Source organism: Microcebus murinus, chromosome 25, assembly GCF_040939455.1.
Source record: "Microcebus murinus isolate Inina chromosome 25, M.murinus_Inina_mat1.0, whole genome shotgun sequence".
NCBI lineage: Eukaryota > Metazoa > Chordata > Mammalia > Primates > Cheirogaleidae > Microcebus > Microcebus murinus.
In genome coordinates, this window is record NC_134128.1 from 24,564,326 (window position 1) to 24,692,432 (window position 128,107).

General features: G+C 42.8%; 1 long non-coding RNA gene across 1 annotated transcript; it reads left to right on the plus strand.

Annotated features, from left to right (window-relative positions):
* Positions 1 to 62,924: 62,924 nt before the first annotated feature.
* Positions 62,925 to 112,487, plus strand: LOC105861459 (uncharacterized). Its single transcript, XR_001149553.3, has 3 exons — positions 62,925 to 63,077; positions 70,237 to 70,407; positions 112,375 to 112,487. It is a non-coding gene; the product is annotated as an uncharacterized LOC105861459 (long non-coding RNA).
* The last annotated feature ends 15,620 nt before the right edge of the window (positions 112,488 to 128,107 follow it).

Sequence of the window (128,107 nt, forward strand, 5' to 3'; positions counted from 1 at the left end):
TTGAAAAGCTTATTCTTCAAACGAGAGATCCTAAGTGCTCATCCTTGTTGGAATGGTTGATCACACCCGTTGTGCTTTATTTAGACAAAATATGCAGAGAGAATTCTTATGCAGTGAGAACCTGAATGTGCCAAACAGCGGCCAATTTCCAGTGTTAAATGTGATCATTGTTTTAAATTTCCCACAGGACTTTCTTTCACATCGTCAGCCCCGTTCTTGGAGACGTTTCTAGGATTTCTTCTCCAGAATATGGAAAAAGCCACTTACACATTTTGGGGAATATATGCTATTTAGAGGTGAACTTCCCCCGAACTGCCCTGCCTCAGCGTTTCCAGGTGTAGGGGTCCAGTTTTCCATGCTCCTTGCACCTTTGCCCCTAACTTGGAAGTCCCCCTGGAGAGGCCGGAAGCAGCATGTGCTGGCTGCGGTCTGCTCCTCACACCACACTCTCCCGCAGGTGGCCTTCCCTGCGGGTAGGTAGTTGGGCTGCCTTGAGGGCTGCCTGGCCTGAGCTGACAGTTGCTCGAGGAGCAAAGGTCAGGTCGGGGGGACAGCCATGGCCTCCCAGACCCCTTCTGAGAATGGGGAGCCGTGTTGGCTGGAGGACCCCACCTCCCGGCTGTGGGGGAAACCTCCTAACCTGAGCATGCCGAGCGCTGCCCAAAGGTTTTCCGAGACCTGTTCTTATTGCTGGGGTCGGGCACAGGCAGCTCCCTCCCCCTGTTGCCTGCAGGAAGGGAGGGCGAGTGCTGGCCCTGCCAGGCAGTGCCACCCTCGGGACCGTGGGTGCAGTTACGTATGGTAGCCGACGGGTGTGTTTCAGCTCCAGGTTAAAAAGCCTAACCCTCAAAGTCACAATCAACGGGCTGCCCTGACCCGCAGCCCGGAGGGGTCCTGCCTTTAACAATCACGGCGCAAAGAGACAGAGCTGGGGTGAGCGTCCCGGGGGCGGCTGGTGTCCACAGTTAAAGGACAAAGTTGGTTTAGTTCTTCTCATAGAGGCTCTTCCCCTGGGCATCGGGAGAAAAACAAAGAAATTCCCTCCCTCCCAGACTTCGTCTCTGACAGGGAGAAATGCATGAGCACAGCACTCCTCTGTGTGGGGAGATTAATCTCTGCCCACAGCCCCGTGCTCCGGGGAAGGGCTGGGGAGATACGCAGGCAACGCGAGGCAGAGTGTCTGATTTCGGGAGATTGCAGCCCAGCCACGGTGATAAAATGCAGGGGCATTTAGGGAACAACTCACAACATATTATTAACTGCTTACATGAAAGAGATGGATGGCGGGTGTGTGTGAGCTCAGAGAAGGGAAGCAGTGCTGGGGCAGGGTGGCAGCGAGGCCAGGCACCCGGACAGGACAGGGCTCCTCAGGCGGGGACGGCAGGACGGGCCGTGCCTGGACAGGAGCGAGTGCAGGATGCAGGGATCCCGTGTGCCAGTGTGTATGTGTGTGCGCGCACAGGCAAGCAGGAACGAGCACAGTGTGCGGAGACTGGTGAAGGCCCGGCCTGGCGGCACCGGCGGTTGCCGTGGCAGAGCAAAGGGAAGTGGCGTGGACATGGGCTGCCTGCCGTTTGGTGCGGGCCCAGTGCACACAGGCCACGGTGACTGGCCAGCAAACCACATCCTTCCTCTAGCTCTGCTTCCAGGGGGGAGCACATCCCACAGCGTGATGAGGTCACCGGCCAGCTCCGTACCCCGAGTTCGGTCATCGCTATACGAACCATCAGCCCTGTCCACTGCAGGGCACCACTGCCGTCACGTGGCTTTGACAAGAAGAGAGGAACCAGGTCGTGCCTGGCTACCACAAGGATTGCCGGTGGGGCCTGGGTCTCGGGGATTGATGGCCTCACTGCGCCGGCAGACAGTCAGAAACGGCAAGGGGTGGGCGGACAGTATTGGCAAGAAATGGAAAAGATTCCGCCGGGATGGAGGTGTTATTGGGAAATTCCATCTGCCTAGACGGTGTCAAGAGATATCTGATGGAGACTGGGCTTGGGTGAGATTTTCTTATGTATCCTCCACACTTGAAGTTTCTCCTTCTCACGACTCACACCTTCCGCACCCTTGAGTCACGTGCCCGTCACGTGTGGTGAGAACTGGACAGAGACAGGCTCATCCGTGTCCATGTCATTCTCTTAGATTCATGGATTCAGCCAGGAAATGTGTTTCAGGGGAAATAAACATGAATACAGAGGAGAGAATCAAAGAAAAAGAAAGCAAGTTTCTGAATCAACCAAAACATCAGGTCATAGTATAATAAATTATGCACCGTAGCTTCATGACAAGTAATGAGGTCATTGCATGAATTTAAACCACAACTGTAGAGTAAGTGCCTGCTGTTGCCAAGCATGTAATATTTAACACGGAAACACTTGTGCCATGAAATCATGTGAAAAATTAGACGAAATTATATATGAAGTATGCTTATAAGTATGACCACATCAAAAATTTCCCCCAAATCTGTGCCGTGGGTTAAATAAAGAATTGGAAGGAATACTTTGAACTGTGTGTTTATTTCTCCTCCACAGTTTTTACATTTTTCAAATTCCCTTAATGAAGAAGAAATATTAAATAAATTTCTGACCTAGAGGAAGTGCTATTAGAAACCAAAGTAGCAAGGCCCATTGTCACTTTTCCACGGGCTTTGTTCTTATTCCCGATGATGTCAGGGGGGTGTATTCAGCTTATTTGTCTTAAATACAGGCTGAGCTCAGCACGGCTTGTCACATCCAACACTGCTCGGATGATCCGACTGGCTGGGCTCCAGGGCCCTGAACTTGGCAACTCTCTTCCTTGCGCAACGTGAAACACTGTGTAGACAGTGTGGATGCTCTTGTTCTAGCGGCTGAGATTGTTCCTTGAGGAAGATCAGATGCTTAAGATAAAAATATATGTATATAGCACTGTGAGCTGGCACATTTTCCCACAGAGCATAAAAACTCTGGCCTGGCTTCACCCTGAGCCTCTCCTTCCTGCAGAGAACGTCTGCCCACGACGCATTCTGAGTCCGACTAGGGCCTCCCCCTGAACGCTCCTGAGCAGGGCTGAGTCGAGCTGTGTTAAACGCGCACGTTTGTTCGTGTTTTGATGAGGCCTGAGCTAGGGCAGTAGGTGAGCGACACAGTCCATACAGAAGGAAGTGTCTGCCACTGGTGATAGTTTGGGGTCTTTGAAGACGGAAGGTGCGTCCAAGATGGTCCTCCTTGCATCTGAATAACCTACACCATTAAGGAATAAAAAAAATAATGAACTTGCAGAAGAGCATATGGTTGACACGTGTTTATATATATCTCATCTCACACGAAACAGGGCCTGTTGCTCCGAGTCCAGCACAAGTGGCACACAAGTCTGCCTAAATCTCCACTTTGGACAAATCTGATTTTCAGCGGCAGGAGACGGACAAGAGCATTCACACAAGCAAACGAGCAATAGGTGTCAGAAGTCTGTGTGCTGGGAAGTGACCATGGCTCTTTCGTCTGGTTGTTCAGGAACATCTTGCATCCTGTACTAGAAAGCAGCGTTTATGAATAAGAACCAACGAGTCAGTTATGCTGGGATCGGAGCTTTCCAGCTAGGTGGGATGGTTACTGGAAAAACCACCCAGCAAGAGTAGACGAGATGTGTGAGAATTGTGCTCCATGCCAAAAGAAAAAGAAAATCCTGTGCACTGAGGCTGGAGAAGTACATATGGACGGGTGGTGCCATGTAGACCCCAGCGAAGATCGGGCGTTTTCTTCTGAGTGTGACGTTGCCACTGCACAGTCTTAACCAGGAGCACCGCAGGATACGGTTTTCATTTAAAGTTTCCTTCTGGTTTCTCTGTGGAACGTGGATTGTCAGGAGGACGAGCCGTCGGGAGAGCCGGGCTGGAGTCGTCCGGGAAGGGTGTGGGAAGTCCTCGGACGATGGGTGTGTTTTCAGGCAGAGGAAACGGGATGCTCCGACCACGGATGGTGCACATGGGCAGAATGCGGACTGAACATGTGACTCAGGGTTTGGTCTGAGCACTGGGACGGAGGAGCTGCCACTCGCCGTGCTGGGAAGAAGTTGTGGGGAGTTTGTGTTGGGGGAAGTCTGTGGGCAGTGAGTCAGAGGCTCATTTGATCCCGATCGCCTGAGATTCGTACTAATTGTGCCGGTGGACACGTCGGGCTGGCGGGCGCGTGGGTGAGTCTGAACTTTGGGGCCAGGTCAGGGTTAGAGATACAAAGAAGGTGCAGTCAACAGAGGGCCTTGTTCTGTTCAAGAAGGAAACACGGTTATGTAACGCGGCTGAGAATATTCCAAGTAGAGCGGGACGTGGGCCGTGCCGGCGAGGGCTTACATCCGCGAGGAGGGACAGGGTGGGGAGAGCGTCAGACTCTCGAGAGTGGCTGGAACGTCTCCTACATGTGTGGTGGGGAAGTGAGCGGGCCTCGCCCTGCTGTCCGGCACAAGTGATTAGGACCCGAGTTTTGAAGACGTGGCAGTGAGACGCCTCCCTGGGCGCCACTGTCCTGCTCCTCACTGCGGGAGCGCGGAAGGGGACCCTCCCTCGGCCGAGAGGGCATGCAGGTGCAGGTGCTACCCTATGTACGTACTGAGTTTTCCTCCCTTCTCCCGTGCCATGGAAGGGCCTTCAGGTATCACTCACAGAGAAGTGAGTGAGTGTGACCTCTGCAGAGGTGACGGCGGGTCTAGGAGACACCACGCTGAGGAGCGAGCAGCTAGACCCTTACCCCAGAGGGTTGGCCTACGTGCCAGGAGCCAGGAAGGGGACCTCAGGGGTGTCAGGGAGGGCTTCTGCCAGGCAGGAGCCCCAGGCGGGTGGCGGCAGCATGAACAGGGGGCTGTCTGGAGTTTCCTGCCACTTAGAGCAGAGGCTTTGTCCTCTGCCTTTCCCAGTGTCCTCTTTACTCCAGCCCAGAGGACTGGCCCAGCCAGGGGGGTCCCTGGGGTTGCTGGGACAGGTGATGTGCCCTCCCCAAGGTCCACTTCCTGGGCCAGATCCCAGGCCAAGCCTGAGTGGAAGTGTGGACCGTGACTGGAAATCCGAATTGGAATTTACTGCACTGGGCTGGGCCTTTTTCTACCTGCAAAGGACCAGAGAACTCCTGAGTCTACCTAAGACGCTAAAGAAAGTTCATCCTAATGGTTGAAGTCAGCGGTTATGAGGAATAAGCCCTTCCACGTGTTGCTGTTTCCCTACCAGGTCGGGGTGGGTGGGTCTGTGGGGGGACCGCGGGGAGCCCTCGGATGCCGCCTATCTGGGGATTTGAGGAGACAGTGACAGGTGGGTGACAGGTAATCTGACGGGGAGGAGAAATGGATAAAAATCTAAACACAAATGAAGTGAAACAAGTGAAACAGAGGCTTTCTGGTCAACACCTGCACCCACAGCCCAGTGTTGATTCCCTGCAGAGCTCTCGGAGCTGGATGGGAATGGCAGGTGAGCAGCTCCACCTGTGGCCACCTGTGACACAGGTGCGTCATCAGAATCCTCACCTTTTGAGTTGTATCTTGACCAACTAAAGTAAAATTTAAGGCCAAATTGAAAGATATTTCTAGAAATCATTTTGCCATTTTCTCTAGCAGACCAATACCCCGCATACTGACCCAGACAGCAGATTATTTTTTGATACTTTACCCCTCTATGCAATAAAATTATTTTCAGTAATAATCATAATATTAAATATAAAATAATAATGATGAGCAGAGAACATCACAGTGTGAAAATCACAAGCTTTAGCTCAGCTTCATGTATATAAAATCATGCTAAGAAAAAATAAGGAAGAAAAAAGTTATAGTATGAAAATTTTTAAAAACCCATATTGCTTTTAAAAGCTTGGACTTTAATGTTTGGATGACAGTCTGATATAATAATATTCTCTGTGAATAATTAATTGTCTGGTAGTGAATAAATTAATTTTTATAAAACCAAAACATTACTAAAGGTGAAATGTAGGCAATAAAATCATGCCACTGATTTAAGATTTTATATTTCTGGTTTCCAGTTTTGGAACAAGCCATTAATAATTTCAAAACGACTAATTTAGATTTCAGATATATTTTCTTATTTAGTGAAATGTTCCCTGTCTGAACTAGGAGTTGCATTTGCTAAAAGTAATAACTCAAATATAAACTGTTCCACTGTGCAAAATTCAAAACAGAAATACCTCAAGTGTCCTCACAGAGTGACATGACCCACTTTCTTGTCTTCTGCATCACGACGACCACAGTGGCTGTTCATTTGGAAGCTGCTCTTTAAACTCGGGGACACGCAGGATATCTCGGGGCCTGGAGACCGTCGGGTGCACACAGGGAGCTGGGACCGCTGGGAGCTGCCGGGGACTCACCCTGCAGCCAGCGTGCGTGGCTGGGTCCTGCGCCGGGGCCCGGTTAACCGCTGTGCATGCTGCAGGGTCGAGCAAAGGGAAGGTCATAGAAATGGGCCAACGTGAAGCTTACACACCATAGCTGTTCAGAACGTGAACCAGAAAGGTTTCCTTTCCCTATGAGGGACCAAATGCGTTATTGGCAGTGTTTAGCCTTTCCAGGGCAGGACGATGACACAAAACAGACGCAAGTTTTGCTCAATTCTGTTACTGCTTTTAAAATCCCAAAGGCAGCGCACGCTGCCGTTCCCCTGCCTGCCGCGAGAGTGCCAAGACTCCCCGAGAGACCACCTCACAGCCTCAGATTTTTCCCAGTCATTTAATTCCTCCTGGCGTTTTACACGGTGCTGCTCTCGGAGTTAGGATTAAGTCCTGGGAGAAGGAACACGAAGAAGGAACTTAGAGAAACTGGATGCTGAAGTGCACAGCGTTTCCCGTAACGCACCCTGCCCAGGCCGCCTCATCAGTATGGCCAGACAGCGCCCACTTCTCCCTTCTCCACGTCACTGGGAAATAAAATCACTTTTCTATTAGTGGGTGGTTCGTATCCTCCTGCATACGGATGCTGTGTGTTTGTACCTCACGGGGGGCCGCGTACTGACCATAGCAGAATACAGCTGTCAGGCAAATTGATGTGGGGAGGGGAATAGCGTAATTTTAAAACGAATTGCCCCTTAACTGTATTTCTCCCACAAGCTTATCTGGTGCACCAAACAACAGCTGTAGAGATAAGTGCATTAATTAATACTGACTGAAGGAAACTCAGTTTTCAGGCCTCTGTTGTATTTCTGAAGACACGAAGTGCTCCAAATCCCTTACCTGAAATCCTTGAGGCCAAGTATATCTCAGAATTCTAAAATTTCAGATCTTAGGATGTCAGAGCTATGCCGCATTATGTAATAGGTCGTACGGTAAGTGTGCAGAGAAGCGCTCAGGAATCAAGCACGGTTTTTCTCCATTATTGGGAGGTTTCATGTTTATAAATTTTCCTACTGGATAAAAGTTACCTGTAACGGCAAAGTCAATACTCCCAGTGCTTTCTCGGTTATTCACAGACATCTGCAGAGCAGCAAAAAAAAAAAAAAAAATTTTTTTTGAGCCACCCGTGGTCCCCAGGTTTCCAGCCGAGGTTGGACCCCCTGCCTCCCTGTTTCAGCTCAGACTGTGAACAGGTTTCCCTTGTGATGTCACATTTCTTTGCATTTCTGTGCTGTTTGCGAAGTTGCTGTTCAAATGGCCCCAAGCGTGGTGTCCTAAGCGCACAGGCTGTGATGTGCTTCGAGGAGCAGACGCATGTGCTGGGCACGCTTCCTTCGGTGGTATGTTACAACCGTGCCGTGTTCAAGGTTCATGAGCCCACTGTACATACTAAATACGTGTCTTTAAACAGAAACACACATAAAGCAAGGTTAGGCAGTGACTGCCTTGATGCAAATGCTGTGATCGGAGGCTTACGGGAACCCAGCCCTGTGCTTCCCCAGGAGCGGCGGTTCTGAATCTGCCAACTCCGTGTTCACGGTGACGTTGTTGAGCAGCATTACCCAGAATGACCAGAACCAGCTGTTTGTGGAGATCTGCTCCAAGGAAAGTATGAATATTCACACGGTAGGAGAGAGAAAGACTTTAAGTGGCCTTAGCCTGGTTTAGGTCTGATGTTACCATTCCAGTCATGCGTCCTTTAATGACGTCGATACATGCTGAGAAGTGCTTCATTTGGCGATTTCGTTGTTGTGCAAATATCACCGAGATTACTCACACAGCCCTAGACCGAACGGCCTACTGCCCGCCTGGGCTATCTGTGTACACGACCGCTCCCAGGCTGTGCGCCTGTGCAAGCATCTTACTCTACTGAATACTGCAGGCAACTGTAACACAATGGAAGTATTTCTGTATCGAAACATAGAAAATGTACAGCAAAAATATGGTTTCCTAATCTTATGGGACCACCATGGTGTTTGTGGCCTGTGGTTGACCAAAACGTCGTCATGCAGCACATAACTGCAATTTATTTCAGATTAAACCAGGTGCTGCCACCAAAGGAGTGAAGGAAAAAAGCATCGGCTTTCAAGCTTTCTGGATTTTGGAATTTCAAATAAGGGACTGTAGATACTCTATTAGCTGGTATAAGTCCCTATAGTATCTACTTAATAAAATAGCGTGATTAATTCACATAGCATGGTACATCTACGTAGGAATGCTTCCTTTCTTTAAATTGTTTCATTAGTTACTTAAAACATGCTTACAATTGTTTTATATTATCCTTACATTTAACAAATCTGTTTTTATTAATAAATCATGAAAAAGTTTCCACTGAGCACTGCTGACCTATCACAGATTCCAAGATAGTAAAGCACAGCGCGTATGAGAATTATTAAAGCCAATGCTTGCTTTCCTGTGTGAACCTGCGCGGGAAAGCACAGAAATGGGAAGTCAACGGACGCTATTCAAATCCCTCCTAAGTGAACAGCTACGACTTCCCTTCCCATCAGATCTCTCATCAGAGCAGCTAATGGGCAGTAAATCGGTTGATTTGGGAGTCACCTCCTGTCTCTCTCCCGGCTGTCCCTCGGGGATGGCGCTAATGAGAAGTGAAATGACCAACACCGGGCGGCGGAGTTGGACAGCGTCTGCAGAGTCTGGCATCGACGCCTGGGCTCCGAATGACTAAACGCTGACTGTAATCCACAGGCAATAGCAGAGATATATACATAGATGTGAAGGATCTTTTTACATGCTAGGTTTAGGTTTATTTTAGCAACAAATACGGTAAATTTTCAAATCAAAAATAAAATTGAGACAAATTCATATAATAAATGTGTATTTTGAAATTAAGATTTAACGCTATAAATTTAAAAGACATAAAACCTGCTTTTGCATATTGGTTGCTTGTTCTAATTACCTCCAGCTGTGTAATATATAAAATATGTATTTTTTTTATATATGTGTGTGTATATGGAGAGAGCCTCTTAATTTAAGAGGTGGCAACTTCTTTGGCACCTTGAGAGCGCAGAAGAGTTTAGAGAGAATCGAGAGTCGTTTCTCTTTTTTTGATGAATTTCATTATTTCTAGCTTTAAATGCATAGCTTGGATGGTAATTATTAGAAAAATCATTTATGAAGTAAATTACTTGAAATATTTTTATTGTCGGAAGGCTTAAATATATGAAGTCTTAGTAATTTATATCATCAGTTAAAATTCGGCCCTAAGCACACGAAGGAATAACCGTTAGAATTTGCTTGTTACATGAGCACACAAGTGAAGGAATTGTGACATGTACTGTATTTTATACAGTATTTTCTAAATAGGTACTTTCAACCTGGGGAAAACAGTATGTCCATCAATAATATATGAAATGACAACTCTGATTTTGAACACAATTCAGCATTTATTTGAACTTGGACAAATAAAACCTGAGTTGTCATAGACACACTGGTAAATAATCTGAGCAGAATGGGAGCGATATTGGAGAATGTAAAGTTTGTCATTAAGTGTCTAAAGCTCATCCGTTTCCTCGGTATAAGGAAAGTTCTAAACTGAGTGTGGCCGTCTTGTGCATGACACCGCTGTAAATCTCTGGTTTCCATGGCAACGCTGCAATAAACCCAGCGTGCCTGCTCCCCTGCTTTTATGACGGTATCTGCACCCTCACGAAGCGGGGTGAGGGCTGGGGAGCCCCACTCTCTTGTGCTGTGGTTACTGCCGCTTCCATAAAAGCTCTACATAGGTGGTCAGGGTCTCTTGCTCAGCTCCCTGGCCCCGGAGGCTGTGCTAGTGGTATTTCTTGGACTTTGGAAAAGGATACCACGTTTGCGTGGACCAGGGGCCCTCAAACTACGGCCTGAGGGCCATATCTGGCCTGCCAGGGACATTTATCCGGCCCGTTGGGTGTTTTTGCCAAAGCTGCCTGTCTTGCTTAGTAGCCGACTCGTCCCGGGCCCACAGTGCGCATGTGTGGAATGTGCACTGCGCTCTCCAATGGCCCTCCAACGGTCTGAGGGACAGTGAACTGGCCCCCTGTTTAAAAAGTTTGAGGACCCAAAAGAGCATAAGACATTCTATTATAAAGACATCTGCACCTGACTGTTTATAGCAGCACAATTCACTATTGCATGGTCATGGAAACAACCCAAGTGACCATCAATTCATGAGTGAATAATTAAAATGTGGTATATGCTCACAATGGAATATTACTCAATCCTAAGAAATGACGGTGGGCTAGCACTGTTTATGCTATCCTGGATTAAGTTTAAGCCCGTTATCCAAAGTGAGGCGACAGGAGACATGGAAACTGGGCCCCACATCTACTCGCCATCAAACTGGTACTGGCTGATTAAAACTATGGTTTTCAAATGGTGGCAATGCTCACCAGGGACTCGGGGTGTGGGGGGGACCCAATCTTAGGGATATGGCGAGCACTTTGGAGGGGAAGGGCATAACTCTAACCCTTCTTAGGGAGAGCCAAAGTTATACAATGTAACCAAAATGCCAAAAAAAAAAAAACAACAAAAACCCTTTTTATAGGGCAGTGGGCAGGCGGAAGGGGGGAGGAGGAAAGGGGTGTATGTTTTCATAACGTGTGTGGTGCACACCACCGGGGGATTGGACACATCGGGGGGAGGGAGGGGGCCAGGGGCAATATTTGTAACCCTAACAATATTTTTACCTCCATAATATGATGAAATAAAAGGAAAAAAAAAAGTTTGAGGACCCCTGGCGTGGACAGCAGCCAAACACCGGGGTAGGAAGGACTGAGGTGCTGGGTCTGAGACCCAGCCGCAGACGGTGATGTCTCTGTGAGCCCACACCTGTGAGTCCCACTGACATGGAGGAAGTGGAGAATTCCGAACAGCCGGAGAGATCGTCAGGTAGTTGCCCAGCCACTAAATAGGGAGGCTGGGGGAGGAGGCGCTTTCTGTGTGGCGGGCGGAGGATTCCCGCCACGGAACTTCACTGAGGCTGGAGCACAGGAAGTGAAGAGGAAACGTCTACAGCTGCCTGGGCTTTGGTGTAGACGGCTGCTGAGACCTCTAGCTCACTTTTCTTTTTTTAAGCAAGCCCTTCTATTAACAAATTCCTCTACCTTTTTGAGTACAAATTTCTTAGTCATGTTCCTTCTCAAAGAGAATTATGTGCATTAAATTGAGACACACGAGGGCTGTAGCTATTCATACCCAGTTAGAACAGAGTGATTTCTGCTGCTCTGATCCTCTGCGAGGTACCCGCTTCCTGAGGGCACTTCCCCAGGTCCCCAGTGACAGAGGCAGGTACAGTGGTCAACTGCCCCACTACCTCCCCAAGCGGTCGCAGTCTACTGGCTGTCTCTCAGCTCAAGCTGACCCATGACACTATTGCCTTTGAGGTATCAGAGGAAGCTCGAAGACTCTTCCCACTGCCTGGGGGAGCCCCATTGCCAGGCTCAGTTAGAACACACTCTGCTGGACTTTGGTGTTGTTCACAATTTTTTGTCCCTCTCCTGGAATATCAGTTCCCTTTGCTGGCCACACACCCCAATCAGGGGCGTGGCTGTGTGGTCTCTCTAGACTGATAGAAGGGGAGCAGATGTGCCCATGTGAGCAGGAGCTGGCTCAGTACATCCTGGGGGCCCCTGCCCTCTCTCACAAGGACACCACACCCCCTGCGGGGGTCCTGGAATAGAAGGCCATGCCATGCAGCCAGCCCACGGTGGGTGCGCAGCCTCACTCGGAGCCCCAGCCAACCTGCAGCTCTTGATTAACGTTAAGAAAAAAAAAAAATGTGTGTCGTTGTGAGCCACTGAGATTCGGGGGATGTTTGTTACACAGAGAGTGTGTGTAACTGATGCACACACTAAAGGGAAGAAGAGAGGACATCACTCTAGGTGGGGAACAGAAGGGGGTGGAATGGTATAGAAAGAGTGAAGATGTGGGGAAATTTGCCAGTTTGACATATCGAGTTTAGGTACATAAAATGGGAGGAAGAGGTCAAATGCAGGTGCAGGAAGAGAAGCGTGAGCCTGTAACTGCCGGGACACATCTGATGGCTTTGCAGACGCCAGTGATAGCTCTTCCCTCAGGGTCTAGTCAGGTGCCCAGTTTGGTTCATGCCCACGCTGGTTAGTGTTGGCCGGGCAACGGTTGGTGTGCCCTCTAGCTGACCTCTGCTCAGCCTCTGAGCTCAGAGATGACAGGAAATGTAAGACAAGTCCACACTAGGCCTGATGACACTAACCGTAGTCTAGTAACACAGTCTGGTATTTGTTACTTGGGTGTCCGAGTTTGCCTTTGGTGAACTGTGATTAGCGATAATAGTGACTATTACGTCCTTTCCGGTTGCTTATAGCACAACACGGTGCATTTGCTGCAAGAAAGACACAAAACCGAGTGGACGTCATTTGTATTTAATAGAGCACACTGAGCAGATATTCTTTCTTCTCTTCAGAAAATAGAACTTGAGAACATGGGCTTACATTTGTAGAGTTAGTTGAAGTTAATTATAAGAAATAACCCTTCTGGCATTTCCGGGAGAGCTGGTTGGGAAAAGTCAAGCACTTTATTTCCCATCAAATATTTAAGATTGGGAAGATTTAATTTTAATCCTACTCGATAGTGCTTGGGTCAATTATAAAATTATAACATTTTTTTTAAAAAAAATCACTTCAAAAGGTTTTTTCTTTCATGAGATTATCCTGCTAGGCTTAAAAAAGAAACATATCATTATTTGAAGAATCAGTCTATTGTTATATTCACTCCGCAGCTTTGCTGAAGACCATTAACCTTGTCCCAGAGATTATCCACTTGTACCATTCACTGCTTTCCCTGGATCTTAGAGCAAAAGATGAGAAAATTCCTTCTGAGTTGCCTTTTTTCTCATGGTTTCTTTTAAAAATGAAAATTATTATTTAGAAGCAGAAGTGTCTTTTCCTTTAAATTAACAAAAAATAACACGCTAATAATGGGACCCTACAGCCAAAGTCAGATGTTGGAACACAACCTGTACATTCAAGGTGGCTCAAAGTGGCTAAATACTACGGTTCTTGTGACTAACCAATAGATCTCCAGGTCTGGCTCCTACCCAAGTTCAAAGCCAGACAAGTTAAAGTTAATCAAGTACAAAACGGCTTAAATTAGTGCATTTAAAATCGTTTTATAGACTCAGGTGAGAGCCCCGAGGTGACCCTCCGGCCTGTCCCCACACCTGCTTCCCTCACTCCCTCTGAGCTGCATGGTAGAGACCTGTCAGAATCTCCCCCTCGGAGACTGACTCTAGGGGGGCTCCTGCTACCCACGCCCGGGGTGCCCATGGCAGGGGCCAGCCATGGGGGGAGATGCAATTCTGCACCGGTGTTTCCACCAAAACGGATTATTTCAGCCTCGTTGGTCACAGATTCTGTAGTTTTCCAGTGATTCATCTTACTATTAATAATGTCAGAGAATTTTAGGCCCTTGAATTAAATAATGACAAATAGGGGCAGGGTGTGCGCCAGGCTGAGGCCGAGCTGTTTATTTCAGCGCGCGGCACTGTCAGGCCTGATAAATCGGGTCCCTGGAATAGTTTATAAAGTACTGAATTGATGTGGCCGTTGGTGAGGGAGAGAATTAATGTTACGAAATAGGCAGGCAACCTAGATTGGATGAAAGCTGAGGAGAGCCTTTTATGTCCGCGCTGTGTCTGTGCAGGAAACGGCGGCCGCCGGGGGTGAGGGCGCCTGCCGGGAGCAATGTGCCCCTGTGATCTCAGAGCTCTGGGTCAGGGAGGGGGCAGGGGCCCGGGGGGGCTGCGGGAGGGGTGGGGCTGCTCATTTATAACCTAAGGCAGGAAGGACGCCGGACCCGTGGCAGGCCAAGGGGGAGGAAGGGGTCTGCTTGAGAGGGAGTGGGGCCCTCAGTTCTGCCTGGCTGTGCTTCCCAGCTTCTCAGGAGAGAACGGCGTCCCCAGGCCCCAGGAGTGCGGAGAGACCCTCCCCATGTCCCCATGTCCCCCAGCCCAGGCCAGGCCCAGCACAGCCAGCCCATGCCAGCAGATGGGTTAGAAAATCAGTTGTCCTGGGATAATTACCTCATTAGGCCATTATATAGAAAATAAAGCTGATTTTTTTTTTAGCACTTCTGTAACCAACAGCAGTTTTCAAAATGCTTACTTACATCACACAAGGAACAGGGGCTTCGGAAATGTGCTAATTTGTAAGTCCTATTGAAAGATTATTCCCATTCTTAGTGGCATTTTCCTAAAACTTCAGCTTGGATTCCAATTTCTTTGGTGCTGGAAAGGATCATTTTTTTTTTTTTTCCCCAATGTGTCTCTAGAGCTAGTGCAGGGCCTATGAGGTCTCCTTCCTGGCTTCGTTCCTTTAAGAGACTTTTACAAGTGTTTCTTCCTCTGGACAGGATTGAGGCAGATCATCAAACTCAACCCCTCATGTGTTACACTTTCTCATATCACCATGGTATAAATAAAACTGAGCGGTGCTACATTTCTTTTTTCTTTTTTTTTTGGGGGGGGGTGCTACATTTTTATCCAAGTGGGTCGACCCAAACGCCAAACGCAGCACCCTGGAAGTCCCAGCCCCTGAGGTGACGTTCCTTGTTCGAGAAGTTTCTTTTTCATGGGGGTTTTCACAAATGCCCGTGGGAAAATGGGAGACAGGACTCCGGCTGACGAGTAACTTCAGAAAATGTGTGCTAGAAGCGTCCATAGACAAATAGCCAGAAGTCACTGGAAAACGACATGTGACTACATGTTGATGTGTACACTATTCGGCACCGGGACAAGGTGGAATTTAGGGGTTCATGGAGGATTTGCTTTTTTGTTTGTTTTGTTTTTATGGAGCAATTTTTAGGATTTGGTAGAATTTTAGGGAAAAAAAGAGTCTGATGTGGCTGTTTATCTGGTGCCTCATTTCTCTCAAGATCGCAGCGGGCTACTCACGGGAGGTGAGCCTGAGGCAGGTCCCCACAAAGCGCCTGGGGCTGGTCTGTGATTAAGGCGGGGGAGGAGCGGGGATTTCACGACACAGGTGGGAAGAAAGGGGGAGTAAGGACAGCAGACTTGGGGATGACTAGAGCAGAGCTGTCTAAATGGGGAGTGACCGTGCATCGCCCGTGGGCGCCTCTGTGTGGCCCGGCGAGGATAAAATGCGGCAGTGAGTACGGGGCCATTAGGTGTAATGGACGCGCCGTGTCAAGGGCAATAAACCAGCGGACGCACAGGCTTCCAGGGGCGCTGCCGGGAACACACCTAGAGCCGCACCCAGCAGCAGTCCCGGGCGCACCGAGGCAGGGAAGGACGGCAGCCTGCCGGGCTCGGAGGAGGGAGCAGAAATCTGCGCACTTGATCTGACAAACTGAATCCCAGCTACGCCTACGGCGTGCTGGACTGGATATCAAAGAAGTAGGAGACACAGCCCTCGCTTGGGGGAGTTGATAACTGAGAAGAGAGTCCAGATTTGCAGCTATGGGATGAACACAGAGCTAGAAAGGAATTATCTAAAAGGTAGGTAAGGATTTGTCACTCGGAGGACTTGAGAAGCTTGAGGAAAGTCCTCTGGTCCTCAAATGTATTCTCTGTGTTAAATGAGAATAAAATCCAAATGGTGTCCCACAGCCAGAAAGGCCCGGCACGATGTGGGGACTGCCCGTGTCTCGTGCAGGAAATCTCATCAACCTTGTTAGAAAGCCCACTGTGTGCACACAATGTCAGTCTTCTCTCTGTTGCTCAGTGTGCTTCCTACCACAGGGCCTTTGCACATGCTTCCATCCATGGGCCTTCAGCATTCTTCGCCCCCACTCTTTGGGGGCTTACTTTTTATCTTGGAAATATCATCTTAATATTATCTCCCGAAGAAGCTGTTCCCTGCCCTCACTGTATTTCTCAGGCCACAGAGAGAACACAGCACTATCTGTAATGATTTTATTCCCTTTACCTGGTGGCTTTTGCTTTTGCCTACAATGTAATATTGATGGGAAAATGTCTATTTTCAACTTTATTTTTTCATCTCTATAAAACTAAGACTAAGAACAATGCCTAAAACCTAGTAGCCATTCTGTAAATACCTGCTAAGTGACTGAAATGAGAATCACGTCATTCCTCTTGGATGATATGACACCATTTAGAGATTCAATTGGCTGCAGAGACATGACTTAAAAGACACCTTCCAGGGGGCTGCCAGGTGCTTTAGAAGCACGTTTAGTGCTTCATGACGATTTGGCCCAGTCATCTTTGCCTTCCTTTAAATGCTTTTTAGGACAGGAAGGTGAAATTAGGACACACAGAGAAAAAAAAGTAGAATTGTGTACTTCTTGTAAAGGCCAGGATGGAAAACTACAATAAGACAGCATGACAGCATCAGAGATGTCAGGGCAAAGGAGCAAGAACAGAAATGAAAACCAGAAGGTGCCAGAGACTAACGGTGCTTTATTAAAACCTTGCCTGGGAACATTCCTTCTCTCTTCTCTCTTTCCATCTTCTGTGTGATTTTTCTTCAGAACAGGAATAACATATTATTTTTATATTTTTTTAACATTTAAAATAAACAAGTTTTTATTTTGAAATAAAAATTGTATATGCGTGCGTGCGCACACACACACACACACACACACACACATATATAATATAAAATAAAAATTATTCTTATGTCTCATCCCCGCAAACTGGCTCCAATTTCACTTTTCTCTCCCAAGAGCAGTAACTGCTGTTAACAGTTTGGAAGACATACTTTCAAACAATTTTCTATCCATTTATATGGTTCCTACTGTACTTATCTATCTATTTATATGGTTTCTATTGTATCTATTTTACTGATTTCTGTACTTTTCTTTATTATTTCCTATTGTCTATTTTCTTTGATTCTATTCTCTTATTCTTTGGGTATATTCTGAAGTTGAACGCTTAGCTCACCAATTTCTGCCTTTCTTCTTTTGTTTATGAGCAGTTAAGGCTGAATTTTTCCTAAGTAGTTTTTCTGCAGTATGCCACATTTTTTGGTATTTTTTTATTGCAATCCACTCCTGAGTGTTTCTCATTTTCATTACAATTTCTTCTTTGAGAAATACAATATTTTTAAGTGAGTTTTAAAGTTTTGAATTGTTTTGGTTTACGTTCAGGTATTTTGTGATTCCTTCCTAAATTCATTGCATTGTAGCCAGAGAAGTACAGTGGGTCCTTGAGCTACACAGGTTTGAACTGTGCAGGTCCAGCTGTACGTGGATTTTCTTCCACCTCTGCCACTCCTGAGACAGCAAGACCCACTCCTCCTCTTCCTCCTCCTCCTTAAACTACTCAAGGTGAAGATGATGAGGATGAAGACCTTTATGATGATCCACTTTCACTTAATTGATAGTGAATATAGTTTATCTTCCTTATGATTTTCTTAATAACATTCCCCTTTCTTTAGCTTACTTTAAGGCTCTGACCCTCGAGGGGGGAGAGAGGGCATGGGCAATATACGTAACCTTAACACTCATATCCCCACAATACGCTAAAATAAAAATAAATAAATAAATATTTCAAAGAATACAGTATATAATAAATATAATATATATATATATATATATATAAAATATATGGTATTCAACTATTTATATTATCCCTAAGGCTTCCGGTCGGCAGTAGGTGATTAGTGGTTAAGTTTTTGGGGAGTCAGAAGTCACATATGGGTTTTTGACAGTGCAGTGGCAAGTGCCCCAACCCCTGTGTTGTTCATGGGTCAACTATAATTTGTACTCTTTGATATATGTCAACACCTGCTGTGTGTCAATTTCCACATGTGCATAAAAGGCCTGTTGCCATCCTGAAGGTGGGTTTTCAGCCCCTGTTGGCACTTCTGTCAGGTTTTCCTTTGTATATTCTGACATTTCCAGTTGTATACTTCTTTGAGGGTTCAACCCTCGCCATTACGTACAGAGAAGCAGAAGGAAGTAGCAGTTCTGAATATGCGCTCTGAAGTAAGCGGTTCCAGCCATGTAACATTGGGTAAAATATCAAACCATTCAGTATCGAAGTTTCTTCATTTACCAAATATCTCGTCCAGGGTAATGTTCTGAGATTCTTCCATGTTACTGAGTGAAGTACTTTGCTCCTTTGTAAAAACTCGTGGAGCAGTAGTCAATTGTATAAATATACTACAATTCTATCTTTTCTTGATAGATACTTGTACTGTTTCTAGTTTTTGGTTATTAGGAATGAAGCTGCAGTGAACGCGTTCTTCTCCGAGTCTTTTTGTGGACATGTGTTTTAGCTCCTCTTGGTACACACCTTACAGTGGAACTTCTGATTAATTTGGTATGTATACGCATAACTACCCGAGAAACTGCCAAACTGCTTTACAGAGCATCATTTCACACCCATACCAGAAATGCCTGAATGACACTTCCTAACTTTTTAATTCTAGCCATTCTAGTGCTGCGTTTGTGGTTATAATTTGCACTTTCCTAATGATTAGTAATGCTGATCATCTTTGCATATGTTTATTCACCATCAAAATATCTCTTGGATAGTATCTATCTGTTGAAGGCTTTTGTTCATCAAAATATGGCCAGAGGTAGGGGTCTAGTTTCATTCTTCTACATGTGGATATCCAGTTTTCCCAGCAGCATTTACTGAAGAGACTGTCCTTTCCCCACTGTATGTTCTTGGCAAATCTGTCAAAGATAAGTTCACTAGAGATGTGTGGATTAATTTCTGGATTCTCTACTCTGTTCCATTGGTCTATGTGTCTGTTTTTATACCCAAACCATGCTGTGTTGGTTACTACAGCTCTGTAGTGTAATTTGAAGTCAGGTGATGCCATTCCTTCAGTTTTGTTCTTTTCCCTATAATTGCAGTGCCTCATAACATCAGTTGGGAAGTGTTCCATTTTCATCTACTCTCTGAAAGAATTTGATAGGATTGGAAGGATTTCTTCATCAAATGTTTAATAGAATTTACAAGGGAAGGCATGTGGGCCTGGAGTATTTTTTTGTAAAAAAGGTGTTTAATTACAAAGTCAGTTTCTTTACTAGGTGTACATTTTTTATTTCATCATGAGATATCTTTGGTTGTGCCTTTCAAGGAATTTGTCCCTATTATCTAAGTTGTCAAGTTACTACATAAACATGTTTGTAATATCACCTTATTATTTTAAAAATATATATGCAATTCATAGTAATGTTTCTTCTTTCACTCCTGATATTGGTAATTTGTGGCTTGTCTTTTTCTTTTCAAGTGATCATTGATTTTTCTCCATATTGTTTGTCTGTTTTATTTTGTATTAATATAAGTTTAAGAGGTATAGTTTTGTTACAAAAATATACTGCATAGTGGCAAATGTGGGCTTTTAGTGTACCCATCACCCAAACAGCATACACTGTAGCATTAAGTGATTTTTCTTTATCCACCTCCTCCCACCCCCTCACTTTTTTGAGTATCCAATGACTGACATTCCACACTCATGTCCATATGTACACATTGTTTAGCTCCCACTTATAAGGGAAAAGATCCAGTATCTATCTTTCTGTTTTTGAGTTGTTTCACTGAAGATAATAACCTACAGTTTCATCTATGTTGCTGCAAAAGACATGATTTCACTTTTTATAGCTGAATAGTATTCTATTGTGTATATGTTCCACATTTTCTTTATCCATTCATTCATTGATGGACACTTAAATTGATTCCACATCTTTGCTACTGTGAATAGTGCTGTGATAAACATATGAGTGCAGGTATCTTTTTGATATAATGATTTCTTTTCCTTTGGGTAGATGCTTAGTAGTGGGATTACTATCAAATGGTAGTTCTACGTTTAGTTCTTTGAGCAATCTACATACTGTTTTCCATAGAGATTGTAATCTACATTCCTGCCAACTGTTTTCTCTGTATCCTCACCAACGTCTATTCTTTGTCTTTTTAATAATGGCCACTATGACTGGTGTAAGATGATATCTTCCCATGTACAACTGAAAAGAATATATATATTTTTTAATTGCTACAAAGTAGTATTTATAAATTTCAATTATTTTAAGTTGATTAATAGTGTTGTTTGTATCCTTATGAAGTATAAAATTATTTATATCCTTACTGATATTGTTCACTTCTTCTTTCAGTTATTGATAAAGGAATGATAAAATCTCTAATTGTAATCATAGACTGATCTATTTCTCAAGCCTTGAGTTCTGTTATTTTTTGCTTAATGCATTGAAACATTGCTACCGGATACACAAACATTTAGGATTATTATTATTTTTTAATGTAGACTTTATTTTTTAGAGCAGTTTTAGGCTCATGACAAAATTGAGTGGAAAGTACAGAGAGTCCCCACATACCTCCCTTCCCCCACCCCACGCACAGCATGTTCTCAATGAGTTGGCCCTTTTATCATTATAAAATATGCCATTTTTTATCTCTGGTAGCAGTCCTTGTCTTCAAGTTCACTATTCTTTAGTGTTCTGTATACTATCTATTGCCAAGCCTGACCAGTAATTATTTTCTTTCAGATAGTGAATTCTTTTAGTTTTATTTTTCCTTTTGGTTGTTTTTATAGTTTTCATTTCTCTACGGAGATTCTCTATACACTCAATCACATCTATCCTTCCATTTAAATTCTAAGTAGAACCTAATAACTGTTTTACAATAACATTTCTGACATAACTGGGTTTGTCTCTACTTGCTGTTTTTCTTTGTGGCTGTGGGTCAGTGTTTTCTGCTTATCTGGAAATTTTTGGTGGACAAAAAACAATGTGGAAGCTACACTTTTAAGAGACACTGGAGTTTTGTGCTTTCCTTTGGAGAGATTTCTTTTGAAAAGCAGTTCATTTGGGGAGGGATCCTTCATTCTTTAGAGGCTTGTTTTTGTTTTGTTTCTGTTTGCTAGGATGGGTCTGGCGCGGCCCTCCCCCTGTGATGCGGCCTATCTCTGGTTTCAGCCCAGTGCTCTGGCATTAGGGGTGTCTGGCTCTGGCTGGCGGGAACCCTGCCGGGTGGCTTTAGAAGCCCCATCCATCTCCGGGCTCCACGGGGGCTGCTCCCACCAGGCTGCACAGGCCCCTCCCAGCAGGTGTGCGCGTGTGGCCCTGTGTGCTGCAAAGGCTCAAGGGACTCTGGGACTGTTTTCAGAGCATCTTCTCTGTGCAGCCCTTCCCTTTTTAATACTACGCCCCCAAAATTCTGGGGGCCTCAGAAACCCCCAAACTCAGTCTCTACCCCTCAGCCCAGCGAGTTCTCCATGTCAAGCTACAGACTGTCTTACGGCTGTTAACATCTCGAGAGGCTGGTCCTGCATGTTACTCTCAAATGTTTTTTGTTTTTGTTTCTGTTTTTGTTTTGAGACAGAGTCTCACTCTGTTGCCCGGGCTAGAGTGCCGTGGCGTCAGCCTAGCTCACAGCAACCTCCAACTCCTGGGCTCAAGAGATCCTCCTGCTTCAGCCTCTCGAGTAGCTGGGATTACAGGCATGCGCCACCATGCCTGGCTAATTTTATATATATATATATATATATATATATATATATATATATATATATATATTAGCTGTCCAATTAATTTATTTGTATTTATTTATTTATTTTTTTAAGTAGAGATGGGGTCTCATTCTTGCTTGGGCTGGTCTCGAACTCCTGAGCTCAAACGATCCACCCGCCTCAGCCTCCCGGTGTGCTAGGATTACAGTGTGAGCTACTGCACCCGGCCTCAAATGTCTTTTTTATTTTGTTTTTGTGTTTACATTTTCCCCATCCTATATTTGGCTAAACCATATAATTCTCTTATACTTATATTCTTTTAATGCTTAATCATGACATTTAAACATGCATCTTTAAACACGTGTAAAAGTGGGCACCAATGCACCCAGGGTCATGCGTGGAATGGAGTGGGGTTTATTGGGTGAAGGCAGAGGGGGGAAGTGGCAGAGCCCACCGTCCCTCCTTCCTCCCTAACCAGAGTGAGTCTTGGGTCCCTCACAGCTGACGCAGAAAGACTCCTGGGAGAGGGGCCCTGAGCTCCTCATGCAAGTGCGGACGGGTCCGTAAATCATTTACGTGATCGTGGAACAATATGACCACTCTGACTTTCCCACACAACCCCAGTAAGAATCCGGAGATTTTGAGTAGCAAGAATGGATAAGTTGTGGTTAGGGTCAGGAAATCATGCTGAAGACAAAAGTGACTATGGGTAGAGAGCAATATACACTGCATTGAAAAGAGGTGCCTGGACACTTCAGTGGAACAGGGTCACCAGAAAATGCCTTTCTCCATCACATGAAAATATTTGTGGATACTTAGAAATGAACATGTCAGAATATAGAGGTTCTTGTTTAGGACAGATTTCTTCAAAAAATAGCTCATAGGTGTGTTGACATGAAAATTTGAGAGGTTATGACACACGTTTTGGCAAGATTCCTGAAATTTCACAAATCTAATGACTATTGGAAAAATATGTTTACATTTGGAATGGAACCAATATATGAGGAGAAATAACACATAAATGTATGTGTTTTTGTCTTTGTATATACAGCTACCTATACATATACAGATATATGCATATGCATACATATATACACATACATGTACACATAACTGTTTGATACTAATCCTTGTGTGAGTAAATAACAGTAAATAATTTTATGTGTGAGTAAATAATTTTATGAATTAAGGTAAAAATAATGTGGCTAGTGCAGAAATTGGAGATATAACAATGGCAAGTTTATATTTAATGTTCAGATTGGCTGAAAGTACACAAACCTCAAAGATTCTGATTGACAAGACCTCATAACCAGCCTAACTTATTTTCATAGCTATTTAGGATTATCTTGCCTAAGTTTTCATTTCACGCAAACACAATGGTTCTGCAGTGGTGCAGAAACAAAGTTAACTTCAAAACCCCTCAACTGGTTTGCTCTCAGTAAAAATGTTAATACGGTTTAGACATTTTCCTAAAATTCCACACGTGAAAGAGATACAAAGGCATGTATGTATGGTATAAGGTGAATAAAAGAAAAAATTGGGGGAAGGAGAGGTTTAGGGGTTTAGATCCTTCTAGGTCTGGAGTTGGAGCCTCCACGGTGGATCATTCACTCTCTGGGAGTTTGGCCGTGGCCTCCACAAGCTTCCGGCTCTGTTTCCTTACCATGGCGTGATACCAAGATAAAGCAAACAGCTCATTCACCTCCAGCATACCGTCTAAATCACACAGAGGATTAGAAGGATCTAAGATGAGTTACATACTATTTTTCACTTCTCTGCCTACACCACGCTGTCCCTGCCCTGTGATCTTTCACTGACCTGACAGCACCACAGGGCGTGTTAGGATTTCAGCCCTGGCCACCCAAACCACACAAGCTGGGGACGCTCGGGCCTCAGTTCCCTTTTCTACTTCACCCTCACGCATTTATCTTCGGTTATCTAACAAATTCCCACAGGATTAGAACTACCTATTCACCAACTCCCCCAAAACTACAATCACATCCAGCCGGATACCTCCTCTGACCTGAGCCTGTCTACACAGCTGCCTTCCTGGGCTGGGTTACGTACGTATTAAAACCAACTTGCTCAAATCCACACCGTGGGCTCCTCTCGCCCTCCCTGTCCTTCCTTTCTTCTGCGTCTTAAGAAATGGCTTCCGCACGCGCAGTCTCTCATGCCACACATTTGGCATTTTTCCTGAAATAGCCATCTTCATCACCATGCTCGTAAAAATGTGTGTTTTCCTCACTTCAGAATTGGTCTGGAATCCTGTATTTTCACTTGAGTCTGAGCCACCCTGCCTCTCCTGCCTTCTTTTTGTTCCTGGCCCACGGCAGGCTCTTTCCCCGCAGGGCTTTTGCACACGCTACTTCCTTTCTCTGAAATACTCTTCTGGCTTCTCCACTGGGAGGGAGGGGCTGGAACATTTTGTGTTTAATTTAGCACGCTACACTTCTGACGGACCCAGAAAAGAGTGACAGTGAACACTCCTGGCATCCCTGGTCGGTGTAAGAGCAGACACACTGAGTCCCCACCACACCTGCCCGATGCCCACGCCCTCTCGCCTTCAGGTGTCAACTCTCTTGGTGATCGTATTAATCATTCCATTGATTTCTTCATGTTTTCACCACACACTCACATCCCTAGGCCAGAAATTGCTTGTCTTTGCCTGGTTTTGGACTGTATGGAAATAGAATAGGCTGCATATAATATTCTGTGCCTTGCTTCTTTCAGGCAACATTTTGTTTTTGAGATGCATCCGTGTTTACGTATAGTTACATTAATAGTTCATTTATTTTCATTGCTCTTTTCTGTTCCATTGTGCAGTTATACTACAATTAATCTGCCTAGTCTACTATTAATGGATATTCATTGTCTCCTCACTTTTCTGGCCTATTTTGAGCAATGCTATTTATGAATATATCTGTGTATGTCTCCTAGGGTTATATCCTGGGATGAAACACAAAATGATGCTCACCAAGGGAAGGGAAAGTCAATGCATGCTGCTGGATCGTTCAGAATGTGTGTGTGTGCGCTTGCATGTGTGAGTGCACATGTGTATGTGCATTCATGTGTGTGTGCATGTGTGTGTGTTGGGCAGGGGTGGGGGAATACGTGTTGTCAGAGAAGATGATAATGGGGACCATATCACAGAAGGTCTTGCAGGCCATTCTAAGGAGTTTCAATTCTAGCTTGAAGTAGTCTGGCACCAGCAGAGGTGCTCTAGGCTGGGCGTATAGACTTAAGAGTCACCATTGTGCAGACAAAATAGAAGTCCTGGCTCTAGATGATCTCATAGGGACGGTCTATAGAGAGGGAAGGAAGCGTATTGGTCCATTTGCAGTTGATACCATGAGCATCTCTTGTGAAGACTCAGGTCCACTACACTTCCAGTGTGTATGGACAGAGAAAGGAGCAGTGATTTTATATTTTCAAATCTGCTTTCTTACCATAAATACAATTATAAAACCAATAATGGTGATTTATAACCACACAATGTAGAGATGAAGTAGGAACCAAAATATATCTTTAAAATGTATAAATATATTTGGAGAATAATGAAAAACCTTAACAGCTATTATCTCTGATTATTACGCTGCTATTTTGACTTTAAAATATTTAATGAGAATTTCTCACATCATTAATTAGTACTATAAAATTTTCTTTTGAAAGGTTATTTATATTTCAGTGTATGAATGAGCCCCCATTTATTTAAACAATTTTTCCTATTGTTAAACAAGTTGTATAAGTAATTTTATAAGGTTATTTTTGATTTTTGTCGCAAAATACTATAAAGTCGGTTTTTTAGATCTCTTGCTTTTTCTTTAAGAAAGATTTCTGCACATGAAATTTCTGGCCCCCTGGATATAAATGTGAGGACTTTGGTGCACACATTGCCGATGCCACTCCAGAAAGCTGGTCCCTGCCGGACCCCCGTCCCAGGCAGGAGCATGTGGATCTGGACTGGCTGGAGTGAGAGCTCCACAGGGGTCCTCTTGGGCCAGGACCTGGGTTCCTGGAAAAGCCTGGAGGTCTTACCATGCCCCTAGACACTGCTCCGTCTGCCCTGATGTCACTCTGCTCCAGAGAGGGCTTCCTTTTGGTGCCTGTGACCTGGTCCTCTGATCCATGCTTCCTTCCTTACTCATTTGTCTTAGTCCACTAGGGCTGCTACAACAAAACGCCATAGACTGGATGGCTTACAAACAACAGGCACTGATTTCTCACAGTTCTAGAGGTTGGAAGTCCAAGATCAAGGTGCAGCAGATTTGGCACATGGTGAGGGCACCTTCTCACTGAGTCCTCACGTGGTGAAAGGAGTGAGGTGGCTCACTGGTGTTCCCCTGACAGGGTCACGAATCCCATTCATGGGCTCCATTATCACCTCCCAAAGTCTTCACCTCCCAGTACATCACCTTGGGGGTAAAGATTTCAACATATAAATCTGGGGGAGGGACATGAATATTCAGTCTATGGCATCACTCTTTCAACAGGTATTTAACACATTCTCCATCTGCAGGCAGTCAGTGCAGAAGGTGCTGGAAACACAATGGGTCAGATGTAGACATGGTGTAGGGGAAAATGGATGTTCACCCACACGATGCATGAGGAAGTGTGCGTTTGCCATTGGTCAGGGCCACCACTGAGGAACTTGCATGTAGATTCCGTGTGTCCTGAAGAGGTGTCTGTGCTTGGGACTTAGGGCAGCTTGAAGCCACAACTGTGGCTCACTCACCTCTACAGAGTGGGTGCTCACGTGACATTTGTGGAATTAGGTTCCTAGTGCTTGGTGGCTCCATGGAGAAGGAAGCCCAAGCCTTGGGCAGGAGAAGAGTAAAAAGATCTCAAATGTGAGGAAAGGACAGGTACCAAGAAAGCTCTCAGTAGAAAATGTGCACTGGCCTTTTTTGGTATTCTGTGCTATTTCTTCTCCTATTTAAACATAATAAATTTTTTTTTGAAAAATGCAGAGCGATAGGCCACCTTTTTAGAAAATTCTAGGGTGCAGTGGAAAGGGAAAATTAAAATATGCTTTGAGAACTCGCCACAGTGGATGAGATGTGGATCAGGCAGACCCTGAAAATGATTTCCAAATATGCACTGGTCTTGAGATGTTCATGTCTGGATGTTTTCAAAATTTAAAACATATTAACATGCGTTTCTTCCCTGGGAGAATGACATTTCCTAGAGATATTGTTAAGTGATTTTTCCAGGAATAACCCAGTCTAAGTAGCTCTCAAAATATCTTGTTCAATTGTGGTTTGAAGCTTCAATATAATTGTTACAAGGACACTTCTAACTTCAAACTATTTGTCCTGAATCCCTGTTGTTTGAATGAAAAGTTTAATCAATGTGTTGCTTGAGTTCACTGGCCCATCGCATACACCCGAGAGGCAAAGTTGAAAAGAAACACGACAAATCTTCCTAAGAAAAGCTATTTTTTAGTGCTAGCTATTAAAAAAGAAAGAGAAAAAAGGAAATAGGAATAGCTGTCTGTCTAGATGTGGCAGTAAAGTTTGCTAGCAAATGGTGCTCGGCAGAAGGTTTTCCTAAGGAATCGATGAAGCTGGCAGGTTGTGGTTTGCAAATCACTGTCTGTTTAACCTTAAGAGCCATGACTCACCCTCTCATTAGAATAGTAAATTAAGAGGTTCACAGGGACAGCTCAGTTTGGCTTAGTTTAAGTCCTTTCTCAGAAAATGTGAAGATTAATATGATATAGAAATCAATATTTTTCAGCTACACAGCATCTCACGTCTGGCACACTTCCTTCCTGCCTCCTTTTTGCTCTGGACGTCCCGATTCTATTCCTATAATCCTTAAATCCTCAGCTTATTCCCATCACCATAGAAACACCTGCTGGTGTGATGGTTTTGATCAGTTGCAGGCTCATCCTGTACGGCATCCGCCGGCCAAACTCTTCTCAGCTTCCGCCCCTGCGACTGCAGGGCAGCAGGGCAGAGGTGGGAAGCCAGCTGCACAAAGCTTTCTCCACTCCCATTATCCCGCTGTCTCCTTAGGGAGAAAAGCGCCTCTGATGTTTTCTTCTTTTGTGTCTTGGCAAGTGCTTAAGTGCTAACAGGCAGAGTCGCTTTTGAAATACCTCACATAAATTTGGCCAGATCTCCATCTCAGTATCGACCTACTACCCATCTTCCCTCTCTCTGTCTGTCTGTCCCTCCCTCTCTTCAAAGTAGTCTTCTCATTATTATTTTTCAATATTATTTTGCTGCGGCAAAATACCCATAACATAAAATTTGCCATCTTAATCATTTTTAAGTGTACAGCAGTGATCAGTAGAGTCACATTGTTGTAAAACAGAGCTACAGACTTTTCATGATACAAAACCAAAACTCTGTATCCACTGAATAATTAGTCTCCATGCCCCCTCTCCACAGACCCTGGAAATCACCATTATGCTTCCTCTTTAAAATTTATTTTTATTTTTTTACTCTAATTTCTGCCTCTATGATTGTGACTACTGCAGAAACCTCATATAAGTGGAATCACACAGTATTGTCTTCTTGTGATTGGCTTGTTTCACCTAGCGTAATGTGCTCAGGTTCATCTATGTTGTAGTATATGTCAGAATTTCCTTCCTTTTTAAGGCTGAATAAAATCCCATTGTGTATATATATACACACACCACATTTTATTATCCATTTACCTGGTGATAGACACTTGTGTTGCTTCAACACTTTGGCAATCAAGAATAATAATGTTAGGAACATGGATGTACCGTCTTTCAGTTCTTTTGGATATACACTCAGAAGTTGAACTGCTGGACTATAGCACAATTCTGTTTTTAATTTTTGATGAATATTAATGCTGTTTTTCCCAGTGGCTATACCATTTCAATTTCACACCAATAGTACACAAGGGCTCCAAATATATATTATATGCAAATAATTTTTCTCATCTGCATGCTTTTTACTTTGATGATACTATTTTCTATATATAAAATTTTTAAATTTTCAAGTCCCATTTGTCTATTTTTATTTTTACTCTCTGTGGTTTTGGTGTCATATCCAAGAAATTATTCCCAAATCTAATGTCATGATGGCTTTTCCCTATGTCTTCTGATAAGAGTTTTATAGTTTTAGGTGTTCCATTTATGTCTTTGATACATTTTGAGTTAATTTTTATACATGGTATCAGGAAATGGTCCAACTTCATTCTCTTGCATGTGGATATCCAGTTTTCTCAGCATCATTTGTTGAAAATACCCTCCTTACCCCTTTGATCTTGGCACCCTTGTCAAAAATAATTTGACCATATATGTGAGGATTTATTTCTGTCCCTTAATTCTGTTCTATTGGTCTTTATGTTTTTCTTTATCCCAATGCCACACTGTTTTGATTAAGGTAGCTTTGTAGTAAGTTTTAAAATCATGAGGTGTGAGTCTTCTAGCTATATTCTTCTTTTCCACAATTGTTTTAGCTATTCAGGCTTCCTTGAAATTCAATATGAATTTCAAGATTTTTTTTTTTTTCTGTAACAAATGTCATTGAGATTTTGATAGGATTGCATTAAATCTGTAGATAACTTTGGGTAGTATTGATAGCTTTACAATAATAAATCTTCCAATCCATGAACATGCAATGTATTTCCATTTATTTATGTTCCTTCAAATTTATTTCAGAAATATTCTATAATTTTGATTATACCAGTCCTTTATCTCCTTAGTTAAATTGATTTCTAAGTATTTTCTTCTTTTTGATGCTATTGTGAATAAAAATGTTTTATGATCTCTTTTTTAGATTATTCACTTTTAGAATATATAAATTAAACTGATTTTTGCATCTTGACTTTATATCTTACTACTTTGTTGATTTTGCTTATTATCTCTAACAGATTCCCTGCCCTGCCCCCTCCATGGAATTGTTAGGGCTTTCCACAAATACAATCATACCATCTGTGAAAAGAGATTATTTTACTTTTTTTGTTTCCAACTTGTATGCCTTCTATTTATTTTTCTTGCCCAATTGCTTTGGCTAGCACTTCTAGTTCTATGTCCAATAGAAGTGGTAAAAGTGGGCATCCTTTTCTTGTTCTCAATCTTAGAGGAAAAGCTTTTTCAGATGTTTTCTGTGGTTTTTTCATAGATTGCTTTTATTATGCTGAGGTAGGTTCTTTCTTACCTGTAGTTTGTTGAGTGTTTTTATTATGAAAAGGTGTTAAATTTTGTCAAATGCTTTTTCTGCATCAATCGAGATAATCCTATGTTTTCTTTTCTTCATTTTGTAAATGCACTGTATGACTTATTACCTTGATTGATTTTCATATGAGGAACCATCTTTGCATTCTAGGACTAAAGTCCTACTTGACCGTGACATATAATCCTTTATATATGCTGCTGAATTCAGTCAGCTAGTATTTTGCAGTGCAAATGTTGTCAGGTGGAGAGACAGATTCCTGGTGCTTCCTGCTCTGCCATTGTCCCCTCCTTATTCTTACATCTCTTACTTCGCAGTTTCTGCTGTCCTAAGAATACCTCTGGGTATAGAGAAAATAATCAAGGTTGGGGAAGACTTTTTTCTTAATGGTTTTAGCCAAGACCTTTGTAAATGTGCACATCTGTGTGTGTTTCATCAAGGGTAATTGTAGGGTGTAGAGATGGGGAGGTATGGGTTCAGCTATTTAATCTCGGCTCCAGTTCCTACAGATACTTAATATGTATTTCTGGAAATTCTGATATATATTCAACAAGTCCAAAATATGTGAAGATTCAACATAAATATCAAAGGAGAGAAGAAAACTACATAGATGCAATGACTACGTTCGGTCATTAAATTGATTTCGTCATTTCAGTCACTGTAACGATTGATGAGGATTGTGGTGGGATTGATTCAGCTGCAGCCAATGGTATTGATCATTGCCATAGCAAAAGAGATAAGACCCTCATGTCACAGTGCAAAATGAAGTGCGGATTTGCCAATTATTCCCTTAATTTGATCTAACCACAGTTGTCATTGTTTCTCTTTATGTCAGTATTGTCAGTTCTCTCCTTGGGATGAAATATTTTCAATGCTTGCCCTAAAAGGCTTATAAACTCAGCCTGATTTTTCTTACAAAATATGTCTCACACTTTGAGACCACTGTCAGCCAATTTGAACTGGATAAAGTGGTGAAGTGATAATGACGATCATGTGGTGACCAGGAAGTTTAATAATTATGCCCAAGAAAAGAACAATTATGCCTAAGAAGGGGATACAATTTTGAAAAGTATCCAAAAGGACATAGAAAAAACTTCATGAGGACTTTTAAAGAGCATATTCTTTTAGACAAAATATCTCCTTTTCAGAAAAACTATATTGTTTTCATTAAAAGAAACAAATAGAATTCATTCATACTAAATAGCTTGATCAGATAACTTTTAACCCAACAGTGTAAATGTGTGAATGAGTCATACTAATTTGGGAAGAAGGGAGGGATGTGATTGTTTTAAGTCCTGTTCTCCGTTAAATTCTGCTTAGCTAGTCGGATTGCTCATGCAGTACCCACAATAGCTGTGAACACAGCCAAACTGCCAGCACCACATCTCTGCCTAGTGTTTCTTCTCTCTACTAAATATATCCTAATTTGACTAAGTAAAAATTCCTTGACCAGAATTTCCAAGGAACAAGTCTTATTAAAGACTGTAGATTTTTTTCCTCCCGTGTAATTAAATATCACAGCTAAAGCTATTTAAAAGGCATAATGGCCTCAGTAAAAAAATTATTTCTTAATGTAGTTTTATCTGCATGCTAACAAAACAAAGATAAATACAAAAGCAAAAGCAAAACAAAACAAAGCAAAAAGCCCACAGAGTTTTGTTGATGTTTCTAGTACTAGCTCTTGATTTTCAGACTGGGTGGGGTGATACTATGAATTTATGACCAAAGTTCCCTCATTAAATTAGAAAATAAATACCATTTCCTACATGCCAACATGTTTGAAGGTGGATTTCATTTCTGGTCCAATTTGTACCTATTTGTGTGACTTGAAAAGCACAAATTTATAAATTTACCATGAATTGTTTCTATTTACCCCAAAATGTCTTTCCAACCAAATTGCTCAAAATTCTCATCATCAGCATCACCACCGGGGGTCATAATAATTTATGTAGTTGATAGATATTAAAATGCAAATATTAATCAAGAAAGAAGAATCCATTGACTAGTTCTGTGGAACTTGATTCGTTTATCAGATTAGAGATTAGTGAGTAGGATGTGAGGAAATGAAAAACATCTTTGCGTCTCCAGGGAGGAACAGAGAGGAGAAGGTCGGTTCAGGGCACCAGAGAGCCTGCGGCGGGATGGGCATGTGTGCACGCGTGTGTGCCAACGGCAGGGGGCTGGCATGCTCTCCGAATACCACAGGTTTTCATTTTTCTTAAGAACCACACTCATCTGTTACTTCCACTCCCTGGGTGTTTGTGGGCCATAGGGGTGAGTCCAGATTTTAGTAACCCCATGTGTGTCCTAACCCTTCAAGCAGGCTCTACGGGGCAGGCAAACTGCTCCAATAGTCCTGATATATTTTTTTTTTTTCAGAGACATGAACGTAACCTGATTTTTTTCATGGGTCTTAAAAGAAACCCTATCAGTATCTCGAGGGGAACTGCACACACTGGGTCAGCATTCCATACCCTGAAAGGCCCAGCTGGGTGACACTCCTACTACAGAGGGCTCAGCCACAAAACCGATTTAGAGGTTGCAAAGCAGATCTGCGCTGGGGCTCCCTGCTGATGCAGATTGTGGCAATCACCTATATTGGCCATATAGGATCATTCACGTCTCAATCCCCGCATTTCAAAGTTTACCTGTTCTCTCAATGGAAGCTGGTGGATACCGACCCTTGAGACCTCCCAGAGATCCTACTGCTTCCCAAACAAGATCCCTTCCCGAGCCTACTCTGCTAAGGAGGCGCTGAATGGAAAGGCTGACGGTTGAAGCTAACACCACAAACTGAATTTCAAACATCTAATAAGATCTTGAAAATTACCTCAAGCTTTCAAATGTCACATACTGTAAAAATACAGATTGGGCCGCAAACGCAGCCCAGCCACGATTAACACCGAGACACGTCCAAATAATCAGGCTCTCCTCTGCGGAGCCTATTGACGGAGATTATTACGAGCCGCCGTTCACTAATCGTTATGCGACAGCTATTTCGGTCGCATTGATCTGCGCGGCCTTGCCCGTTCTGTCGCCTGAGCTGCTCTCGTGTTCTGAGAAGGTGATGCTTTCCCCACACAGACGGAGCCCTTCCTGGACCTCTGACTGATGTCACCCTTTGCTGGTCACCGTCACCTGCACTCAGCTGGGCTTCCCCGTACATCAGGGAGCAGGGGAAATAAAACTGGATGGCTTTCACTTCCAATCACGTCTCGTCTAACCTCGCCCCGGCCAAGGCGTTATCAGGAAATAATGGATTTTTATCTGTGAAAGTGAAATAGGAGCTTTGCGATTTTCAAATTTAAAAATGTTCTCCTGCATTTTATGTGGTAAAGGGAAGGCTTTCTATGATGGAAAGAGGAGAGTTTCATTTTATTCTCATGTAAAGGAGTTCTTTCAAGATAGAAAATCCAGTTAGTTTTTATCCTAAGAAGGGGGCGCTCACTGTGCGTGCGTGGAGGTTTTGTAAGAAAAGTGGAAATATACAGTCCTAATGTGTGGTTTTCAGAAGGACGGGGGTTATGGCACCTCCTGGCCATGCAGAGCACCCGGGTCCCTTGCAGATGCACCCCAGAGTTTTCTGTGTGCACTGCACTGAGCAGGGGGTGTGGTTCTCAGCCCCAAGCTCTGCCTGTCTGTTTTATCACCATGTCCTCGACTCTCACTGAGGGTCCCTGGGGAAGCACAAACATCTTTAAATATGGACATCTCTTTTTCTGATTTTTTTTTCTTACAACTGTCCCCCCAGAGATTAAACCCTTTTCTATGCCTCTAAATTCGCTCCATGCAGAGCGACTGCTCCCGGGTTAGTGGCCAGTCCTGTTTCTCACTGTTCACGGATGCCAGCACAGCACCCCGCATTTCCTGCAGGCTCCCACTTAGGGAGCGTTGGAGCGGTCGCAGGTGTGTGCAATCCCCACATTTCAAAGTTTACCTGACACTCGGGCCACAACCAGATATCTCAGGTTCTCAGCAATATCCTGACTTTTCTCATTTGCACAGCACATCTTACCTGTTATGCGGACGATAGATGTTTACTTGCAAATCTGCTCAAGAACAGAGACCACAGCTTGGGTCACGTGTCCTCCAGGGCCTGCTTACTGCCTTGTAAGTGGTAACTGCCAAATGCTACTTCGAGTATGATTCATTATTAACCATCAGGAGAATACAAAAAAACTAAACGCCAAATATCACACTGTCACCAATTATTCTATCACCTTTACATAAACGTGAGAGCCACTGTTAATTGTTCAGTTTATATTCCTCCCCCCTATTGGTGGCATATACATGAGTATATTAGTATTTTACTATATTAGAGATAACTAAATATGTACTGTCTTTTAGGGATTATTATTATTATACTGGCTTTATAAAATTTGAAGAGTACATTAAAACCTATAAAAGAAAATTCAAATTAAGCAGAATTGTACTTATCAGAATAGAAGCCTCTCACTGTTTCTGTGTAGCTCTTTTGCACATAATACCACGTAGTATCGACACCAACATAAAAGCTAACACGGAGAAAGGGATGGGTGTGGAACGGCAGAAGTATGAGAAGTGGCTTGGTGCCAGAGAATATCTTCTACTAAAACATATATTAGATTTTCTCTGGTTGAAAATGTGATTTAGCTAATAGAGTGTAAATTTTAAACATACAGAACGATTACGCAATTTCTTTGCCCATGAGAGCAGCCGCTAAGATGCTCTTTGTGCATCCGCATTAGTGTGGAGAGACACCGTTGCCACGCCTTTGCACCTCTGAGTCACTAATTTTCCCAGTGAAGTGGTACAGTGAGGTCAGCAACTTAGCTGTGGTTATAAAATGCTGCAAGCAAACAGTACTGGCCATTGCTTTAGGTGAGCTTGAAACATGGCAATACCTTATGTGTGTACCACCAGGTAAAGACAGGTGAATTCACTTTTCTTAGAACCCAGCAGGCAGCAGTGGCAGAGGAGCAGGTCTCTCCAAGCCATGCAGGGACCTCGGGCCACCAAGGCCCCTGAAGGCCCAGAATTCCTGGAGTGCTGACGGTGTGCCCCACGCTCACACCACCTACAGAACCTCCAGCTGTAACGTATCACCCATTTTGGGGGGTGGCCAAAATATATTTTCATGAAGGATATGTAGATGGAATATCCATGCAATTCCACGTGTCTGGGAATAATATTCTTTTTCATTCATTTTGAAATACATCTTGATTGGATTATGCAATTCTTAGGTCTCCAACATATCTTTCTGATGATATGCTATTTCACTGCTTCTTGTATTTAGTATTGCAGAGAAGTTTAAGTTAGCTTGATTTCACTCCTTTCATAAACATCTCCGAAAAAGCTGTTACTGTAGAGTGCTCATTTATAGTTGCAGGAACAGGAAATGTGTGTTTTTTTTGGAAAGATAAGTCATGAGTTTATACAGATACAGCTGATTCACACTGAAGATGAGAAGGCTCTCCTCCGACTTCTTCGACTTGGTATTGTAACATTTTTCTCTTTACATGAAAATTTCCTTCCTAATGGCGTTAACATAATTACTCATTTGCTTCTCTGAAGAGTTTTTAAATGACATTCAAACTACTTCTCAAATAACGTTACTATTGGTATTGCTGGTCAGGATACTGATGAACCTCATGCATTTTTTGTGGTTCTCTTTGTGCTGTGACCACACCAGGGACGTGCAGTTAGAACATTGGCTTGTGAAGTCAGCGGCAGTGTCTCTCTTCGAGGTTAAACTTCCTACCTGAAATACATGGCTCATTTGTTTCAATCTGTGTTCAATTTTTTAAGATATTGCTTAAGTGTGTTTTTCCTTCATTTGATTTAATTTGATTTTTTAAAATCACGTAACATTTTTACATGTTTCCGTATTCAACATTATAACCAAGATAAATCTAGTTTCCCCCCATTCTTACCTTCCCTTCCCTGGAGGCAACCCTTTTAAGTTAATTTCTAGGTTTTGTGTTTTTTTTTCTTTTTCTGATTATTGTTTCTTTTGTAAAGAAGTTTAACTACTTTGTGGCAAACAACAGAGCTCAATCAATGATGGTTAGTTGCTCTCACTCCCTTACTTATCGGACTAATGAGTCCACAGAGGCCTGGGAAGGTGGAGTCATTGTCCTAGAGACCTGCGGTGGTCCAGCCAGTGTCCAGGTGGTGTCCCGCTTCCCGACCCCACATCCAGGCCTTCCAGCGGATGCAAGTCTCTGCTCCTCTGCTGGGCAGGTGTCGTTGACTCTCTTGCTTCTGGTGGCGTGGCCCAAGCCTGCCAAGTGTGAGTGACGCCATGGTCTCTCTGATCGCAGTAATCCAGTATTTCTTCTTTTGGTTCACATGCAAACCTACATGATTTCTATGACAAGTAATGAGTGGGTGAACATTTCTTGTAGCATTCAATTTCACATATATTTGATATGTAGAAATAGAGAGTAGAAATTGCTCTGAACTAAGTTCAAGCCTGAAAATTGGTCATTTTTGACAGTTGAGTTAACTTCAGCTCACCGCTTTGGTTAATAAATCGTCTTCAACTCTTGACAGACAGGAGAAAGCCGCCGTTGTAGCGCATAACAACCTTTGGTAATTGCGTTTTCCTACCTGCTGTAACTCTGCTCTCCCTGGTCCGAGAAGAAAAGATAATACGTGATATTGCTTTTCCCATCTTTCCGCAGGGCAAGGTGACCTTTTATGACATGATCTCCAAATTAATTTCATAGTCAGATGGCAGAGTCACAAAGTTTTTTTATCTGTATCTCTTCTTTTGTTTTTTCCTGTTTTATTCCCTTCTCTCTTTCTTGAAATTAAGGTATAACAGTAGTCCATGTTTGTAATTAATAAATGGCATTTTTCTGCAAAAATTCTAACCCACTCAGTTGTACCTGAGGAAATTCAGCACTAGATTCTTACAGGGTATTTCCAACCCATGTGAATTTTAAAGAGTAAGTATAAAAATGGTTCCATTGGTCCGACATTACAACTCAATCACACACACAGAACTCGCTCCACTTCTGGGTCCTTCCTCTCTGCGGTCCTCGTTGTCCTCATGGCCAGCCCACCCCAAGAGACCTGCCTTCTAATTACATCTCCAAACGCCGCGACATCTGCTTTGATTATTCTCCTACTGCCACTTCTTTCAGTCCTGTTTTACTTTGCCCTCCCCCCCACCCCAGGATTCTAACTTTAATTAATTTGAGAGTATGGACTTGAATTTATGTAGGTATTTTTTTGTTGTTCTGTTCTTCTTTGGAAGTCGTCACCTACCTTTTGTTATTTTCTCATTCTCCATTTTATTTATTTCTGCTCATTTTTCTATAGTGTGCACAGATCCCGTGATAGCTCCTTTCTGGTTGTCCTAGGGAAGGGACGTTGTCACTCCTGCTCTTGGTTCGGGCATCCTGCTGTTTGCAGGAGGTGCGGGTGGCACCAGACATGCGTGGGGACTGTCAGAGCGCCGGCTGGGTGTTTCCCTCGGAGCGCTGGGCTCACCAGAGCCCCATGTGTCTGTCCCACCAGCCCTAAGTGCTGTAAGTGCTGATCTCTCTAACACGAGATCACAGCTTTCCATGTATAGTGGGACCACACTGATGCGGCCACCAGGACACCTCCCACAAGGGTTGTTCCAGCAGTCTCCACCCCATCTTCCATTCCTCTCTGCCTGCTTCCGTCAACACGATTCTTCTAAACGTAGTTCAGAACACTCTGTCCTCAGGCCCAAAATCTTTTAAAAGTTTCTACTATTCCAAGGATCCAGTACAAACCCTTCAATGTGGCTGGAAGACTCTTTTTTTTTTTTTTTTTTTTTCTTTTTTTGAGATTGTGACAGAGTCTCACTCTGCCTCCCCGGGCTAGAGTTCCACGGCATCAGCCTAACTCACTGCAACCTCAAACTCCTGGGCTCAAGCAATCCTCCTGCCTCAGCCTCCCGAATAGCTGGGACTACAGGCCTGCGCCACCATGCCCGGCTAATTTTTCCTATTTTTAGTTGTCCAGTTAATTTCTTTCTATTTTTAGTAGAGACGGGGTCTCGCTCTTGCTCAGGCTGGTCTTGAACTCCTGGGCTCAAGTGATCCTCCTCCCTCGGCCTCCCAGAGTCCTAGGATTACAAGCGTGAGCCACTGCACCCGGCCCCAGGAAGACTCTTTTTGGTTTTTGCACAGTTGATTTCTCCAGAGTCATCCACACGCCTCCTGCTGTCTCATGAAACACCCATGCCTCTGTGTGCTGCGTGAAGCTCTCTCCGTTCCTCAAAGGCCCTGGGCTTGCTTAGGCTTCCGGGCCTTCGCACATTCTGTTGTCATCATCTGGAAATGTTTCCCCCACGTGGTCTTTTCCTCCTGCTCCTCCTGAGACCAGCTCCCACCTCTCTGGGAAGGTTCATGTGACCCAAATCAACATCTCTCCTATACACTCCTGCCTCCTCTTTATTGAATCTAACAGGTTATAGAGTTAGAATTTGCTTGATGTTTGTCTTTCATATTAGAAAAGCTTGGAGAGTGCTGGGTGTGGATCTGTCTTTTTCTCTGCACCAAATACTCAGTTCTAACAAACGCAGGTTGTTTCTAATACAGACACATGTGGACAGTGGCAAGAGGTGACCTGAGTAGCCAAGCAGGGGCCAGATCACAGGAGCCCTGCATGTCGTGTTGTAGATTTTTTGGTTTTATTCTACACAGGATGCCACTGAGAGCTTTAAGCAAAAGAATAACATGAGCCAGTTTTCATTCTGTGAATGTCTTTACAGCATCCTTGCTAAGAAATATGTCCGAGCAAAACGAAGGCCTGGGGATGGCCGTAGTAAACGGAGTACTGTGATGCCATCGGCATGGAGGGCGCAGTTCTGGGGTGCGCGGTGAGGACGGGGGAGGTGAGAGATAGATATCAGGAAGCAGGATTCAGAGAGCTTGGCCGTCAGCAGGTTGTGGGGGTTAAACTCCCACATCCTCAGGACTCTCCGCCCCCTGGCTTGGGGGCCGCAGGGAGAGACATCATGCACCGAGACAGGGAACGTGGGCAGGGAGAGGACACTTGAGGTACGGTGGCCTCTTCAGGAGAGGCTGGTGTACGGTGAGAGTTCCAAGCAGGAAACACATGCCGGGGAGGTGGAAAAGCAGTGGAGGCAGAGGATGTTTGATTCCTGGCCCCACCACCTCTCACCAGATGCCAGCCTCGGTTCCTTCTTCTGCATAATGGGCATAATGACAATAACAACAACAATAATAATAATACCACCTCATCCTCAGGAAATATTACTGATAGAAACAATGACACGTGCAAAGGCTTTAGCCATGTCTATTGATCATAAGTGCTCAGAAAGCTAATGACTGCACCGACGCTGAAGATACACGATTAATGTCACCAGTGGAGGGGTGACAGTTGTAGCAACAGGCGTGGATGAGAAAACTTAGCCAAGGCGTAAAAATAAGAGCATTGATGAGAATTCTGTGGGGACGGTAACACGTAAGGGGAGAGTGTGACGGGAGAGGTTGGCAAGGAATACTGATCTACTGATCGTAGCAGTTCTCATTAACGCAAAGACAACCTGGAGACCCCAGGACAGAACCGCTGGGGGCAGGGCATCTGAGCTGCAGAAAAGCTCCCAGGATAGAGGCAGGAGGGGAACACGGAAAGACAGCTCAGGATTTGGATTTGGCAGCGTGGAGGCGAGTTTGATAGGAGCAGGAAGACGGAAGGACTGGATAGGCCAGAGATTATGTACAATGCTGGAAAACAAAGGGTATGTTTACAGATGGGGGTTCTGGGGTGATCTCAAGTTCTCTTCTGTAGCCTGGGGGCTGCAGTGCTGCTTGGGAAAGCCCCACTGACCAAAAACATGCTTTCAGATTTTCTCATCTTTACTGGGTGGCTACACCTTCACTTTGAAACAGCCTCCTTGCAGTCTATAATGTCAGTGTGAACTTGTGTGGCCGTTTTCCTGCTATTCGTTTTGTGGAAATAAGCTTTCTCATTACGTTTCAGCCTCATTTCTCTTGTGGACTGATGCTGTCCGAGTAGCTGGCCAGGGTGGGAAAAGATACACACGGGAAGGTGTTTGCTGTGAGAGTCTACGAGCGGACGTCCAGGAATTCTTTCAAACACCCAAATCGATGTTTAGTAACAATTTAATAAGAGCTATATTGAGATTCTCATCATTTTATCTTATAGTTATACTTTGCATGACTTTAAGGGAGCTAAAATGATTTACTTAGTCAATAACTGCACTTTGAAACACTGGTCTTTCAAATAAAATAAATTAATTGGATTGATAAAAACTGTCATTTTTATTTGAAAACCTAAAATATCTCCCTTATTCTAATCATCTCCACTTGGGTAATAAGCTCAAGTTTTTTAAAAAATGAAATTTTAAAGAAAATACAATTGTAGCATATGACAATTAAAGATATAAGGAACAGTATACTGGATTATCAGGGAAAAGTAATTCATTCAAGCTGAAATCTGCCACTTATCCGCTATTTATTAAAGTTGCATTAACGTCTCTGAATCTCCTTTTTCCTCTCTCATGAAATAAGTAGGTTAAATTAGATGCTATTTAAGAACATTTCTAGTACCCTGATGTATTTCTAGAAAAATAACCAGCAATGTGGTTTGAATTTACAAAACTAGCTCCCTAAATTTGGGGTTGTGAGACTTAGGAGACACCTTATTAAGTGTGAATGATGTGAGTCTAAGGCCCAAAATGGTAGTACTATTTTGCAAAATGAGTAACAACCTTGGGAAACTCATTACTTCCACACATGATCGTATTTTCTCCCTCTTTCCTAGGGTGCCCACTAGTGTGATAGTAAAATACAAATAAAAAGCTCAAATTCACAAGGACAGAGCAAACACAAGAAGAGAGGTCATGGTAATAAATTTCAGCTCGGCTGGTGGAAAGGAGGTGAATGTGTCTGCAAAGAGGAGAAAACTAAACCCCAAGCCCCCGTGTGGTGGGGTGTGGAAAACAATCGAGAGTTGGCCTCACCAACAGAACCCCACACTGTCTGGGAGATGGTGGGGCACACAGAGACTGGAAGATTATGGTCTGGAGAAACTGAACGGAGGTGCTCAGAGTCCCTGGGACAGAGGTGGGAGAAGGCATGAAAACTCGTGTAGCAGATCGAGCCTCCAGCCACCTTCCCCACTGTAAGCCTCAGTTTCCTCTCCTGCATCATGGGCGAAATGTCAATGCCTCATCCACAGGGAAGATTATGGATTAAAGGGGATGATATGTACAAAGGATTCACCCATGTCTGGCAATAGTAAGTGATCAAAAAGGTTTATTACTATTAATATTAACTGATGCTAGAGATATTTATCCAGCTTGATCCAGCAGTCAAGCAAATGTTCCTCAAGGGGAGATTGTAGAGATTCTTCTATGTAGAAAGCTCTGAATGGCACCAGAGATAAATTCCAGTACTATCTATCAAAAACCCTCAACCTGCTCACACTTGTCAACCTACCTACAAAGTCCAGAAATTCAAAAAGCTGTGTCCGCATACACAGAACATCTGACCAAGGGTTAGTATTGAACAGACAGCCAAAGGTGACCAGGCGTGAAAAGACAGTTTCCAAACAGGAAAGAGAAAGCCCAAATTAAACAGAGAAAGAGACCCACAGGACACAGAGATTATAAAGGGAGAAGAGAACCCTAAAAATTTTTATGCTTAGAGAAATGAGATGAACAAGATGCTATAAAATAAAAGAACAATCAGTACATGAGAAATATCTCTTGGGCATTTAAAATATGATAGAGAAAATAAAAGGAAATCAGTATAAAAGATGGAAGATAAAGACAAGGCTATCTCTCATACAGTAAATAAAAGAGACAAAAAGTAGAAAATTAGAGGGGCAGTGCATATGTCCAAGTTCTAACTAACGGCAATTCCAGAAAAAGTGAAATAAGAAAAGGTATAGAAAGGAAATGATTAAAGTTTAATATAAGAACTTAGTGTCAAGAGCCTGAGTTTTCAAACTTGAAAGGGCCCAGTGGGTACTCAGCACAGTGGAAGAAAAAGAGACCAACTAATTATAAATAATTATAAAATGTTAGAGCTTCATTGATAAACAGAATATCCTCAAAGCTTACAGGGAGACTTTAGCATTGGAGAATAGCCCACACAAATGCATAGGAATCAGCATGGAATTGGACATCCCAGAATTAATTTTGGATTCTATAAATGAAGGACTTTTAACGAAGAATTCTATAGCCACATAACTATCGTTGTGTGGTATAGCACAAGAAATGGATAAAGGTATTTTAAAGTTGCCAAGACTAACCAATTTACTTTCATTCACTTTTTCTTAGGAAGCTGCTGAATTATTTGTTTCAGAAATAATACACATTGATCCACGAAAAACTTGGAAAGAATGGCTCTTCCTCAGGAGGGCAGCAGCAGCCATGGCTGGGATAAGAGCCGCCTGGCACCTGCAAGTCCCAGATGGAGAGAAGGAAGAAACCACATGGAATCGATCAATTATCTGATATACCTAAGTATTTGGGAAAAGATTGATAAGCATGGGCTACTCTGATGGGAAAAAAATAACAGGTGTATAAAAGACTCAGCAAATAAAAAATGGGAGGCAATTATTAACTTCAGGAAGAACAAACATTATAAGAATTCAAATATAATCACAGGCCACCACTGGTGCTGCAAAGTGTCACCACTCACACGACTAAAATAAAGTAAGCACGGCCTATTGTCTGAAGCAAAGTTTGTCATATAATTGTAGGAAAAATAGAAAAGGAGATTGTGGGTGCAAAAGATCTACATTTTCATGTACCATTAGAAGAATCGGTCAATAATCATTAAATTGGAAAATCAAGAAATAACAGTGTAAGTATGTTATGTAAAATTAATGAGTGCCGGGTGCGGTGGCTCACGCCTGAGGTATGGAAGGCTGTGTGCAACCCCTTAAGTCACGACATACACACTGTGGCACCATCTACACGGTGCCTGGTTAACCGGCCTGTGCAGGAAAGACACTGTAACACCTTTATATTGTCAGAGCTTCTGCTCACATCCAACTGCCACTGCTGTTGTCTCTGCCTCCCAGGGCTCTCAGTGACAGTGGCATTTATTAGCCAACAGGATGCTGTTCCTTTTCCTTTTGAAGAAAGATTCAGCATTATCATTTTCATAGCTTGTGTCAGAGTGTATATTTATAATATCGATATATTTATATATCGACATATTCATATATGGATATATAAAATTGAATGGATGACACTTTGACACATAACTGTGTTTATCTCATACATCTATGACACATGTGTGTATATTCCATACATTACATAGTTACACACATATGGAATACATGCACATACTGCTCTCATCAATTTTTAAATTGTTTTTGGGAACATGTTCATGGAAAAATAATCACACTAATCATTAACTTACTTTTCATTTAATTGTGATTAAATTAATTCATATGGCAAAAGGCAGCTTTAAATGGGTTAGGATTGTATTTGAAGACACTTTAAAAGGGAATACAGAAAATATATTCTCAAAAAAATTTCTTTCCGGCCCATGCATTTTCTTGTCTATGGGGATCTCTGACCCCCCACAAGCCAGGTCACCCCCATTAACCTTGCCGTGCTGCATGGCAACCACATTATGCACAGGGCGATTTTTGAAGCCAGCTGTGTACTATAGTGGACTTTCAATTGGGCATCTTCTTTCCTTATCTATATGACCATATTTACTGGGTTTTCTTACAAAGCAGCAGGGCGAGATGAGAGGCGGGGGTACAACAGTGACACATTTCATTGCTGCTTAATGGCCTCGTGGAGAAGTTCCTCTCAAGAAAGCATCTTCACAGCTGGCTAAAATGCAGACATGGGCTGGGGTGAGGATTTTCATTATTGCTGTCATTTTTGAGATCCACTGTCACTTTTTAAGATGACTTATAAGAAACATCTATTTTACATTTGGAGAGGCTGATAAACTGTGTATAAGTCAAGTTTCTGTCAACTGACTTACTTTAAATTTCTATGGAAACCTCGCTCTTTGAAGTGCAGGCTTCTTTAAAATGACCTGCCATTAAAATACAAACCTCCCCCTTTGCTACGGATTTGTTTGGTTTAGATTTGTACTCGTCAAAAAGATGGAACCAAGTACCGTTAGCTTATTCTGACCTCTCTTAGGAAATTAGCTTTAAAATGTGGTTTGGTAAGATTGCAGGACCCACTGGGAGGGCCGGAGAAGCTGGACCCTGCTCTGACTGCTTCTCCCTGACAGCGATCGCCACTGGGGCAGAGGCGCGAGGGTCGGGGCCCAAGGGTGGGGGCTTGGCCGTTTGACCACCGGGCTAACCCCTCTGGGCTCGGGCTTGCTCTCCTGCAATTCACTTTAATGCTCGCCACCAACCCGCCTCCCTCTTGTTTCGAATTTGTTTTCCAATAAAGAAAAGGCATAAAGAGACTCCTCTAATGGCTCTGATTTGCTAATAATGGGTTTTGTTCAAAGCAGAAATTGGCCCTGCAGAGGGGGCGACCCCTTTTCTTCTCCTCCCAGCGCACCGTGGAGTGGCAGCGGCCCCATTTGTTACCCGGGCTCACTTCACCGGGAAAGGTAATTACAGTTAAAATTAAACTCTATGGACTGTGTCCCTCTGCCTTTCTGCCGCTCGGAGCGCGGGGAGGCTGGTTCCTGTGTGCTCACCTCTTGTTTAGAAGATTCATGTTTATCTAATGTGAAGTCAATATTATTGTCGGGGAAAGAGTTAGGGGTTGCTAACGATCTATCAGGGGTGCGCCTCCGCGGCCCTGGCCACGCTCTGCTGGCTCAGAAACCACTTAGCGGCTCTCAAGGCCCATCTCCATTCACCCACCATTTATCTCATCTGAAAATGTTCAACCGTGGGATATTCCACAGCGTTTAATAACGGCGGAGCTGAAGCACTGTCGAGAGAGGTCTGGAGGGACAGGAGGTGGCCGGAACCAGCAGCGCTGGCAGCCTGTGCCCTGGCCCCGGCCTCTCCTCTGGCCAGATGTGGATTTGGGAATGGTCACCGTGGGGTGGGGGCCGGGGGCGGAGCGAGGCGATTTGCACTTTGCAGAACCACAGGTCTCTTTGTCACATCAGAGGCCTCCATCCTCTGAACTCCACGGGGAGACAGGTACTGTGGTTCAGTCCATGTTTTATACTGACACGGTGCTGACGCAGAGTCCCAGGGACTCACTCGGTCAAAACTTCTCATGCACGGCATTAGTCAAGTTTCTCCAGGAAAACAGAACCAAGAGGAAATTATGTGTATATTAATATGTATGTTTGTATAGTATATGTATGATTTATATATGTTTATATATTGATATATATGTTTATATATATATGCATATACAGTTTTAAATAAATTTATTATAAGGAATTGGCCCCCACAAAGAGGCAGCGCGCCCCCAGGTCTGCAGTATAAAGGGTGGAGACCCAGGAAAAGCTGGGGATTTCGGCTGAGTCTGCAGGCAGGAAAACCCCCATGTCCAGCTCTAAGACAGCCAGGGACACGGGACTCTCCCTTGCTCTGGGAAGGGTCAGTCTCCAGCTGATGGGACAAGGCCCCCCCCCACGCTGGGGAGGGAGGGGGCTCCACTGCACTCTGTCCACGGGTGCAGATGTGCATCTCATCCAGAAATGCCCGTGCACACACACACACACACACACACACACACACACACACACACACAGAACATGCTCAACCAAACATCTGGCACCCTGGGGCCTGGGAAAAAAGTTTACACATAGAATTCATCATTACATATATATATATATATGTGTGTGTGTGTGTACACAGAGAAAGAGAGCTTCTTATATATTAAGTATCTATGTTTACGTTTGTTTAGTTTTGGACTATAAGAATATGCATGTGTTCTTTATATAGCTCCAAAATGGATGAGAGAGTCTCCATTTCTTACCCCCCATCTGCTAATGTTTAATAAGAGCAAGCGGGTTAGGCCTTTTCCTCTGCAATTCCGCATATTTCAAAGCAGTTAGGAGCCTCCTCTCCCTTCTCCATTGGCTCTTGCATGCAGTTAAGAAGCAAGATTATCAGTTGGCTTTACATGTTATTTCTCTCTCTCTTCCCCCTGTGTGGAAACCCGTGAATATCCAGTGAAATGTTTAAAAATCATGAATATGAAGAAACGTCAAGATGCTAACCACCCTCATTTGGAATTACGACTGCAGTGGCAGAGTTAGAGAAGAGCTGATTTAAGACAGATTTTGGAGGCGTCACTCAGAACTGGCTAATGGCTCTGAGGGAGGGAAACGGAGCAGCAGCTTTAGACATGAACGACGTGCATAACAGGCACTAATTTCCTGAAGGGTCATGACTTAGAGAAAAGGGCTTGGGCCTGGGCGTCTTAGCCCACGCCTCACTGTGCACATTCCTGGAGACACCATCGGTGTGCTAAGTAGATCCGGAGTTCAGAGAAAGCCCCATCCAGAGATGCACATTTGAGATAATCGACAGGCAGATGATGCTCAAAGCCACTAGAGCTGGAGAGCGAAAGCCCCAACCTGAAATCTGACCCCTAAAGTTGGAGGGGAGCAGACCCACCTCCAAAGGAAGCTGAGGACACAAGCCCCTCCCTGCCAGGCCCCAGCGCCCTGTTTGGAGGACTCTGTCATCCCGTCTCTGGAGGCTTTGTGCCAGGGCTGAGTGACAGCATGTGGGTTGGGGCCACCGCTCGCCTGGCCCCCCTGGGGTGCGGGGCCTGCCCCTTTCACTCATCCTAGCCAGAAAGTAACTCTCCTCTGCGCCATCCTGCTTTCTATTTCTGACACAAACACACACAACACGTATCATTTTTTTTTTTTTTTTTTTGAGACAGAGTCTCACTCTGTTGCCCAGGCTAGCGTGAGTACCGTGGCATCAGCCTAGCTCACAGCAACCTCCAACTCCTGGGCTCAAGTGATCCTTCTGTCTCAGCCTCCCAGGTAACTGGGACTACAGGCATGCGCCACCATGCCTGTCTAATTTTTTCTATATATTTTTAGTTGGCCAATTAATTTCTTTCTATTTTTAGTAGAGACAGGGGTCTCACTCTTGCTCAGGCTGGTTTCCAACTCCTGACCTTGAGCGATCTGCCCGTCTCGGCCTCCCAGAGTGCTAGGATTATAGGCATGAGACACCGCGCCCAGCCAACAACACACATCTGTGAGCTCCCATTCCCAGGAACAGGGACTCTGCTTGATGGCCAATGGCCATTTGGCGACCTGAGGCTCCCGTGTGCTGGGAGAAGTTATCTGATATTGATTTCTCTGGACGGCTAATTAATCTCCTCCCTCCCTGAGGGATCCAATATCCCATTTTTTTTCTAACTAGTGTTTGTGTCTCATGAACCTTTGTGGAAATGGGGCTTCTGTGTGTAGGGTGACCCTTTCCTGGGAACTCTGTGATCTGTCTTGGGGAACTGCTGGACACACAAAACCTGGAGACAGAGGCCATGTGGAGTGGGATGATGCACTCTGGGTTTGCACCACTTCCCACCTGGGCCAGAGTGGGTGGGGGCACAGGTGTGGCAGCAGGTGTGGCGGGGCAGGTGCAGAGAGCGGGGAAGTGCAGGAGCAAGGGGAACGGAGGGTTCCCAGGGGCTTTTTTGGACCCAGCGGTCATCCTACCAGAAGGAGGCCACAGCAGTCTTGCTGACAGAAGAGAGACACGAGAGCAGACGGTTTGTGGACAGATTGTGAGGAATATTCACGAAAGGACAACTGCAAGAAACCTCTCCCCTTTCTTTTTTCAAATAGAAGATAAGGCGGGAGCTCTAAGCAGGAAACCCCACTTACATAGAGAAGCAGACAGAATGGTCGGGGCAGGGAAAGAGGGTGCATGGGGAGTGTGAGAAACAAGAGGAAAGATGAAAGGGAAAGGGCAGAGAAGTCTTTAGGGAAAAGAGTCCTCAGCAGGTCAGCCATGGGAACCAGTCCTCTCACGTGGCTGCTGAGCTCCAGAGAGCACCCCGATGGCTCGCGGCGAGTCCTGCGACGCTGCCCACACGGAGATGGCCACACTCACGTGCACTGCTGGGGAGATCCCAGCCCCGTCCCCGCCACCTCCCCAGTGCCTCTCTGTGCCTTGTGCATTAATCATCCACGCACGGCGCTGCCTGTTTAATCACTTGGCAATTATCTGGCTTATATCTTCTGTTTTCATCTCCTAAACAAGACTTGCCTCATCAGATCTTAAAATTGCATTTGACATGGTAACGAAGACTTGAATTATTTGTTCCCTACAAATGTAATTATTTACCATGTAATTCTCAGGAAGACACAGCTTCCAAGTGTTCATATAGAATTTACTGTGCAATTATCAGCCGCACCGCTACCCTGCCTCACGGCTGAAATGGCCGGCAGGGGTGGGCACTGGGGAGGAGAGAGACAGCGCCACTGGCCAGCATCGAGGACAAAGTCCTGTGCATGGAGGTGGCTTCCTGTGAGCTGCGGCTGTGCTTTACAAACATCTGGGGACATCATTTGATTTCTCTTTGTGTCAGTCTCTTCATCCAGAACATGGAGTGACAAGAGAGAAAGGCAGGTTGCAGTGAATCATTAGGAAGAACAAAGGAGATCCGGGAGAAAATGCAGTTGTCGTTGTGAAAGATGTTCTCTGTTTTGGCACAATTCCCCTCAGCTCAGGTGAGGGAGAGACAAGGTTCCTGCAAGGACAGCTGACTCAGGCCCTCTTGGGCGTGCCTGCAGGCTGCCAGTCCTGCCTCTGGAGCCCAGGGGAAGATGTGCCCCGGAGCTGCCAGGAAAGCACCGGAGGTTTCTCACCTGCGAGGCAGGCGGGGCCCAGGAAGCCCGGTGCTGCAGGCTGGCAGGAAACATCCAGAGGGTGGCAATCGGGCTGAACAAGGAGACATGAACAGTTTAAGGTTAACCGTATGAGAGACAAGGTGCTAAGTGGTGGTTGTCGAAACAGCTGACCCCAGGGCTCAGCCAACCCATCACACTGATGGCATTACCAGCCCTTATGGAAACTACAGCCCCATTCCTTCTCCAGCTCTGTGTCTGGGTCCTGCATCTGACCACGGGGATCCTTTGGTGGCCTCTCCAGGTGGTGCGCAGACCTGCATGTGCATAGCATGAGAAGTAGCATAAACTAGCAGCTCAGACCTCAGGCACCCAAATCATCGACATCTGGGTTCCTCACCCGAAGGCCAACTACTCAAGCGCCCTAAGCTTTATATGTTCCTTTTAAAACTGCTTCTGTGGTTAAGGAGATCATTAGGTGAAGTGCTCATTGCAGCATCAACGCTTATGAAATCTTTCAAAATGATTTCATTATTACTTTATTCGGTTTGTAACCTTTTACAGGAGAATTTCACAATGTTTTAGGCATTCCACCAGAAAAGTAGATATCGGGTCCCCGAGATCTTGGACTTTCATTTTTTTATTCCTTCCAGCCTGGTGAAAGTGCAATTTGCAAACATCTGGTTGGTTCAATAGTTTTCTCTCCTGAATAGGAATACTTTTCCCACCTGCTTTCTGTCCCTGTCACCCCAAGCCCTGTCATTTCTCCAGTGGTCCAAGGAAAAGACCTAACTGCTCTCCTGCCCCGCCATCCCTCACCCCTGCACCAGCTTCCTAGCTATGCATTTTGGAAGCACAGCTTCGACCCTGCCCTTGCACGACTGCATCGTCTGCAGTGTGTAGGTCTGGACTACCTGGTGCAGGATTCACGACAGATGCTATGGGCCAGCTCCCTCGGTTCCCACCCCCCCTTCCTTTCTTTCCTGTAGCGCAGAGGTGAAGTGGTTAGTTCAGTGGCCTCCCTCCTGTTGAGGATGACTCATGCACACAGTGCTGGCTAATGTGTGCAGCCAGTGAGGAAGCTCTGTGACGGCCTTCCTTTCCTTTGCTGAAAATATATCTGTCTCTGTCCACCCCTTCCTCCCATCCATCTCTGTTCTTCCCACCTAGAAGGTGCACTCTTGGGGTGTAGCAACCATCCTGAGCACATGAGGTGTTGAGAGGAGAAGAGAAAGTGACACTCTGATGCTTGAAGGCTGGTGGATGGGACAGACACCACGAGCCTGGGTCTTGGCAGCATCTCCAAGGACATGAACCAGCCCAGAAACTGCCTACCCAGGAATTCTTTTGTTTTTCTTTAAACAAACAAACAAACAAAAAAATACAATAAACTCTTTCTTTAGGCCACTCTTAGTTATGACTTGTCTTTTGCTTTTTGTTATTGTTGTTGTTACTTGCAGCTGATCTCATGCTCAACTGATAGGCTAAGTGAGGGCCTCTGTGACTCAGGTAGGGAGTAATCTGTTACACCTGCACTTCCCTCACAGGTATGCTACATGCACCAGGAAGGAGGGTGCACCCAGGTAAACCCAGGATCCCATGCCTCCACATCTCTGCTCATATTCCCACCAGTTGGAATATCTCCCAGTCTCATCTCTGCCTGCCAGAATCCAGACTGTTCTGCAAGGCAAAGCTCTAACGGCACTTGTCTCATGACATATTTCTGCTTTATCCCTAATGACTATGCTTCAGTCATTTTGAAACTCCATGATTCTTTATTTTACTCTCTTTTAAGGAATGTATAATTTTGTCTTGCCTTGTGTAAAAAGGTTTGTGTATTTGTCCTATTTATGTTAGATGTAAGTGTCTTGAGGCAAGGTATGTGTGTTTTTTAGCATAGTATCTTCTTTAACTTTTTGTGCTTCACATGTGCAAAACAAATTTAGAGTAAGGGCTTTGACTTCTTTACTGAAACCTGATGCCTCCATGGGAAACAGTCAAGACAGAGCCTCATGCAGTGAAGTGAGACCTTCATGCCTTTACCAATGGAGGGGAGAAGGGGACACACATGCACACACACATGCACACGCATGTCTTACTAACTCCAGCACTGGCGGCTTCACCATCACCATCTGCTCTGAGATCCATGAGACTGATCCCTCATGGCCTTTGGTCCTCATTTGTGTCCTACTCCAGGGAAGACCAACTCCAAGGTCACTCACCATCTCCCTTGCTCTAGACTCCTGGTTTTGTACCTCCCAACTCCCGAAACTTCTGGGGTGTCCTCTGGGCATCACAGTGCATCTTAGCACATGTCCCGGCATTTCTTCCTCTTCTACCAATGTTCCTTTCCTTCTTGCTCTACAAAAATTCTGGATCTCCTCCTTGGACACTGCATGACCAAGGTCAGACCTTGGACCCTGTCATTATCTGCCCCACCGTAATCTCAAGTTCAGGCCTTCCACTCGCTGACCACCACGTCTCCTTTGCCCAGCTCACTCCCTCAGCACAATTTCTCCAGCGTCCTTGTTTCCTTGGGAGCTACAAGTATGGGTTCTACCACTTCCACCCTCTCTCCATGGTAAGTTATCATAATCATTCTCTTTGTCTGCTCTCATTTCATCTGATAAGTGATATCCTGAAAAACCACACACCTGCACCTGTGCAGAGAAATGTAGAATGAGAAAAATGTACAAACACTCCGAATGGTCTAACTTGAGATTCATAACCACAAACTTAGCAACCAGCCATGACTGTAGTTGATTCACAGGTTCTCTATCCTCAAAGACTCTCCCCTGTTCTCATCACACCCTCCAAAAGGTCAGCTTCCAACCTCACTCTCAGTCCAGGTGGTGTCCCTGCTTGCTTGGAGAACTGAAGGAATCTCGGGAGAATTTCAATAAGCTTGTTTCTCCTAAGCTACTCAACTGCCAGGCCCTGTACCTAAATGTCTACTTATCTCTTTTTGTTAAAGAACAACACTTTTCAACTTGGCTGCAAATTAGAAACACCTGAAAACTTTAAAAAAAAAAAAAACAAAACAGCTTTCAAGCCACGCCCTAAATCAAAGAAATCAGGCTGCCTGTGGCTCTAGCCTTCACAACATTTTCACAACTCTCCAGAAAGTCCCAGTGTTCAGCCAGGATTGAGAACCTGCCTTAACATACCCTGAGTCCAGCTTCTTCTCACCTGGTCTGCGGAACATCATCACTCTTGTCCAACCACCTTCCACTCTCACCTAGCAACGGCATTCTCACGAGGCAGCCAGACTGGGTCCTTCCCAAATCTGTGTCCTTTGCTCAGAGTAAACGTCTGACGGAGGCTGTGTAACGAGTGGGCTCCCCATCAGCTCCCAACAGTCGCCCCTCCTGCACCCACCAGCCCTGCTTACTGCCCTTCAGACACACCATCTTCCTGCTCCAGGGTCTTGACAACCAGCCCCTCTGCCAGAAATGCCTTTTCTAATTATCTCCATGGCTGGCTGCTTCTCCTGCAAGCCTCCGCTCAATTGTTAATTGTCTCAGGGAGACTTTCCCTGTCAACCTGATTTAAAATTGCAACACCAGCCCCAACATTCCCTGGCTCCTCTCCTTGCTATGTTTTCTCGTAGAATCTCTCATCTCCCGGTGTACATCTGAGTTTTCCTTTTCTTTTGCGTCTTCCCCAATAGAATTAAAGCTCCTTGAGGACAGAGACATTGGGGGTTTTGCTTGCTGCTGTGTTCTTGGGCCTAGAGCAGCACCAGGCTCAAGTCAGTGATTCAATGTCTATTTGTTGCATAAATAAATTGAAAAAAAAAACCCAGAATTAATCATTCCATAAGCCCAAGTTAACCCTTTTTGGAGAAGGGTAAACTAGAAAATCCTGACTCAGCTTCTACGAGCAATGAAACCCTGGCACTTCCACCCTAGTGAGGTGGGCGGTCTGTCCCGAGATTAGCTCATTAAGAAGCCACGCTTAGCTCAGGTGGAAGAGATTCTCCAGTTCATATTCCTTTTATAGGATTTACTCAAAATTACTAATAATGCTGTAGGAAAACTAAAGACAAAAGCCTGAGGAGTGCACTGCCTCTTTTTGTTCTGTTTGCCCAGTGAATTGCTGCAGAGCCACAGTATTTTCATTTCTACTCTTTCTGCAGACACACATTTCCTCTGTGTGGAAATATTTGCTCTGGATGGAAGAACTTACATAAGGAAGTAACTGCTTATCAATCCATTCGTCCATTTGTGGTGTTTAGCCTAGTCAAGATCATATATTATGTATATATAAATACATAGAGACATTTATATATGTATATATAAAACCTCAATTGTTAAGAGCCTCGGGTAGTAAAAAAAAAATCAGAATGCTTTTCCAGTGTGTGTGTGCGCGCGCGTGTGTGTCTAGTTTTATATGTCACTTTTAGGAAACACATCTCTCATTCCACTAGCAGCTGTACCTGTTAAACACCTTTGATTTTTAACAATGTCACATTCAGGAAGACAAAGTCTTCAAACATATTATATTTGGTTAGCAAACATAAAAAGCTGTGCGATAGGACACAATGCAAACTATTTTCAAATTGGGTCCAGGAATTAGAGTGACAGAGGGAATGAATTCCAGATTTGAAGAGCAAACATGAATAGTGGCGTGTTCATTTTTGGCCAACTTGATTAGATTAAATGCCATATTTTTATGCACAGTTTAAATATTGAGCTTCATCTCTATCCTTTTGATTAAAGTTGTTTGCTTGGCTCTGATGATTAAATAAGGGTTAATAAATATAACCTTTGTTTAATCTATTGTAACCAAATTTCTCACTCTTCCTGTGTGGAAGAAATAACAGCTGGAGATGGATCTACGAGCCAGGACTATTAGGCCCATCATTTTATAAACCTGAGGATGGGAAATATTTTCCTATGTGGTGTTGCTTATAACAACAAAACATTGAGTATAACCTAAATTCCCCAACAATAATACAATCATAAGATTGTTTGAAAAGAGAAAATAATACATTAAATGAGGAAATCAGGTTATAAAAATGGTACCATTTTATTTGTGTAAAATTATCTACTCATCTTACCAAAGAGTAAGTATGAATGATATTTACCACAAAATGTCAAAATTAGTTATTGTTTTGTGGTATGATAACAGATGACTTTTGTTTTACAATTTTATTATTTAAAAAATTTTTAAAGAGGCATACTTTTTAAAATTGGGTGAAAAAAATCTCCATAAAGGTACTTGTCTAGTGGGTGAAAATAATATTAATAGTTGTAATGAGAAGAATTCTAGCCCAGACTGCTGATTCTATCACTGACTCCATTTCTTGGTTGCAATAGCCTCACCATTATAATTTGCACAGCTACTCCTATAGCTTTAAATAAGTTTGTCTATGATTATTGCCAGGAAAGGGCACAAGAGCCCAACAAAACAGTTCACCTACTGGGAAGGGAGCCTGCTAGAGTCCTACAGAAGCCCTGTCATTAGGATGTCACTATTCATTCCAGGGGGGCTTGTTGTTTGCAGTATTGGAAAAGCAAACTCGCGGCTCCAGGTCTGTTTTCCTCTCTGGGAGTGGTCTCCGTGCAGAGCAACAAGGAACACTCCTGTTGCTGGATACTCAACGTGCTGACTCTCTCTCTGAATGGCCTTGGAAAGGCCCAGCTTCCTCCAGGCTCAATGTTGTTCCCTGGGGAAGCCTTTCCCCACCATCCTACGAAGGAGCAACTGCCCCAGCCTGCACAGACATCACCCTTCATTTTCCTTGTAACATTGTGACATAGACCTCTAAATCACCCAGATTGCTTTTCTCTATATTTCATTATAGCCTGTCTACTCACTGTAGGATATAAGTGCTGTGAGTGTGAGGACTTTGTGTGAGTTATTTTCTGCCAGGTAGCCAGAGCCCAGAATAATAACTGGAAAAAAGTGGGTGCTCAAACACCTGCTCTGCATGAATGGAACATGTGCACAGAGGAGGCAGGTTGGCCCTTATGTGGGCATCTTCTGCATGTCATCAGCTTGGGCACCGTCCACTGGCCTTTGCTTGTAGACTTGGTGATGACAGCTGATATGGTCAGTTTCATCCATATTAAGGTGCCTAATTTTAACATTTAACTTCTGTATAATGCTTAATACAAAACATTCTTTTATAACATTTTGTTTTATTCTCCACGTTTTTGAGATAGAATAGACCATTCACTTTTACAAATGCAGAACCTATATCTCAGAAGCCTTCACAAATTGCTTGGTCCATTTAGTGTGGTGTAAGAAGCAACAACAATGACTGGAGTTGATGTTTTCTGGCAACAAATCTAGGAATTATCCCACAGAGCTCTTGTGCTCAAGCATTGTGTACAAATATTTTCTGGGTCCATAAAATAAAATTATTGATTTTTCAAAAATGAGATAAAATGGGAAAATAATGAAAGTTGAAACAATAGCACCTATCTGGAGAAATCCAATGTTCTCTCATATTTTAGATATCATCTCTTCCACCCTCTGCTTGGTAGCTGTGATTGGGTGATTGATGATGGAAGAGATGGATATAGATGAGAAGTTAGTGCAGAAACTTTTCTTCTCTTGCCAGTGCAGAGCAAGGTGCTCTGTGTGTCAGGGGGTGGGTGGAGGGGCAGGAAGGCACTTAACTCTGCATACAAGAAACAAACAAAAAACAAACCAGCAGAGAAACCTAAAAGAAACTCTACACTTTAGCTCCATTTCTCTCTCCCACTTCTTGACATTTTGTTGTTTCTATTTATATCTGTCCATTCTATCTATCTCTTAAAACATTATCTTAGTTATTATTTCTCATAGGTTTGTCTTTTAGTCTGCCTACTCAAGATATACATGGTTATATACTGCAATTGCAATGATAGAGCATTTTGGTGTAATAGTGAGTTTTATACCTTCATGTGACTTCTTAATGTTTTTTTTTTCTTTCAGACTGAAGAACTCCCTTTAGCATTTCTTATAGGGAAGGTCTTATTTTGACAAAATTCCTTAGCCTCTGTTTGTTTGGAAAAGTCTTTATTTCTTCTTTATGCTTGAAGGATATTTTTGCAGGATTTAATATTCTTAAAATAAGGTGTTTTTCCTTGACTATGTCAGGCTACTCTCTCCTGGCCTATAAACTTTCCACTGAGAAGTTTGCTGCCAGGCATATTGAAGCTCCATTATATGTTATTTTTTCTTTTTCCTTGCTTCCTTAAGGACCCTTTCTTTTTCCACGACCTTTGGAGATTGATTATTAAATCCTTTGAGGTAGTCTTGTTTGAGTTAAATTTTCTTGGTGTTCCATGACCTTCTTATGTCTGAATATAGATATCTTTCTCTAGGTTTGGAAAGTTTTCACATTATTTCTTTGAATAAACTTTCTAGCCAATCTCTCTCTCTACCTCCTCTTTAAGGGCAATAATAGATTTTCCCTTTTCAGGCCATTTTCTAGATCTTATAAGCATACTTCATTCTTTTTTATTCTTTTTTCTCTTTTGATTGTACATTTTCATATAGTCTGTTTCAAGCTCACTAATTATTTCTTCTGCTTGATCAATTCTACTGTTCAGAGTCTCTGGTGTATTTTTCAGTTTGTCATTTAAATTTTCAGCTCCAGAATTTCTGCCTATTTTTTTTTTTTATTACTTCAATCTCTTTGTTAAACTTCTCTAATAGGCTTCTGAATTCCTTCTCTGTGTCATCTTGAAGTTCACTAAGCTTCTTCAGGGCAACTATTTTAAATTCTTTTTCTGAAAGCTCACATAGCTCCATCACTCTGGGATTGGTCACTCATACCTTATTTAGTTCATTTGGTGAGGTCATGTTCTCCTGGATGTTCTTGATGCTTGTGGATATTAGTCAATGTCTGGGCATTGAAGAGCTAGGTATACATTTTAATATTTACAGTCTAGAATTGTTTGTACTCATCCTCCCTGAGAATGACTTCCAAGTATTCAAAGAGAATTGAGTGCTGTTATCTAAGCCTTTGGTCACTGTAGCCATACCAGTACTAGGGATGCCCCAAGCCCAGTAAGGACTCTTGCAGACTCCTAGTGGTACTGCCTTGGCAAACCTGTATAAGATATAGGAAGATTCCCTGGATTACTGGGCAAGGTCTCTCACTCTCTTCCCTCACTCTCTGTGCTGGGCTGCCGGGGTTGGGGGAGAAGTGACAGGGGCACTCCCTCATGGCTACTGGTGCCAGGTCACACCTGAAGCCAGCCCAGTCTCACCCAAAGCCCAAGTCAAACATCATGTATCTGTGGATAGGAACCGAGAGAAATGGGCAATTTGTGAGAGGATGTAAGCTGATGTGGCTGGGAATGAACTGCGGATATTGTTGGCTATAGTTGTAGGTGCCAGAGCCTTCATATTCCTCAAGTCCTTTTCCTGCTTCCCCTCTTGAATTTAGGTGTCTTTGAATCTTCCTCCTTGGAGAGAGCTTGTGTCTGGCAGCACTGTCTGCTGTGAGCACTGTCATTACATGGGGACCCTGATGGTGAGCTGGTACACTGTCAGGGAAGGGAGCCCTCTATAACTTTCTGATTAAATCTCAATGTTTTATTGGATCTGTGCCTTGGGGAGGTGACTTCCACAAATGCTTTCCCAGAGGTAGAGACTTCTTTCCCCTGCTCCCTGCTTCCCTCATGGCTGCCCTGTTTCCCCTGAGGACAGTGAAGCCCTGGCTCCAATGACCGTGGTTTCTGCCTTCTGAGGACAGACAGGGAGGCTAGAGGAGATGGGGAAGTATCCTCTGCCCAGCTGGGACCAGCCTCTGGCAGTGTCTTTCCCCTAGAAAGCCGTTATGGAGATGGCTCTGGGCATCTCCACAATGGGAGATCCCTCTCAGATGGTTCGTCAGAAGAACTTGTGAGACTTGCATAGGTAAATCCCATGAAAGTGGAGCCTCCCTAAGTCAGCAGCAGAGTTTCTCATGCTCCTGCTCATCCACACTCAGCCTCCAACAATGCATCAGAATGACTATGTAAGGGCTGCTACCCTCAGTGGCTCCAGCAGCTTCTGCTCTAGGTAAGCAGGTATGGACCATCTCTCTTGATTCCTGGGTGGTGGTTGGCTCTGAGGCCTCAGTTCTCTAGTGGGTACAGGAAAAGTCATTGATTCTTAACTTGTCCAGCTTTCCTCACTGTAAGGACAGCTGTGATGACATCCAAGCTCTTAATACACTGGAGTCAAAAGCAGAATATCCAATTTGGAGACTCTGTGAGATGCAGACTGCTCCAGCCTCATCAGAATTTACTTGGATATCTTGTTTGTAGCTTCCACTGGAATTTAAACCACCCTCCCACCACCACCTTTAGCTCTTATTCTTAACTGCTCTTGGCTTCTGACGTTGGAAATCTGGGGGCTGCCAGGTCCATCGGATGTCCATGGCATCCTCTGCTTTCTCTACACAGTTGCTGAATCACACAGGGTTTGCCACTGATGCTTTCTCCACCTGCCTGTATTTTGGGTTTTGTGTGGAAATCTCGACATTTAGCTCTGTTGAAGCTACTGTCCATGGGTATACGGTTTTGATTTTATAGTTCCTCTCTTATTCTCTGGGGAGAAATGGGTCGATACAAAATCTAAATTGCAGCTGCTGTTCCTATTTTCCTAGACTCTCCTGACTATTTGTATTTTAATAGTAACTTTGAAGTCCAAAAGACCTTCAAGATTCACAGGAATTGTTTGATGTCATACTGCATGACCAATCGTTGGAGAAAAGTATCTTGGGAAGCCCATGGGATACTCTTCAAACTGCAGTTCACTGCTGCCCATCTACTCAGTCCAGTCCTCAACTTAGCCAGTGCTGTGGGGTGGGGCAGAGCTCCTGGAATGGATTCCATTCTATCCTTTCCTATGCAAATGATTTTAGGTCGTTCTGACCCGATTTTAAGCACTGGTGTTCTTTTCTGACATGTCTCTAATTTTGATTGTTCATATTGTTCTAAGCCAGAGTAAATGTTCCCCAGAGATGGAAGACATAAAGCTTGTCACAGAATCTGCGTCTGATTCATGGCCTGACCTTACAGTTCTTTGTGCAGTGCTATACACCCTAGGGTTTGCAATAAATATTAATTGAATGGAGTTGAATTGAATTTACACTTTGCTCATTTCACAAATAGGTTAAGTGAAGATTAACAACTTCACAGCAGTACTAGCACACTGAATTAAAGAATATCTGTGTATATCTGTAATGTCTTGAATTGGTGCAATAAAAGTATCTCACTATGGAAAAATCTATAGTTATGGGAAAAATTGTTCTTTAGATCTTACCTATACTTGCTCATAGAAACAACTGTGAACATGCACACCATGATTCTTCATTTCCCCTTAATAACAAGAGATTGCAAAAAATTCCTTAAGGGCTTAACGATTTCTCTACATTACTTCCTAGTTAATTTTTGACAAGAAAACAAGGTGGAAACAGACATGGCATATCACAAATTAGAAATGTGAGGCTGTGCAACAAAGCAATCTACTGAACACTCTCCTAGGTCAGGGATTTCTGTGTGAAATGTATGACTCTAGATGTCTGGCTTCCTTCCTTTTTCTTACTTTGATTTATGCCTTTCTACAAATGAAGCAAAGGGTGAAAGACAGGCTACCTCTGACTTTTGCACATCTACATTTTATAAAGACAGTTTTCAATCTGGAGCCACTACAACTTCCTTATTCCCATGAAAAGAAATTGTCTGGGCTTACAAAAATATCACACATGGAAAAGCTACAAAAATGTAGTACCAAGAACATTTTTAAAATGTCATTGTAATTTTAAATCTATCATTATTAAATTTCCTACATTTGGTTTCCTCTTAAATTCACACAACCTGTAGTCCCAGCTACTCAGGAGGCTGAGGCAGGGAGATAGCTTGAGCCCAGGAGCTTGAGGCTGTAGCATCTGTGAATAGCCACTGCACTTCGGTCTGGGTTACACAGTGAGATCTTTTGTCCAAATAAATATGAAATATATACATATATACACACATATAATATATATTTAAACAAAATAAAGTAAATTAAAAAAATCTAACATCTTGCTTATCAACCCCCCAAGCTTCCTATACTGAGTTATACTTTTCCTTGACATACACGTGCCTTGTGAAAAGTGGTCTGTGATCAAATAAGAATTGGGAAAAATGTATTATACCATAAACTTGTAGGTTCATTATACATATTGATATTTAGTGTCTCTGAAAAGTTTGACAGAAAAGAAAATGTGAAATTACTTTCCTAACATTTGAATGGTGAATACTTTACCATGAAATATATATTGCTATTTTGGGAAGCTGTCATTTGCCAGTTGGGGAAATGTTTTCTAGGTCCATGAACTCATTACTTCTATATGGAACACTAAGCGGCAATTCAACTGCTCTCTAATTTCAGCTGGGAAATTAATGTCTCAAAATTTTGAGATCCAGTGATTTTGCCTGGCCAAATAATATTTATCTTTTTACACTCAATTTGAGTGTCTCCTATACTATTCCACACAGAAAAGGTGCCTTGAAGAAATATCCTTTCTTTGCTCTTCCTCCCATGCCCGAAACATTTCTAAACAGTAAGCATTCATTTTTAATAGCATATACCCTTGAAATGAAATGTCCAAATCACAAAGGGATGTCTTAACGATAGCGACTTTACGTTTTGCTTTCCTACCTTGGCACATGAGAGAAAGGACGGTTAGCTATAAAAATAATGATTGAGTCCCTTAGAAAGAGGGACTTGGGTTTGGCCACTTCAGGAGGTGTTGGGAACAGAGTTGACCCTGGCCAGATTCTCCACAGTTTTCCTCCTAAGTGAAATTAACTGAGAAGTATTGCACAATAGGAGGATGCTAAAACCCCTGCCCTAACAGGAGTACATTTAAATGTACCGTGTTTGCCTGAAAAATAACACAGGCTCTTATATTTCTTTTCCTCAAATGAGCCTTACGGCTCATTTTCAGAGGGTTTTTTTTTAAGTACGGTGCAACCATCTACATTCATTCAAATAGAGTTCAGTCGTCTTCTTATGGAACATCATCATCACTCTCCAAACCCCCGAATCCCATCCTGAATGTCTTGCGACTCTATTTCCTTTACAACCACTGGCCCCAATCTCTCCTGTCGAGCAACAGAGCTCTCACGGGGCAGATGAGAAGGGCTGCTCGTGTTCTTCCCCGCTCCACGACGACATGCACGGGTTGTGCAGATGTGCTGCAGCCACTCCTGTCGCTAGGGCTTATTTTCAGGGTAGGGCTTCTATTGCGCACATGCTTAGAAATCCTGCTAGGGCTTATTTCCTGGGTAGGTCTTATTTTCGGGGTAGGGCTTCTATTGCCCAAATGCTTAGAAATCTTGCTAGGGCTTACTTCATGGATAGGTCTTATTTTCAGGGAAACACGGTAGGTATAGATGTAGACTATTTTTTTTGTGTGTGTGTGTGTGTGACACAGAGTCTCACATTGCTGCCCAGGCTAGAGTGAGTGCCGTGGAGTCAGCCTAGCTCACAGCAACCTCAAACTCCTGTGCTCAAGTGATCCTCCTGCCTCAGCCTCCCCGAATAGCTGGGACTACAGGCACGCGCCACCACGCCTGGCTAATTTTTTCTGTATACTTTTAGTTGGCCAATTGTTTTCTTTCTATTTATAGTAGAGACGGGGGTCTCGATATTGCTCAGGCTGGTCTCGAACTCCTGACCTCGAGCGATCCGCCCGCCTCGGCCTCCCAGAGTGCTGGGATGAGTGGCAGGCGTGCGCCACCACGCCGGGCGGATGCAGACGATTTACCTCAGAAACAAGAGTGTAGAGCTCTTAGCATCGTTATTTCCTTCTGGGGAGCCTCACGGAAACGTGTAACAATGCACAAAATACACAACGGGCACAACGGCCACGCTTCAACGTTCGTCCCGAGGAAACTGCAAACGGTGGACTACTTACCGACGTCCCCCGGGGCCTGTCTGCCGGCGCGACGACTCCGGAGCTCCAATGTCTCCATTCCTGTCACGAGGCGCGACCAAATGCCCTTGTTTCTGGATCTTTCCTCAGCTAATCCCTGGAGGCTGAGGGCCTACCGCTCCTTTTCGGTGGGACCACGCGGGGGCGGCTCCTTCCGGGTGTGGATTTGGACCCGCTCACCCCGCCGCCCGCCGCTTCCGGGGCTCTCCAGGTGACTGACGACGGAACCGCGGTCCAGTCCGCCAAAAGTGGCGAGACCCCGGGCGCCAGAGGGCGCGCGCCTCCGCGTTGTTTCCTTCCCTCAGCACAGATCCGGGCATTCGAGGCGTCACCGTGGATATACACCACGCGGCGCGCGGATACTTCTGTCCTCCTGGTCGGGTGAACGCGGGAAACGCCAGAGACAGAGCGAACTTTCTGTGAGGGACGCGCCACCCGGGAGACGGTTCTGACAGAAACAAGCGCGTGGCGCCCTCAGCGGCCCTGCTCCGCGGCGGACTCAGGGCAGACCTCTCAGAGGAGGTGACAATCCATCCAATGTTGACAGACTGTGACGGCACCGGACCCATCTGGCTCGACTTTCACGCGAGGAAGCCGGAAGTTGTTTCCCCGTTGCCAGGGACCCCAGGTTGAAGGTCAGGGAACCCGGAGCCTGCCCAGATGCACCAAGCTAACAACCAGGGGTGGACCCTGAGTGCTCAGGCGGACGAAAGAGCGGGAACTGAATTAAGAAGTGGACGCTGCCCGCCTCATGGTATGATCCAATCAGATGGAGCCCTGGCATCACCCCTCCCGTAATAAGATCCAATCAGATGAAGCCCTGGCATTACTCCATGGCAGGATCCAATCAGAGGGAGTCCTGGCATCGCCTCCTGGCATGATCCAGATGGAGCCCTGGCGTTACCTCAGAGCAGGATCCAATCAGATGGAGCCCTGGAGTGACTCCTATGGCAGGATCCAATCAGATTGCACCTCATTACCCTACACTTATAAAACCTGACCAACCCCAGCTGGGGGAGACAGACCGGAGCGCTTCTTCACATCTGCCTGAGGAGATCTGACTGACAGGCGCTGACGCTGTTTCTCAGAGGCCGCTGCTGTGGTGTCACGTCAGCAGGCAGCGAGCCTGCTGACCGCTCGGCAGCAAGAGGAAGGCCCACGTGGATACAGAGAGGCGGCGAGCGTCCCCAATGGAGCGGAATGTTCTCCAGAACCGGAGACCGGGGCGGGCGCGACTCCTCAGGGAAGCGCGAGGCCGGGTGGCAGGCGCTGCCTCACAGACAGAGGAGCCGGGAGCGGGACGGGGACCCTGGACAGCACTCGGGCGGGCACGACCCGCTCAGACCAGCCCAGGCTTCTGAACTTTAAGCAGCAGAGAAAGTGAAGTGTGTACAAGCAATCCGAGAGCGCCCCGGCATCCAAGAAGGCAAGATAATTAAATTGAGGAGAAATGACCAGAAAAAGAGAAAATCATCAGTATCCTGGTAAGAACCACCATCTAAAACGAAATGAGAATCCTATCTATTCACGTAAAATAATGTCATTAGGGGTCACCCTGTCACAAGCGAAGAACACAAACTCGGAACGTTTCCGTGTAACGGTGAGAACGGTTGTTGCAGAGCTTCCCTTTCCTCTGGGCCCGGTGTTTTGCAAAGCGGGTCGAGCTCTGACCTTGACCCCTGGGCGTGGAACCCATTCGACCTTGGGTAGGCAGATGGGCTGTCAGGCCAGCCATTTCCCTGCAATTCTCCCTGCTTCTCCTGGACGGACTTTCAGAAGCCTCTACCTAGGTAGCAAAACAAAAATATGTGGAAATCAAACCTCCCTTAGTTTCTTCAAGTGTAAAATGTGGATGGTTATGTTTTTGATTCTGAGGACTCAATAAGCTAATTCATGTGAGACACTAGGAACGTCGCCTGACTTAGCGAAAACTCAAGGCATGTTAGATATTACTATTAGTGGTGGTAATATCGCCATTACCTATGAGTATAATAAAAAGAAAATAACCTTTTATAAATTAATAGTTTGTCTTAAAAGCATAATCAACCGAAACATAATGAAATTTCCATTTGTTCTACTATGGCGTGGGCATTAACTGCTTTTGATCTTTAGAGTTGACATCTCTATTATAATGAAATAACTTCAGGAAAAAGTTTTTTTATAAAGTCGTAGAAGGAAATGAATAAAAAAAGAATAAGGAGAGATAGGTCAGCTCTTGATTGAAGGCAACATTTTTCATGTCAAGAATGAATAGTCAAGGGAGTTTAATCCTCTGCCTTAGGAAGTATATTAAAATTCTCAATGAGCTTTTAGCATCTTAAACAATTTCAAATAACTGTCTGTAAAAAAAAAAATCACCAAGGTGGGTTGCATGTTATGCTAGTTTCTGGTTAAGGGAGACAAACTTCAATGTATGCACGCTGACACATTAGGAATAGGCTGTCATCTTTAAGGAAAATGTCTTCTATGTCACATTATGTGAGTGTCAAAAGATTTTGTTGTTGTTTGTACAGTGGCTGTCATAAAAACAAGCAAGCTGTACGTCTCTTTTTTCTTGATACTGATTAAGAGCATATTGATAGCTTTTAAATGAATGCTCTATTTTGAATTTTTTGGTTTGAGTGTTCTTAATAAAATAAAAACAACAAATTTAAGATTAGGAGATGTTTTAGAATCAATAAAAATGTATAGTTAATATTTAAAAAAATGCATCCAAGTTTAGTAGGTTATTTTTTTAAAACAATGACTTCTTAATTGCTCTATATGTGTAAATGTAGTTTCTTTAGTAAGAGCTGTTGAAAACTGGATATCCTTGTGTGTTTTTCATACACATCTGATGATTGGAAGTTATTACATAGGTCCAGAACCCAGCTAATGGAAGGGACTTTTACTGCCATCCTTCCACCTAGCCCTTGTTTTCTCAACACTGTTATGTATGCTATCTTTGAAGGTCAACCTTATTTCCACAGGCTTCTGGTTTTGGAGGGAACCAAATGTCGTGGGTGCTTTTCTGTAGACTTGACAAACAGTAGTATGACAAACAGCAGTATTAAGGCAGACATTTGTATTCCTTCTTTCAGCCCACCAGTACTTTCTCAACTGTCTGTTCTACATCAGGTACTTATCTTCTGACCAAGAAATAATCCTACACAAAATACAAAGTAAGAAGAATTGCAATAAATAATACATTGCAAATTACTCTATCCCATATATTTCATAAGGCTATGGAGTGCCTTGTTTTCAAGGCTGATTTCATGACATGCTTGTGTAAAGCAAATATAAGCAAAACTTGCATTTGATTTGTTTTGAGTATGTGTAGGATTTGCAAATTAGGCTCAACCAGTTATTTCTGGTACAGGTAACCATTTCCATCCTATTGAAAAATCTAAATCTGTAGAACATTTGATAAGCATTTTAAAAAGATAATTAAAGATATGAGTGAAAACATCTGGTTCTAGCATTTATTATGAACAATAGTATTTTAAAAATTTGGAAAATTAGACATACCAAGGGAAAGGAGTAATAGAGCCTTTAATGATTTGGTGATTTGTCTCTTAAATTTAATAAGCTTTGAAACATAGTTTAAGGCCTTAGAAAAATCCCTGTGATCCACAAACCTTATTTTAGCCCATGATTAAATCACATTACTGAAAAGACCTCAGAAAATGCCTTTTGATGGGAAACTATTCAATTAATAATCTGAAAGATGAATCCTACCCTCATGAAAGTATTTCCTTAAAATCATCAGAAAATATTCACAAGGTAGACATATATTGTAATCATGCTCCTCTTATCTGATCCAAAATTACAGATGATATGTCAATTTTTCCTCATATTTTAAGCCAGCTTTATTCTTAATAATGACAATCATCTGCCAAATATGCTACATAGAAATAGGAAATGTTTAGTATTTATCATCACATTATTTTTCTTAATGGAGACCATGGTTAAGAAAATTTTAAAATTATTTGCAACATTCATTAGTCAATAATCAGTTTCCAATATCTTAAAGTGGAAATAGTTATAGGCCAATGTACTAAACAGTAAAGATTCCAAAATTTTAATATTCTTTCAGAGCTTTCATTATAATATCATTTTAAGAATTTGAGAGTAACTGATTAGATCTTTGGCAGAACAATTTTCAATACTGAGATTTTAAGGCAAAGTTTTCCTTTTATTGCACTCTTTTTTATACTTGAATCCAACCCATGTCCACATAGAACCATATACACATGCTTCTTGGCCACATTTACAAAAGGATAAATTTCCTTTCCATTAGCACATTTTCTAGTATATTGTCCCCATTCCCAGGCTCTTTTGAAGGGGCAGTCCCAAGTGGCCAGGTTGGTACTACTGTGGCCCCAGGCTCAATGACTGCTGAGCAGGGCCAACCCAGAAACAAGCCAATAAGGCAAGCAGAACTGGACCCTTCACCCTCTCTTTTGAGAACTGGTCTTTAAATCAAGTATCGAGATGATTAGAAGAATGAGAGATGATTTCATCTAACAGTTTTTGCCACTGATTTATCTGGGAATGCATTTTGCAGTTTGCTATTCCCCTGGGTCTATGCACACAAAGTTTATCAACATTAAAATTCCACAGAGACTGTTTTGTAAAGCCCTAATCAACTGGTGACTTTTGTCCTGGTAGGAGATAAGCCATATATCTCTCAGGAAGAATTCTCAGTGTTGGAGTCACAAAGAAACAGGCATGCTGATATACTTCTGGAGATAATAAAAACTGCTCCTTGTTTTTTTGAAAAAATTTTGCAATATGTATCAAAAGCCTCAATATCTTCAATGCAGTTTGACTCAGAGTTTTTACTTATAAGATTCAACACAAAGACATATTTTCTAATTGAGAACATAGATCACTTCCCAAGGTGTTTGTTGTGAAATTATTCATAATGTAATAATAACATGAAAAAACTATCCAACAAGCAGTAGAGTCATGAAATGTGGTAAATCCATATGAGCACATATTATATAACTTGAATGGCTATTTGGAAGAATTTCTAACTGCATGGAATAGAGCTTATAATAAATTACTATAAAAATACAGTATTTCATAAGCAATAGCCTTATTCATCATATTTTTAATAGGGGGAGGTTCCCTAGAAAGATAACATTGGTTATCTCTGGGGTGCAAGGTTATAGGGTCAATTTATTTTCCTGCACTTACACACATATATACGCATATATACATTATTGCAAGTCTTGTAAAATAAGCATGTGTTTTATAAATGCAAATATATAGATACATATCTTTATATATGTGTATATGTGTTTGTATGTATATATCTATGTGTGTGTGTATGTATATATATATCTTTTTATTTTGTCAGGTTTTCATCATTGTCATGAATATTACTTTGAACTTCATTCTCTGACCTAATATTTATTCAAGCACAAGAATAGATCCAGAGGTTTTTTTTTTCTAGTGAAAATTTTGGTTTGGTCTACAGGTTCCCCAGTAGCTAATGTCTACACAGAGACAGCTCACCCTTTATTTGGGCACAAGAGTCTGTCTTGCCCTGGACAATCACTACTAGTAACTTACTGTTGACAGCAGGGTTGTGAGAGTGTGGGGAGCACCCAGGTGGGCCTGAGCTGCTGGGAATGGCGGCCTGTCCCTGGTGGGCTGTGGGCTGTGGCCTGTGACCGCCCCACCAGAGCCCTGAGACTCTGGGCCTGGGATGCTGCTCCCCCAGGGACAGCCAGGCCTCCACACGGCTACGCTTGTTTCTCTTTAACACATAAAAACTCAACTCTAAAAAGAGAGAGAGAGAGAGAAATACTAAACATTTGTAAAAAACACTTTCTTCAGTAACTATTTTGCTGACCAACTTCTGTCAAGAGCCAGATAGACTTTTAATGCTCAAGAGGAAAACAAGATGTGACCATTGCTCATTTCTCTGGATTCTACAAGTTCTCACTATTGTCTCAGAGCAAATTTCTAGGAAGTCAGGTTATTATTTTAGCTTCTTGGAGAAATATTCCTTCTCCAAATTATTAACCCACATAGCTGTTCACAGCTTACTTAGGTAATGACATTATATGGACACTTCCTTTTTAGTCTTCCCTAAGGCACAAACAAACAAAAAACATTTACATTGAAAATGCTTCAGAAAATGGGTTTCAGAAGAGAATGGTGTTATCCGTAAATCACATATATTTATGCAGTTCAGAAATACTTCCTATTGCAGACAGCATCACTGTAAATAGAGAATTTATCAGCCCATAGGTGGGCATCTGTATATGAACTTAATTTTTATATTTTATAATAATTATTCCTCATTTCTATTTATTAGCTGCCATTCTATTTTTAGCTAGTTTAAAGGAATATCATTTGTAGAACTAACACATAACATTTATAAGAGTAATTGCAAAAATTAGGATGCATTCAGATCAATAACTAAAAAAAAATCCTGTCATTCGTTTGTATGCCAAAGGGTATTGGATGCGTTATATTATCCTTTTTCTTCTACCTAGCCCCTAATAAATATTCTCGCTAGAGGCAATGTGCTAAGCCCTCTTTGCATTCATTTTTCATAAACATTTCTCTGCCATGATTGGGTACTTGAATAATGATTAAGCGTCACAACCATTCCCCCTTGTTAGTCTTACGAGCATACTGGGAAATGTGTGAATGTAGAAATAGGACTATAAATTATTTTCATGATTTTTTCCAACTTGTGATCTATCTCTCCAATAGAACATAAACTGTCAAATACTAATTGTTACCTAAAGTCGTTTCTTTCCTTAAAGTAAGCTCACAAATATCTTTCTTTATTTCTCTTTTACATGTAAATGTGGGTACACACTCATAGAATAATGGGGCTTTGTTGTCATAGAAAACTATTTAATCACATATGTTTCATTTCTTGGGTTTAAAAAAAAGCATAACCATGTCAAGAGAATTGAATCAAAAACCTTGGAAATATATTGGTTGATTATTGTATGTCAGAAGCTTCTAAGACATATGTTTTCTTACTGAAAGGTGAGAGACTATACTAGTCTAAAGCATTTGCATAGATATTCCAGGAAGAATTCTTATTTTGCCTGAAGTCTTATACTTCAAATTGTACTGCAGTGTAATGCCATTTACTGCATATTACTTTATGAGAATACTTTGGAAATATCACTGGAAATCACATGAGACTGAGTTCTGACTAAATTACAATCATAATCCTGCCATGATCTTTGAGGAACTTGAAATGTTTTATTAAGTAGCCACTTAGGTATACACCAGGCTAATAATGAACTTCCAATCTCACTGTTCACATAACAGAGATGATAGGTTAAAAATATTTTGAAATTTTTTAATGTAGCTATTTTCGAGGATTATTGTATATGAAAAAGGCACTCGTAGAAACTACTTTTGAGAGCTAGGTACAATGTAAAAGGCACACTTAGCTATGCTGAGAGTCATTCTGCGTTTAGCAGAAGTAGCTACTCCAGGTGCCTACAGCAGCCTTGAAGGGAACATGGGAAGAAATCATGTCAGAAATCACCACATGTGCAGATACCACGTGAGGCTCAGAGCCAAGGCGCTGGGAGGGTGCATCCCACCTGAACCATGAATCACGACTTCAGCCACGAGGGAATGGGGGGTTTTCCGTGGTCACAACTGATTTGTAAAGAGAAGCCAGACATTTATGGTTTCCATATAAAAATGGAAATTTCTGGCTGTATTTTGTAAAACACCATGAGCACTAAACCAACCTCTATCTCTAGGTCTTACTTGAATTCTGGATGCCAGTTTGTGGTTGGTCCTTAAGCAACACATCTGAATAAAAGTTTGAGTAAGAAAAACTATTTTAATTTTGAAATACAAAATAGTAAAAACTAATCATAGATGAAAAAATATTGTCTAAAATAGCTTAGAAAGACATGCTCAGTCTTCACTAGGAAGTATAAACCCCGTTGAGGAAAATGAGTATCTTGGAATCTCCGATTACTGACGTGTCACTGGCAGGTATTTGCTGAATACCTGCTATAGTTGGGTTGTCTTCCGGGAGGTCAAATCGAGTCGTGTCCCTCCTAGGGCTCCTCACCCACATCCCTCCTCTGCCAGCATTGCCGGGACGGTCCCAGACCCTCCTGTGGCCTCAGCAAACACTCTCTTCCTTTGCTGGCTTTAATATTTTACCTTCAAGGATACCTGAGTTTTTCAAAGGGTGCTGGTGCAACTTCCAGCCTGGGCTAGTCATGTGGGATCTTCTCGTGTGGGGAAGAGGAGAGGTTACATCAGCCCCTTCCAGAATGTCTTGCGTTTCTGTTTTGTGGCTTTGTTTTAGCTGTTTGGCCAGAAAGAAAGTGGATTCAGCTGTGTAATTTTAGGCGAATTGTTTCATGTCTCTGAAAATCAGCTGCTCTCTCTTCATATGTACCATGGGGATAATTCTAAGCATGTTCTCACGTGATTCCATCCGGCCCTTCCACATGATGGTGTGTTAACTAAGGTGCTATAAAATATTGGTTTCTACCATATAAGGATATGAGAGATATTTGGCAACATGAAATAAAACTGTATCACAGAGCTCCAGATCACCTTTTACTTTTTTAATTTTTTGATGAAAAAAAGGAAAATTTTCTTTCAGCATCCTGTTTTAATATTTTTTGTTTAATTATTTCTCTTTAGGGACTATTTTTAGTGACAGAAGAAAACAAATCACCAAATAGCTCTTCATTTGGCTCAATTGGTGCTTCTAGAATCCTGTCCTAGCACCTGCTATTTCTGTTGTCTTCAGAGGTGCTATGTGACCCTGACATTGGAAAGGTGACCACACTCAGGAAAAGTGCAGTCCGACAGGTAAAACACAACCCTACCTTTTCCTTCATAGAACCATTACTGAGAGTTGAGAATGGACAATACAAATTCTAGAAACAAAAATCTTGCAACTTATATTTATTTATTTGTTACTCTTATAATTTTAACTTCCATAGAACCGTGAACTTGCCTTAACCAGAGAAAAAAATGCAAAAGATTATTATAAAAATAGTAATTTTTATCTGTTTCACACTTCTGATGTAACCAAGTTTACCTACCTGTTTTTTATACTTCCATAACTTTCCCTATCCTCTGTTAAACAGAAACATACAAACATAGACACACACACACACACACACACACACACACACACGCACATGCACACACAGCTTTTATTATTTTTTGTTTTGCAAAAGTGAGGCTGTGCACATGACTTTGCACCCCGGTTTTTTTTTCATGTAAGTATAGAATCCTTTCATCCATCCACTCACCCATTCAACTTTCTCCAAGTCAATAATATATAATTCATCTTTGAAATACCAGTATAATAAATTCTTTGTAATATGGAAGTTTTAGTTTATTTCACCACTTCGTATTGATAGACATTTCTGTTTATGTTTTGTTTTGTTTGCCATTACATGTAATGCTATAATGAAAATCTATATATTCTTGTATATTTAGCCCTTTTTTTCTTGTAAAAGAGCTGCCAAAAGTGGGATCATTGGGTCAAAGGATTAGTATACTTCTCCTTATAATAGATGTCCTCACGTGCCTTTCCTAAAGGGTCGCACCCATTCTCACTCTTACCACATCAAGTATGAGATACAATTTTGTATATGACCTTATCTCTACTGAATGTTACAACTTTTAAAAAACTTTTGTGACTTTCTTCAGTGAAAAATTGTCTCTAATTTTTATTAATTTGATAAACAGCTATCACTACATATTTTCATTTGTTTATTAATCATTTTTTTAAATTCTAGAAATTGTTAGTGCCTTTTTATTTTCTGTTCTGGCTTTTGGGTTTCTATCACATGAAAAAAATAATCTTGGAATTTTTTTCCCTAGTAACTATCGGGGTTTCAAAGTATAGGCCATATTGGATCTAACAGATAATGTGTTTTCTAATATTTATACCAATGGTTTCATACAGTGTATTTTTGTGGTTATTTCATGGACACTAACAGAAAGAATGCATTCCCTGGAGCAGCAGTCTCCAATCTTTTTGGCATGAGAGACCAGTTTCACGGAAGACAAGTTTTCCACAAACAGGGATGTGGGGTGGGGGCAAGTGGAGCTCAGGCAGTGAGGCATGGTCAGTTTCTAACAGGCCGGGTACAGGGCCGAGGTCCAGGGTTGGGCCTGCAGCTCAGGAGGGTCAATTCTTCTACCCCAATGCCTTCACTCTTCACATTTTACTGATGTAATTTCTTTTCTTTTCCTTTTTTTATAAATTCCGGGGTGTCCCTTAGGACATGTAGCTTTTTGTATTCAAATATATTTGCTTAACTTACTACCATTGCTACACTTGTTATAACTTCCAAGTCACACTTAGTGGTGTCACTATATAACTGTGTACATTGGAAGATAAGTGGTTGATCATAGTGTCTCTGCCTTCCTTTACTTCAGATTAGGTTTGTGGGGCTGTCCCCACTGCCTCAGGCCCCTCTTCCTCCAGTCAGCTGTAGGTCTATTGCAGAGCACCTGCACTAGTCAATTACAGGGAAGAATTCATGGCCACTCCCTCCCTTGGCCTGGTGTTGTTGGACGGGCCACAACCTGCTCGACTGTACCTGAGCAGCTCTGTAAGTGGTGGACTTCCTGAATCCCTGAATATCGATACAACCATAGACATAGAATCTCTCACCAACTTAGGAACTTCGGGCTGGTACAGCATTTTAGGATTATAGCCTTTTTTCTCACTTAGCTTTTCTGTTTGGTTGCTTTATGACTCTAGAGAGGAGATAAGAGGCAGGGAGTTACAGACATGCAGCCACACTGCCGTTTTTGCTGGAGTCCCATGTGACATAGAAGAAACTGCAAATAGGGAGGGAAAGTGAGCTCCATACACAACCTGAATACCGCAGCCTTGGCGGTCACCGTGGCTTAGGGCTTCTTTCGAGCAGAAATAACAATAAAAAGCACAGCTAACTGTTCCTTAGTATGTGTCCAGCTCTGCACTCTGCACTGCACACATGTTCGTCATATGGAGCCACTCCATCCTCAGAATCATCCTCTTAGGGTGGGCACCACGGTTATCTCTAACGGAACGATAGTTTCCCCCAAATTTAAGCAGTGGGATTAGGATTCGAACCCAAGCGGCCTGGCTCCAGATTCCGTGCTTTGACTTGCTGCAGCCTTCTGATTTCAAGATCGTTCTTTTTTAAGCACCAAAAGAGGCAAGAAAAGCTTCGTCGTTCTCTGCTGCACCCCTTTTTAGTAGATGGGTTTGTCCTACAAAATTTGGATTCAGCCAAAAGGCCACACTTAAGGACCTAGGAGGCCACGTTTCTCCTTAAGGCAGCAGGCTCCCCACTCCTTGGGATGCAAATAAGTGTTGTTGTTGTTTTTTGTTTTTTTCCATTTACTACATGATTCCACAATGAAGTATTCTGTTTCACTATGCAAAGCTGGGTTTCTAAACAGACCATATGGTTACGTTGATTATTATACACATTTGAGGTAACTTGATGATCTCATGAAGGCAGCATTTGCACGTAATCAGATAATTTTAGGTGATAATAGCTAATGATAACTTGTGCACTGAGTACTTACCTACACTAAGGCATCATGCTGGGTGTTCCATATACATTATTTTTCAACCTCAGAACACACTGCAAAGAAAATATTATCCTCATAGAGAGAAAACTGAAGCACTGGAGAGCTTTTGAAAGTGATTTTCAGTGTGACCTGTAGTCAGGTAATGGGATAATGTGCGAAGGCTTCTGTGACTATCTTATCGGAAAGAGAAAAGGAAAAACCCCGGAAAAAAGAACCCTTCTGTGATGGGCTTTAAATGGGGCTTCCCCTGAAGATATTCATGAGAGAGCACAGGAAAAATGAACAAGGAAGGAAAGAGAGAGAAAGAGACTGAGAGAGAGAAAGGGGAAAAAAAATAACAAGGGCAACAGAGAACAATTGTGTTTAGGAGGCAGGCCGTCCTGGGCAAAGGCAAGCTCTGTTTTTTCCGTCAATGCTACAAACAATGATGGATCGAAGACTGTCTAAGAATGTCTGGAGGCTGCCCGCACTAATCAGCAGTCGTGAGCGGAGATAAGATAGCTCGCAGTGAGGAACAAATGAACAGCATGTCATGCACGTGTCTCGCGTAATTAATATCACAGGGATGCCGAGTGCCGGCGCTATCGTCTGCCCTGGTTCCTCTCTTTATTTCCTGACTGCACTATTAAAAAATAAATCACGCACACCTACATAGCATTTTGTCAGGATAATGATAAGCCTTTTTAAAATTACTCACTGTGGCTCTGGGTCAGCCACACGGACTGCCCTAAGTCCCACGGAGGAGGAAAATGTCCCTGCGACAGCGGCGTGGAGCCCAGATGGATGGGGCAGACAGGCGGCTTTGCTTTCTGCAGAAGGGAACAGTTTCCTGGAAGCAAGGACTGCGCCTCATGAGCTAATGGCTTCCGTTTTATTTACAGATTCAACACACCTTGAATCTCTCTGTTGATTAAAGAATACAGCCCCCATTACACACATCATTTAACGACTTTTTTTGGGGGGTGGTGTAAACCATAAGGATTTGCCTAGATGGTTTAATTCAATGACTCATTTTCTAAATGACCTATAACAATAACAGAGCTGTTTCTAACCTTGCCTCTGGCAAAAAGCTATGGAGACAGTCAAGAAAGTTTGAAGAAACTATCCATATTACATATATACGTGTATATATATAGTATGCAGTATTTTTCAGTGTTTGGATTTTCAGAATATAGGTTTGCCATTCTTATTGTAAATTCACAATAGGATTGCAAACATGCATTTGTGGGCAGTAAAATGATGTGCAGTGTATGGGAGATAACTCTATTTGCCAGGCGTTGTCCTAATTGGAAAATTCCATTCTTATCCATTGAAACTCCAAACCAAAACATTAATCACTGTCTGTCCTTCAGGTCTCCCAGGACTGCCAAATATGATGTGCACCAATAAAACAAGTGGGCAACAAACGTACTTAACAGTTACAGGTTATATACATCACAGATATGTGAATGAGGGCATAAAATGAACACTACCTCACCATTTCCCGGTCACTGACACCTGTAGGTAGGTGTCTTCAACTGAGGGGCCAAGTTCTGGGTTGTCCTCACTCTGGCTGAAGACTTTCTGCCCGACCTCAAGAAATCCAACCTGTCAAATGTGCCCTGTTCACCTCATTTCTCATGGAGCGCCATCTGCGCCCTCTCTCAGTGCTGTTGTGGGAGGCAGGAATAAAAACTACAGGTGGAATTGTGACATCCTGCTAGAGTAGGATCTGTGAAAACCGACCAGAATCCCAGGGAAGCGAGGCAGGTCCTGCCCTGGAGACGCCAGCATATGGCGGTGGGAGGAATAACATGCACTTAAGTCTGATGGGGAGTCCAGGAAGACCTCACAGAGGAAGGGCAGAAATGGGGATTTCTAATCATCCAGGAAAAGTCCTAGGATAGTTCTGGAAAGCCCACCCATGGGGGCATCCACCTCCTGCAGCACCTGCCCTCTCTCTCAACACATCCCCCTGCACAGTGCCCGGCACAGCCCACGACATCCGGCGGGGCTGGCATGGGGGCCCCGTGGATGTCACTTGTGCACGATCCCTCCTGCCCCCAGAATGTGACCCTTGGCATGAACACGGAGGTTATTACCCTGCTGCCTGCAGGAAGGAAACATTTACAGGAGGAAGCTCACGCCCTTCCATAAGCTGGTCACCCCTCTCCCAGGTATGAATGATGTTCCAGGTGCCCCCACTGCACCCTGTAACCCGCCGTGACCCTCGCGGGTATGTCCGCCTTTCTCTCCTGGAGTGGCTTTCCTCTGGGTGAATGCTATTGGGGGCCAGCGTGTCACCACGGGGAGTTCAGTAAGCCACAGGCCTCCGGAAGACAGGAGAGGGCATGGGATGGCTCTAGAGAGGGCAGGGGCTGAATTGAAAGATTCTTCCCTGCCCGTCTGTGGCTGCCTGGGGCTGTCCTTCCAGGTGCCTTGTTGAGTTCCCAGCAGGCCCTGATGAAGGCTAACATGACGCCCATGCTGGGGAGAAAGGTGTATGGAAAGCACACGGCACATCCCACTCTGTTCTCAAAAGATAGCCTTCCCTCTGTTATGGTCTCTAAACTTAAAATGTGCTTTCATGTAACAAAATTGCTTGGAGATTAGCTGCATTTCTCCCTCATCTTGATAGCTAGGATGCTTTTCCTCAGCACTCTCTTGAAAGGATTAGGAATTGCATCTCTCTCCTACTCTGGTCCCTAATTTCACGCTGCCTGGGCTTTTGCTGAATGCCTTCATTCCCCTGCACACTAATTGCTTAGCTCTTAATAATTGATATCTTACAGAGGTGCTGGGCAAATTAATTGGTTAATGTTCATGAAAGGATGCACTCCTCCAGTACAAGGTAGTCTGAAACAGGATTTTCATTTAGTACTTGCATCGCAACTTGATTTGTGTGTCGTTGTTGCCTTTGTATTTCTACCACCTTCATTGTTTCACACAGACATAAACAGCTTGACTTACAAGCAGGCACAGGGTGCAGTCGGCTTGCGGAGAGGCAGTCGGCCCCCTCAAATCTGCAACCCCTACCTGCCATTCCTCCATCAAGGAATCTGTTTTGTGGAGCATCAAGTTTGTTTGTTTTTCTCCATCACAAGTCCACTTTTAGCATGTACATATCTCCTAAGAAGGCTTGTGTTTAATACGCTGAAGCTGTCTTCTGCTAGCACCCCACTCCTCAGCAGGTTGGTTTAGCAGCCAGCTGGGAGCCAAGAGGGACAAGGGAGGAAGAGAATTAAGTGCCCACTTGATGCCCAATTCCGCCCCAGCACCCACTGCAGTCATGGAGTTGGGCAGGACTCTGCCATTAATTCTGGCTCACAATGCCCACACCCTTCCTCCTTCCATCCCCAAGACATGGAGGGTTGCTCAGGACAGTGACACCTTCACACACCTGCCTCCACCTTCCTGGAGCCAGTCAGCGTCACCACCCCGGTGTTCATAAGCCCAGCCTGTGGCTGTCCAGGCTGGAGGACACTCAACCTACTGTCAGGTTGTGTTTAAACTCAGTCGTGTCGACCTTGAGGGACCCTCATCCCACAAATGATGAGCGGTTCCCAACCCCATTCATTTTCACTGTCCTGGAAGACGCTCCTCTTTTTCTTGTGCCCCAGCTCCTGCACCTGGAGCCTTGCTCTCCAAGGATAGCCAGGCAGCCCTGCCTCCTGCTTCCCTGGGAAATCAGCCAGGCCACCTCCCTGCACCTCCACTTGTGGTTCTGGGTCCTCCCTCTCTGCTCCATTTGGGGCAGACCCTCCACCCTAGGCTAGAGGGAAGCAGCTCCTTCCCTCTAGCCTCCAGGACATCGTGCAGCCTTCTCCACTGCAGCTCATCTCACCTAATTTCCTGTTGTCTCTGTGCCCTGGCCTCTCCCTGTTCTTAGTACTGTTGGGATTTGTTCAGTTCTGTTCATGTGTGATATTCAGATGTGAGTAGGTACATGCAGCTGGACCAGAGTGGAACCATTTGATCCACTGCTGGTGGACATTGTGTTGTCTCTAATTTTTTTTTTTTTTTTTTTTGGTTACTTACTACAAAAAATGCTTCCATAAAGATACCTTTGAGCAGAGGTGCATTCCCAACAGGTAGAGCCACCAGGGCAGATTTACACAGTGAGGACGAAGCTAATTGCCTTTCACAGAGCCTTTAGCAGCACCCACCCCGATTTCAGCTTCTGCACTATCACGTATTAGCCTTCAGAACGTGTGACAGCATGATAAGCAAAAGATCTCAATTTTGTTTTATTTTGTAATTACCTTTGTGTTAGTGAAATTGATCATCTTTCATGTGTTTATTGGCCATTTATGTTTCTTCTTTTAATGGCCCTTTTATAGGCTTTGACTATTTTCTTTTTTGTCTTTTTTTTCTTTGTTCTGTGGAAGCTCTTTAAATATTCTGATGATTAATTCTTTTTGTATGGATCTTCAGCCATTAATCCCTTCCAGTCTGTGTTCCTTGCCTCTTGACTTGCTTGTTGTGATTTTTAATGAATTTGTAGCATCTCAGTTGAATTTCCGAATGGGACACACACACACACACACACACACACATTCACACTGCCATAGGTGTAAAACCTTAATGGGCGTGAATGGCCAATCTGGGCCAGAAGTAGATGTGCAAGGCCCCATTGCAGCCTCTGGGCTCGTTGAGTCCTTTCCAGGCACTCAAGGCTGCCAGTGAGAATGGAGAAAATATTAATAAAAGTCTAGGTTTGTTTGTTTACCATTTTACCAAGGTTCACTATCAGGCTTATAGATCTTTCTGAAATGAGCCATGGAACTTGATTTTTCTGTTTTCTGGAATATGTCAAAGAGGTCAAGGCAGCAGAAGATATCCTAGGTCTTATGATCCACTAGATGGCAGTTTACAGACTCATGAGCAATAGTGTGTGGTGACTGCTTTAGGCCATGGTATGTATAGGTGGAGCTAACTGATGTGAGAGCTGCAGCTGAGGAGAGGGGAGGAAGGGAGAGAAAAGGAGGTGGGGGTGTCTCTGGTGGGGAGGGCCTCAGAGGGGACCCTGAGCCTCTGGGGACATCATTAGACCCCCGGGATAGTCCAGACCTTGAGACAAGCATGAGCTTGAGAACATGCCAGAAAAGTCTTTATTCTCCAATTTCACTTAGGGTTAGATTTAGCTAGAAATTTATCTTGGGAAAGAAAATACTGCCCACTAAATGTATGCTAATTTTACTGCTGACTTTAATGCTACTCTGGGGTGTCTCCTTCTATCTTACAAATAACTTTCCAAGTTCCTTTTTTGTGCCCTCAGACTTAACCTGTAGTAATCATCACTTGTTAACTGCAGTGGACAGAACAAAACCTGAAGTATAATTTATTTTAAGACTATAATCACTTATTGATTACTATTTTTCTCAATGAGATAGAGTCAGTGTATAAACTTTTATTTAAGAAAGTCCAGGATGGTTTTTATGCTCTGTATTTAGTTCAAATTCATTTGAATCTTCCTTATAAAACTAGCATTTCGGGCATTGTGTTGCAGATAATCATTATTTTTAAAAAGGATTCATCATGCTGCTTATGTGAAAAATTCACAGTAGGCAGACAATATTTAATAAGTAAATCAATAATGTTCATTTCAGGGAAAAATTAGGTATAGAATATAGCTGAAGAAGATAATAAAACGAGATCAAATACTAAATCTCAGGACTGATGAACCATTAGGGATAATGCAATTCACTGCAGTGCCGGGCTGCAATGTTATTAGGGAGCTTACATCATAAAATGCTGTGTAAATGCAAATTCAACCTAATTTGTCATATGATTAAAACACAAGGAGAAAGAAGTCCCGCTGTAATCGAATGTAACATTTCCCACTTTGTGAAGCAACACTGAGGAGGCAGCTTCCTCAGCTTGGAAAAGATTTATACCACCCATGAGTTCCCCTAAATATTTATGACAAAATATAATTAAAAATCTTAAAACTGGGAGGAACCCTCAGTGTCTTTTAGTCCCACCTCCTTCTCACCTCCTGCCAAGGCCCCACCTAGAACGTTGCTGATGAAAGAGCTTCCTTCTTAAACACAGAGCCTGATCTGTTGTTTCAAAGCTGGTGTTAAAATGCTTTGTACTTTATGGGTCTGAACTTAATTATCTGTAGCTTCCACTTATTAATCTTAGTGCAGGTTAAGTATCCCTTCTTCAAAATGCTTGGCACCAGAAGGGTTTTGGATTTTAGATTTTCTTTTAATTTTTGAATATTTGCATATACATAATAAGATATCTTGGGGATGGGACCCAAGTCTAAACACAAAATTTATTTATTTATGTTTTACACACATAGTCTGAAGATAATTTCACACAATATTTTTCATGATTTTGTGCATGAAACAGTCTGTGCACATTGAACTATCAGAAAGCAAAAGTGTCACTGTCTCAGCCACCCACATGGACAATCTGTGGGTGTTTGCGGTGACCACCATTCCTGACTGAAATTACCTGATCCCAATGAGCAGTCATTTTCTTCCACGTGTTCACATGCAAGTACTTAGCAGTAAAAAAATGACATCCCGTTAATCCAATGAAGACCTAACGTGTTCAGGGTACCTAGTGGCACAGCAGCAGCACCAGAACACCTGTGGCAGCTGTGAAATGTCAACAGGACTCCAGACTCCAGCCACAACGCTGTGTTTTGGTTAAAAGGTTACCGTACAGCATGTTTTATTTTTGTAGGTTGGAAGAAACATCAGAAGCAGTTGAGGAACCAGGAAGTGGGTCCTCTAGGGAGGAGTAGGCATTCTGCTGGCTTTTTAAAATGTTTCCTCCAGAGCCATCTGCCTCATTAACAGTGGTTTTTGTCTTAGAAGTTTCTCTCTGATTTTATAAACCGACATGATTTCTTGTTCTGTTATGAATGCATCTTGCTTTGGTCCTTCAAGGCCATATATGACAAACTGCATTGAACATCATGCTGAATGGGGAACAGTTGAAAGCCTTTCCTGTAAGAACTGGAACAAGAAAAGGATGCCCACTTTCACCACTCTTGCTCAACATAACCTGGAGTCCTAGCCAGAGAAATCAGGCAAGACAAAGAATTAGAAGGCATCCAAATTAGAAGAGAGGAAGCCAAATTGTCCCATTTTGCAGATGACATGATTTTATATATAGAATAACTTAAAGACTCTATCAAAAAAACTCTTAGAATTGATAAATAAATTTAGTAAAGTTGCAGGATACTAAAGTCAATATATAAAAATCAGCAGCATAGCTGAAAGAAAAATCAAGAAATCTCATTTACAATAGCTACAAAAAAATAACAAAACACCTAGAAATAAGTATAGCCAAGAAAGTAAAAGGCCTCTCCAAGGAAAAGTACAAATACTCACAAAAGAAATTGAAGAGGACACAAACAAGTGGAAAAAGATACCACGCTCATGGATCAAACAAATTCACATTGTTAAAATGACCATACTATCCAAAGCTATAAATTAAAAGCAGTACCTATGAGAATAGCAATGACATTCTTCTCAGAAGTAGAAAAACAATCCTATTATCTTTTATGGAACCACCAAAGACCCAGAATAGCTAAAACAATACTGAGCACAATGAATTAAGCTGGAAGCACCTCACTACCTAACTTCAACATATACTATAAACGTATAGTAACCAAAACAATATGGTACTAACATAAACACAGACACATAGACCAATGGAATTGAATAAAGAATCAAGAAGTATATCCATGCATTTACATCCAACCAATTTTTGACAAGGACATCAAGAACATACATTGGGAAAAAGATACCCTCTTCAATAATAAATGGTGCTGGGAATACTGGATGTCCATATATAGAAAAATAAAACTAGATCACTATCTCTTACCATATACAAAAATTAACTCAAAATGTATTTAAAACTCAAACATAAAAAACAAAACTATAAAACTACCAGAAAACAAGGAAAATAAGAAAACAAGGAAAACATTTCAGGACATTTAGGCAAAGATTTTCTGGTTAAGACTTCAAAAACAAAGGTAATAAAAATAAAAATAGACGAATGGGGCTACATTAAACTAAAAAAGATTCTTCACAGCAAAAGAAACAACCAACAGAATGAAGAAACAGCCTGTAGAATGGGAGAAAATATTTGCAGATTATTTATCTGATAAGGAACTATTACCTAGAATATATAAGGAACTCAACTCAACACCAAAAAAAAAAAATCAAATAATTCCATTTAAAACTGGGCAAAGGATCTGAATTGACATTTCTCAAAAGTAGACATGCAAATGTCCAGCAGGTATATGAAAAAATGCTCAACATCACTAATCCTCAGAGAAATGCAAATCTAAATCACAATGAGATATCACCTCACCCCAGTTAAGATGGCTACTATCAAAAACACAAAAAATAACAAATGCTGGTGAGGACGTAGAGAAAGGGGAACTCTCATACACTGTTGGTGGGAATGTAAATTAATGTAGTCATTATGGAAAATATTATGCATTTTTCTCAAAAAACTAAAAGTTGAACTACTATATGATCCAGCAATCTCACTACTGGGTATTTATCCAAAGGAAAGGAAATCAGTATATCAAAGGGATATCTGCATGCCCATCTTCGTCGCAGCACAACTCACAGTAGCCATGGTATGGAATCAACCTAAGTGTCTATCAGCAGATGAATGAAAAGACAAAGAATGAAAAGATAAAAGATAAAGAAAATATGGTATGTACACACAGTGGAATACTATCCAGCCATAATGAAGAATGGAATCCTGTCATTTGCAGCAACATCGATGCAACTGGAGGTCATTAAGTTAAGTGAAATAAGCCAGCTACCGGAAGACTAGTATCACATGTTTTCACTCATGCATGGGAGCTAAGAAAGCTGATCTCTTGGAGGTATTGAATAGAATGAAGGTGACCAGAGTCTGGCAAGGGCCGTGGGGAAAGGAGATGAATAAAGTTTGGTTATGGGGTACAAACATACAGCTAGAGAGAAGTAAGTTTTAGTGTTCAGTAGCACAGTAGGGTGTCTATAGTTAAAAATAGTTTTTTGTATATTTCAAAATTGCTAGAAGAGAATATTTGGAATGTCCCCAACACAAAGAAATGATAAATATTTGAGGTTATGGTTATCCTAAATACCCTAATTTGATCATCACATATTTTATGCATGCACAAAAATATCACATGTACCCTATAAATAAGCACAATTATTATATATCAATTTAAAAAAGAACAGAAAAAGTAGAAGGTAGGAACTGGAAAGGTGTCCTCCAAAATCTCTTGCAGTGTTGATACTCTTTGGTTAGAGGACTGGCCTGCCTTGGGTAGAGCTCAAGCTATATCAAGTTAAGTTTCATAGTTTTGCACCCAAGTTCCTGTCAAGCCATGGCCCTGAGTTCCTCTGGCCTTGTCTGGTCTTTGGGATAGTTAATTTCATTAATAATTGTGTTTATAAAATTACTGTAACATATTTTTTTAAAATGCTTTTGGTGATCTGACCCCTGTCCTTTTCTCTGTAGGACCAAACCACATTGGGCTTCAGGGTCAGAGCAGTGCAGTCTAGCTAGCTACTCAGAGCAGAGGGTTCTAGACTCAGAACTGCTTTCTCCCAGTAGTGAGCTCCAGGTCGTTCCGAGCAATCTCCCCAATCAGATTTCTCTGCTTCACGTTGCTAACAGCTATCACTGCCACTATAAGTAAGACTGGCTTCATTTAGCACCATTTTTAGCAGATGATGGCTAATCAATCTTATACTTCCTGGATTGTGGGCCAAAAGGAGGAAAGCTCTCATGTTCCTGAGAAAGAGCTTTGATCCATTTCCACTTGCATCCTTCAAAGTTTTCCGCAGTTTCTTGTTTGCTCATTCTTCCTCATAAGGATAGTTAGGTATGGCGATTGTGCTTTCTGAACCAAAAACTAAGATGCTGGTCTGACCAGAATAATATTTTGGTGCTTATTTTGTGCTACAGGCAATAATATGGCAGAGAAAAATTAAGTATATTCAATACAGAATAATTGGTGGCTTCAAGGGATAGCAGAGCATGTTATTTGAAATCAAAGCTGTTCTGGAACATAAGGCATGTTTAGAACATACACTTTATATGAACATAGACCATACACACACATTCCTTCTATGACCATGAACAGGGAACATATGTGCACTGGGCCTCTGGGGTAACCAAGGTTACTGAAGATGCTGTAGTCTACCTGCCCTAGTGGTTTCCAGGGGAATCCGAACCTTGAGACTCACTAAAATGCAAGAATATGATAAACCTGAATCATCCACCTGCTTCATGGCCAGTGCCCAGGTTGCACATGCCATTGGACGTTACCATTTCTTCCAGTTCAAGTCGGTCTTTCTTAACACTCTATGAGAATTAGAATCACCTGGACAGCAAGGGCAACTGGTGGTGCCTGACTGTCAACCGGAGTCTACGGGGTTGGGTCTGGCTGCCTGGCAATTTCAAAAGCTTTCTGGATGATTCTCATAGATTGCTACAGCTCAGAATCACTATTCTGTATAAGATAAACATGCAGTTCTGTCTCTTAAAAATAGCATCATCCTAACAAACATGGCACCATAAATACGTAACCAAAAAATTAAATAAAATATATATAGAGAGAAGATAGTGTTGACTTAACTGAAGTTCCTTATACTCAGAGCAGGGATTCAGTAGGTCCCTTTTTGCCTTTTTGAAGCTGTATCTGCTGTGTTTTATGGATAATTTATCTGCTGTACTGTATACTGTGGAGATGTTTGGTTGCTTCTGGGTAATTTAACTTTCCATAAGAATTTTAATTGGCCAACTTTTTCTCCATCCTGTAGAAGAATTCCCTTTTTAGCCTATTCAAGTGGAAGCAGAAACATGTCAATTAAGAGGTTGGCCTGATTGCAGAGAGTTTTATAGGAAAGAAGCACTTCACGCTGATGAATATTTCAAGGACAGGCACATCTTAACTGAGTCAGAGCTGTGGTTATATGGAAAAGTAAACTAAAATTTACATACGTCTCTCCTTCCAGTACCAAAAAAAATGTTAAGAAATGAGTTATTCATCTTTAAGAATTTTTATCTATCCATTCTGTAGAGCACAAGTATGTAAAGTGTAATAAAATCCCCTAAACCGGAATACTCCAAGTCAGATCCCCTAGGTTATTACAGCATGTGAAATATAGAAATATACATACACATTTATCTACATAATACACATTCAAACTCACTACATAATTAGGGGAAAGGCACAAATGCCTATAAAAACTCTATCTCCCTGGGCATTGGTCTCATTTTTTCTTCAGTGTGTATCACATTTAATATGGTACATGTATTACTTATTTATCTTACTGGTTTTCCACCCCCATATAAGAATGTAAGCTCTCTGAAGGAAGGGGTTTGTCTATCTGCTCATCACTGGATCCCCAAGGCCTAGACCACCTACTGGCATAGAGTGTACCTCTGAATAACAGCTGCCAGTGATCAAATACTAGGGAGTCAGAAAAGCAATTTCTGGAGATTTTGTTGGATGCCACACACATCAGTCAAATCTCACATGCTTTGCTTACAATGTGGTAATACGGTGAGGCTGAATAATCATGATATTCAGAGTCAGCAAACCTGGTTTTAAGTGCTGGTCCTGCCACGTACTGAGTGAATTTGGGTGATCAGTGATCTCATCTAGGAAGTACAGCAAAAAGAGCAATGGTGACACTTTCTTCTATTTCATAGGGCAGTTCTATGGGGCAGAGAAACTAGTTTGCTGACAATTACCTCACAGTTCACCGACGGCAGTCGTTTGCTTACTGCTATTGCTTTGGTAGTACTGTCCCCTGAGAATAACAGTGTACCAGTACGAACAGTAGTCCTCACGGCCAGTAAGAGAAAAAATAACCTAAAAATGTTTAATCTGGTGCCTTCCAGGTCCCGCCCTGTCTCTCACTCAGGCCCCATCCTCCACCTGGCGCAGGTGTGAGTGCGAGCCCAGCCAGCACTGTGTGCAGACACCCAACTGGGCACTTACCGCATTATGTTGACGCGTCTATTACAGTACCTCCCTTTCCACTACACTGCCAGCATTTTGGAGAGTGGGAAAACAGGTTATTTTCTGTCCCCACATCTCATGTGATGCCTGTATGCAAGAATGTGAGAACTCAGTTGCTCAATCCATGTTTGTTGCCTCAAACCAAGCCATTCTCCATTTACCACTTTCATTTCTTAATCTCACCAACAAAGCATTTATTCTGTGTCCAGTTCCCCTTGGACTTCCCAGAAGCACTCATACAGTGAAATAAAATGAAATAAAATATCCAACCTTACAGATATGTGCTCAGGGAGCTTAGGGAGCTCCGAACACAGACTTAATGCAGTGAGCTGTCCTAACTAACCTGATGGAGCCCCAGTTTTCACTTCTGACCTGATTTTCTTCGGTGCCCCGGTGTTGATGACAATCAGAAGAAATGTGGTCAGAGAAGATCTTCCTTTTTCACTCACAAAGGAGCAGCTGAGGAGCAGGAAGAGAGGACGAGGCAGCAGGTGCTTATTGTGCATTAACTGTACAAATCGACTCTTTAGCTTGGAAAAAGATCTTCAAGCATAAAAAAAATTCTTTATAAACCCCAGTTTTAATGAAAGCTATAATTTCTCAATAGTTTTTTAAAGAAATTGGTTGATTCTTTTATTTTAGCCTCAAAATTAAGTGACTCTCAGGAACAAACTATAAGAAGACTTTTTAAAAAAAATTACCCATTTATGTATCCATGCAATAAATTTCAGTGTTATTTTCACAAGGGTATCTTTTTAGGAGTGGATGGCAAAACTGTGTGCTCCAGAATTAGAAAGAGCTGAATCCTTGCTTTATCATTCATTAGCTGCATGACCTTAGCTTAGTTACTTAACTTCTCTGAGCCTCTGTTTTTTATGTTACAAAATAGATAACAGATCTAAAAATAAATGCCTATCTAAAGATTAATATATGGATTAACTTTGCTGAAGTGACAAAACTCCCAGATTTCCATGTCTGACAACAACATTCATTTCTCACATTGCATGAGAAATGCAGGTTCTCTGTGGCTCTGCTTTGGGCTCTGAGTTTTCTGTTTCTTCTCCTTTGGGAGCTCGGGCTGGAAAATGCAGCCCTAATCTAGGACAGGCTCATTCTTTTGATGGAGAAGGAGAGAAAGAGAGTTAGATCTGGCACACACCTCCCTCATATGTCATGCCCTCCCTCATTCCATTGGTGAAAACATGGTCACATGACTAAGACCAAATTCCATGGGGCAGCTAAGTATAGGTAACTGCCTGAGTCACATGGTGACTAAGGTAGATTTTGGTGCATAGCAAACTTAAAAATCATTTATTCAGTCCACTATCATTCAGGTTTCCACTTTGGCTGGGCTCAGCAGGGTGGTTCTTCTTCATGTGTTTGTGTCCAGTTGGTCAGGCCAGGGGGTCTGTGGGCCCCACATGGCCTCATTGCTATGTCTGGTTTTAGGTTGACTGTCAGCTAGGGCAAGGGATTTACTACACCACAGGTCTCTCATCATCGAGCAGGCAAGCCTGGGCATCTTTGATTGAGAACAGAATTTAAACAGCAACAGGAGGCCGGCACCAAGGCTGAAGTCCCTGTTATATCTCTGCTTGGGTAATGCTTGTTATTGTTCCGTTAAACAGAGGACGTGTCACAGTCTAGAGAATGTGTGGGGAATAGCCTAATGAGAGGAGCCGCCAGACCCACTTCAGACAGCTGTGAATAGATAAAAAAGAAATAATTTGTAGCCACTGTTTATAATCTATTGCACATGGTAATGGGTACAAAATGCTCTTACAGAAAGAAGGATCAAATTATTGTGAAATATTTGGTGATCTACCACTGCCTTCTGTCTTGATCACAGATATTCACCTTCTTTCCACTCATAAATTAAACCCACCCCTCCAAGGAAGGAACCCCAACACTCACATTAAATTAAAAGTTAGCATCAGACTCAAAATTCAGATCTCAGGATGATGTCTACCCTGGCTTTGAATGTGGCTCCACTTGATTTGGGGACTGAAGGAACTAAACAGATATGCTATCTGCATACCTGCCTCACCTGTGCACACCACAGTGATGGAACACAGCAGCATAACCACCTCCAAGGCTCCCATTCAGAGAAGGAACCACTGCCATTACTGGTCCATAGAAAGTTGTGAATTCCTGATGGAAAGTCTGGAAGGTTTTGCTACTTGGTGATGGAGACTGCTCCTTGTGGGGTCCAATTGTCATGGTTCTCCTGGGCACATCTGAATATGGTGTTGGGGACTGTGCCTCCTTCGGATGTCAAGAAGCTTTGTTGGCTGCTTCCTTCCCACAGAAAGCTGGGGACCCATGGGTTGCTTTAGGCCTCAGACAGTAGCAGTTTACTTTAATGCTGTTGGCGATACAGCTCCTCCCTCCCTCCCTCTCTTTTTCTCTCTCCCCTTAATTAGAGTTGTCTTAAGTTTCAGGCTTTTATAAGACCATAGCACAATCTATTTTCCTTAAGCTATTTTTTCCCCCAGTGGAAAATATTTTCTGAGGACCATCTTAAACAAAGGTGTTTAAACAAAGTTACAAAAGCCAGACCCTTGAATTGTTCCTTGCTTTAATCTCATGTCTTTATTTGAATCTTAATCAGAATTTTTGGCTCAAAAACTTTCTCACTTTTATTTTATTTTTTTATTAGAGATAACCAATAGTTCTTTTTCTACTCCTGAAATTCCTAGAATTTCTAAACAACCTAATTTCTTTCTCATTTATCTCTTTTTGAAAACAGGCCTATTTTTTTCTGAGCTCATATTTCTTGTAGTACTTTACTAGGGCTAATATCAACCTATGGTGGCAATAACATTGTTTTGCAAACCTCTTCAACCACTTGGGTTCATTATCTGCCTTCCTGGTTATCACACATGACAGCTTTACCAAATGTTTCACTATTGCCTGGTTGCCAGCTTTTCAGGTTCTGTTAATAACAGTAGTTCTTTTGCTATGTTCTGTCTGGCCCTGAAGCCAACCTCAGCATTTTAGCTTCTTTGTTTCGTCAGCATCCCATTCACATTACCATACTTTTATTAGCTTAATCTGCTCTGGTATCAAACCACACCTGAGTCTTAGTGGCGTTCAACAACATGCATTCATATGTCACTCAGTTTACAAGGGAACTGTGGGTTGACTGTGGGTATGTTTCCAGCTGAAGCTCTGCCCAGGCTACATGCTGGGTTGTCTAAACTGTGGCCCTGTCCCCAGCTCTCAAGGCATCTTCTTATTCTGGGGCCCAGGCTGCAGGAGCATCCCTGATCCAGTCTCATGGCAGGGACGTGCAGCAGGAGGGAGGTCGTCATACAGGGTTCTTCTACACTAGAGGGACTTGTATGACACCTGCTCCATGCCCAGTGGCCAAGCCCATCACGTGACCAAGTGCAGTGTCCATGAGGCGAGTGTCCTCCTGTGGATGGCTGGTGGACCAACAGAGTCAAGGATGGGGATGGCTGGCCATATTGCAGGGACTGGCCCTATTGCAGGGAAAGACAATACAAATCCACCATGATCACAGAGAGTAATTGTGAGAATTCCACAGTACAGTTTTTTAGTGTACCACTTAATGAACTTTTGCAAACTGAACGTACCTTTGTGACCAGTCCCCATAGCAAGAAGATCACCATCAGCCTAAAAGCGTTCCTCATGTACCTCCAGGCAGACTCACACCAAGCGAACTCACCGCTTCCTGACGTCTAAGGGGTGAATGCCTCCTGCCCCTCTTCCTCCTGTTCCGACAGAGCCCACCGCGTGCCCTCTGCTGGGCCGGCCTCTCCCCTTCCCCCAGGTGTGTGAGCGCCATCCCCACTGCCGATGCAGTTGCAGACTGTTCGTGCTCATCGCTCCCTAGTGCTCCATCGTGTGCATGCACCACAATTTCTCATTCTATGTCACACTTGAATTTGGGAAATTAAGATTTAGGAGTTGCCTGGTTCTTAAATCATGTGGTGGTTCCATAATACATTTTAGTGCCTTCCTTTCCTCTTCCTCTCATGCACCAGCCTTTGTGCCTGAAATAAACATCCCAGTGCCTTCCATTAACTCCAGGCCCAAGGTCACTGCGTGTGGGAGGTTGAAGAGGAAACATAAGTCTGTATCAGGCTAGAATTTAGGAAGTGTAGTAAAGAATAGTCTCATTTGTCAAGGAGTCCGGATGGTGGTTCCCCTGGGAGCACTCACTGTCGGGTAACCTGGGGCTCATGTGACCAGATTGCTGGTTCTAATCACTGCAGTTAAAATAGTCCTCAGAGTCCCTGATTTCATATTAGAGTTAGAGCAAAGCACATGTTTATGCAAGGAAGATATAAAAAATAAGTTATCTCTTAACTTTCCCCAACTTTATATCTTCTTCCAGATAAATTTGACCTTGGCAGGAGCAACTTTTTCATCTTCATGTTTTTAATTTAAAAAAAAATTTACTGATCTTACACTTCATAATCCAAATAAAAAATTGTTGTCTTCCCTTTCTAAATTTAGTGTAAGTCTGGGATTGTAACTTATTTTATTACACAGTATTCAAAATTAATCTTTAAAGTGAAATCATTCCTATGATTACCATTCACATGGTAATCATCAGTTACCATCTTAGAATCAGTTCAGTAGAATCTGCCTGGACTATTTTGTTTTAGGCAATGAAAATAAAAGTTTTATTTTTCAGTATGTATTTTTCTTTTTCTGTTGTTGCCCTTTTGCTCCCCTGGTGTGTGAAGGCAAGTGCTGTCTGAAAGTATTTTCAGCCCAGCCTGATTTAATGGTGTTCTCAGGGCATAGCTTCCGACTGCACGGTACTTGGGGACGGCCAGGGCAAGCGTGCACCGCACTCTCCAGTCCCATCCTGGGTCTTCCCCTGTAGGTCATTTCAGCGCTAATCAAATTGGACTCGTACCAGCAAGGTCTTTTGTCTGTAGGCGCTTCTTCAGAAAACTTTGGAGCTTCGATATTTTTTGCCTTCCAGGCAAGCACAGAAGCAGCATACCCTTTTTCTTTTGTTTCAAACCAAGCTGAAACATGTGCTTACTTCTAAATGATCCTGTTCCTGACATGCCAAACGTAACGCTGTTCCAAGAACCTGACCTGGATGATGATAGCAGGAATTATGCTTTGGTGGAACAACAGCAATGGGACAAGCAATAACAATTTCCACAATAGCAATGAACAGTTATCGAGTGGCTGCAATACTATGTGCACCACATTGATAGAATGCTGTGAGGCGGGGGCTGTTCCTTCAAGAATCTCGCCGATCGTATGAAAACAAGTGCAGACCAGCAAGGTCCATGAGATGGTAAAGATGTTCTTCCCGTGTTAGGAAAGTACAGAGGTGGAGGTCCCAAGCCCAGTCTACTTTAACTTCAAAGAGAAAAATGTTTCTATAATAGTCAAAATCACGAGAAAAACACCACACATATATGAAAGAGATTGCGTATGTTATGAAACAATGTTATGGTCCTTTTGGTTCTGAGACAACGTGAAATGGCAGAACTCCTTGCAAGATAGGACACAGAAACAAAGATCTTTGAGTTTTAAGGAAAAACCAAGGTTGAGTTTTCTCTGTGCTAACAGACTTTACCCTCCAAGTCTTTGCCTACACAGCCCAGTCTCCGCAAATCCATGCTCACTGTGTTTATCACAAGCTAGCTTCATATTGTTACTATTAATATATTTTTATCAATAATTGACGTTTTTGTGTATGGTATGGTCCTTTGCATTTCTCGTGCATTAGGTAAGACTCAATTGTCTGTTTTGTAAGAGATTTCTATGGGCACATTAGGAACCATCCGCCCTACACACTGGACATTTAAAACCATTTACATATAGAGTTTGACTTCATGTTTGTCAAACTTTTGTTCTGCCTAAGAACAAAATTCTTTGTTCTTAAGCAGAGAAGTCAACAATGTTCAGTCAAAAGCTGGATAGTAAATATTTTAGGCCTTGAGTCCCAAGGGGCAAAGCCTAAAGTACTGTGTAGGAATATATAGAACCATTTAAAATTGTAAAAACCATTTTTGCCTCTATGTTTTACAAAAGCAGGTGGCAGGCTGGATTGGGCCATAGGTCCAAACCCAAATGTTACCTCTACAGACTATAATCAAATATATCATACATATTATATTGATATAGTGTTCTTATATGTATCCACTTTCAACATCAACAATAATATTTAATAGTGATAGTTTTGGGAGCTACTTGTTTTCCCCCCTTGGTGGAAAATAAGTTTTTAATGTCTTCCCCTAACATTTGATTCATCCAAAGTGTTTATAAGAAAGGGACACCTCTGGGCAGTGTGTGTCTGTAACATTATTATTATAGGCTTTAGGATTGCTTACAGCATTGCCTTGGTATTATGCACAGAGAGTATTTGGAATTGGGAAACTGTGAAGTGGGTGGGTTTGCTGTATTCAACAAAAGGGCAAAATCAATTTGCAACCTGTCCCCTGCTGAGCCTCCCTGTGACACCTCAGCAGTGGAGCTAGTGGCTGCCCAGCTGAGTCAGCTCGGAGGTTAAAATCTGCATCTGCAGATGCCAGCATCTTTTACAACAGCTAACCTTGTACATGCTAGACATATGTGTCTCCTCTGCTTTAGAGGGAGAAGGCTGTAAGAACTGCATTTTCCTTTATCCTCATACGTGTGTGTGAAATCAATCATTCAAGTGCAGCAGGACCAAGTGCCCAAATTAAAGAAGAAGGAAGGTCAGAGGATGCAAATGGTGTGAGGCTCTGCCATTGTCTCTGCTCAAATTCTTTGCTTTTCCTTTATGCAAATGATTGCCATTCTCTCAGCTATTTGTCAGCACAGGAGGTTGTCATTGTTATGGAGATGATCCCTACCTGTCTTTCCATCAGTGTAGCTGAAGCTAATTCAGTGCATTGATGTAAGATTATTATCGGGTTGAGCACTTATCTGACAAAATTTATGGTGATGAGTCTGGTACACATTGGATGTGCCAGTGCTCCCCTGATCATGAGCTTTTATGGCATTCCCATTAGCTGGTGACAGCTGTCAAAAATGCAGTTGTTATCGTTTTATTTACTTCTGACATTTGAAGGTCACTTATAGTTTTAATTAAATTTTTCCTTTGTCAACTCAGAAATACCACTCAATTGAGCTCTCTATTGGTCTTGAAGCTGAAATGGCATTCCAGGATCCGGTGATTTCAAGATTGCATCGCTAAACTACTTATTGCAATGATAATGCTTACTAAATGCCACAAATATATTGGTGACTACCTACAATACAGAAATAGGTTAAAGGTCCACCAGGGGTATCTAGCCTCTATGTGGGAGACACCCCTCCTTATTCCCTGCTCCTCCAACCCAGCAGTCGATGGACTTGCGGGGGGTCTCCTTCCAGGTGGCCAAGCATGCCGCATCCCCTCGCAAGCATCTCCAGCTTAAGCGATGCTCTCTGTGCTGGGAGGACATGGCTTCTTCCCCACTCCTGATACTGTTTTCCTTATACGTCGGCTGGGAATGTTAAGAAGCACTGAGAATTACAAGTTTCAGAAACAAATTAAAACCAGGAGATTAAAGCTTTATTGGGGTCAGGGTACTTTGACCTTGTGATTCACAGCGACTGGCATGTCCAAGCAGCTGACCTGCAGTGGCAGTGTTGGGGTGTGGGGGGTGGCTAAGAAGAACTCAGACCTTAGACAATATTGCAGTTGTGGCAACTTTGACCAGGTGTGAGTGATCCCTAGTAGCCTTCTGCCAAAGTGGGGGTGGGGCTGGTGAGAGTGTGATGTTGGATCACACAGGCTCACCTTTTCCCCAGCAGGGTAACTAAGGCAGGGATCTGACTGTAGGAAAATAAAGTCTTTCCAATCATAGGGCTTTTAGATTTCAGGGGTGAAACAATAGTTGCTAGTTTTAAGCTGTGAGACAGTCGCAATGTTCCCTATATTAGTGAATGTTGCCTTTAATGGTTAAAGCCAGGTCTAGCTGGTCAGGGATAGATGTGCTACCCCAAATCCCATCCCACACTTGGAACCAGGGAAGAAAGTGTGGAGGTTTCAGTGTCAGATTCGTGTTCAAGTGTCGGTCTCTGCACTGTGACCCCCTGTTGACTCTGGACTAGTTGGTTACTGATGAAGGACAGCCCCGCCCTGGGAAGCAGCTCTCCTCGTCCTGAGCAATTCCACTTGGGAGGTGGTGGAAACCACAGCAGCACAAAACCACAGGTGCCACCTACTAGGGGGAGGGCCTAGTCACTCCCCCAGGACAGTCCCACCCTGGGAAGCACCTCTCCTCGTCCTGAGCAATTCCACTTGGGAGGTGGTGGAAACCGCAGCAGCACAAAACCATAGGTGCCACCTACTAGGGGGAGGACCCTTGTCACTCAGCAGTGCCCACTATCAACCACATGTGCCCTCCCAGACATGATGCCATAGCGCCCAGCCAACCTCGTGGAAGGACATTCCCACTTTATGAGAACTTTATGGGAGGACTGCTACTTTATGGTCACAGTCTAGAGACTTCAGACAACTGTGTTCCAGGAGATAAAACCAGAATGATTTGCTGTATGTAGATTCTTTCATGGATCCACTTAATGGCTAAGAGAAAAGAATTAAGTGAACCCAGAGGAACGTTTGGGAGCTGTTCTCCCTACTCCTGAGAGTCCCGCAAAACCTTGAGGCTAACGTTCTGGGCTTTTCTCCACTCTTTTCCTCACTTCCTTCCGGGCGAGGAGTATCTACTTGGTGAGTGTGGAAGGAATGTGCAGGTGGATGCGGCCCTTTCCTCTCTTCCAAGGAAGGAGCAGCTGGTGGGAGGACTATTTTACACCAAACACGTTCAAGCAACTCTTCCTTATGCCACATATGACATTGATTTTCTGAATGAGAACACAAGATTTAAAAAAATTTATCTGTCTTCAAGTTTTCACATTCTTATTTTTAGTTGAAAAGTTTCAAAATAAGATTCTTATTTATTAACTCTCTATCTCATCTTTGCATCATTGAGTCTGAAGATAAATGAGATTGGAGTTATTAATGTGAAAACAGTATAGTCCATCAGCATTTACTTTAAATGGAAAATCAGCCCATATTACCAAGAAAATAGATGGAAGGAAGGTGCTCGCAGGAGAGCCAGTTGGATGGCCCATGAACTGGGGAAACGCTTGACTTTGAGCGTCAGCTGCTGAGCGCTGGTGTGCATTGGCTAAGAAGTCGCCTTCCCTCAATTATTTTCCAAGTGAACTCTGCAAGTAAGTGAGCCGCAGTCTGTGGAAGCCTCAGGGATGTGGTGCCTCCACCCCCACGAGCCTCCTGCCCCAGTCATCTGTAGTCAGTTCCATTGACTCTGGCCCGACTGTTCTGCCGCCTAAATGCTATGCTATGCTTCAGTGCTTAAAGCAATCTTTCCAATATTGCTTACATTTAAATATTTGTTTATCTGACAGAGATTCAAACAGATGCAATCTTTTCTCTGAATATGCAAGACCCTTAGGAGCTCAGATTTGAAAGAAAGCAACCCAAATCTGCTTCTTTAATATGGGGCACAGGTATGTGTGTTACATACCACATATGTGTGGACACACACACACCTGTGCATGCACATGCACACGCACACACACATACACATATAAAACTAAATGTACAGCAAGACAGTACCTTCTCTTTTTGTAATGCACTATAGGTCTGTTCTGGTAATTTTCCTAACTGTTCATTATCATAATAGTTACTCACCTATGGAAGTTGGGAGGTGTTGGACAACCCATAGTTATACTGTACTGTGTAGATGGGGAAAGTGTGAAGGGATTAATTACACCATGTTCGGTAGGCAGTGACGTCTTTGTCTGGTTGAAACTGTGAGTATTTGGAGTTGGAGCTTTGCATTTGACTTGTAATGTTAAGGCTTTCTAAAAGTGGGTTATGAAGAGCAGAGATTTCCCCCCAAATTGTATCAGAGATAGACAATACTGTAATGGATCCCAAACTATTAATTTAATAGCTAAAATGCAAAATTTTGAGTGTGTTCATGCCCCACGTTCATTTTTAGGAACATTCAAGTACAGTTTTTATGGTGGATGGCCCTTTTTTGTTCTGAGTTATCCCTTGTCCTAACCTCTTTGCACTTCCAAATTACATTCTTTGGTAGACAGGAAAGCACTGTCTCATTGAGGAGGCCACTAAACACTGAGGACCTTCTCACCACTCTGTACACATGCTAATACTTCTTTAAGGTAGCTGTGTTTTAAGCAAATACTAACATCATCATGTGTGCCTTGTGAGTGGTCTGAAAGCATTCGGAGCAGCTCATGCAGGATAACGTGAGTTGGGGGAGAATAGCCACAGGTTTGCTTCCTACAAGGCAAGGAGGAGAGATGACCACATGGGAGAAAGGAGATATGTGAGAAAATGTGATGCTATTGGCTACTCTGTTTAAAGACAAAATGTGAATTAACCAACATGATGAAAATTACAGTTTTGAGTGTTCTGTCAAGCAAACCCTTTCCTCCATTATCCAAGCAAACCCTTTCCTCCATTACTACCAGAAATGGAGAGTTTTCTCTATAATGCTTTTTTGACTCTTCTCATTCAAAAATACATTTGCATATTGCTTAACTTGAGGGGTACATCCTGAGGGTGAGTCATCAGATGATTTTGTCACCATTGGACATCATAGAGTGTACTTATACAAATCTAGATGGTGCATATATATATATTTTCTCATATGGAAAATGAAATGTCCCAACACTATTACTGAATATCCATCATTTTCCCTACCTGATCTGCAATGCCAGTATCAGTATCCCTACATCAGGATTCTACATACGCTCCGTTATCTTCTTAAGTGATAATTGTCCTGCATACGAGCATCATCAACAGAAATGCCACTGTGTGGCACAGGACTGCAGTCTAGCCAAACCAGTGCCAAACTCCCCAACAGGCCCAGTTCTCTGAGTAACTATGAAGTGCACAGAATACCCTTAATCTCCACTCCCCATATCCTTTTTTCCGAGTTGAATGTTGTTAGGGGCCCCGTTGGTTCACTTACAATCTCCTTTTCCTTCCACCCTTCTGACCTGCTGTCTGAGAATAATTTGATAAATTCATTTAAAGCAAGATTAAGTAACTAATCAGTCTTAGATTCTTACTCCTATTAGCAGGGCGTGAACAAGGTCTCAAGGTGGAATCTCCTATATGGGCAAACCGGAAGGGGACCAAAGGGCGTCCCTGAAGTCAGACAGACATAGATGGAGCAGCTCATCTGTCAGTTCTGAGATTTTTCTTCCTGTTCCTCCTCATCTCCTGGAGGAATCAAAGCGTTTCCCACTATTAGTCTTTAGAATGAGCTTGTTCCAAATCAGACACTATAATTTCCATTTTAAGGGAAACATTCAGTGGAAACATTGAGGTCTCAGGGAGTTGGGCGAGCCTGAGAGCTGGCTCTTGATGCCCGTTGGCCCCCAGCGGCCTCCGAGGTTTAGTCACCAGACTTCATGCAGTGGAAGGTGAGCAGGGACTTGCACAGGACGTTGGGAAAGACTGGGCCTGGGTCAGACCAAACAGCTGCTTCTTCTCCAGAAACGTGCCAAGCAGCCCTTCTCTCTGCAACACGTGCTAGTATTGTGGGCAGGGCTGCAGTCCTGCCCCCAGGCAAGTCCCTTCAAACTCCCTCAGAGCCCTCCTCATGGCACAGAGGGACAGTTTTGGGTGTGGAGCAGTGCTGGACGGGGAAGTGCTGCCCTTTGGCTGCAGCACAGGATGGGGCCCTTCCGTGAGGCTGTCTCTGCTTTGCTGGCTCTTGACACAGAGCGTAACCGAGCAAGTAAACCATCTGTACTTCTCTGTGGATAGTCACTGTACCTTTTACATGCCCATGGAAGTTGCTGGAAAAAACCTGGAAAGATGTATGCTCGCCTTGGCTAGAGTTCACAGAAATTCTGTCTCCGATTCTCCTTTTGACAATGTGGAGATAATTTTTTTTCAACTCATGCTGATGCAAAGAGAATTTGAGAATCTCTCTCTTTTGCCCTCAGTTTAATTTGTCATCGTCTCTCTCCACCCTAAAGGATGACTAGAAATTGGTGCTCGGAACAGTGATGTTTGCTGACATTTTAAAAAGAATACCTGTCAAAACAGCCAGGATTTTTTTTTTTCATATTTAAAATATTCTCTAGATGATTCTGAACTTGCCTTTCATGATTTTTTTTTTTACCTGCTGTAATATTGGAGGCCAACTGAAGATCATTTTCAAGTGACAGGGTGGTCTCTAAATGAGGAGCTCATCACACGACGTCTCCCCTTGCTCTTGTCACCTTGACAGCAGTTACTGTTGATGAATTTCTCCTACATGAAGATTTTTAGGTAGTTGTGATAATTTTCTTAGCACCTGCTTGGAGGTTTTAGAGATAGATTTGTTTTAAAAATGAGCCAGCTGAGATGGCTTCTGTTTCCCGGGTGCGTCTGTTTCAGGCTCTCATTGTGTACCTGTCACATTCATGATGTCTGGCATTTGAACACTTTTGGGAAATAGGGTAGGTGACAGTCCTCGAACAAAGCCACAAGGAGACATAGACCGGGATGTGCTGAGGTTCCATGTCAGAGGAATAGGAGGCCAAGTACTCCCCAGCTAGGTTCACGGTCATCCCGTTGCTTGCTGTCGGGGATTCCCCGTGAGGCCCCAGGTGTGAGCTGAGGGAGCAGAGTGGCCGGGACAATGCCCTGGAGTTGTCCTGGCAGGTGGTCTGGAGTTTGTACATCCTCGGTGTGCCACTGGCACAGGCCCAGATACACTGTGTCAGTCCAGGAGGGTGATTGCAGGACACGGGCCACCCCAGCTCACAATGAGCAGTGTGGTCATGGCCACCACAGCTTCCATTTCTCCTGCGGCTGGTTGCGTTCCATGCATTCATTTTCAAGAGGTTGTGTTCTCTGATCTCCATGACTCCATGCTCCAGGATGCTAGGAATCTGCATTGTGATCCTGCCGCTGTGTGGTTTCAATTGTGCTCCCAGGTGTGGAGCTTCCCGAGTCCAAAGAGACCTGCCATACTTCCTTCTGGGAAGTGAGGGGTGCATAATGCAACAGTATCCGTTTACTGAGACTGGGCACCCCCATGTTCCCCTGACCACTGGCCCTCCAGGGACCTGGCTGAGGTGACAGTCCCTGGGTCTGTGCAGGGCTGAGTTGCCACCTTCCAAAGCTCATGTGTCCTATCGAGGGCTCTGAGGTATTCGCAGCTTCTTGGGCATCCCGTCTGCCCTGCTTGACATCATCCCTGCTGTGGCTTGACGTGCTGTGCCGAGGGACGTTCAGGTGGCCCAGGTCTCTTTGGGCAATATTATGGAAAGGGGGCAAGGATGTCACCATAACTATGAGATGTATAACGTAACATACATGTTATTCTATGTTCTACTTGACTGTTCCATGTTAATTGTTTCTGACCATCTTAGAGAAATGGAAACCAAGATTGTCACCCAATCTGCGGCTACATGCCAGGTAATAGGAACCATGATCATTAGTTCTATCACAAATGATAGAATCTGGCATGGTGGCAGCAGTCAGGGGACTGACTGCTCGAATGTGCGGCAATCTGCCATCTACCTGCAGGGTCCCTGTGACTTCTGCAGGGTCCCACTCCCCCTCCACCAGGGTTTCCAGGTCTCAGAATTGACTCAAGTCAGGAAACTAGTGGAGGAGTCATGCTATTGGGGCGGCTGCTCTCCGTTTCCTGCTCATCTTGCACTTGGTGTTGTCTGCTGGTGCAGACTCAGAAGTAGCTTGTCAGCCGACCGTCTCTTTTGCCCTGGAAACGCCATGTTCAATTACCCAGTCCCAGAACTCTGCAGATCAGCCCCTTCTGCCCTGCCCTCATGAAGTTATCACACCCACCTGGCGTCTAGCTGCTAAGTGCCACCACCTGGCCATTTCACGCCTCTGTTGGCAGTATTTTTTCCTGTCGATAATAATGCACCGTAGTTTCATTGAAATATAAGGTATGATTCCTGCTTTTTCAGGTTCGTTCAGGAAACAAATTTCAGTTTTGTATCATAGCACCTTGGGATATGTCAGCCCTCCCTGTTATTGCTCAGTATTGCCCTGAAGAAGAGACATTCACTTTGATATATCTGCCTGGAGTTCTCCAAATAATATATTTTGTATAATTATACATTATATATACCTTTTAATAGGAATTATTACTGTATTTTAGGTAACATTGTAATGCATTCATTTCATAGTTTATTTACTGTGTTACATTGCCAACATTTTCCTGATGTCCAATGCAATGACAATATTAATACCATTAGTGATAACAGTAGTGAATATTTACTTGTGCCAGATATTCTTTTAACCACTCGATCCTAATACACAGATACAATTACTCTCGCTTCCCATTTGTAGCATATAGATGGGGCACAGACAGATTTTAAGTTGCCTAAACACTATAGATTACATGTGTGTTTGGAGATATCCTAGCTTGAGGATGGTTGTCCTGCATCCTATATATGCTATATATATTGTAAAGAAACTATGCCAATTTTTTCCTGTTGAAGTTACTGCAAAAGGCAAGATCCAAGCACCAGTCAAATAATTGGCCTTCTATTAAGTAACCTTCACTGTTATTCTTTCCAGACGTATAGTCTTTTTACAGCTCATTATGTCCTGTCTTTTTTCTCCTTTTAAATTAATATCTTTCTGAGCCCAGTGCTGAACTCACTCAAGTCAGAAGTTATGAAAAAGCAGAGTGGGGTTTTCATTAAAAGACTTTTTTCTAGCAAGTCATTTAAATGAAGCAGCTGATCGTCTAAAACATAGGAAAGAATAGATCATTTTGAATAAAAAAGAGTAAGTTGCATTCAAGTGTTTCCCTTGATCTCAATACTCCTTTGAACCTGGGAACGTGGTGGTGGCCTGCCACCAAAACAGAGAGCTGTCGCTTTGCAGGAACACCCCCCCCCCCATGGACTTGTGACGGGAGTGCACCAACCCAGGGTTCCTCTGGAAACTGACGCTTGCTTCACAGTACAAAGTAATGCTTCTTGTTGTCTTCTGATTATTAAAACACCTCCTGTTAATTGAAGAGCACTTGGAAAAACAAAGAAAATTAAAATTGCTCTTAATGCTAATATTCTGAGGTAAACCTTTAAAATAGCTCCTTTCCTGTCTCTCTCAGTGTCTTCACATCAAAGTCACAACTCAAGTCAGCAGCCCTATTGTTGCAAGTAGAAAATGATGCACAGAGCTGCACACCAGAATCTCACACGCACACGCACAGGGCATCCCCCTTCCCCAATCTTCTCCCTCTCCCACGGCTGCTGACACACGCAGGTGCACGCACGCACACACACACACACACACACACAGCCGGCATGTATACACACATTATTAATGTTTTAACTTGCATTTTATAAGTTACTTGTGAATTTCATCCTTTCTTCACTTGGTACATATTTCCCCTTTATCAATTATCTCTTCATGAACCTTGCTGATTCTTTCTGTCATGATGTTATTCTTTTTTTTTATTTGTAAGAACTATCTATGTAGTTATTACTATGTTAATTTTAAGACGTGTTGCAAATAATTCTCCTATTTTATTGTTATTATTCTTTAAATTGGTATTGATAGTAGGTTTAAAGTTTTCTGTCATTTACTAATAATATGATAGCTACTTTCTACAACTATACAGTTTTCTCCTAAAGTATACAAAATGTACTTCGAGGTCATTCAAGTCCTTAATTCTTATAGGTCAAAATCCCTGTGAAAATCTTGTGCGAGCTGTGAACATCTTTCTAGAAAAAGTATGCATACTCGCATAGATACATACGCAAAGTTTTACACAAAATTTTCTGAATCTTTGGACACCAGATTTAGAACCCAAATCTAGTCCATTCTTTTTACTTCATTGTTAAGAAATACTTTAAAATGCAGAGCAATTGACTGATTTTCCCAGCATTCCGTAACAAGTAAATGGGGTTAATCCTAGAACACAGGTTCCCTGAGTTCTAGTTAAGGGTCTTTTCTCTCCACATTGTGCTTCCTAATTATTCGGGCAGTCTAGTGACACAGTGACTAACTGAGAATAGTTTAATAATGATTTAAATATTTGAAACTTCCTTATAACCATCATAGACAACATCCACTGAAGTCTAGCAATAGGAACGTGCAATGTGAAGGGTGAGGACAAAGGTGAATGAAAATTAATACACATGGTTTCATTTCCTGCCAGTAAAATGATACCTTTCATCTCTCCAGCCATCACATTCCTCAGTTAGAGTAGACTTCTCACTGCTTACAGTGGTTTTATTTATTTATTAATACTATTTTTGTTTGCTTTGCTTTTATCAGGGCTAACATTTTAACTTGAAAGGACTAAGTCCTAAGGGTAGGATTACAAAGAACAGTGAGCAGAGAACACGCTTCCCTGTGAACCCAGAGCTTCCCAGGCTGTGTGTGGGATGGCACAGGCAGAGGGGCCCTGGCTCAGGCTCGGCCTCGATTCCTAGTCCCTCGTGGGTCTTTACAAGCCTGGTGAGACTATGCATATGGGAATCAGTAGCCAACTGAATTTCAAAAAACCAATAATGATAATAGAAAGTTTTAAAAAGTTTTTGATCCTACCCAATATTATATAAGTGACAAATATGCAAAATGTACAATAAGTGAGGAAGAAATGAGGATATGGCAAAAAGTAGAGATACATATTTATACACCCTTGGTGTGAAATGCTTGTATGTGTGTTGCATACAAACATATGTACACATACATACATTATCCCTGATGGTGTCATGAGTAACACATCTTGAGAAATGATGTGAAAAGACAGTGCAAAGTGGGAAAGGCTAAAAATTACATATGTTATTATTAATTTTGATTCAAGATACAAAGAATCAAAATACTTTATTAAAATTACTTGGTAACTCTCACGTTCCCATATTTAATAAGGTTTTAGTCCTCTAATAATCTTGTGTTTGTTTTATGGGAGTGAAATTTTTATTATATTCTTGGAACAATGTCTACAAAACTGTTGATTTCCTTTTTTTAAAAAAGGTTAAAACCATTTTCACAATGTTCTATCATAAAAGAATCCACACAATTTTGAATAAATTTATAAATTCATCCTTCAGAAAGGCGAGGAACTTTTTATTGTTGATGTTTAGCATAATTAAATATTCCAAATTGTATTATTCTTATTTATTGTGTCAAATAATTTTGTGAATATTCACAAATAATTTTGTGAATTGTGAATAATTTATTAAGAACCAGACTATAGCTTCTTAAAAGAATGTATTCCCAGAGAATATATGCATTAATGGATAGGAGGAGAAATTGAAGAAATATATATATATATATATATATATATATATATATATATAAATCATTCTATCTAAAAGGTAATGCAGTCCCAGTTAAGTTCTCTTGGAGATCTCGGGTAGATCATGCTCCATTGTGTCAGTGTGGTAGTCAGAACAGACCCGGGCCTGAGGTTGTGAGGAATGGCTTTTGCTTTATTTTCTTCTTTTTAACCTAAATACTATTTCTGAAGTCAAGTATATTTATTTATTAGGATTTATTAAAACACAGTGTTGATGCCACATTTTGAAATGGACACCTGTCAGCAGGTGGTTTCAGGGATCAAGGGTTGAAGGTGAATCTGAAAGTGAGTGTGGGAAGTGAAACCAAACTTTGAGAGTCAGGAGACCTCAGCGTTACCAGCCTCTCCACATAGCCACCATCATCCGACCTTCACAGAAACCTACAGAAAAATAAGTCGATCTGCAGAGATCAAGTGATTCGCCATTTCGCATGCCGAGATAGAGGCAGAGCTAGGACTCATCTCTACAGCGCCTACGTCTGACTCTGCAGTGTTAAAACTTTAACTCATTCAACAAACGTTTGGTTTATTGATCGCCTACCAAGCCGCCCACTGTGCTCCGTGGAGGGGAATGGGGGATTCTGAGGTTGGATGGAGACATGCTTCATCCCTTTGGGTCCGGGTCCCATCCTCCATGCTGTCTCTGGAATTCTTTCACAAGGAGAAAATACTTCTGTCTTTTTAAGATTCCTTGTTTCTTTTATTGACAACCAAATGTAACAGTGATTAGAGGTTTCACCAACACACCAACACATTTAAAACCATGGGGTTGAATGAGATCACCTGCTGAGAGAATGTTTTTGGCAAGTGGGGCCACGATTCACTCATATTCTTGGCCCCCAAAACAGAGCAGCTCCCACCTCCATCATATAGGAGTTGTGAGGCAGGTCCTTAAGGAGACACAGATTGTGCTGGGAGCAGGTGCCTGCCCTTCCCGCCATGTGCTCTGCCTGTCCCCCCAGTGGACACTCAGGGAAAGCCTGCTGCTCTCCTGGCATCAGGTCCTGCACTGTGCTGGGATCCAGAGCCCCACCCTGTCCATCCATCCTGTTACTGACACAGAAATGAGCCAGAGCCTGTGAATCCCACTGCATTCTGTAGATATTAAAGCAAAACAAAACAGAAAAAACAAGCACCACATGTACTCGCCATCAAATTGGTACTAACTGATCAACACTTAGATGCTCACATGGAAGTAATATTTGTCAGATGCCAGGCAGGTGGGAGGGCGGGGAGGGGATAGATAAACTCATAACTAAGGGATGTGAGTGCACCGTATGGGGGATGGACACGCTTGTAGCTCTGGCTTGGGTGATGCCAAGGCAATATAGGTAACCAAAATGTTCATACCCTCATAATATTCTGAAATTTTAAAAAAGAAAAGAAATAAGTAAAATGAAAAAAACACCCGTAACCTCTTTGTACTTGTTTTTTAGTTCAAAATTTGCACTAGGCTGACATAAACTTTTATATTCAGTTATTTGGGGGGAAATAGTAAAATTTTGGAGTCAAAGATTCTTCAAACAAACAAAGTTAAACCATCTGAGTGGAATTTTTCTCTGCTTCTCAGTAATATATTTTCCTATAAACTATACAGAATTTGATTTCAAGAAAACAAATGGTTATATGCAAAGATGAGATCAATACGTTGTTTTTATCCATTTGGAAGATAACTTGATGAATTCCAATGGTCACACTTTTAAGACATTGGAAGAAAAGCCTTAGCTATGTGTCTTGTACAGAGTAAAATCATTTATGCATTAGTTTGCGTGTAGGGGTGGCAGGTGCGATGCTGGAGACCTGCTGGGCTTCACAGGGCATGCGCACTTTGGCAAATACCCCTGGATAAAACCTGGGAAAGGAGCTGCATTCTGATTTTTTTTTTTTCAAAACTGACTCACGTTAACACAAGATCAGAAATTCCTACCATGAAGATAAATATCACAGACATTCAAAGAAGAAAGACAAAAAGAGAGACGGTAAGGTAATTTTCTAAAGCAGGTATTCTGAAATGCAGGTCTTAAACAGGAGTACATTGTAAGGCTAGTGGCGGGCCCCCTCCCTTCCCTAGATAAAAAAAGAGAAAAGGCTCACCAGACATGCCAAGGACAAAACTGCTAGTCCCCCCACCCCTCGCTTAGAGGAACCACCCTCAGATTTGCACCCTGAAAAGAAGTTTCTGCTCCTGAATTCCACAAATACCTCCAACTTCTCCTATTTCTCAATGACCACCCAAGGTCACAATGGAAATCCCAGCTCTTCCTGCCAAAAGTCCCTAGCCAGGCCCAAAGGGTATAAGCCAGTCCCTAGGCAGCCCCTTCAAATGGAGGCGACTTCTGGGGCCTCCCTCTCTTGGGGCCCCAGAACCTTATCCAAGAGTGTATAATAAAGCCACGTGGTTTGGCCCCCACTCTTTCTCTCTGTCTTTTCTTTTCACCACCGCCAAAAAGCCTTACATACATATTTTACTGAAGACGACATATTGATTTTATACTGGTGTTGCCTAAGACAAGCCCCAGGTGTTTTCACTAATTCCAAACCACAAGACCTTGGTGATCATCAGACGCATGTCAGTTCAGACTGTAACTGCGTATGGTTCTCGACATAAAATGTATTTTCCCCACTTACCTCATCTACAGTGTTAAGTTCTCCAGAGTAGAGAACATACATCTCCCATCACACCTACTTGTATGTAGTTTAGTTTAGTTTTTGCAAAAAATGTGCAGTGGAATAAACTATAAGCTTGATTAAATTCTTCAGTGTGTCTACAGGACTAGACTTACATGTAAATATTAAGTGACTAATTGAATAATCAAAATTAATCAAACTTTTCTAACTTAAATGTCAGCTGACTTTATATACACAAAAGTCAAGCATCAGAGTAGTGAGAAAGATGCTAAAGAGAAACCAGTTGATAATATGTTGTCTACAGATAATTCTGGGCCATTCTAGTAAAATACAACAGTATTTGCATATTGTATGGAGAAATGCCTTACTTTACTGTCTGTTAACAAGCAGTATGTTGAGTTCTTCAATAAGGTATGTTACTAAACAGTCTTAATTAAGATAAAATAAAATGATCTTTATTTTTGTTGAAAAAAATAAATCACCTCTAAGTTCATGTAATTTATTTTTGCTTTAGAAAAAGACATTTAAAACATTTTCAAGGACACTGTGTCTTCAGGCTTTAAAATATCAAGTAATTATTAAATCAATGATCATTTTGGGGGAAGTAATGAAGTATGGAAAATAACCACTTCAAATTATATAAATCATTAAAACTGATGCCACTGGGAAAGCACTTTAAAAGTGAGGATATTAAATGTCTTGAAGTTTGATGAAAATTGAACTTGTATTCTAAGTAATTTTTAAGAAATATCTTTAAGTTTTTATACCTTATTATTGATTTAATTTGATTTTCTCTAGAAAATTCCTTCATTAAATAATCTGTATGAAGTATATATAGATTTCATCTCTATTATTTTTGCTTTGCAAATATATGTTTCAAGTATTATGGGAGAGAAATTCTTTTTGGCATATGATTATGGAAGGAATTTTAAACTAAAATTGTTTCTACTTTTATGTTTTTCATCATTCCTCTTAGAACCAACTGAGGAGGATTGTTGGCATCACTTGATAGAACAAAATTCTCTTGCTCTTTCAGGAAGCTTTTCCTGTTAACTGGGTACAACTTTGCATATTTTTACCTGATATTTGTATGGCACACATACTTTCAGGTTTGATCTAAGAACGTTCTACTCTTCTTCGCGGTTTCTTTTGTGATTTTCTTCAGTAAGTTCCCACCTCATTCACATGTGTGTGTAGGCTGGGACGTCTCTGCTATTTGTGTCTCTGCCCTGTGCTCTGCCCTGGTGGCCACTGGCCCCGTGAGGACTGGGGGGGACGCAGCCCTGCTAGTTCTGGACGGCGGCCACCTGCTCCAAATGTGGGTTCCCACAGCGCTTAAGGAGCACAGGACCAGCCCAGGCTTGTTTGGTGTCTGAATCAAGGGAGAGGCCTGAGTATGGCATAAAGTCCCTAGGGGCTTCTAGATTCATGCCTCATCTCCACTGGAAAAGCCATAAGGGCACAGGCTCTTCAGTGCTTTGTCCTGAAGAAAGCGCAGGGTCAGCCCAGACGAAGCCAAGTGTCCTGTCCGACCCAGACGAGAGCTGCACGGTCCAGGCTTGATTTAGGGTCCCGGGGAGGATGGGTTTCGGAAATATTTTATACATGTCCCACGTAAGGATATACGTGTGTATTCCCCTACTGGTACATACATGTGTGGGATGTGTGCATGTGTGTCTGCGTGCATAACATATTCCTACACTGGGGTGTGGGTGTGTGTGTGTACTCATAGATTCTACTAATGCTGATATTGAACAAATATGTTGATTTAAAGGATGAAACATTCACTACTGGTAGCCAAGCTCAAATTTTAGTGGTTTCATTCCAAGCACACACTGCGTTACTCAAGTATAATCATTTCTACACAAAACACATTTGATAATTACCACTGATTTAAATCAGATGAGCAACATGAATCTCTTATTTTCAGAAATGAAGAAAGCGCCGCCTTGCTGTCCTCTGGCCCCCTGTGAACCGGGAGGCCATCGGGAAGGGCCTGGACGAACCAGCCTCTGTTTCTTTCTAACTGTCCCTTCCCTGGGTGACATTTTGGTCACTCACAAAAGAAAACACGAAGTATACTTAATAGTTGGATTTAATATCATATTGTCAGTCTTCAAACATATTTTAAAAATTCAGGTGAAACTATCTCCTTATAAGCCAGAAGTGAGGGCATCAAAATATCCGTGTACATGAAGTCATGTTTTAGCATCTGGGCCACCGAGAGAACACGGTGCAGTGTCAGCTGTCAGCCTCTAGTGAGTTACTGTGCTTGCTAGGTTGGAGGCGGAATTCACAGAGATTTAGTTTTTCTAAAATTTAATTCTTTAAATAAGTAATATTTGTTACAAAACACGAGATTTCATCTACCACTCCTTCTTAATCTTGAGTGTGATTGTTGCATTGACTGCAGGGTGTTTGCCCAACACAATGGATCCGTATTGACTGAGACATTAATTTATTTGACATGTATTACTCGAACACATGGCCTCTGGATCTGAGTTTTTTCCCATATGGTGATCCTTCTGTTTTCAGCATGAAAATATGAGTCACCGTGACTTTCCTTTTTCTAGATAAAGGTTGTTTTGTACTTTTATTGGAAAGTAGCGTGATCTATTTGCTCTGTTTAAGTATAGCCCATCATCTGTAGACGTGCAACTTCTGTGTCCCCAGTCCCCGCTTGTTGGTTATTTTTATTTGGCAACCAGAAGGATCGGCATCCTAGCTGTTCAGCCTCTGCTGATGCGGGTGTAGACAGGCGTCCCAGGGGACCCAGAGCCTGCCCTGCCCCTGTGAAGAATCCTGCACAAAGTCAGTTTGTAAGCAGCTGCCATAACCTATCCAAGGACCACTTATTGTGTGCTCCAAAGACCAATAGTAAGGAGCCATGGTACCTAACAGAGTTCTATCTGATCGTCTATTAGAAGGAGTGCCAGGACATTTTGGACGTGGAAGAAAAAGGCATTAAGGCCACCTCTGCTGTAGACACAGCAGGTCCTGTTGCTCCTGCTGAGTTTATCAGGTTCCAAGCACACACCCAGAGGGATATGACAAAATCAACCCTAAAGCTCCCCTGCCTGGGATTCTCCAGATTTCCATGCCCATGCTGGCGTGGCTTACACTCTGCACCATGGCCCTTCCCAGATGTCTTTCCCATTCCTCACCTGGTGGCCCTCCCGGGCCCCGGCCCCATCAAGTCACCTGCTGGGGTCTGTGCTGTTTCCAGTAGTTTCCCTCAACACGCTAGCTCTCCTACACCCGGACATGTCTCTCTCCACCCACCCTCCCAAACAAAACACCTATGATCCCACTATGCAGCACCTGCTGGGGTCAGTGGCTGGGCCAGCGTTCACTTGTAAGGAAAGACAAGAAAGTGCCCTTGGGACGCAGGCGGGAAAGGAGGAATGGATGCATGGCAGCCCCGCACCAAGATGCATCACGCACAAGATCTCTGTTGTTCTTTTGCAAATAACAGCCCTGAAACTCTCAGCAGTGATGTGGCCAGCCAGTGGTTGGTGTCAGGAATGGCTTTCTTGGCTTCTGCTTCAGAGCGAGGCAGGGTCTATTAACTTCTTCTCATTGCTGTCAGGGAACGATGGCCCCAACCCTAACCCTAATCCTAACCCTAACCCTAACCCTAACCCTAACCCTAACCCTGACCCTGACCCTGCAGTCTGTCATGGGTCCAGCACTGACTCATGTGACTTCCCCACTCTGCCCAGACCTGATTAGAGTATTACTTATAAAACATAAAAAATTTCAATCCTCCTTTGCCCAAAAGGCTTCACTCTAAACATGTTTCTCTTTCAATAGGAATAAACTCTACTCTCAATGTTCAAAGTAATTTCACCTGGAGGTAGAGAGACATGGTGATGCACACATATTTTGTGTTCAGATGATGCATTTTTCCTGAATTTCTCTAGACCACACATAAGTTTTGCTGTTGTTGTTAAATTCCCTGAATTTGATTGAAATAATAGGAAAATAAAAAAACATACACATTATTATAACTGGATGGAGGGACGGGAGGATAGATAGATGGATGGGTAGACGGGTGGATGGGTGGATAGGTGGGTGGGTGGATAAGTGGATGGATTGGTGGATGAGTGGATGGGTGGATGGGTGAGTGGGTGTATGGGTGAGTGGGTGGATGGGTACATGGGTAGATGGGAGGATGGATGGATGGACGGATGGATGGATGGATGGATGGATGGATGGATGGATGGATGGATGAGTGGATGGGTGGGTGGATGGATAGATGGATAAGTGGATGGGTGGATAAGTGGATGGATGGGTGGATAAGTGGATGAGTGGTTGGGGGGTGGGTGGGTGGATGGATGGATGAGTGGATGGATGGATGGATGGGTGGGTGGGTGGGTGGATGGGTGGATAGGTGGGTGCGTGGATAGATGCATGGGTAGATGGGAGGATGGATGGGTGGATGGGTGGGTGGGTGAATGAGTGGATAGGTGGGTGGGTGGATAGGTGCATGGGTAGATGGATGGGAGGATGGATGAGTGGATGGGTGGATAGGTGGAAGATGGTTGGGCAGGAGAGCTGACTTAAGAGTCTTGCCTTTAGTGGCACTCAAATAGCCATTTGATATTGCTTAGTCATGACTTCATGATCTCCCTCATTCTTAGGAAGGACACTTTATAAAACCTTGAGAAATAAGCAAGTAATGGAAATATGAAAAGCCTTTGAGAACTTAAAAGTGATGTTAAGAAGCAGCCAGATCTTTTATTGGTAAATTCTGGAACTTCAGAACACAAGATGGTGCCACTTCATACTTCCTGTTGTACAAGAGAGTTATTTTCCAGATGGAAAATTCCCAAACTCTGTCTTGCAAACTGTTCTTTCTGCAGTTGTGAGGTTTGGAAGCCTCTTTATCTATTTTCCATACACTCCACTGTGGCGGCAGTTGTTCCACTGGTAATGGAAAGGTACGCAGTTCATTGCGGACGGCAGTTAGTAAGCAGTCAGGTAGCTCGAAGCTTGTCCTCACCAGGGAACATGAGTAGTGACCCTGCGGTTGTCCTGACGGATTTCGGAGGAGCCATTTCAGGGATCAATGGCAGTTCCATTACTGTGTTCATGGTTAATCAATGGAGCACACACTGTGACGCACCACGGTTCGCCGACGCAGGGCTGCGTCCAGCTGCAGAAGGGGTGTGTGCTCGCAGGAAGGTGGGTCTGAAACCAGCAGGAAAGGGAGCAACAGTGCTTAGTAAATTTTCTCCTGCCACAGCAAAGGAAATCTACAGCTCAGCATGTTTTACTCCAGTACCCAGGGAAGATTAAAACAGAATTGATGACACGGTTGGCAACAAATTGTCCCGCTCTGTGGTGTGGCTGAACAATGCACATGTCATATTTAAAAATGAAAAAGCCTTGTCTTAAAGAACAACAACCACAAAAAAAAAAAATCAATGAAATCCAAAACAAGGCACATTTTAAACCTTACTAAAAGTTTTTTTAAAAAATATTCTTTGTCTTTTTATCCTCTTTTATTGTCTTGAAATATAAATCTTCAGTGTATATTAGAACAAGGAAAAAAATGTTACTACTTTAAGGAGTATCAACATGAAATATATTTATATTCCAACTCTTTTCCATTCCAGTTACTGTATCATCTGCTGTGAAGAATAATATCCAATTGTCCATTGGGTAGAGAATGCCAGGTTATCATAAAACAATGAGACTTTCTATAAAATTTGCTACTTTAAATTCTTAACTATGTTTTTAGAATCTAATGTAGAATAATATTAGCCAGTAATATTTTCTCTCTAGTGTTTATGTGCTTTTTCAGTTTATTTTTATTTTTTTAATTTTACTTCTCGATTTCTCTTATACTGAAACTTATCTGACTCATGGGTGATAGTTCAACAACAAAGCCCGGACAGAACCATTCCTGAGACTCTCGCAACTAATGTGTGAATTGGTTGTGCTAATGTCATAATCATATATTAGGAAGATGGTGCCCTTTCTATTTAAATAAATTTGGGTATGTGTTTGTTATAAACCCTGGGGCAGGGCTTTTCTTATGAGCATTTCCTGAAAGTATAGCTACACATTCAAACCTCATCGGATCCTAAAGCAAAACCTTCTTGGTGGCGTTTGGGGCACTTCCCCAGTTGTCCTGAGCATGGCAGGTTCCAGTCACTTTGGACACTGTCCTCCAGCCAACCTTCCCCGACCTTGGAGTCACTTAGCTGGGTCACTGGTTTCCTCAGCTGCCATATTACTCATGTCCACATGATGGAATTGAGATGGTTATTGCTGGAAGAGGGTGTTTTTCTCCCACTTATGGTTTCCACCGGGAAGAATTCCCCTAAACACGTTCCCTAGGGGAAAGGAAGTCCTCTCTGTTTGTACTTGCCCCGCTGGTAAACTTGGAAGGAGTGACTGGTTTGTCTTGTCTCGTGCTGCTTCCTGGTGCAGATCTGCTGTTCTTCCTCTAAGAGCCTGCTCTGCCTGGTCCTGGGAGCCGCCCTCCTTCCTAACTCCCGGCGCCTCCCGGCTGAATGGCCTCATGTTGCCAGCCCTGGTTTTCTGACCCATCTCTACTGTATTTTCTTAAACTTGCCAATGTTTGTAAATATTCACTTTATTGATCATCCTTTGTTTTTCAGCTATAGTGTTTCCTGCCATGACCTTCTCTTCTACTTTCCCTGTGTAAAATCAATTTGTAAACCCAAAGTAGTTTGGGAAGACCAGAAGACAGCGTTAGTGACGCCCTGAAATTAACAGTCACCTGGTAACCATGCGCCTGGTTAAGCTACTTCCAGTAGAAGAAAACATGGCAAATTGGCTTTCTGTCTTTATGTTTCAAAATTACTTCTTGGCTAAATGACGGGTGTTTTTCCTCTCATTGTAGGATGGGGACCATTAAACATATTCCACATAACAAAATCACATTATGTTGCTCAGAGAGAATATGAATATAGCTGTATGTGGGAGTCCTGTTTTTATTAATCTGGTATTTTGTTCTTTCACTGAAAACAAAGTTTCTTGTTCACATAAGCTGTTTAAGATTGATAAAAACTAAAAGCCGTTTATTTGAACTGCCGAATTCTTGGATGTGGACAGGAGTCTCACTGGTCAGCGTTTCTCAATCTGTGTTAATAGGAAAGAAAATCAAATTTATTTTGAGAGCAGTTTAAATATAATGTGCATTGAAATCTTTTACTAGTATTTTTACATATTTAAGTGGTTAAGAAAACTGCATTCAACTTAGAAAATAAAATAGTATTGCTGTAACAAGTCATCTTCTTATCTCTGACACAGGAGTCTCCTGTCTTCTGCCAGCGTCCGAGAAGCTGCAGCCACTGATGTGTTAGCGTCATGTGGGGTCATTCTCAGGCGACTCTCAGTTCCTGTCACACCACAGTTGGAAAACGGAACCGTAAGTTCCACTCATGGTGGGAAAATATGTGAAACATTTTACATATTTATATGTGTGTGGGGGTATATATATTTAAAATTAGTGTATCCAGTTGATGTATTCAGTATCTTGTAATTTTATGATTCCTGCTGATCCTTAATACTAAGCTCCGGCCAAGAGATCAGCGGCTTATCTTTCCTTGGGACTGCGGCTGGGGTCCAGGGTCTTGGTTTCATTTCCAGCCTAGGACATCTATTGATGTTTCTTATGGCAGACAAGCTTGCAACAAGCCAGCCTGCCAGGAACAAGGCGGAAAGGTAGGGCATGCAGACACATCCTGAGACACCTGTCTTCAGGTCTGTGACTCAGCTGGAGCTGCCATTACAAAGTGCCACACGGTGGGGGCTTGAACATCAGAAGTTATTTCTCACAGCTCTGGAGTGTGAGATCAGGTGTCGCATGGCGGGGTCCAGTGTAGGCTCTGCTCCCAGTGTGAAGATTTCTGTCTCTTCTCATAGGCTGTCATCCTGTTGAACTAGGGCCCCAATCCTATAACCCCGTTTAAACTCTATTACCTCTTAAAGACCCTATGTCTAAGTATAGTAATCTTGGAGGTTAGGATTTCAACGTATGAGTTTTTGGGGAACACTCTTTCATGCAAAAAGGCATCAGAAAGCTATTATACTATGGGGATTTGAGGAATAAAGGTCTCAGAAAAAAGGCATATACATGCAGGGCTAGCATGGAGTGCCATATGTTTGCCTTGAAGATTTCCTAATTTTAAAGGGGACGCAGCAGAGAAGCCAATGACAGGAAAGTTGCGATAGGTAGGTACGCAGATGTTCAGGCTGCCTCTGGGGCTGAGAGGGGAAATGGAGTAAGAACCTGTGACAATGCAGGAGGGCAGCACCCAGGACCATAAACAAACTGGCTTTGTGGAGATTTAAGATCACGTTTGGACCAGTCCAAGCTGAGACTTTAGTAAGGTGATCAGTGCTGACCTTAGCTGGTGCCAGGAGCAAACTAAACTCCTATCGGGAGAAAGATAACACAGCCTGTCATGTCAGATCAGCTCTAGACTTTTTGTATAGTGTCTGGGATTTAATTTTAAAAACACTTAACATGCTGGAGCCAAAAGCAAACGTCAGAAAACTAAGAGAAAGCAAACATAATAGGAAAGATATTCAGGAGTTTGAGTCTTTGGACAGGGACTTAAAAAGGAACTCGATGGAGAATTTTAGCATGCAATTATAATATTTAAGAAAGAATTCAATTTCAATAAACACATAGGCTCAGCGACAGCTGGTCAAACAACCGTGTCTTTTCAGAGTTCAACTGGATTGTTAATATAGTCTATATTATTAATATTTCAAGTAATTTCAGTTTAGACTGTGTGGCTAAGTGTCAGATTTAGATAAATTTAAATTCATAAACAATTTAGGATGGGGTAACGCCCCATGGACAGGCCCTTCCACCTAACCTTTCTTTAAATTAGACTCAATTCATGAGATTTTAAGAAATATCACCCAAACCCAATTTCAAATCAGTTTAAAGCTTCTTACCTTTCTTCTGGAAACTTCCTTTCTAGACTCCTGAGTGAGGGAAACAGAGAAAAGGTCCCAGGGTTCTCTTGTTCCCACAGTTCAAAAAAAAAAAAAAAATTGGATCTTGATGTGATCTGAGTGGTAACTGCTCCAGGTGGGCAGAAAAAAATATAAGCAGACAGTGATTTAGAGGTTCTCCACACCCCACCCCTTGTGTGCGAGCCAGGGAAGGGATGGCAGCAAATTCACATTAGGGGATTCCATGGGGTTTTCCTCACCTTCCTTGAATTTACATTTCCTCAGTTCTCATCCATGTTCTCATCCATAAAATAAGGGTTCTGTCTTGGATGTTTTTGTAAAAGTCTTAAGAAGAGAGAGGAGAGAGTAAGGACATCCAGAGCTATTTGGTTACAGAAACAAACAAACAAAAGCCTTTAATTTCTTTGTGTGTATCTTACTCAAGTTGGAAGATGAAGGTAAAAGGCATTGTTAGCTCTTGGTGGGGGAACCGAGGCCTGGTCCACGCCCAGGACTCTGATTTCTTCGGGACGCAGGACCAGGTGGTTAAAGAAGGAAGGGGTGCAGGTGCTGCCGCCCATCCCGTACCTGTGGGATGCAGACGTGTGGGCGGCGGGGACCTCGGCTCCCACGTTGGTTGGGAAAGACTCAGGTCAGGACACAGAAATGACAAGTGCAGTCTTGATCCGCTCATCTTACACTTGAAAGGATCTTCCGCACACTTTTGAGATGAAACTGTGTCACGTGAGGGTTTCGTGCAAAGCATCTCATGCAGGTTTGTCATTCACATTCTCTCTATAACATTTGTGTTCCAGAGGGATAGTTGCCTCTTTTTGAAAACAGTACTAAATAAAACCAAAATTCTCAGATCACACACACTGGAATTTAATGTAATTAGCATTTTGGGTAGGGGAGTTAGTACTACACCTGAATCTAAGTAAAATTTTATTGTCCTGGGTTACCATGCTTCTGTGATCATTTTCATATTAGATTTTTTTTTAATTATGTGCTTAGTGGGGAAAGTATAAAGAAAAACTTGTAACACAAGGGCTTGACTTCATTACAGTTGCTTTCAGCTTAAATGCATTTACCTGTAAAGCAGGCCCGTGTTACTGGGAAACTTAACTACATCACTCATAGTATAGTTAAATATTTTAGAATGGGTGCAAATGTTATTTCCAATATTTTTTTTGCCGAAAATATGAACAAAAGAAAATAAAGTAATATGTTTGCCCTAATGATTTGAATACAAGTTATTGAAACAGAAAATTCATTTTAAGAAAAAATAAGAATCATTTTCCCTTTTCTGCTAGATGCTACATGTTTCGCTGGAGGCGATGTTGTGTGGTTCCACACACTTGCTGAAATCAGCAAGATAAAAAATTCTAATAATTTTACATGCATGATTAAGGAAATTGAGTTCTACAAACCTATAGATTCTAAAAATTAATGAACTGCAGTAAAAGTATGCTTTGCAAGAATGAATAATTTAAAGTAGAGAGGGAGTAAAACAGAAATAGGCTTTTTCTAATAAGGCTATTTTCTGGGAATTCCTAGATGATTTTAAGATGCTATTCAGTAATGCCATAGAAAAATAAGTGATACCTTTTAATCAAGATTTTCAATTATGGTCTCACATGTTAGTAGAAAATGTCTTATAACTGATTTTTATTCTTACAAGTATTATTGTAAATTAAGTGAATGTCTTATTTTCAAAATATTTATCTAATTTAAGTAGAATCAAATATAAACATGTAAATGTTAACAATATATTCTCATAGAAAATATCATTTTTCTCTTTTGATCAGTTTTAACAAAGCCAGGTTTATTTACATATTTTCTTCCATTATTTTCTCTTCATATATCTCTAGAGCAATAAAGGCAAATAAATCATAAGTTGCTGTCAGGATCTGGCTACTTAAACAAAAACCTCTGAGCCCTACTGCTGATTTTGAAACCAAGTAACCAGCGTTAAAATAAGTAATTTATGCTGATTATGTGCGTTAGCAAGTTGCTTAGTTCCTAACTTGTTACGTGGACCCTTTCCTGGGACCTGTCCCATCTATGACACCCAGGTAGACTCAATTGCTACGTCTCTCTGCCTTGTGTTCTATTATAAAAGACCAAAACCAACTCTGAATACTTTCAGCAGAAAACATATTTATTGGCAAGGCCAGCTGTGGTCCCGTTGTCACTCACTCCCCTGCAGTTCTCTAGTTCACTCTGGACCCCACCGCCATAGGTCTCAGCCCCATGGGGAGCATCACAAGTTATCTTTCAATGTCCCTATGTCTTTAGAATCCTTCAAATGCAAATTCCCAGAAGGAAAGATCTGGTTGGCTTACTTAGCTGTGAGTACTTGCTGTGACTGCCAAGGTATAGGGAACAGGAAGGTCCCTCCAGGTTGTGGGTCCTGGCTCCTCACCTGCCCTAAGGGGTCTCTCCAACAGGCAGGTGCCTGCATCTCCTGTGCCCCACGGCCAACGTGATACAGATTCAGCTGCTGCCCAGCACCCCACAACCCCTTTCCAAACTTGAGGTTCACAAGAGTTGCTGACACCTAGACTATTGCTGTTCTCTCTTACCCACTCCTTTTGCCCCCCACAAGGAGAGACAACTAATATTTTACAAGTTGACACCTGCAGTAGTACCAAGTCTCCAGTGGATAGCTATTCTTCCTTGAGTTCTCTCAGAATCCTTTTTGATATAACTAAATCATAAACTAAATTTTAAACTTAATTATCACTAACATTCCCTATATAAAATAGTAGCAAAGTGACAAATAAGTATAGCAAATCAGTTTAAAATATATGTATTCACACACACACACACACACACACACACACACCCACTACGATGCTTGAAAGCAATGAGTAAATGTTAAAATCACAATTTTTATAACTCATGGTCAGGTCATGGCAAATCTTCATAATATTCCTTTTCTGATTAGAGCCCGCATTCTCTGCTTTCCACTATCCGTTTAGATTGTCAGGTTTCCTGATCCATCAAGGTACACAAATCTGTATGTCTAAGGGCTCTGGGCTTTAGGTGTTCTTGCCAGTCCAAAGCCGCCGTGGTGTTCTATTAACTGTTGAGACACTGAGTATGGTCATATAAGAAACCTTCCAGGATATTTCTTTGGCTCCAACATCCTTCTTCTGTCTTTCTCGTGTGGCTCACTCACCGCGAGCGGGTGGAAAACGCTCTGTGCCAGAGGGCAGCCTGGGGATGCTCATCTCAGCTCTGCTCTTGTTCCTACTGGGAACAATCTGCCTGCAGAGAAGGAAGGTTTGTCCAGCTGCCCACGTGGCCAGTTTCACGTGGCCAGAGTCCTCTAGGGCCTGCTGTGGCTGTCTGCAGAATCTGAATCTGGGGCTCAGCTGGGTCCTCAGGCTGTCACACCCAGGTGCTGACTCAGGCCGCCTATGTCATTGTGAATGGGACATGTCAGTCTCCTTTTACACTTGTTTTCCAAATTCTTCAGAACCCATGGGAAGGCAGGTTTAACATATTGTCCCCACCCCAAACTGGATGTTTCATGACAGTGGCGAGGGGTGGTGCCAGCTCAGCTGTTGTGGGGATTTTGGATGAAGTGGGGCATCCTGCAGAGACTCTGCTTGCATAGGGTCGGGGCCGTGGCCCATTGCTCCATGGTCACTGCTGCAGCTCTGAGTACAGACGGGTGAGCAAACGTCTGCAGGTCATCCCCTAACCAAGGAGAGAAGATCCTGATGTCCTTATTATGAATCACGCCATGGCAGGGAAAGTGGCGAGGAGGAGCTTCCTCGGGACTTGGAAATAAGACGGGCAGGTTGGGCGCTAAGAGACTTGCCGGGTTATTGTGAGTAACTGTCCAGGGTCCTGAACACAGCCAGACGGACAGGGAGGAGCATCGCTGAGTCTCCAGTCAGTCCACGCCCCTCCTCGGTAGTGCCCTCAGCGACAGTGTCCCAGAGCACATGTCCCCAGTGCCCCCACGGGGACAGCACAGGGACAGGGATGACCCCACTCCCAGCCCTGGGAGAGGATTCATTCCAGCTGCAGCAAGCGAGGGGGAGGCATGGAGTAGGGGTGGGGAAGGCGTGCTGTGCTGCATGTGCACTTGCGTGTGAACATACATGTAGGTTAAAAACCCATGCCTTGGGAGCCGGGTCTACAGCCCATGGGGTGAAGGAAGGTGGTTTCCTGCTCTCCCCTCTGTGCTACCCACGGCAGAGAAGTGCGTGCGTAACCGCAGTATGACAGAAACCGGGACGGCCAGATGTCGGGGCACGTGTGGGGGAAAGAGCGGCCTTTCTCCAGGATGCACGAGCACTTGCACATTAACCATTCTCAGGTGACAAAGTTTGACTTTCTTGCAGTAGTCCAATGAGTACTAGAAGTTCTTTAATTTAATCTCAAATTTTATTTGACCTTATTTTAAACGTTTCAAATTGGTAGGCTAGGAAAATGTCAAGTATTCTCTACATCCTGCAAAGACTGATAGTAGTGATAGTTCAAGTCTGGGAACGTCAGAACAGGTGCGGGAAAGGCTGTAATTATGATGCCTAATTGTCAAGGAAAACGAACTTACCCTAAGTCTGAAGAGGGCGAAGGAAGATTCTTCACAGCTTCTCCTTCTCGTGTGTGAAAAATTGAAAAGACAAAGTTAATAACAGGCTCCCTCTCAACCCACCATGCAATCTTTGCTCTGGATACTAAAATTAAAATTTCACCAATTCCCCTTAGGTCTGTTTGAGAATTACCTCAATTGCATTCATATGCATTTTCTACTATGCAATGCTAATGCATTTATTTCCTTATTTGTTTTTAAACTGTGAAGAATGCATAATTCGAGCCTGGCAAAGTGCTTAGCATGCATATGTATTTTGTTGAGACCTTTCTCCTATTTGTGACTGTGATTATATGGCTATCAAAAGTAAAAGGATCAGGCAATGAAAATATAATTGAAGGTCTTAGAACACCTCTATCAGCAAGTCAACGAGCAGTCCTGAGCAAGCGCAGTTATTCTGAATGCATTAAAGTATCAGTGCATCAAAGCTCGGAAACACTTTTTTTTTTTTTTTTTTTTGCTCATCTGAAGATCTGAGATGTTTTTCCCAAAAAAACATTGTGTCCTCACCCTGGATATCACCTCATTTGCACTCCCTGCAACTCAGAGGATGGTTCAGGTTTTGCTGCTGATAGAGCTTTGCTTTCATTCTCGGGTCCTGGGCCAGTGACTGCGGGTGCTTTCACAGCAGCACTGTTTGGCCCTGCAAGACAAATAGCTAATTGTGTCGGGGAGACAGTTTCATCAATTGCAGCCTACGCCGTTTTTACTGGGGAGAAAACTGATGAGCTGAAGATGGAAATTTTGAGACTTAGGCAACCACATGTTAAGTTTCTTGCTTTTGTTTTTCTTTCCTTTTATTTTTTTTTTGTTGGAAGTGAAAATCTCCCTTTTATGGTCTAACTCAGCCATTATTTTCTTTCTTCTTCGTTGAAGAAAGAAAACATTTCTGGGGTCAGTGGCAGTGCAGCAACAGAAGGAAGGATTGGGGTGAAAACCCGCAAGGAGGACTCTGCTCTTCTCAGTCTCCTCCTCAGATGTGTCCTCCCTCTGGGCAGACCACAGCACGACTGAAAGACATGAGCACAGATGCAAGGGGCATCAGCTCTCTATGGAAGAAGCCCAATTCTCAGTTATTTTCCTTTAATACATAGGAAAGCAGATTCCTCAAGTAGAAATAAAATTTTGCTTCATTTTCTCTCTATAAAGCAGAGAGAAATGCTGTACCTTTCACTGTAGAAGTGACTCATTCTCCACCCCCTTTTAGCATCTTCGCACATCCTCAGAGTGAACATAGAGACAGAGACGTGAGCAGTGCGTCCTCGCCAGGCAGGGCGCTGCACACGCTCTGAGGCCAAAGATGGGATTTCTTGGGCCCTGTCTGTCCCCATGAGATGGCAGGCTGTGGCCAGGAACAATAGCTCTCCTTGCCTACCCTTTGCTAATCTAAGCTCATTCTTGGAGTGTGCTCCACCCAGGTCGAGAGGCAGTGGTGGCTTGTGGAAGGGGGCAGAGCCCAGCATGCAGGTCTGTGGCAGTGTGCAGGGGGCAATGAGGTGGCGGCCAGGTGGCACACAGCATGGGTGGGGTCATCGAGGTGCACGGCACACAGTGTGGACAGGGCTGCTGAGGTGCATGGTACGCAGCGCTGCCAAGGCAAGGCACACAGCCTGGGCCCATGGGGCACACAGTGTACCTGGCTGTGGAAGCTGTTGCAGTGCTCTGCAGGTGGCAGTGGCAGGCTATGGAGATGGTGGCAGTGGATGCTGGGTCTTGAGCACCTGCTCTGCTCAATCCCTCATTGGCACAGGAAGTGCACAGGACCCAGTCACCATGTCCGTGAGAGTTCCTGCTCTCCCTGCTCCCATCCCCAGCCTGGCAGGAGCAATGAGTAGGCAGCTGCAGGGAGTGACTCCTGTGTAGACCTGCACTCTGGAGCTGAGAGCTCTGAATGGCATCTGTTGCAGCAACCTGGGATCTGAGGTCAGCGCCCTGCTGTGCCTGCTGTCCCATGCAAAGCTGCTGTGCAGTCTCCAGGCAGCTCCCTGGTCAGTGCAGAGGCCTGCCATGGTGGGGGCCCTCTCGCAGCTCAGGCTGCAGTGTCTGCAGGGACAGTGTGGAGCCGTGGGGTTCTCTCCCCTGACCTTCCCACCTTGCCCAGCGGGTCACCCCACCTCCCTCTCATTCACTGGGTGTCTCCAGTCGCTTCTCTGATGACTGAATGCTCCCTCCAAGATGGCCATCCACAGGTGAACTTGCACCTGCAACTTCCTCTCCTCTCCTGGGGAGCCACAAATTCGGGCTTCTAAAACCTATTTTCTATTTTTATGTGTCATATATTTAACATTTGCCAATGTCTTTGTTCTGTTTTTTGTGCAAAAGTTTCCAGGTATTTATTTATTACACCATGAAAATAGAGGACTAGTATCTATTGATGTGTTCACCAAGCCTGTGATTATCATTTTATGATATTCTGCAGAACTTACTTTGCTATGTTACATAATTGCTCTGCTTTGATGAAATGTAACAGACCTAAGTAAAAATGATACGAATCAGATGAAATGAACACCTGCTAGAGGCCACATAGTAATATAATATTCAAGGTGACCCAGTGCAATTACTCTGCCCACATGAAGATTTTTATTAGCTCCCATGTTATTAGCAAAGGTATAAATAATTATATGGTAAATATTGGCTCATCAGGGATGACAATAGACTAATAAAGCACTTTCATGATTCATATGTCTTTTCAAAGTGCCCATATTATAGGAACAACTTCAGAAATTCTGAAATACAGTCTCAAACATGCCATTTAACAAGTAAGTAAGTTTAGGGTAATTTTATATAATTTTCCAAAAGACCCTGGCTGTGTTCTTTTTTTGTTAATTTTGCATGAGTTGTATTTCTCACTGGAGAGCTTGTTTCATGTAAAGTAAAGGAAACAGAAGCTAGGGGTTTATGTATATATAATACTTAGTGAAGAGGGATTTAAAAATGTGAAGACCTGAAAAGAAAGATAAACATTACCAGAAATATATGAAAGGGATTTGCTCACTCATTTCTTCTCGCGTGAGGTGGTCCTTTTGTTCTAACACGAGAGGCAGTTCTTTTATAATAAAACATATCTACAGCTGGAATTAAATTTGAAAAGGGTATTTTGAATACATCCCTAACGCATGTGGTGACTGTTTCAGGGGCTCCGACAAATAGCATCTCCTTCCAGTCCTTGAAACCACCTGCTAGAGACTAAGAAGAGGCCGGTGGAGAAGGAGCCCGCTGCTCCCCTCACAGGTGCTGCAGGGACAGAGCAGGCGATGGCGGCCTGTTGGCTCAGTGGTTTGCTCCTGCGCGGGATGGTGAGGACAAGGTGTCCCACCAGTCACAGGGAGAACTAGACACTGCAGTACTCCCTGGCAGGCTGTGCTTCTCACTGTAATAAAAGTGGACCAGGACGATATTCCTAGGTTTGGCAAAGAAATCACGCCATCGAGTTGGTCAATGTCATTTCGACAGTAGTGATAACTCACATTTCTCGGAAGCTTATCGTGTGTCAGGCACTAGTTTAGCAGCATGTGTGCTTTAAGCCATTTAACCCTCACCACAGTCCTAGTTACTATTACTATCCCTGTTTTGCAGATCAGGAAACTGAGGTACAGAGAGATTAGGGAATTTGGCCAAAGAGATGTAGCCTGCACTTGAGCCCAAGGGATCCAGCTTTGAGTCTGCGTTCTTAATCTCTACAACACACTACCTCTCTGAACAATAGTGACATGATACACTAAACGACTGAGGTGAATTTCCTGGTTGTTGTTTATGAGTTGATTCATAAACTGGGACAGGAAGACAGTATCCAAAGAGAATATTTATAGGAATCCACAGCCCAACTGTATGCTTGTAATTTCTGTAAAATGTATGCTTTTTGTAGAACACATACAAATAGTAAGATTATCTCTAATAGAAAATCTGAAAGCGTATAAATGATGGAAAAAATTTAAATGTCAAAAATTACTTCTATAACTGGTTCTGCACTTGAACTCTTTTTTATGTTGCTACAATAGGTTTATTTTTTCAATCTTTCTAATATTGTAATTTTCATATGATACAAACTGCAACAGATCATTGGAAAAATGAGGAGGAAGATTTCCAATTTATTTTGTGCAATTAGTTGAATCCTGATATCAGAATCTCTCAAAATAGTAAACAGAAAAGTACAGCACAATTTAATTACATAGATGGATGAGAAATCACTAAAGAAAATAACAACCAACCAGTCCTGCAGCATGTTCAAGATGGTGTTTACAAGCATGCTCTGCAAAGTGTTATTTAGCAAATAAAAATGTATAATTAGGGAAAAAATTCACAGAACTTTGGAAAAAGAGTGAATTTATCAAATTATCACATTCAATAGATTATCATTTCATCTATTAAAATACTGCTGAAAAATAGCTCTAAAATTCAGCAGCAAAACTTTTTTCTCCAAAGTTATTGTAAGAAACAATCTAACATGGAAAGTAGACAGTTAGGTAAGTTTTTCTCCTGCCTCACCTTAGGAGCCTGAGGGCACCAGAGAAACAGAATTAAAAGCAAATAAGTCCTTAGCAACATGAAAAGACATTATGTAATATTGCTAAGTGAATAAAGAAGGCTCCACAAAAGCTAGCACATTAGGGTCCCATTCGTGAAGCAGAATATATATTTAATCTCACAAACACTGAGTTTTGATTATGCGGCAGGAAATACAATTTGTGCTGACAATTTTTGTTTACTTTACCTTAACTGTTTATCAGTATAGACACTTTTTCAGGGTAAATGTGCTTTTAAAGAAACATTTCAAGGAGTCAAATGTCCCAATTTTATTTACCCTCCTTTCCCTGTGTTGGCTCCTGCTGAGCCTCCCACCCCCTAACCCTCACCCCGTGTTTCATGTTTTTATTTTCAGGGTCACAAGTAGCCTCGGGTTGCTAGGTCTCACACATGCTTTCCTGTACTCATTTGTATTGACCCGTCTGCGGCATTTGCTGAATCTTCTGTCTCTTCCTGGTCTTTAATCGTCCTGCCTGGATGTTTGCTCTTGTTCTTCTCTGACCCTTCCTCCCAGGAAGCCTTTCCATGCAGACTTTAGTTGCTGTTATGTGAGCGTTGTTTCTGAATCAGTGTCTTCAGCCCAAAGCTCTCTGTAGAGCTGATAAACTTGACTTGGTGTCTTCTCTTGAAGGTCCCACAAGTCCTTTATAGCAAGCAGCTTCTGCAATGAGCACATCTTCCCCATAAAATGTCTCTGTGCTTGTCTTTTCCATGCTTTATAAAGGAACCTTTTAACACCCATTTTCTAAGCCAGGATGTACTCAAAACCACTGATTCTCTACTTTGTATCCTTTCTAACTATGTATCTTTTGAATTCTCCTCCTGTTACAAATTAGTGAATAAAGGAGAAATGAGTATAGCTACAAAGAAAAGAATGAAAAAGAGAAGTGCATTTGCTCAAAAAGTAAAAATATAAAATGTTTGGTTACTATAATTTCCAAAACTTATTTTGCGCTTTGAACTCAATGCCTTTGTTGTGTTGATTTGAGCTCACACCCTGTCAGATTGCTCTAAAATGAATGTGTTAGCCTTCTTCACCCTTCCTATGGAGAGTACATCAATTACAGTGAGAACTTAACAGACGTTAACAGGCACTTGGGAGAGAGAGAGAGAGAGAGAGAGAGAGAGAGAGAGAGAGACTGGCTTGCAGAGAGTGATGATGCAATAAGATTAAGATAAAGGGCATAATCAAACCAAGAAATAAAATCATAAAAATAAATGAATGACAATGATTTTTTATTGAAATCAAATATCAAGTTTATAAAGAGACAGTCAGTATTCTGTTCTGACTACTACCAAATATTTGTTCACCCTAACTTTTTGATGCAAGTTAATGAAGTAAAGAAAAAAAAGTATACTCCCCCAGGATTATTTGTTATATAAAGGTTAAGAAGGAATGATTTGTTTCTTCTAAAGTATAGCACTTGTGCTGAATGAATCTGGGCAACTAAGCTTCAGTTCTGAGATGGTTTAATCATATTCCTGTAATTAGTTTTATGGGGCACGTCTAAAAGGTAAACTATTTGACCTGTGCTTTTGGGACGTGTGACTTAACTGATCAAGCATTTGTGCTGAGCTAGTCTACCTACTAGGAGACAGCATTCAGGACCTCCAGAAAAGGCCACATAACTTTGAAACATTCCCAACAGTAGCACAACGGCAGCAAAGTTTCCCAGCGTTCCAGATTGGCTTGACATTCTTCACGCTTCAAATACAAAAACAGACTCTCCCACCTGGACCTTCTGATCTTAGCAATTATTTCCTTATAAATGGAACATTGACTTAGGAAATGTGTTTTTATCCCTTTTAGTTTGTTGAAATTTCATTTAAGCATTTTCCAACCAATCAGTTCTAAAACACATGAGCATAATCGTGTTTGGGGATTACTAGAAGGAATGAGACATGACGTACCACCATCACTCCAGCCGAGGTCTCCGGCTGGCTGCTGTAATTTCTCTACATGGTGTGCATATTTTAGAAACTGCCGCCACCGTTCACCAAGTTAAGCATTCTATCATCATTCTCTGTTCTTATTATTTATAATAGTAATTTACATAAACACAACTTCTCTTCACTATGGTGGCCTCAAACAGCCTCCATGGCATGGCCGTGGCATAGTGGCACAGGCCTCCATGGCTTTGATAACCTAAAGTGATGAGGTCAACCTGAAATCTCTATTATAAACGGGGAAGGGGAGATGTGACGGCTTATTTGAAATATGATGTCTTACAAATTAGTTTTCTTTCTTACTTTCTTTTTTTTTTTTTTATTATATCATAGCTGACCTGGAAGAACCTCACATACAGTGAATAAAACTACGTGTTATGGTTGAAAGTGTCGTTTTCCCCTATATTTTATGTGCCAATTATTCCTTTTTCTCATCATGTGATACAAGATGTTCAAGTATTTATATGGTTCACATTCTTTAGAAAAGTGGAACTCAGGCAAGTTTCAGATCTAGACTTGCTGTGAAACGCCATGGAAAGGTAAACCTTATTTTCGCCTGGCCCTGCCATGAATATTCAGTGGCATGCTGGGTAGTTTGTGCTGGATGTTTGCATGTTATACATTGGCAAGTCTGCAGCCAAAGTCACGTGGACAGTGAGAGGACAGGGTGGCCAGCAGTATGTGAAAAACCCAGACACTGGCAAAAGGATGCCATGGGAGACCTGGGCAGGTAAACCTCCACCTGAGAGTGTGGCAGGTGTCTACCACTATGTGTGGCCTTCTTCCTGAGGTCCTATAGTCTTTGACATTAAAGAAACTTCAAAATCTTTTCAAGGTGGTTCTTTGTACCTTTCTTTCACTCATGTTGCTCTAAGATCCATGATTCAAAGCTAGGCCTTAAGGGACAGGTGATGGTTTATCAAGATTTATTTGAAAGTAGCATCTGCTGTTGTTAAAACAGAGCTGCGTTTGGAAGCAAATTATTGCATCAAGAAGTGAATGGCTTAAATAAATGTTTTTATTGCAGTGACATTCGACTGAGAATGGTGTCATTTATAGAACATAGCTTTACAATTTGCTGCTTCATGGAAGAATGTCACTGTCTGGGAAAAAAATTGAGGTGGCAGGAAAGGGAAGCAAACGTATTTATGGAGAACAAAGGAGATGGCAGGTTTTCTGGGGTTTTCTAAGGACGGGTAAATGTTGCTGATTAACTGCAAATTTGATCATTGGGGGTTAACTTGGTTGCCTTCCTGTCGATTTTCCAAACTGTCGTCTTCCATATTTTTCCTCTTCAAATACCTTGTCAGTTATTGCCCAGCAACTGCGCTCGTTTCAGAGCCGACTGCAGGTAATGAGATGCTGATTGGGATTCTAGAATTCACTTGCCGATGATTATGTGTTATTTTAACAGGAGAATGACAATAATTTCCTGTAATGCCACTTGTTAAGGTAATTATGCTATAATTGCCTTATCAAGGTGTCATGGAGGAGAGGGGAGAGACTCCAGGATTGTGCAGCTGCTGTCGTGCTCCTTGAAGTGTTGTCTTGAGGCTGCATTGTCAGCCGTTGGGATAAATCCCTGGTAATTGTTTTAAGCCTGAGCATTGTTGTCTTGAGTAGGTTACGTGACCTTAAAATGAGATTTTTCAAGAGTCGATTTTTTTTTAAATCTTAATCTTACAGCTATGCGGTGAATTAAATGTATTTAGACGTGTTTCAATGGCAATAGAATCTGAGGAGTTAGTTTGTAGAAAACGTGGATTTAAAACTAAGTTAAATATTAGTAGATGCAATAACATGTAATAGAGGGCACGTGTATTTAAAATAAGCGTCAAAAATATGTTTTCCAGTAAAAGTCTCATTGAAGATAATGTCCATCATAGAGGAGACAAATTAGCACTATCTCTGTTTGACTTTATAGTGCTGTACTGAAGGTTAATTATTTGTTCATCTAAATAAGACTTTATATCTTTATTAAAAAGATCAATGACACAAGCATACTCGGTGAATATGGGACCTTGTTCTAAAGTATTAAGCAAAGCACTTCTAAGTTTGGGAGATTCAAGTATGCTTTCTCTGTGCACGCAAAGCCTGCATTCTGTTTGGAGGGTGGGGACGATAGGAAAGGCAAACGAGTGAGACAGCAGCACGTGGCAGAGCGGGCACTCTGGAGGTCGGGGTGCGGGAAGGCTGGCATTCTGCAGGGGGGCAGGTGAGGGAGGCAGCTTTTGAAGGAGTCAGCTATGGTGGGACCCAGAGGAGAGCTGTCACACAGAGCACCACCGCACACGGGGCATAGCGGAGGGTCACAGCAGGGAAACTGCGGGAAAGAGGGGAGGACAGGGTGAGAGTGGCTGCCCTTTAGGTCAGAGAGAAGGTGGAGCCCAGGTGCCGGCTGTAGAGATCTGGCTTTTACTTTGACTAGGACGGGAGGCCCCTGGGGGCTTTGGGCAGATGCCACAGGGCCTGCAGTTTTATAGGATGTTTCTGACTGCTGTGCTGAGACCAGGCCACATCCAGGGAACACAGGCAGAGGGACACGCCGGCCAGGGAGGGACTGGTACGGGGCATTAATGGAGTAGTGACCTGTAGGCCTGGAGCAAGGAAGTGGTGCTGGACAGACATGACCCCAGGCGCTGTCCTGACAGACCAGACACAGGGTGGGCTGGGGTCGAGGACCATGTGAGTGAGGGCTGTTGGCCTGTTTGCCCAGAAAAATAGAACTGCCAGCATCTGAGTGGAGGAGACTGAAGGGGCACTTGGTTTGGGTGGAAGATATCAGAAGCCGAGGTTTTGACATGTCTAAGTTTGAGAGGTCATTAAGAAAAAAACTAAATGAAAATATCAAAGAGGCAGATTCGATGAGTCTGATTTTTCAGGGGAGATGCAGCAGGAATTGTGTAGTTTCATGCTTTAGAAAGAGCTGTTTTCAAGCCTGTGTATGCACTGAGACTGATCCAGTAGTCAGAGGGGTAGAGTAGGAAAGAT